Raw genomic sequence first — 144,179 nt, forward strand, 5'->3', positions numbered from 1 at the left:
CCCTAAATCTAAATATCAAACCACACCAAAATTACATTCACATTCTTCCTTCTATAAATTCTTTCTATCAAGTAGATTTTGTTACAGTTTTTAGAAGGTAAAATTATTTTTTATTATATTATATTTTATTTCATATTTAATTTATTTAACCAAATTTTATTATACTAATTATTTTTATTACTTTTTGCGGTTGTAAAATGGAAGGCAATATCATATATCGAGACATTTTTCGATATATTAATAATATTAAATTAGGTTATTTAAATTATTTTGAAGTGTTTTTAATTTTTTTTAGTATTAGTTTATATTTTAATTCGTATACTATTTATTCAATTAGTAGAATAATCGTATATTAGAAACAATTATTCATTTTTGTAGATATAAGACTTTCAAACTCTCAAACTCTCAAAATGAGGCATATTTCAGCTATTGTTTACTATAATGGAGAAATTCGGGAAGATGAAACTGGCGTTATCTTCGCATCAAATTATTTTGTCACCTTATCCTTCAAGAGAAAAATCACTCTTAATGAGCGGATCACTAAAGTTTCAAGGAATGTTGATGATGCAAGTACTAAAAGAATGTCCTCACTTCAGTACATATTTCCAATTGCACTATTTTCGTTAACTTATATAACATTCGAACTCTCCAAAGATGACGATATTGCTATGATGGTTGATGCTTAGAATCAAAATCCAAATGTTGTTACACAAATGTATGCCATATTTGTTGAAGTGTCTGATGTTCGTGGTATGTCATTATGTTCTCACTATGGACTGGCTCAACAAGATGATCAAGTTGACAACCCAACTAAAGTAATGTGGAATGATTTTAACTCGATAATGGGAAATCCACATCCCGGTACCATCCCATCAAGTTCAATGGGGAGACATTCATCAGCAACTTGTTATGATCTATACCGAGGTAGCACGAACAATCCATATCGCAACATCAGTTTCAATTTAAAGGGAAGGCATTCATATACCAATTTCTTTTACCTTTATATAGGGATGCCCACGACACAGTAATCTGTTTAGTACCCATTTGACACGATACCTTCAAGTTACAGTAGAGGCATTCAACTACGAGCTGTTTCAACCTCAATGTGGAGATGTCTATGACACATCACATCACTCAATTCAAAACTCATATGACATGATGCCTTTAAGTTCAACGGGAAGACATTCAACTACTAGCTTCTTTGACCTAAATATCGACATCACATAGGAACCTCTTCGTGATCCAGGTGCATATGGTGCTAAGATTGTACTATTCTTTGAGCCAGAATCACTATAGTTCAACATGGACTCCGGTGATGATGATGTAGATAAATTTCCTACAGATACAGTACACACCGAACCTCCAACACTCTTCTATGAAGCTGACTATAATGCAATGTTCGGGCCATTATTTATAGATATGTCTAATGTTGGTGACTACGGACTTAACTCATCAGTCAATGATGGTGAGTTATATATCGGAATAGAGTTTCCATCCAAAGAAGAAGCGATGATTGCAATTAATAATTACAGCATTCGTAATTCTGCTCACTTCAGAGTCGATCGATCCACCACCGAAAAGTATGTCTTCCACTGTTTCTAAAGTGATAACAGATGCAACTAGATAGTTCGTGTATCAAAGATGAAGAGGAAAAACAACATATGATAATTAACAGTATACAATGATCCTCATACATATTGTGCTAGAGGGATCAACAGGACCATCACAACTTGGACTCCAACATTATCTGCAAAGTCTTCATGCCCATGTTCAAAGCAAGCTCCCATATAGTTATTACGGTGTTGATTTCAACTATACAGTCTCAATATGGATACATCGTCTCCTACAAGAAAGCGTGGAAAACAAAATAGAATGTCATTAAAAAACTTCAAGAAGAATGGGATTCATATCACAACGAACTACCAAGTTGGTTTAGTAGTGCGTAGACTAAATCATGGGACAATAGTCGCCTTTGAAACTTACAATTTATAACTTAATAATCGAGTTCTTCGCGATTGATGTTAATTCTATCAGCTTTTTTGGACCTACCCATAGTGCATCAATTCGACCTTAAATGGGGCGCGCCATTTGCCAGTAACAGTTTTGGTTAAAATGACGTAATTTCGTTTGGGAGCCCTTTTTTCTTAGCTTGGGGGAAAACTCAAACTTGGATGCAAACGGCCATGTTTATCACCTAAGATTAGTTGTATATATACAAAACAAAGATTGTTGCATCAAATGGAATGTCTGTAACAAGCTTCTCTTGAACCCATTAATTATTTCATGTTACAGAAATGTCACAACCTCTTTAAGGGATCGAAGCTAACTCATTCAAAGTTAATCTACAAGACAGGTGATATTACTTTGGGTTTTTTCAAGCTTTGAAGTATCCATGCTCCCATGTCATAACAGCTTGCTCTTATACCCGTCAAGACTATAACCCTTTTGTGAATCCTGTATACTGACTTACTACAATATTTAAAGTATATGAATTTGAGTTCCCCCCGATAGGTAATGAGAAAGACTTAGATGAGGTTCAAAATTAGCTTTTGATTGTACCAGAGTTGTCCTTATTGAAGGAGGCAGGTCATCCAAAGTCTACTCGAATTCATTGTGATATGGATATTCGAGAGACGTCAAAAGAAAACAAAAGATGTGGGCATAGTAGAAACCTAGTCCACGATAGGAAAAAAATTTCCATATCTTTTATCATCACGTAACCGTTGAGTATCACAATGTAATTGTATTTTATGAAATATCAGTTTGTGTTATTTCATTTTTGTTTACTTTTAATTAATTTCATTTGAGCATTAAAAAAAATGAGCTACTCAAGTGAAAATTAAATAAAAACACTACAAACTAAATAGTAAAAATAATTAAAACAATTAAATACAAATGTTACAATTCAAACGACTAAATAATAACAACATTAAGAAACAAAATAAATAAGAAGTCCATAATTCAATACATTTGTTGATAAACAAAGAAAATTAGATAAAAACATTACAAACTAAACAAGTCTATCGATGTCTGTGTCTTGAATGTGTTCCACAGGGCGGTGACTGTCTACTTCGATATGGGTTTCTTCTTATAACTTTCTCTATCTCCTCACTCTCATCATCATCATCAGCAATATCAGCTACATTTTGTTAATAAGAGATAAATGATGATGTAGCACCTCCATAGAATAAGGACCCTAGAGGTGTATGGCTAACCATCCTACCGCTCATAGAAAACTATAAAAACTGCAAAAACATTAACATCGATGACTGCGATCCATACTGAGCCTGAGGTGTCTTTGTTTGTGGTGAATCATCATTCGCCAAATAAGCAACATATTAAGACCATGCTAGATTTATAAGCAAGCTAGTTTAATATCCGCTGGGAGGTGTCATAAAACCCTATGGTGGTGGCATCTGAACCGGTTGCGGTGCCATCTGAAACGGTTGCGGTGTATCCATGTATAATGGTGTCCACGAGTTGGGGGACGATGATGTTGTGATGGTGGACATTTTTCTCGACGCCGATGAATGCTCCCATCTCGTGTTTCCTCAAAAAGTAGGAATGACTTCCTGTTCATGTTGAACCACTCATAATAGTCACTCACAACCGAATAATTATCCACATAAATTGGCTCCCTAATGGGAATACGTCCACATCGATCATCTCATATCATTATCCACTTGTTATGCTTCAACAACTAGTTGACACCCTTTCTGCCCCGTCTATCGACGTTATGTATATTGTCGAGATTCTTAGGTTCTTCAGGAATATTTTGTTCGAAACCAAATTGAAAGAGCACGCGATCAATAGGATACCACTCGATAATAACATAACATATGAGAAGGACCACCGCCATCTATACATCTAATGAGCCACTCAAGTGAGGTGGGATGCAAAGCCTCATTTTTTAAGTAGAATAAGGAGCCCATTCAAACTAAAACAAATATATATAATTCTTATCAAAATAATATTCTAATTATATAACGATAATTAAAGGTAAATAATAAAATTTAAATACACACCTCTGTACCAGTCTTCTAATCAATGAGTTGTCAAATTTCTTCCAATTCATCTGGTATATCATGATGATTTTTCCTTGTACATGACCACCTATTCAATGTAAAAAAAATTTCATTATTTACTCAAAAAAATTATTTATATACAAACTCAATATTGAAATTACCTCAACAATAAAGAGAAGACTAATAGGTTATTCACGACCGACATAAAAAGGGCATGTAATACCACGCCCATTATTAGAGAAGAAGAAGACAATAAAGAGAAGACTAATAGGTTATTCAAAAAAAAAGGGCATGTAATACCAGAAACTCAATAGCATTTTTTTATAATTAGCTACCCGACACATTTCTCTATATAGAGATACCAAAACTACGGAGCCCCAACTGAGTCTACCAACAACGTGAAAATCTTCGAGGTGATGCAACCACATACAATGAACTTGGTTGCAAGATTTATTGGGCATAAGGATTTCTCCTATGAATTGTAATATGCAAGCTCGGGAAAATATTTTAGTTTGTTCCTCATAACAATCTTCACTTAAATGTTTAAAATTTGAAGCCAATCATGATAATGATATTCGACTAATGTTAAAATTAGGCAGGATACCTTCAAGATACTCCTCGCACAAGGAATGTCAATTACCATCTGCCACTCCAGAAATAACATCTCTATCTACCAGAAGCCTCCAATATATAGAAACATCCTCCAGCGTAATAATGCACTCCCTACACAGAAGATATAATATGTGTGTCTCTGGTCTCCACATCTTAATCAGTGTAGAAATAAGGTTGGATTCAAGGTTACAGTGCCCTTCGTATTTTTCTATGTAACCGAATCCAACCTTAGCTAAATACAGCCAGACACGACTCGGTATTTCTAATTTAGCGTTATGAATAAATGGATTCAATATACGATCATTCCCCTAATTAAATAATTAATATACAAATTAAAATATAATATAATACTAAAAAATAAATAAAACATTCACAATAATTAAAATAACACAATTTAAAATTATTATTGTATCGATAAATGACTCGAGATATAATTCTCATCTAAACGCAACAACTCACATCCCATTTTATAACTGTAAAAAGTAATAAGAAAATTAATAAATTAAATAATAAACTATTAAATGATTATAATATAATAAAAAATTATAGTTTCTAAAAACGATAACAAAAGTTACTTAAAACTTGCTATAAGAATTGATAAGGAAGAGAATAATTTTTTTTGGTATGGTTTGAGTGTTATATGAGATTGTATTTATAGGAGGGATGGGAAGGAGACGGGCGGTATTAAATGAGGTAGGTGATAAATTTTTTGTCATATGTCAAATTTCAAGCTAATACGCGGATTACAATCATGAATTTTTAATGTGACGTCAGCTCAGATAGAATCTCAAGAAGATGCACTTCATGATCTGCATCTTCCGTCTATGTCTGCAATGCACGTATCTTAAAATATGTTTTATTATCACCTAGTAAGAAATAATACTAGATCAGTAATATTTAGAGAAATAATATCTAGCAAATAATTATAGATTTATAAGTGATATATATATATATATATATAATTATAAAAAACGCCATTACAAAGTATACAAACAGTACATGCCGTATATATTGTGTCAGTTGAAATATAGTACGTATTCTGATGATTTGAAAGCTTTGACGTGACATCTCATTAGAAATCTTTTAACCCTTTTTTGCACCCTCAAAACTCTTTCAAGTAAAGCTGCCACCAAGATCTCATCTCTTTGGGTTCAAAGTTTGGACTGGCCATTACCATTTGACACGCACACCAACAGGTACTGTATTAAATAATGTCGACCTATCGCATCATTAGCTTACCTCCTTTTTTTTCTTTCTTCACGTACAGTCTCTTCCTAACTGCCATTATCACACAAGCAGAAGAGGAAGAAGAACATGACACAGACTACTCTTCTTCTCTCTCAAACACACTCATATATATATATATATATATGTGTGATCAAATATATATATATATATATGATCAAATATAGATTTTATGTGCTGCTAAGTTGAACGCCTGCAGTAATTTATTAAAACGTAACCACTGAATTCAGATGATAATTCTACATTTCCCTGATTAGAATTACAGATGAGGAGTCTCTAGGAGTACCACCAAGCTAAAAGAAAACCCAGAAAACTAAATAAACGGAGGGGGTAGAAACTCCAATGGATCATAAAGGCTTATTGATATGTGTTACTGAGAGAATTCATTGTCCTGTTCGTTTTCAGAACCTGGTTCATCTTCTTCATCAAAGCAGTCAATCCCATAAGCCGAATGCCCATTCCCGAATTCTTTAATATGATCTTTGAGAGATCTCTTGTGTTTAAAATCAGACCCACAGCTACAATACCAGAGTTTCCCACAGTTCTTCTCGTGTGTCCTCCAATCACCTCGCACTGCAAAGCTCTTCCCGCATTTCCTGCACATGAAAGGCTTGATCCCATGCTTCCTCTTGTAATGTGTCTGAAGGGTTCTGAAATCTTTGAGTGGCTTCGAGCGAGGATGGTCGATGTTGTTCTGACACCCAGGTGCACAACAATAGCAAGGCAGCCTCAGCATTGCCGTCGGTTGGGTTCCCCTTAGTGACTCTGGCCCCTTCCTATACTGAGATCCATGCCCCCACATATGCATCTATACACATTTTTTTTCAGAAAAAAATCAAAGCAAATTTTGAATTCATCAAAGATCATGACAGGACCCCTTTTTAAAGAAAAGCAAAAGTGTTCTGCAAATCATGGGTTCCATCGAAAGAATATTTGCTTGCATTAATGGTCCATGGAACAAGAAACTTTCAGTAATAAGTCTAAACACAGCTTTCTGATTTTTTTTTCAAATAAAGAACCATTTTTTTCTCAACAGGACTAATTAGGGTTCCATTCCTATTGTGTGTTTGGAATGTATTTTCTCCGGCTATTATTGTATGCATTAAAAGAAGAGAAGACGAAATGGTAATTGTAACTTTATTAAAGAAGGGTTTTAGGGCTTTTTGATGAAGATTCATCTGATAAGCCTGGGTGGAAACTGGGATACTTACAGTTCTTGGACATCAACCAATGTGTGGAACACAAACTTCAAGGTACCAAAAAAAAGCATAAATCTTGTGTTGTTCAATCACATAAAGAGAGTTAGTGATCTTATTCTCAACTGGACCAGCTCTAGATTTATTCTTAATTTTCAAATCCCAACACCCACAAATCATGCAAAAGTAAAGGGATGGACTAAATGAAAGATTTAAGAAAAAATGTATACTTTATTCAAAGTGTTGAAAGCAGGAAAAAAAAGAAATATTTCATTAAAGTGTAAAAAAGAAGAAAAAGAGGAAAACCCTACGGACCCATATGTTCCTATCTTATAATCATAACCAGGCTTAGAATAAAAGTGAAGTGTTGAAATAAAAAAGAATAAAACATGGGTTTCCTTTCTATTTTGCCTTTAGATTTAAGGTTACCTGCATGTTGTTGTATCTGTTGAAGGTCTTGAAGCAAAGTGGGCATGAAAACTGAGTAGGTCCAATCAGAATCTGGGATGGAGTTGGGATCCAATATTGACCCTTGTTGAGGCTATTCGATAGGTATTGCGAAGCATTAACAGTGTCACGATCTTCTTTATCTGCGGCCGACTCCGAGTCTTGTTGATATAAGCAGCAGACGATGAGGTTGCAAATCTGGAGATCAAATCAGCAGCGGCAGCACAAGAAGTAGGGCTTGCAGGTGCGAGTCCCAAATGAAGAGCAACAGTGACGGTTTCTTCATCGTTTTCATTGCTTTTCTCCACTTCCATGGAAGAACTCACTTGTTGCTTTTTATCAAACTTCGTTGGAAGAAGAGGGAGAGCTTCTTTCAGTGGAGGGGAAGAAGGGTTCTCATGGAATATCGTGTTGGAGCAGCCCTTGTAGTAGTAGCCACTAACAGGAGCCAGTGGAGACGGACTCGAAGTGGATGGGGAGTGAGAGAAAGGGGTGAGATTGAACCAGCCATTGAAGTAATTGGAGTAAGGATCGGAATCAGACATGGTCTAGGAAAGGAGGAAGAAGAAGATAGGGTTTTGTTTTTAGGTTGAGGCTTGAGAGAGACCAAAAAGTTTATATGGGGGGACTCAATGAGATCACCAGAAAAAAAACCCAAAATTATAAGACTAAACAAAACAGAAAAATAATGGAAATGAATCTCGGGAAGTAGAAATAAGAAGATAAATGTTGAAGTGGTAGTACTTACTGTGGGAAAAGTGCAAGAAAAATGGTTTGTCACTCTAATTTAATGGTGGGGAAAGGGGAGTAAAGGCAGTCAGTAATTGGTTCTATAGTTTTGCCTCCCCCTTCTTACTCCCTGTTTCTCACTAACAGACAAAATGTTCTCCTTTAAAAGAAGCCATCTCCAATTTAAATAACATCTCAACATGATTTCATAAATTAAAAAGTTAAATTTAACTCGTTTAGGTTTTGTTTGTTTTTATGTAATTGATTTTTTAGAAAATATTTTTTTTAATTTTTGGTATTTAGTTAATAAAAAATAGATGATCAATGTAATTCATTTTCATATCTAGTTATCAATTTTATTTTGTTTTAGTACATGAACTTTTATTTATTTTAAAATCATATCTAAGTTTAACTTTTTGTTTTATTTTAGTACTCCGCCGTTAAAAATTTAATGACACTGTATTTTTATGAGTAAATTACATAATTCCTCATCAACTATCTTATCCTTCCGATCTTGGTCACTAAAATTTAAAAAAATTCAATTTAACTACTCAACTTTCAAACTGCTCACCTGTAATCACTCTAATATGTTTTATTAATAATTTTTGTAACATAGAATTTTTATTTTATTAATATATAATTAAAATGAAAAATTAAATTCAAAAGTTAGAGTGATTAAATTAGGAATAATTTTAAAGTTAAGTAATTAAATTTAAAAATTAAACTTCAATGATCAAAATAAGAGTGACAAGATAATTGAATGATGAATGATATAATTGACCTATAAAAAGGTGTCACATAAAATAGTTCCATTAAGTTTTTAGGGGTGAGATATCATACCAAAACAAAAAATAAAAGTTTACATACTAAAACTAAATAGGACTAATAGTTAAAGTGCTAAATGTGTAGTTTACGCATTATTTATGTAAAATAGAAAGAGGGAAAGAATTAGAGAAGATTTGGGATGGGTTAGTTGATTGGCCTCGGGAAACAGATAATGTAAACCGATCTGAAAGGAGCGAAGGCAACAGTTACTTGGGTGGGCGCGCTGTTGTCGGCTTGGCTCAGTACCTCGTCTTAAACTGTCCCCAACCAACTTCACTGTTCACACCCCTACTTAGAATGGTCAAAATATTCAAATTTAATTGATCGATTTGATTTGATTTGATTTGATCTTAAAAATATTAATGAATTTGGATAGAATTGAGATTAGAATTTTAGTCTAAAATTGAGATAGATTCAAGGCAGGATAAAAGCTAAAAACTATCGAGATAGGATGGGATCAAATATAAATATATTTTCAGATCAAAATCAAGACGACTAAAAATTGACCTACCACTCCCGGTGCCATCCTTACTCCCACTCTATTTCTCCATCTGAATATAATATATTACTATTTTTTTGTTATAGTTATAACCAGTGACGAATCTACTCTTATATTAAGGTGGTCACATATCTATTTTAAAAATTAAGTTTTTTATCAATTATTTATTTTATTAATTATGTTCACATTGAAGTTTTATTTGTGTTCACTCGTACGGAAATTTTATATTATCAATGCATGTGTATCTATTCTTGGAATATTTTTGAATCTACTACCAATTATAATTTAATATATGAATATATTTTTAAATTTGAAGTAAGTATAAAGTAATATCTATTTAAAGATAACTCTTAACTATTTGATATTGAAGATTTACACTTATGATAATTTGATCTCAAAAAATAACTTTTATCACCGAGATTATTTGATCTATCAATTCATCGGTGATCATTGAATTGATAAAGATGCGTAAATAAATAAAGAAGGCGTTATTTATGTGGTTCCGCGCAAGTGAAGTATATAAGAACTTGAGAACGACAATCGCGTACACAGCCCACTCGCATAGCATGGGGTCGGGTCACTCGGCCCGCCTCAATAATGTACTTTATGATATTCATAGGGAAAATAAAACATATTACCAAAGTTGTGTTTTTTTTTAATTTGAATATTGCAACAAATTAGTAATTAATTAATATTTAAACAACTCTTATTGATTAAGCAATACAATTAATGTTTTACTTCTTTAAAAATTTTAATAAATAATGAATTAAATGATGGTGTATTTTAATTTTTTTTATTGTATTTTATATTGATACTCTATCTCCGTCCCTTATAATTTCATAAGTTTGTCCTTCTAAAGTGTTATAAATTTGACTTGCCATAAAATATTGCATATGATGATGAAAGAGCTTGAATTGGGTGTAAAAGGTTTTTCTTCAAAAGTTTGAGAGCATTCAACAATTAGCACCCTTAACTTCCTATTATTTCATCCATATTTATCTTATAATCTATATTTAAAATTCATAATTGTCTTCTTAAATAATATAATCTCCCAGACTCGAATATTAGTTCTTCATTATGAATATAATATACTTATTATAACCTTTTTGGTTATAATCTCCCAACACTGATAACCTTTTTGGAGCCACGAGTCAAAAAATGATTTTTCATGCATGCATGCAGAGTAAAATGTAATGTTTTTGGTTAAACGCTAGGCGGAATTAATTAACTTGGGAAGATTAGTTTGACAATTGACATGCATGATTTTCCGAGGTAAACGTTGTCTTCTTTTCAACAAACATGCCGCCATGGTAGACTAAGGTGGTTTTTGTTTTTACTGTCTAAGGTCTGCAAAGTTCTTATGTATGCGCGGCACAGACGTGGCCTTATGTCTGCAAACGTCTTCTAATCTCTTCAAACAGGTTTTATATTTAATTTTATATTATATTATATTTGATTTTAATTTTAATATTAATTTTTTAAATAAATTAAATATTAATTTTTTAATATTATATTATAGATATTAATTTTTTAAATAAATAAAATATTAATTTTTTAATATTATATTATAGATATTTAATTTTATATCATATAAATTATTTTATATATTATTAAAATTTTATATTTATTTTAATTATTTTGATTTAAGTTTAAATATAATATTTTTTTGGATTTGTTATTTTTAAATTATATTTAAACTTTTTATACAACATGTAAGTATTTAAACCACATTGCTTAATAAAAAATGATTTCATTGTTTGATAATTAAGATTTTAAAATATAAAAAATTATAAATTATGTTTTTAAAATTTTAAAATATAATCAAAATTAAATAAAAAATAATCATAAAATAATTTTTATAAATTAAAAAATATTTTCTAAAAATATCATATAATTATAAAAATAAATTATGAATATATATTTTAAAAAAATTAAAAGTATTACATAATTGCATATTTTAAAAAAATCATATAATTTAATGATCATTTATTATATATTTTATTCTATAAAACTTATAAAACTAATAATACATGTGATTATGTGAGACTTATAATAAAATTAATAAGGTGATGTTTGTTTTTCTAATAAATTTATTATTGTAGTTGTATGAAACATTTAAATTTCAGTATTGTAAAACTAAAATTATTTAAATCTCATTATTGCAAAACTCTTTTAAGTTTAAAAAATCAGTTTATTTATATTTCAGTTTATTTTAGCAGCCTGCAGACGTTAAAAAACAAACAGTCTTCTTCTTGCAAACTGCAGACTTTTAGTCCACCTCTTCTGCTGTAGATGTGATCCGCAGACTGCAGACTTTTTACCTCTGCAAAAACAAACACCGCCTAAGAAACAGGATGGGGTAAACAAATATAGATATTAGTTTTGAATGCACAAACTCTAATTTTAAAAATTATTTCCCGAGTATTAAAATGTGCTTAACAAATTAGTGTTTATTTTAAATAATATTTTCCGAGGTGGAGTTGGTGTTCCAATACGATCCCAATGTTCCCGAGACAGCACGAGTATGTTGGTAGTAATTTGTTTGAGAATCTCATTGAAACTTCATGTCTGTGTGTTGTTCTCTCATGTCCAAACATTTGCCTCTGTTTCCTCTAATACCGTCTCACAAAAGGCACCAACCAAACACTTTATACTTAAATACAAAATGATAATATTTAATAACTAATAGTTTTTGCGTGAAATACGAAAATGGTTCCTCGACTATTAAATGTTACAAAATATTCATTCAACTATGGAGTGTTGCCACTACAACAAAATATGTTTTTAGCGGCGTTTTTTCGTCATATAGCGGTGTTTTTAAGCGTCGATAAAAACCTTTCTAGCACGAAAACAAACGCTGCTAAAATAAAAGTCGCAAAAGTTTTGCGGCATTTGTGAACATAAAACGCCACTAAAGGTTATTCTTTTTAGCGACGTTTAAGAAAATGTTGCTATTTATCTTTTCTTTAGTGGCGTTTGTTCTCGAAAACGTTTCTATTTATCTTTTCTTTAGTGACGTTTGTTCCCAAAAATGCTGCAAAAGGTTAGGTCATTTAGCAGCGTTTTTTGGAACAACCGACGCAAAAAGGTTATGTCATTTTGTGGCGTTTTGGGAAGAAACGTCGCAAAAGGTAGGTAATTTAGTAGCATTTTTTAAAGTAAAACGTCGCAAAAAGTAGGTAATTTAGTGGCATTTTTAAGTAAAATGCCACAATTGTGTAGTCCATTAGTGGTGTTTTTTAATCTTAAAATGCTGCCAAATCAAAATGTTATTTTATGGTATTTATTACCTAAATTTAATATCATGTAACAATATTCAATAACAACTACCTTAAAATTTAATTACAATTCAAATTAAGTAAAAATAGTTGACAATAAAAGTTTACAAACAATTTTCCTTATTTGATGAAGCATCGTTAAGTTTTTACATGCACAATCTGTGAGTCTTCATTGCTCCTTCATGGGAAAGGAAGTAAAAAACCAGTTTTTCTTATTTGATGAAGCATCGTTAAGTTTTTCCTCCGTGTAAATTGTAAATGGAGAACCTCTTCATCCATTTCACCAAATAAATCCCCTAGCTCCAGGTAGGGGTGTTCAAATTTTCGAACTAATTCGGTTAACCGATCGAACCGAATTAGTTCGGTTAATTCGGTCGGCCACCGAATTAGTTCGGTCGGTTAACAGTTAAGAAAATTTTTAGAATTCAATTAACGGTTAATTCGGTTCGAAATCGGTTAATTAACTGAAATTAAATTTTAAATATATTATATATAACATATGAGCTTAGCCCAAACTATTTAAAACTCAATTAATAATTTAAGATTCAATAACTTTTAAACCTAAATCAATATTAATTAATTAAAATTATTATATAAAATTTTTTATTTTATAATTATATATTATTTAAATTAATTGTAAACTGTTTTTTTGAATTAAAAAATATTAAATATATTATATATAACATATGGGCTAAGCCCAAACCATTTAAAACCCAATTAATAATTTAAGATCCAATAACTTTTAAACTTAAATCAATATTAATTAATTAAAATATTTATATAAATTTTTTATTTTATAATTATATATTATTTAAATTAATTATAAACTATTTTTTGAATTAAAAAATATTTAATTTTTATATAAATTCGAAATTCTAAAAAAATTCGGTTAATTTGAAAATTAACCGAACTTTATTCGGTTCGGTTAATATTTTCGAAAAAAAGTTCGGTTCGGTTAACGGTTAAAGAAAAAAAAAGTTCGGTTAATTCGCCTAATGGTAGTTCGGTCGGTTCGGCTACCGAATTAACCGAATGAACAACCCTAGCTCCAGGTCACCAATAATACTCCTTGCACGCTTCAATGCTTCCCTTGAAATAGATAATGACCTTCCACCTACAGTATAAAACAAAAAAGATAGTTACCTGCAATATAAAACAAAAAAAGAGCTCGATTCATCAATTTCACGATCATCTTGGTAAATATACTAAATGATTTTAGTAACCTATGCTATTTGGTTTTTATAAAAACAGAGAAACCATTATCGATAAAAGTTCAATTCCTACATATTCCATATTTCTAATTCAGCTGCAAATTTTGAGATATAAAATAAAAAATAAATCACATATGTTTCTTTTCTAAATTGCAAAAAGGTTTTAGTTATTAAAAAATTAAAGTAAAAAAGAGAAGCATTTACTTGGAGTAACAGTAGAGGCAGTGTCGTTTTCATCGAGGATAGATAATGCTTGTGCAATTGAAGATTCTTTCAACGCTACAGATTTCCCCAATTCAATTATAAGCATTGGGTATTTATCTACTCTTCTACCATCGTTCTCAATAAGCTTCGAACATTCTGCGTAGGATCTATGAAATTTGAGATCACAAAATAAAAATATAGAGGTGAAAAGATTCAGAGATTATTACCTTGAAGCAAGAGATCGTTCATGGAAGGGAGTGGAGGAATCGGAGCTCCGTTCGGGTCGTCATCGGGTTTTGACGGCAGGAACGGACTGGAAGCCTCCTAGTGATAATATGATTCGGCGTTAGAGAAAATCTACCACGTGAACGTTCTGATGATATTGCTTAGGGATTGATTTCTTTTTATTGTGTCCATGCATATAAAAGTGAGTTTTAGCACTAATTCTTTTTACTCTGTGCATGACTCACTAATTCAGTTTCATTCACAACTCATAAATTAAAACCAGAAGCAGACCATGAAACTAGTTTACAGTCAACATGAAAATACTTGTCTAAATTCTGCATTGTCCATTAAAGCTAGTTATGGCTAGGTTTACAGTCAACATGCAAACGCTTGTCCAGAAACAGAAATAGACCATGAAGCTAGTTTACAATACAATCAATCGTGGGTTTACATTATGTCTCATTCATAAACATACGTGTAACATTTAGTATCTATTATTATTAGTTTTCTCTAAGTGATTAATTTGATTAATTAATTATATTCAGAATAGATTTGCCGATTAACTAAATTTTAAAAAAAAATCTTTAATCAACCCCGATCACTAATCGATTTATCAAACTAATTCAAATTGTGCACAACTGTCATTACTATTCTATGAAAGAATGAAGGTATTGATTATTCAAAAATCAAACTTGAAACTAATTATAGCTTTAATTGATGATATTAGAACAAGTCTTGTGCACATTACTTCATATTAGTTCTGTATCGAGTTAAAAGAAGGGAAACTGTGTTTCCTTTGTCTAGACCATGAAATGCGCTTAATTCATAGGTTAAATCGATAGCGAAAACCAGCATTTCTTTTCCAAGATTAGAGGAATCAGAAAAGTTCGACCACTACAATAGAAGCCAAATCCTTTGACTAAACCTTGTTTTGTTCACTCTCTTAACGCAACAACCATCCCACGAATTTACAATCAAAGCTCTTTACTTTTGAATAATAGGAAACAAACGCAAAACTCCCAAGTTCAACAAACAGAAAAACTCCAGCAAGCAACAACAAGATTTAATTTCAAATCAGAATCCAATGAGTTTTTATGAAGCAAACATAGTATTCTTCTTAGGGTTTTTAGTAACATGGATGCCATGAGAAGAGATTAAAAATGTACCTGGATTTTGAGCCTTTAGGAGCGACTGACAGTGTGATGGTGGTGACTGGCGGTGTGACAGTGGTGACTAGAGTGCCAATTTGACGAAGATGCTCGCTGAGGATGGAGGAAGAAAGGTTTAGGAAGAAACAAATTAGGAATAGGGGGAGGGGAGAGGGGATTTATGCATCCAAGACGACGTTTTAATAACAAATGCCACTAAAAATACGACTCTATTGTGGTATTTTAATAACAAACTCCACTAACGTGTGCTTCTACTGTGATGTTTCAACAACAAACGCCACTAACATGCGCCTATATTGCGGCATTTTAATAATAAACGCCACTAAGGTACGAATCTATTGTGGCGTTTTAGTAACAAACGCCACTAAGGTTCACCTCTATTGTGGTGTTTTTATAACAGATGCCACTAAGGTACGGCTCTGTAGTGCCGTTTTAGTGACAAACGCCACTAAGGTTCTCCTCTATTGCAGCGTTTCAGCAACAAAGTCACTAAGGTGCCTCTATTGTGGCGTTTTTATAACAAACATCTATAGCGGCATTTTAATGACAAACGTCGCTAATTTTGATATTCAATGGCGTTTTTTATAAGAACGCCGCTATATGTGAAATCTTACTGGCGTTTGTATTATAAACGCTGCGAAAAGCGCCATTATAGATACATTCTGCTGTAGTGTGCTTTGTTGAATCCCTCGATTATTAAAACTTAGAAAATGGTCACCCGACTGTTCATTATGTTCCAAACTTGTCCTTTTCCGTTAAAAAATGGAAGATATTTTGAGCTGAACGTTAACTTGTTGACTGTGATATGATAAAATTTAATCTCAAAATCTCAAACGGCTATCAAATCTCAGTCATCATGTTAACTTCTTGTTTAAACAACCGTCAATTTTTTTAACGAAAAATGACGAGTATGGAACACAATGAATAACCGAATGATCATTTTGTAACTTTTAATGGGTGAGCGACTCAACAAAGCAGTCCTCCATAATTGAGGGATCATTTTGTAACTTATAATTATCAATGGACTTAATAAAGCAACACCGTATAGTCGGGAGACTATTTGCCTTCTTTACCCTATTTTTTAGCTTGACGGTGCATGACGATTTTAGTTTTTTTAAGTGTTATTGATTTTTTATATTCAATTGAACTCTTAAATTGAAAAATCAAATCATTTAAGTTGTTAAATTAAGAAATCAAATCAATTAAATATTTTAACTACTTTTTATCTTAATAATTTCTTCTTAAAATATTACTATGATGTGGTACATCGTGATGTCATATATTATATCAACATTGTATTTAAAAGTAAGGTAAGTATAAGTTAAAGAATTACTTGATAAAATTTTAAAACAAAAGACTTATTTAAAAATATAACAACTTCATTAATTCTTTTTAGAAGCTTGAGGACTTTTGAGCCAATTTCTTATCTTCTAATTTGCTTTTCTGGCAACGTGGAGGGTAAATTAAGACTTGAGATTAAGTAAGTTTCCTTTTGACGTGACTTTTTAAAGGTGTTTTTAGGTGAAAACTTCTACCGCAAAATTAATATTTTTTGATTCAATAAATTATTGCTTAATAATTTATATTAATTATTAATGCCTTTTGTAATTTTTTATCAAAATAAGTATTTAACTAATTATATCGTAATAATTTTATATCCGAAAAAGTATTATTACTATATTTTTTCTTAATAAAATATTTCATATATAAAAATATTATTAATGAATTATCATAAATTTTTTTTTATAATTTTTATTATATTTTAAGTTTATATATTTTATATATTATAGTATTAATAAGTGTAAATATATTTTAAATATTATATTTTTAATTTACAACATAATAGATATTTTATCATTTTAAATTCACTTTTTAACAACAATACCAACCATTTAAATTTTAAGCTACATTTTTATATAACACTTTTAAAATTGCTTTTCTATAACAATTTTATAAATCACTTTTCAAATGCATTACCAAACTAACCCTAAGTGAGACCCGTTTTAACAGCCCAGTCAACGTATTATTGACAAACTATTTGATAGGATTAAAGTTGGATAATTATGAATTTTAGCTTTTCCTCTGAATGAAAATTGATAAAGTAATATCTTTATTTTAATTTATCAGAGTGTAGTTAACATTTATAAAAATGATCTAAATATTGGTAAATACATGGACTCAAATTTTTAAAAGAGTATATATTTTGATCATTTAATTAGTATAAAATTACAGTAACATATGCTTCGCAGCAAGCATATTCGATTTGAGCGTAATCACAAGAAACTAGAAAAATTAAAATCCCACACTTGAATTGGGAAACCCTTCATTTATTGTTTATTTGAATGTAGATATCTCTTATATGTGATGATACAGTTGTGGTGTTTAATTCAACTAGCAGTTTATTAATTAATCATCAGACCCCCTATTATTTAGTGTGACTTTTTAACAATATGGCATGTTTCTTTAATTAATATTTTAGGTAATTATGGTTTGAATAAAGTTATATTTTTAGAAAACTAATTCGAACGAGAGAATAATAATAAAGAGAATTCAAATTAGACGATCCAACATCTTAATACGTGAAGGCGTATAATTCTCAACGAATTTAAAGTAAGGTGATAGAGAAAATCACAAACAATTACAAAGTAAATATTCTTGAAAAACATAGTAAATTAATTACCCGCAAAGAGGGCTACGACTCGAAGGAATAACCACAAAGCTTGCAATAAACCAATTGATGACTTGATGTAGCTACAATCCCTTCTCTTATTAATCTTGGATTGAATCAAATAGTGGTTGAAATCATAAAGCATGTACAGAAATTGCTTCTGTTTTATTAAATAATTAGGGTTCTTTTAACTTGGCGCAAACATTCATATAGGTTGGAGGTGATATATGATGGTAAGGAAAGGGATGGGATGGAACGAATAGAGGTGGGGAGGAGACTTGAAGGTTTGAGGTGGAATCGAATATAATGAAGGACATAGAGGCTTACATATGCAATAAAGTTGAAATAAAGGAGATAGAGGAAAATGGAAAATTTAGATGACAAGTGGGTGATACGAAGTTTACTTGTAATACGTGGGAGGTGGAGGTGATTTGTAGACGTATGGACGAGGTGGGGGTGACTTGTACACATATGGAGACGGAGGTGGTGATTCATACTTGTATGGAGATGGTAGAGGTGACTTGTATACATATGAAGGAGGAGCCAGTGACTTGTATACATATGGAGGTCCTGATGATTCGTACTTGTATGGAGGAGGAGGAGGTTATTCATATTTGTATGGTGGAGGAAGGAGTGATTTGTACACATATGGAGGTGGAGGTAGTGATTCATGCTTGTATGGTGGAGGTGGTGGTGACTTGTATACATACAAAGGAGGAGGAGGTGATTTGTACTTGTATGGAGGAGACGGCGATGATTCATATTTGTATGGAGGAGGTGGGGGTGACTTGTACACATATGGAGGTGTAGGTGGTAATTCGTACTTGTATGGAGGAGGTGGTGGTGACTTGTACACGTATGAAGGAGGAGATGGTGATTTGTATATGTACGGAGGTGGTGGTGGTGTCTTGTATACATATGGAGGAGGAGGTGGTGATTTGTACTTGTATGGAGGAGGATGTAGTGATTCATATTTATATGAGGAAGGTGGGAGTGACTTGTACACATATGGAGGTGGAGTTGGTGATTCGTAGTTGTATGGAAGAGGTGGAGGTGACTTGTACACATATGGAAGAGGAGGTGGTGATTTGTATATGTATGGAGGTGGTGGTGGTGACTCATATTTGTACGGAGGTGGTGGTGGTGATTTGTACTTGTACGGAGGTGGAGGTGGTGACTCGTAATTGTATGGGGGAGGTGGTAGCGATTTGTTCTTGTACATAGAATGAGGTGGTTGGTCATACTTGTACGGAGGTGGGGGTGACTTGTATTTGTATAGAGGTGAAGGTGGAGTCTCATACTTGTACAGAGGTGAAGTTGGAGACTCATACTTGTACGGAGGTGGTGGTGGTGACTTGTACTGGTATGGAGGTGGAGGTGGTGACTCGTACTTGTACGGAGGAGGTGCTGGCGACTTGTATTTGTATGGAGCTGGAGGTGGGGACTCATACTTGTACGGAGGTGGTGGTGGTGACTTGTACTTGTATGGAGGCGGAGGTGGTGACTCGTACTTGTACGGAGGAAGAGATGGTGACTTGTACTTGTATGGAGGTGAAGGTGGTGACTCGTACTTGTACGGAGGAAGAGGTGGTGGCTTGTATTTGTATGGAGGTGGAGACTCATATTTGTAAGGAGGAAGAGGCGGTGACTCGTATTTGTACAGAGAAAATGGTGGTGACTTTACTTGTACGGAGGTGGAGGTGAAGACTCATACTTGTACGGAGACGGTGGTGGTGACTTATAAGTGTATGGTGACAGAGTTGATGACTGGTACTTATATAAAGGTGGAGGAGACCACTTGCATAGATATGGAGGAGGTGGTGATGATTCATACTTGTATGGAGCCGGCTCGCCGTCGGCAGCAACATTGCTTATTATCAAGCACACTGCCAAGGCATAAGATAGGTATGACCAAATCTTGGCCATTTTGAGGGAATAAAGCACAAAAACTCCCAACTTCTTCGCACTTTCTATACCATACGAATCGAAGACTATTTGTTATCATGTATTGTGAACTACAACGGAGAGCTTGAAGTTTATATACTAAGCTCTCCAATATGCTATACCATTTTAAATTGGTCCATATGAAACTTCCTCTACCCATCCAAATAATTTATTTCCATATGTCTATCAAATGTCAAATTAATTATTGAAAAGGAGTGTGACATCCCACTAACTCCTATACTGGATTGTACTCGAAATGTTCTCAACAAACTTCTTAAATTAAAAAATTGTTGAAATCTTCAACTAAATATATCATTTCATATCTCACAAAACAGATTAAGTGAAAAGGGTGCAATTGGGTGGATCTTTTCTTTTCTTCATGTCAGTGAAACTCATTTTCTTCAATCACAATTCTCTTGTTCTTCCTGTGATTGCTATTCGGGAAATGAAAGTAATAATTGCAAAATTAATCTTTGAATTTAGTTACTTTTTTCATTTTAGTCATCAAATTTTAAGCTTAATTATACAAAGTCATAAATACTTTATTTTAATTTTATGCATATTATTTTCTAACCCCATCCTAACCGCAACCATAGGCTATGGTGATACTAATATGACTCAATGTAAGACTATTTTTAGCCGTCCGTTTTCATTTCTATCATTTATTTATTATTATATCTCCTTTGATCACATTCTGCATATGGCAAAAGATTACAATATTTCAATGGTAGTATCATAATGTAACAAAGATGCCTTTTCCTTCTTTTCCTCTTTTCAATCGCATCTTAAATGTGTGTATATGTGTCCCATATGCATAAATCAATTATTAAATTATTTTGCATGATTTGAAGTTAGTAACCATGCCCATATCTATACCTTCAAATGCAAGTGTGGGCTCATTAGATATTGAAAAGATGATTATGTGAATTAGAAGCAAATACAAAGATTTATATGTGATCGAAATAATAAGGCCACAACCGTTTATATTACATTATTTCTTTATAAAATTATTGTTATTATTTTTTTTTAATTTTCCTCCCGGTTTCAAGAGATTTCACTCTGACTAATCCAGAACGATCCACGTCGCACACCTAATTTTATTACGTGAGTCTCTAGACAAGAATTTCTACATATACAATGACTCAAATCCGAAATCTTGCTTAAGTGTATAAAGCTGCTTATTAGTTGAACCAACCCGTGTGATATAATTAAATTCTAATTAATATCCCTTATTTATTTATTTCCCTATTTATCTCTCTCAAAGTCCCCTTCCAAACCGTTTACTACTTAGACCCATCAACCAACTGTTTTTTGCTCCTTATATCTTTCCAAAATTCTAAGCAAACCCCCCCCCCCCAACCATCACCATCGTCATCATCACCATGAACCCTCCTCTCCTAACCCTTTCTCTTTCACTTTATAAAACCCATTTCACAAAACCCTGTCAGTTATCAAAAAATGGAATAACCCACAAACATTACATAACCCATTTCACAAAACCCTCACTTGTATTTGATTTCCATGATGAGGAAGCCTAACAATGGTGGTGCAACCGCTACTACTAACAAGCTTAGGAAAGGGTTGTGGTCACCGGAGGAAGATGAGAAGCTCATCAACTATATGTTAACCAATGGTCAAGGTTGTTGGAGCAATGTAGCCAGAAATGCTGGCCTGCAAAGGTGTGGCAAGAGCTGCCGCCTTCGTTGGATCAATTACCTGAGACCGGTCTCAAACGAGGCGCCATATCGCCTCCGGAAGAAGAGCTTATCATCCATTTGCATTCCATTCTCGGCAGCAGGTCTGCCCTTCATCCCTATCCTGCATGCATGCTTAACTTTTAGAAGAACACTAACTTGGTCAAATTCGGGTTTTGGTCCCTTTATTATGCTCAACTTTGGTCCTTTACGTTCGGTATTTTAAGCGGAACAGTTAACTATTTTGACTAACCAATGAAATTATAACAATAGAGAGACTAAATTATGTCAAATTAAAGAATCCCAAATATGAATATAGTGGGGGGATTAGAATCACAATTTGACCAAATTTGAATGAGTGTGATATATGCTGTTCTGGAGTAATCATTATAGAAATGGTCTAATTGCTTTCTTCATTGGGCACTGCGTTTCAACCCTGTTTATGATTTCATTGACAAGATAAGAGGTTTTGAGCAGTCATCTTCATCATTATAGTCCCCTCACCCCCATATCAGAAAGGAAACATAAAGCAGTACTTCTTTTCATCTCTTTTAAATGTTAATTACAATTTTGGTCCTTGTACTATATTCAAATTCCTATATTTTTAATTTTGGTCCCTCTAATTTTGTGATTTGAGAATCACAAAAGAGTAGTACCAATGAAGAGATATCCTTGTTTGGTTAATTGCTTTGAAAATACTCTAGCCCTATGTACCAACCGTTTGAGTTGAAGATACTCAAACCCTAAAATTATACCATGCTTTTCGGCTTGTATAGAACTAAAGCATCCATGCATGAAAAACATTGACCCTTGTTTCCAATCTTTGTTGTTTCAAAGGTGGTCTCAAATTGCGGCTCGCCTCCCTGGTCGTACCGACAATGAAATCAAGAACTTTTGGAATTCAACGATAAAGAAAAGGATCAAGAAATCGTCATCGTCGTCCTCACGGAACGCAAGCGATTCATGGACGTCGAGCCCTAACAATGAATCCCAGACCGTCGGCGGGTTCTTGTCTGTGGAGGAACAACGGGTTCTGCCCATGTACGTCGATTTGTCCTCGACTTTGTCCAACTCTTCTTTGCAATCCACGGTCTTGAATGTTGAATCCCACTGGACCATTGTTCGGTGCCACCACCGGATACTTTGCGACTAAGGTTAAGTCGGTACAAATCGCGACTGTTTCTACGGAGAAAATGAGATATTCGGTAACGTCAACAATGTGGAGGAACTATATATCCCTCCTTTAGAAACCGTTGGAGAAAACCTTAAAGTCGAAAATACATTTGATAGCGACATCGTCACCGCCGCTGTGACCACCATCACCAACATTAACAACAACCCTTTTAGCATAAAATCAGAGAACATAACGGCCAGCCCGGCCATCGGGAATTTTTGGCTAGGAGAAGAGCTTAAAGTTGGAGAATGGGATTTAGAGGACTTGATGAAAGATGTTTCTTCCTTTCCGTTTCTCGACTTCAAAATTTGAATTATTAAACAGTTAGGTCAAGAAATTAAAACCCCATAATCCATTTCCAAACCTTAAACCCTGTCTCTTTGATAGTGAAGAAAACTACAAAAATCCTAGATTCCGTCAATACTTACAAAACCAGTAGGTTTTTTCTTTTCTTTTTTTTGAGTTTTGCCTCTCACGAAAACATTTGTACGAGGTTGTAGGATAGCTAAGTCTGGAATAATAGTGGGATAGTATTAAATTACTGTTGCAATTTAATATAGTAATAATCTCCTAACGATTTAAAGTCATCATAATATCAAATTACATCTATAATATAGAAATATTGAGATTTTTAGAATGTATGTTATCGGTCATGGACTTGGGCAAGGCAAGTAAAGTGGTCGTCTTTTTTGAAAATTTACAATTATCATGTAATTTAAATTTTTCTAGTTGAAATATATATTTGTCCCCTAAGATTTTATAAATTTAAGTTTACCTCTTAAAACTTTATAAATTCTAATTTACCATTTTAATATAAAATCTTACGTATATTCTCGTATAATACATAACATCCACACAAATATCGCGGATACAAATACAATTTAGATTTATAAATGTGTCATGAAAATCTTTGTAAGTAATTATTTTATTATCAACAATAAGTGTATTTTGATTTGATTTTAAATGTATTAAATAAGCCATGTAAACAGAGTCGTGAATAAATGCAGTATTTTATCTCTACAGTAACGTAGTTGGCATGTTTAATTGTTAATTTATTTTGATTACATATAGAAGTAAATAGATGATTACATGAAAATATAAATGAAAAATATATGCAAATAAATAATACTTTCCTCGATAAAAATTAAAATAGGACTAAAGGGAGTACATAAATTCTAAAACTTAAAGAATTTATCAAATGGATTGAGGGGAGTGTTGTTCTTCCTAGAGATATTGGGTTCGAATAGATACATTTGCAGTCAGAAAAATCTTAAAACTTTATTTTTTTTCTTTTAACTTATTTTCACCTAGTGATCACATCACGTACTTTTTAAATTTTGTTAGACAGAATTCAAATTACAAATTCTAATCTTTTATTTGAATTGATAAGTTGTATAATTTTTTAAAATAAATAGATAATTTTATTTATCCAGAAAACATATATGTATTCATGGACAACTAAAGCCAAGGCAAAAATGAATATAAGCTTGTGTAATTATAAGATTAATTTGACGTGGTCGTCGAAACTAACTAAATTGAATGTCATACCATAAGTCTCCATTATTATACTATATGATAGATAATATAAAACCTACATGAATAAATAATGTATACAAATTTATACAAATATTTTTGTATAGGATAAGTTGAATATAATTATTACATAAAACTAAATATTAATTTATTAAAATATATTTTGTATAGGATAAGTTGAATATAATTATTACATAAAATATAAACATAATATAAATATAAGGGTTTTTCTATTTTTTTATTTTCTTACATAGGATGATATTAATTTTCCATTCAAGACTAGAAAGAGATTTATTTATGTTATAAAGATTGCATTTTGACAGAAATATATAAAAAAAACAAATTAAAAATCGTGTTCTTGAATTTAAATTTTATTATAATCACTTATATCTAATATATTTAGTGATTAATATAGATCGTATACTATAAACTACAAAGGTTAATTATAATGATAATCCTTTCATCATAATTTATTTCATTCATAGTGTTATAATTTAACCGTCGATGTTACTTAAAAAATCTGATACCTTATCTTATTAAAAAAACAAATAATTATAACACGAAATTCGTTAATAGTCACCTAATTACTTTGGGGGAATTATTAATTATTTTTTATACAATCTAAGACACCTAAATTAGCCTTTAATGGTTGAGATGTCCATATCCATTACCAAATTAAAATCTTGGATTGGAAATGAATTAAAATTGGAGGTTGGTGCAAAGAAGTAAGTATTAAGCAACACAATGCAAAGCCTACTATGACTTGAAAATTAATAGAACACTACATCAAAACAGGCTTTTTGCGGCATTTTTTTTACCTTTAGCGGCGTTAAGACACAACAAACGCCGCGAAAACCGTCGTTGAAAATAGCGCCGCTAAAGTTCGCGGCATATTTTTTAAAAAAAAACGCCGCAATGGGTATTGATATTTAGCGGCGTTTGTCACAAAAACGCCGTAATAGGTGTTGATATTTAGCGGCGTTTGTCATAAAAATGCCACAATAAATGTTGATATTTAGCGGCGTTTGTCATAAAAACGCCGCAATAGGTGTAGATATTTAGCGGCGTTTTTTAGACAAACGCCGCAATAGGTTATGATGTTTAGCGGTGTTTTTATCTAAAACACTACAGTAGGTGTTGATGTTTTGCGGCGTTTTCCCATAAACGCCGCAGTAGGTTTTGATGTTTTGCGGCGTTAAGGTCTGTATATAGAGGCGTTTCTAGGATAAAAACGCCGTTAAATGTATGGTATATTGTGGCGTTTTTTTTACAAACGCCACTAAATAAAACAGAATTTAACAGTCCTAAAAATTATGCTTGATTACCCCAAAACTATTTTTTCAACATGTTCCATTATCCAACAAACAAAACAATAATAACATCAAACTCTATATCCATAACAAACAACATCAAATCCAATATAATAAATAAAAGTTTTCATTAACGTAATACAAGTTCAGTTACACAAGGTTCAGTAGAATGCTCATAATATAAATGAGATTACGATGGTGAATTCTGAGGTTGCATTTTATGAATCATCAGCATCATATCATTGAGTCATTTTTTAAATTCTTGACATCTCTGCTAATATGCTGCTTCTCTTTGTGCTGCCGCTGCTTTTGCTGCTGCTTCTGCTGCTGCTCTCTCTACTTCCCTTGCTTCATTTTCCGCTTTCAAGTTAGCCATTTGTTGATCCATCTCAGCCAACTTTTCTTTTAAACGACAAACTTCTTGGTGGGAAGATCGAGACTGTGATGACATGTACTATGATGAACTGGATCCAAAATATTTGGTGGGAGTAACAAATGATCCTTGACAACGTACCCGACCATATTTTTCAGGACCCAAAACGTCATTAATAGCTTGGTTTTCAATGTCATCATCATTAACAATACCTTGACTCGAAGCAGTAACATGATACTCAGCCTTTTTCTCCCTCAATTTTTCCTAATAAAGTGAATAATTAATTAAAATAAAAATGTCATGGTACAAATATAAATAAAGTCTAGTAAATTTAAAACATCTACCCAAAAAACGTACCATAATTTCTATAGCGTCAGCAATCATAGGAGTGTTATCCTTCTTCGTATGTGTCATGTCGAAGAGTTGGATTCGACCAACTTTAGAACCGGATGTATTTTCCTACAATGTACCATAATATAATTACTATGAGTTAGTATGTACATGGAATACAAAAAACTATTTCAATATTCTATAATACCTCCTCATGAGCTATACAAGCAAAACTCTTCGATCCAGCCGTGTGCGTAAACTTTTGTTGTTGCCTGCTAGCAACAACAATATGCTCTCGGTCCTACAATGTCAAACAACCACTTTTAATGATGATTTACAATTCGTTACAATTATTTCTGAAAAATACATCATACCTATCCTTTTTGTGAACTCCAAAATCTGACTGCATCTTCCCATTGGTACCTGAGCATTCCTGGTGGGACTTTGCAACTTCTCTTCAAGGCTGAGATCATTCTTGAAGTATTTCTTCTTTAAGGAGCTCTTATGATCCCTCCATATCTTCCCTAACGTTTGCTTCACATGATCATCAGAGACCTCTAAAGAAAATTTCTTCTATATAACATATAAGTGTGCACTGTAAGTATAAATTAGTATTGAATTTCTATAGAGTATGAATTATAATGACATTATTACCTTAACAAAATCCAACGCTTGATTTTTGTTACTATTAGGCATTTCGCACCATGACTCGTAATTGATCGGTAACAGATTTGCATTACGTCCAACTATGCCTAAGTAACCTGCTAGAAGACGTGATTCTGGGCTAATAGGTTGACCGACATCGTTTCTTGAAACTTTGACACGATGCCCAGGAGAAAGTTGGTATAATTCCTTCAATGTTGTATGTCCTCGAGTCTTGCGCGTTCCAGCATTTTCAACTATATAAGAAATTATTCAATGCTAGTTTTGAAAATGAACAAAGTAGTAAATAATGTTTCGAAGATTACTTTGAATTTCTACGTCTTCTTCAACAGTTTTCGGAACTTCAGAAGACTCATGTGCATTCGATTCCTCGTTATTTCTTTCTTCATGGTCTTCAGAAGCTCGAACAACCCGCAAATTATTTATTTTTCTCCTCGGCATGATATCTATAATAAACAAACATGAGTAATAAAAAAAAAGAATTAATTAATGAATATATTGAAAGACAACATGTTAAAGGTTATAACATTATAAATAAATAAATGAAGATATAAAATTGTACAAAAGTCTTATATAATGTCAGTTGTCATAAATATCTTCATCAACGTCCTCCCGAACCCACTGAAATTGTGTTGTATTACTGATAGTTTCATCTAAGTTTTGTGGTAGTAGAGGTAAACTTTCTGATCTTGTTTCAATATCATCTATACTTCCATCCCCGATGTCTATCAAGTCTCTGGGAGTATTTCGAAGCACAACATACCAACCGTCATCCATTGGATCGTGACAATAAAATACTTGTTTCACTTGAGAAGAAAATACATATGGTTCATCCATCAAACGTTGACCCGTGTGAATTAATCGAGATAAATTCACCATTGTAAACCCGAATTTATCTCTTTTTATACATCTGTTTACATCAACCCAGTCACATCGAAACAACACAACCTTTCGTTTTCCATAATAATCTAACTCAATAATGTCCGTAAGATTTCCATAATAATCGACCTTCCCTCTTGCGATTATTGTCCCTTACAGTAGCATAACTTGTAGTTGACGAAGTAACTATGACTCCACAATTTTGTGTCTTCTTAATCTTTCACGAGATTTTGTGTGGAACCTGAACCCATTAATGAGGAAGGCATTATATCTTTTAACTATTCTATTCGGACCTTGAGAAAGCCATTTAACTTCTTCACTAACTTCTCTCCCACTCCAAACCTATTACACATGAATGGTGAATTAATTTGCATTGACGTCGATATAAAAAGCAAGACGTATATAATTTATAAGTGTTCCGTAAGATTTAGTTGCTTACTGTCTGGCCTAACCATTCATGAAAAGTTTCTGTGAATAACTTATGTAGCTCTCTCTCTTCGGGACAATGCTCGAGATCTCAATACTTCTTTAAACTCACTATAAAGAATATTATGTCATTAAATATTGATAAATATAAAAGATAAAGAGATTTCATTAGGATTGGGTCCGAAAGACTTACGTGTGAAAGAGATATATTGAATTGTGATGGAAAAGAACATATCGGTGTGCTTGTACCCAAGACGTGTCATCTAAGTGTGCAATTTCAACTTTCCCTAATGGTTGACCATAACTTCCAAAGAAATAATGTTGAGGTAAGTCATCAGTACTTAACACATCATTTCGATTTGGTCTAATCCATCTTGTTTCAACATCTTCCAAATATCTAGAGAAAAATATCATACATTCTTCTGCCAAATACCCTTAAGCAATTGATCATTCCAGATAATGCTTATTACGACAATAAGACTTCAACTTGCCCAAGAACCTATACACAAAACAACATACTACTTAAATACATTTGAGTGAGAGGTATAATCAGTAGTAATTTGAAACTTGTAATTCAAATAATACCTCTCTATAGGGTACATCCATCGATAGAAAACTGGACCACTAACTCTTGCTTCGTGAGAGATGAATTAGCAGATGCACCATAATTGTGAAGAATGAAGGTGGAAATATCTTCTCCAAGTTGCATAAAGTCAAGGTGACTCGATCTTGTAGTTTATCAAGTTCTTCAACCATTAGAACTTTCCCACATATGGCTTTATTATATTAGAAAGTTCAATGATACAAGATGTCACCTTACTCGACATGCAACCGCGAACAGCTACTGGCAGTAAATCTTGCATTAATATGTGATAATCATGTGACTTTAAACCATAAAGTCTTCGATCTTTAACACTGACACATCGAGAAATGTTTGATGCATACCCATCTGGGACTTTTATATCCTTCAACACCGTGCAAAACACTTATTTTTCTTTCTTTGAAAGAGAAAAAATAGAAGGCGGCAAGAAATTTCTTCCATTTGGACGTAATTACGGATGAAGATCATGTCGAATTCTCATGTCCACTAAGTCAAGTCAACTCTTAAGATTATCTTTAGATTTTCTGCCATCATTCAGAATGGTCTCGATAATATTCTACAAACATTCTTCTCAATATGAATTACATCAAGATTATGTCTCAAAATCTTCTTTTTCCAATAAGGCAACTCAGAAAATATATCATCTTTTTTCACAAGTCTACCTCGTTTGGATCATCCTCTTCATCAAACTCATCATCAGTTTGTTCATCAACTTCAACCTCTTCATTGACTTGCTTTGCCTTTTTCTTTGATCGTGCACTACTTGGTTGATTCATCTTTCCATAAGTAAAATTGATATTTTTCAACATTCTGAATATTTGAGAGCTGGTTGTTTGGTCAGGAGCATTTCGAAACTCTTCATCACCATTAAACATATTCTTTTGACTTCTAAATCTATGATTATCAAGTAACCACCGACGATGTCCCATATAAGAGAAATTCTTTCCATTAACCAACCACTTCGAACATATTTCTATAGCACAACAAGGACAAGCGTAACGACCTTTGGTACTCCAACCCGATAAATTTGCATACGTAGGAAAATCATTAATTGTCCATAATAAAGTCACGCGTAAATTAAAGTTCTCATTCGTCAACACATCGTACGTTTCGACCCCTTCCCATAACTGTTTCAACTCTGCAATTAGTGGCTGTATGTAAATATCAATATCATTTTCGGGGCCTTTCTCGCCGGGGATTATCATGGATAAGATGAAAGATGATTTTTTTATGCAAATCCAGGGAGGCAAATTGTATGGAACAAGTACAACAGGCCAAGTACTATACGAAGTACTCATGATTTTGAATGGATTAAACCCATCAGTTGCAAGACCGAGCCTGACATTTCGAGGATCTCTCGTAAAACTTGTTGTCAAATGACTTCCAAGATAAAGAATCCGCTGGATGCCATAATAATCCATCATCGGTTCTTCCATCATGATGCCACCTCATAGACTCAGCAATCTTGGAGGACATAAACAATCTTTATAGCCTAGGTATGAGAGGAAAATATCGTAAAATCTTAATCGGTTTCTTTCTTGATCGTGCTTGAGCTTCATCCTCAGTATCATTTTCTACCTCTCTAATCATCCATCGAGATTTTCCACATACATGGCAAGAGTCCTGATTTTTTCGATCACCCCAATACAACATACAATCATTCGGACAACTATGAATTTTGTCATATGCAAGAACCAAATATGTTACCATTTTCTTCATATCTTTACATGATTGAGGGATTTTTGCAAAAGGAAACACTTCTCCTAGTAACTCCAACAATTGCGTAAAGGAGTTACCAGTCCACCCTCCCAAGCATTTTAAGTGGAAAAGACGAATGCAGAAAGAAAACTTTGAAAACTTTGATCCCTCATAAAGTTGTTCATTCATTTCATTCAGCAACTTGTAAAACTTTGCCGCTTCTCCATTTGGCTCTTCAATACTTCTAATTCTTCACATCTCAATGAAATCATTAACATCATTATGACAATAATTTTCTGTAACATACTGCTGATGAGTGTGCATATTAAATGCATCTCCTAACATCCCTTCCATGTCATCTTCTCTAAAAGTTGGATGGTGAGAAGGAGCAGGATAAGTCGAATAACTCGTGGAAGCATATCTATCTGATACAAACTCTCCATGAAAGATCCATTTTCTATACCCCCGAACAAATCCAAAAATAACTAGATGCTCGTACACAACTTCACAAATGTGCCAGTTAATGTTAACACAGTTCTTATAAGGGCAAAGAATCATATTCTCTTGGCTTGCATTCAGAAAAGCTAAATTTAGAAATTTTTAGACTCCATTTCGATATTCGACGCTTACCCTTGAGAAATCCATCCAACTCTTATCCATTTCGTATTTCTGGAGTTTCAAATTCAAATATTAATTGCTAATATTATAGATAAATTTAGAACCTAAATAGAAACATTACATTGAATTCTATCACCGTCTCTCTTTGTGGATAATCTATAAATTCTAGAATAAATTCCAATTAGGTCTTAGATATACCCTGACCCTAAACTGGGAGAGTCACACCTGACCTAAACATTTTTCGATCAAACCTTTCAACCCCGACAATTAGTCCCCTTTCATTTTCCTAAACAATAGTTTTAACTTTCATGCTTTTATTAGAACTCTATACAATCATTTTTACTGTATGAACTAATCAATCTAAAAATTACTAAATCTTTATATTGATAATTAAAGTATTCTTATATTTAATTGTGGAGAGATTTAAATACAAATAATAAAATAACCTAACAACAAGTTATAAAGATATAACGTCCATTTATCCATCCCATGGTGAGTTGTTAGGATCGATTCTAATCATCTAAGAGTCTTTTTGATTATTTGGACGTCTCGAACAATTATAATCAACCTACTAAAAAATTAGGTAATTATATATAAAATTTAGATCAAATCATGAATTAAATTTTACAATTTTACCATTCAAAGAAACGAGGTTCAAAGAAACAAACCTGGGTAATGTTCACTAAAACTCTCTGAGAATCAACCTTTCAAGAAAAAAAATAGTAGACAAGTGCAAACAAAGGGTCCACAAATGTAGTATTCACTGATTTGGAGCTTTAAAAAACCTGAATTCACAAACACAAATAATTATCTAACATCAGTAAGGACTAACATTAACAAATTGACCCCATCAAAATTCTAACACCTCCCTTGGTCACATGTGTAAAGTTATATACAAACAACCAACAATAAGAGCTATAATCATTTCAACTTTAATTAAAAATCAGTTCAATATAAGTAACTTTCATCCACAATAAAAAATCACTGACAAGCAAGGTTTACATAAATCGATTCTGAAACTAAGAGTTGGTATATAGTTAGTTAGTGTATACTTTCTCCCCTACTTGTTTTAATATAAAATTGCACAAGTCACACATAACATGTTGATTGCAATGTGGGCAGCGCCAGATGGCTTCTAGAGTTTATGTCAACATAGTTATTGAAATCAAAGCACTACACCAAATCAAAGAAATTTTATAAACATCAGGAACAAGATGAACCAGACTACCATGAGAATTGCAACACGACTAGGCAAGTAAAAAACTGTTACTTGAAGTATATATTTTTAGTCAGGCTTTTCGAAATGAAAGCAAGATTCAGCGATGAAGGTTTAAGAGGATCAAAATTCGTCGTAAGGTTTAAGAGGATCAAAATTCGCCGTAAGGATTTCAGGATGTAGTGAGCTATTAACTCAGGCAAACTGCTGTAAAACTTCAAGTTCCACAACTTTATTAATAAAAAATACCTCAAGAAATACTCACAAAAGAAATGTAACAATGGATAATAGGAGCAACATATTTCATCTATTTTAGGTGGATTAGTATTTCATTTGAAATATCATTATGGATAATAGGAGCAATATTATGATGTAAGAAAGAAACAGAAAAACCTGAACTTGAATTCACATAAAAATGTTGTGAAAGCAACATATTGCATCTTTTGCAGGTGGATTGGTATTTCATTTGCAATATCATGATGGATAATAGGAAAAAATGGTGGCCAAATTTTATCCTCTATTACAATTCCAGCTACCAAGAAGAAGGCAGGAACATATGTCAAAATCAAGCTTACCTGGCAATACACAAGTTATCGAGATAAAAGGGGAAAAAAAGAACCTACCCCGTGCTATTGCATCCTCATTCCATTTCAATTCCTACAAAATATAAAGATAACATTCAGTTACTATGAGCACAATTTGTTCTGGAAGCAGATGAATTGTAAAACCACCTGACAGATAACACAATTACATATTATATCAGAACATTCAAGGATCAAGTCATTGTATAATTTAGAATTTTCATAACAAAAAGGAAAATACTTCATAAAAAAAAGATATTTTACAAGCATTGAGATAGATAAAACAATTAAACATAAATTTAGAGTCAAAACTACAGTTTTCATTTTCTGTGTGCAGATAGCAATAATTAAATTGCATCAGAAATGTGTATAATTTGAAATTCAATGCAAAAGGGATGACTTATAACAAATGATACCAAAAAAAATAAATTGGAAGAACCAGATTGATTATTCATTGGCAAGCCTCACCCGAGTGCAAACAGATGAGAACAAATTACATGTTCCCGCTTATTCAGTTCAGCCTCTTTTACTTTAAGTTCATTCTCTCTAGCTTTCAAATCCTAGATTTGACAAGACAAAAATATCAAAATAAGTCTTTTGCTTAAACATAATATCCAGAAACATGACAATTGGCCATTCAACATATGGAAACTTTTAGGATACCTTGGTAGAATCAAGAGGAATATCTACGGTTGCACCATGGTCATATGGTTCAGGAGGGAGGGGTGAAAGCCTTGATGTTGCAGGAGGAACACTACCAGGGTTCTAAATTTTTTGTATTTAACAAGACTTTAAGCATTTGCACAGATAACATTAATTTATGCATTCACAAGCACAACAAATATAACAGTAAATATAAGACAAGAAAGTAAACCATTCGCAAAGTCAATAAGCACTCTTGCAAAATGAGGTTCAAAGCAAGGTTTAAGCTAATGAGGAAATGAGTCCCATACAAATATTGGACAAATGATGATGCACAAAACTGCACCTAGAACCGGGTTTCAACATGCCATATTCTGAAATATCATGATACTCATGACTTTCAAACCACATCTTCCGTCTCAGGAAAAAGCATATGTTCATCCCTACATTATACTTCTCATTGAGTTTTGATTTCATTCTTGGCCTACATAATGTGGTCTTTCTTGTAGTACCTATTTTTGGATCTACCTGATATAAATTCTAAGAAAACGCTGCTAAAGAATAGGGAAAGAAAAGAATTTATTCAAACTGGACAACATAAAACGCAATTTCTGGGAAGAGTTATCAATTCAAACATTGTTAGCATCTTTGTCGTAATGATAACAAAACAAACCATTGCAACAACCAGAAAACTATAATCGAGTCTCACAACCCTTAATTAGTTAGAATAAAGTCAAAGTGTGATTAACATGTGAAAATGGATCAATTTTCACTAGTCACTGCAACCAACCTATGCATTACATGCATGCCCTTTGAATTAACTACTAAGAGAAAGAAAGCCTAACCTGGGTATCGCGAAAAGCTTCTCGTTTTCATCGCGTAATTTTCCGCCAGTCTGAAATCAGAGAGAAATCGAAGGGAAACAAGGGAAGAAGGATTAAGAAATGCTAGGTTGGATTTTAGTTCTCGACCGAAGATTGTTGGAAGCGACGACGTTGGAGGCGAAGGATGATGGGTGTAGTGAAGGAGAGCAGTGAAGGAGATGGAAAGGAAAATCGTGATGGAAAAATGGCTAGGGCGAATGGTGAATTAAAACGGACTTTGCGGCATTTAACAATATAAACGCCATTGAAGGGTAACCAATTGCGGTGTTTTAATTATAAACGCAACTAATGTTAAAAACATTTGCGGCGTTTTTTTGTCAAAACGCCATAAATGTATCATTAATTTACGGCGTTTGTTACTACAACGCCGCTATATGTGCAACCTATTGCGGCGTTTTTGTCAAAACGCTGCTAAAGTACTAATTTATTGCGGCATTTATTAAAAAACGCCGCTATATGTCTAAAGTTAATGACGTTTAAATAAAATACATTTGCGGCGTTTTTTATCTAAACGCCACTAATGTATGAATTATTTGTGGCGTTTGTTACCAAAATGCCGCTATATGTGAACCATATTACGGCATTTTTATCAAAACACCGCTAAAGTACTAATTTGTTATGGTGTTTATTAAAAAACGCCGCTATATGTCTAAAGTTAATGATGTTTAAATAAAAAACATTTGCGGTACTAATGTACAAATCATTTGCGGCGTTTGTTATCAAAACGCCGCTAAAGTACTAATCTATTGCGGCATTTATTAAAAACGCCGCTATATGTCTAAAGTTAATGACGTTTAAATAAAAAACATTTGCGGCATTTTCTATCAAAAAGCCACTAAAGTCCGAATCATTTGCAGGGTTTGATACCAAAACGCCGCTATATGTTAACCATATTACAACATTTTTCTCGAAACGCCGCTAAAGTACTAATATGTTGCGACATTTATTAAAAAACGCCGCTATATGTCTAAATTTAGTGGCGTTTGTAAACAAACGACACTAATTACCTTTATTTAGATAAAAATGATTTTACATATTTAATTTCTACTCTACATCAGCTAAACTGACTGATATATGTAGCTTTATGTAATTAACAAATATACATTTTAATTAACCCACAAGTTATGCAAAATAAAACCTAACAACAAAATAAATTACCCCTTCCCATAACTGTTTCAACTCTGCAATCAGAGGGCATATTTGGTCGCCGAGACATTCAAAAGACGACGTTACTTGGAATCGTGCTCAGCCTGTTGTTGTACTAGGGAAAAAGGTTTGAGGGAAGAAGAATTGAAATGATTTTAGGGTTCAGGTAAGAGAAAAAGAGGACTATATATTGAACATTTTGCGTCGTTTTTTAAAAAAAGCCACTATATAACATACTTTTGCGACGTTTATAAAAAAACCACTATTGATTAATACTATTGTGGCGTTTGTCTAAAAACGACGCGAAAGTATTAATTATTGCGGCGTTTGAGGTATAAACGCCGCTAAATTACCACTATATTGTGGCGTTTGGCCTAAAACGCCGTAAAATTTATTCTCTATTGCGGCGTTTCTTGTTAAAACGCCACTATATGTCCACTATATTACAGCGTTTGTACATAAAACACCACTAAAAACAACCATATTGCGGCGTTTATCAAAAAACGCTGCACCATTAATACTCAATAGTGGCATTTTTATACAAATGCCGCTAAATGACTACTCTTTTTTGGCGTTTTTTGAAAAAATGCCGCTATATTATCATTTGACGACGTTTGGATTATAAACGCCGCTATATTTCAAAATATTGTGGCGTTTACTCTCCAAACGCCGCTACAGAACACTTTTGCTGTAGTGGAAGGGAAAGGGGTGGCCATACATTTATATTTTTAAATTTCTAAATCATTTTCCTTAATACTTTTATTACTTATTAGCTAAATTCATTGTGAGTTGAGTTTATTATTATTGCTATTTAATTTGCAGGAGTGATGAAGGTCAAATTATGATTGTGGTCCTTTGACCATGCTAAAATTTTGGATTTGATCTCCATGCTTTAATTTAATATAATTTGGGGCTTCTATTTTATAATGTTATAACTTAAATAATGTTAATTATTTTGATTAAAATTGTTGACATGGGTTTTTTCTTGAAAACACACATTAAAAAAAAAAAAATCATCGCCATCGTATAAGCTAGGAGAACATACTGTTGAAGAAAAAATTGTTAGTGTTTCAATCAAAACAGTTAATGGATTTATTTTATGGACTAATTAATGATATTATATAAGTAGGTGGGTCAAATCATGTAAGACTGAAGTAAATGAGTTACATTTTATATTTTTAAAAAATATATTACGATTAAAAATATTTAATTTAAATCGAGTATGATAAAATTTTAATATATTAGCAATCCTCCGATAAGGACAATACTATAGTTTAATTTGGTAATAGTAATGGATGGTTGTTTTGTATTTAATCATGGAAAGTGATGGTGCTTAAAACTAGGCTAACCATTTGATAATTGCCTGCTTTAAAGGCTTTCGCTATTTTTGCAATTTTCAAATAGGCCTAAATTATCAATTTTGATATTTTAGTACTTAAATTTTTTTTTAAAATAACACTTAAAGTTTAGTTTTTGTTTTATTTTATTATCTCACCGTTAAAATTTAGTTCTATTTCATTTTAGTATCTTACGTTTTTGTTTCATTTAGTACCCACATTTAAAATTTAACGTTAAGTTTTGGATTTTTTTTTGAAAGTTTAAGTACTAAAACAGACCAAAACTGATGATATTTTAGGTATTAAACACGTTAAGTTTTTTAACGAGGATACTAAAATAAAACAAAAATTAAACTTTAGTATGATTTTAAAAAAAATTAAAAATTTAGCATTAAAATGACAAATATGATAATTTAGGTATTAAATACATAATTTACCCTAAAAAAAGGTTAAGTAAATATTTGAGCGACGCCTGAGAGACTCGGGGGAACCCCATGTACTTAGCAGGCACACGCCTTAACCACTCGACCAAAGTGTCGCTTGATAACAAGCCTAATTGTATTTAAATTGAATTTTCAATGTAAAATCTTGGATTTTGGCTTGCACGGTTCAATAATATTTCAGTAGACAGTTACATTTGATTTGACCCATTCGTTCTAATAAAATAATATATTTATTTAATAAAATTAGTATTTTTTTATGAAGAATTGGTAATAAAAGAAACTTAAAATTGAATGAATACTATTTTATATTTATCTTGTAAAAATAGACCAAGCTTATTTGTCGTTACTATGAATAAAAGTGGTCCCGGGCTTGAGACACGCGTTTCCCGTATTTTATGCTCATCAAGTGCGTGTCACGTGGGCCTTACCTTCCATATTCCAATTCTCTCCCCCCTTTTCTTACTTATATTTTCTTTCCCTCCGTCTTTGATAACGTACTCGCTTCTTCACCGGCAACCGGCTCTTCACCGGTTTTATGCTCTCAGTCAAGCGAAGGTCAATGCCCCTTTCAAAAGTCTTAGTTTGATTAAGAATACGTGAGAAGAGCGAGAACGGATTGGTCACGAGGAAAATAATGAAATGGTCCACGTTTCGGTAAAAGCTCGACATAACCTGGAATCCCAATAGTTGGTGACGCGATCAAAAGCTTACTTCTCAGAGTTGAAGTACGCAATAAATAAATAAAGTTTTAGAAAGGTGAAGCTCTTCTTTAGTGTTGTACTGAGAAATGAACGGAAACTAGATTGACTTTCTCTCTCTTACTAGTTTTGATTTTCTCTCTTGGAAAGTCCCCGGAATTTAGGGTTTTTGTTTCTCTTCCTCTCTTCTCGGCTAAACGGGTAAGTGTCCTTTTCAATTTCAATTCCCTTTTGTTATTTGGTATCTTCATTTTCTGTTTGTTTTCAGTTGTTTCTTCTTTTGCCTTTCTTTTTTGGGTAATTTTTGAAGTGGGATTGGAATCAGTTTAGGGTGTCGAGGGTCTTTTCCTCTGGTTTAAAATTCCCTCGAGAATTATGTGTTTGGGGTTACGAAATTTGAGGTTTTAGTTGTGGATTTTGATGAATTGAGGTGACCTCTAGCGTTAGAAACTTTGGGATTTGTGAGATAATACGGGAAAGAAAATTGGTGAAGCGTGCAAAGCTTAAACTTTGAGCAGACCGAGGAAAGAACTTTCTCGAGACATAAAAAGAATGTTCTAAACTTTAATGTTTTGGAAAACGTCGCAAGTAAATAGACTTGCTACCTATAAATTGTGAAGAAGAACAGTAGTTGAGGAACTTTTATTTTATTTGTAATAAAATGCAAAATCCTTGATGTATTTTTGGATAATTCCACAAGTCCATGGAATTTTAAACATAGAACAAGTAGCAAAATTTTCTAATATCTTCCCCACAGTTATATAAATTTTACTAACATGGACACAGAATATATTAATTTTGCCATTTCTGGGTTTTGTATACATATGTGGTCAAAGTTTGGTGTTATTGCTTTTTATGCTTCCATTTCTCATTTTGAAATAAGCTTTGCTTTATTCGTCTGAGGAATGTGGAAATTATTTCTTTCCCTTTTTATGTTTTCTTTCTGCTTTGCTTTGTTCTGTTAGTCACATGTGCCATCACGTAAGTAAGAAGAATTTTCATTTCCAAAGAACAAATTTCCATTTGCATATTACGAATTGACTATCATTTGAGTTTTTTATGGAAGAATGCAGTCAAATTCAGTAGATGGAAGCCAATTAGAACCTGGGGTGCATGGTGTTCATCCAACAGCAGTTTATTCTGAATTAAAGTGGCCTAATATCGGTTATGGTTCCATCTCCACGGGAGTGAGAGGAGTAAACTCATTAAATTTATCTTCAATGGAATGCACTAATGGTTCAGAGTCAAATGATGGGCATTCACTATCCAACGGTGGGCTGAATGAAGAGGATGGTGTTAATAAAGAAACACAAACTACGGCATCCTCTCGGGCAGGTACTTCACATCATTATTCTAGTAATATCTTTAGGAAATAACTACTAAAATGATGTTAGTAATATAAATGGTTAAGTCTCTACAAAGTTTGTTTTTGGGTCATACTCTTCTCCATTTCTTGACTTCCAAGCTTGAACATGGATCTATAGATGGTTTAAAGTATATATTGTTTTAGGTTCTGTTTAGTGTTTACGAATGTTTCATGTAAACCATCAGTTCTTTTCAAATGTGTTTAAAGTATTAAACTGAAAAATCTAATGGTTCAGTTAAATATGCTGTAGTTTTCCAGAATACTAGAACACATTTGGTCTCTCTTGACTGGTATAACCGTATAAGTAAATGTGCTATGAAGTAATATTTTCGGTGCTCTCTATAGAGCTTTAGCGGCCTAATATGTTGGTACTACTGTCTGGTACTGATTATTCTTTTCATACAAGAGATTGGTGGTTGATGGGTTGCCAACCATTTTCTTCTATTCATTTGCAGTTGGAAATGGTGGACAAGAACATCACAATTTGCAGTTTGTTGCATCTTCAGTACCCACTATGCGTGATGAAGGCCTCACGCAGCCTCCCCTTTTCGAGCTTGTTGGTCATTCAATTGTAAGTACCTCGGGCCCAAGATTTTCTGTTCTGTACAATTAGGGATATCGTTGTTTCAGAACTTTTTTTGAAGGATTCCTAATTTTCTTCCAATCCTTTTCCAGGCATGTGCATCAAATCCATATATGGATCCACATTATGGAGGAATGATGGCAGCTTATGGACATCAGCCTTTGGTATGGAGCTTTAGTCTGTCAATCAATATGATTATGATCTAATATAATGCTTTCTTCTCTTATGATTTCATCATTTTCCTCTTATTAATTTTATCTTAAATTTTTTCTGCTTGTACATTTGTTTCTGTTAGTGTTTTTATCTTTTGCATGAAATCATTCTCTTGAGACATCAAGGTTACACTGATGCTTCAAAATAGATTGCAGTTTTAGCTGGTGATTATAGTACGGATTTGTCATGACTAAACAAATGCATATATTTATTATTCCATTCCACTTAATAAACATTTCTGCTGCCTAACTTGCATTTTCGAATGCAAAGCATAATCATTATTTTCTGGATGGAAAAAAGAACTTGACTGTTCTTTCCTTGCTTGGTTTTAGTTGGAGAGGAATCCAACAGGATTCGCACTTTGCTCATTTTTCAGCATGTTACATGTTCTATTCAGTGTTGTCGAGGGTTTTTATACACTTGAGGCACAAGAAGCAAAAAATGTGCTTTGCCCGAGCAAAAATGGTATTATGTATGTGTGTTTCCTTACCTTGTGTAGGGTTAGTTTACCAAATTTAATTGAGGAAACCTGGTATGATTTTGGATTTCTAATTCTTTCCAATTCTGAATATTTAATTCATCATCTGGCCATGATATTGCATTTGAATTTCTGAGGTACAAAAAGGAAAAATGGTTGGTGAAACATCGAGAAGAGAAATGGCTACCTAAGGAACAATGTCTCTGGTGTTTTTGCATAGTAGATTGGCTGGATTTCTTTTCCTTACCTGGTCTCTGAATCAGTTAGTGGTTTATTTCCATCCATTGATTTGTCTTTCCCCTCTTTTTCTTCCTATCTTTGTGGAGTTTTAGAGATTGTTGACATGGGATGCAAGGGAAGAGGGAAATCCAACTGAAGCATTATTTTACTATGTTACACATCTTCTTCTCTTTGTTACTTTTTTATAATATGATAAAATCCTCTAAATCAAGAGCATTATTGCAATAAGATTCTTCATTTGAGAACCTTGTTTTGATACTAGATGTTCCAGAAATGGTGCACCTTCTAATGGGTATTTTTTTTTTGCTATGTCCAGGGTTATCCTCCATTTGTTGGAATATCTCATGCAAGAATGACTTTGCCGATTGAAATGGCACAAGAGCCTGTTTATGTAAATGCAAAACAATACCAGGGAATCCTGAGGAGAAGGCAGGCCCGTGCCAAAGCAGAACTTGAGAAGAAGGTTATAAATCTCGAAAGGTAAATAAAAAACCTCTCTCTTAGTTGATTGACAGTTTAAACAAGAGTATTTTAAATGTTGCCTATTAGAGTTCAAATAACTACTTTGTGAGAAATCTGTTCCATTTTATTGTAAAATTTGCGGTGCATGTCATCTGACCTCTATCTGTGTTATACCTCATTTCCTATAACCTACAGCCCTATCTTCACGAATCTAGGCACCAGCATGCTTTGCGTAGGGCGAGAGGTAGTGGAGGACGGTTTGCGAAGAAAACAGATGCCGATACTGATACGGGAGAAGCAAAAGGGTCAGGTTCAGGTCCTGCCTTATCTCAGTCTCCAAGTTCCTCCAGTTCTGAACCATTGCAAACTGATTCTGCCGAAACCTGGACCTCCACCCTCACCCTGCAAGAAGCAAGAGTATCTCATGTGCATGGCACGCACCATGTGAACAGCAGCAGTCATTATCAGAAATTAGGCAGTAGCATCTCCTCTAATCAGGCCGCTTGCTATCCGGTGAACGGAGGACACCCTTTCAAAAGCTGAAGGGTTGGTCAAACTCCAAGACTTGTCCTCGACCACAATCATGGCAATTTCATTGTCGAGGGGCAAGTCATTCTTGGCTTCTGTTAGACGGAAGGGGAGAAGAACATTGTTTTCGTCTTCTTTGCTTCTATCAAATTTCCCGAGCCTGCATTTCTGTACATATACTGCTGAATAGAACTGAATAGTATGTAGTCAAGGTAGTGGTTTGATGGAGGTTTCATAATAAGATGGCACACAGGTTTTATTTGTCGTTTCAAGTTGAAAGACGTTTCGTTTTGTAAATCGGTGTCTATGAGCATGGTAGATGATACAGCAAGTTGCTTATTTTTTTAATCATTTTTATAAATAGCAACTTAAATAATACTTCTAACAAAAAAGGCAGGATAAAGGGTTATAGGCCGTTGACCATATGGTCAAAAGCATCTTTGAATTCTTTTTGTGACCTTTGACCGAGATGTGGTCAGTCAACAAATATCTTTTAACTAATAATAATAAATAAAAATTTAGCTTTAATTATTTCCGTCCAAGTTCAATGTTATGTAGCACTACATCCACATTAGGTATAATTAATCATATAAATCACACCCATAACATCAAGACTAATCACGTCATCCCTTCCATGGTCAAGTGAATTACATCCCTCCATTAATTTTAAAATAATTTTAAAATAGTTGTCTACTCTTTATTTACACGTAGGAAAGAGGTAATTGTCTATTCTTTATTTATATGTAGGAAAGAGGTGGAGATTCACTTTGAGGAAAAAATGATATAAAAAATGTTATTTAAGAAAGAGATGAATATTCACTTTAAAAAAACAAGATAAAAAATATTATTGGTTGGAATCATGAATGACGTGCTAAATCGGGTTTCTTATCGTATAATTAATCATATAATCATTAATCGTTCTAAAATGTTTTAGATTAACACACTAGGCTACTCAAAAGTGTATTCTAATATTATCTCAACATTAGTAAAAGAAATAATTAGAGTTTCTTACAAGTGATTTTCCAGTAGACTATAGAATCCATCTTTCTTCACAACATGAACAATAATAATATTTTCGTATTTAGCAGCAATAAAGAATTTGCTTCTAAATTATTGGAAAATAGACTGCCGTAAAAAGACACATTAACATTACAACAACAACAACAACAAAACCTTATTCCCATATGTATGGGGTAAGGGGAGGTAGGGTAGTAGGCTGACCCCAAACACAAGGTTGAGAGCAATTCTGTGGAAGACCTCCGACAGTCAGAAAATTAAAAATAAAGATAAAATGCAATGCATGTATAAATAAATAAGTAAATACATAGTTGAACAATCTTCATATGCGCGTCTGTAATGGGAAGTAACCCCTGCAAATAAATCCTTGCGTAAAAATTCTCTGCATATAGACAGAAACGTAAGACCCGGCTAAATTTAAAAAGAGGAAACCTGAAGAGAATGATACACAGAAGTCAACGATGGCAAGCTACGAGAAGGACTAAAGTTAAATGGGTTAAAATCTAAACTAATGAAACACTACTCAGCTACCCTAGTTCTAAGCCTTCATATATTCCAATGACAGAAACATATAAAAAATAGAAGTTATGGTAATTGCTACAAAGGCATTAAAAAGAAGACAGAGATGTTACACCGTATGGTTGTGACCCACACTACTCGGCTACCTTAGTCTTAAGTCTCCATAATTTCCTATCAGAGGTCATGTCCTCGGTAAGGGCTAAATCATTCAAATCAGATCTCAAGCAGTCTTCCCACTTCCGCCTTGGTCGTCATCTCCTTCTGACACCGTCGACTCTACCCTCCTGACCGCATCCGACGGTTGTCGCCTAAGGACATGCCCAAACCACCGTAGTCTTCCCTCCCTCAATTTTTCGGATACAGGCACCACCCCCAAGGACATCCTAATAGCAGAGTTTGGTGTCATGTCCCACAGAGTCCTACCACATGCCCATCGAAGCATTCTCATTTATGCGGCCTCCATCCTCCTTACGTGATCCTTCTTGATTGCCCAACATTCTGGTCCATACAGTAGCGCTGGTCTTATTGCCATTCTATAAAATTTTCCCTTAAGTTTTAGAGCACCTTCTTGTCACACAAAACTCCAGTAGCATCCCTCCACTTTAGCCATCCTGCCTTTATACTGTGTGTAACGTCATCATTTACACCCCCATCTTTATGTATCATAGACCCTAGGTACTTGAAACAAACCTTTGAGGGGAGAACGTGTCCTTCTATGCATACTTCTACATCTTCATCGTTTTGGTTCCACTGAAGTTTGAACATAAATACTTGTCTTTTCAGTATTGATCCTTAGACCTTTTTCTTCCAAAGCAATCTTCCAGGTAGTCAGTCTACTATTCAGCTCAGTTTTTGTTTCAGCAACTAGGACAATGTCATCAGCGAAAAGCATACACTATGGAACACCGTCTGGTGTCGCACAATAAATGTCGTCCATAATCAAGGCGAAGATGTAAGGGCTAAGAGCCAACCCCTGGTGGAGTCTGATTTCCACCGGGAATGCCTCAGTGTTGCCAACTATAGTCCTCACTTATGTAGTAGATCTACAGTATATATCACAAATCGCTCGGATATAAGTAATTGGGATCCGTCTCGTTTCCAAGGTCTTCCAGATCATATCGCGGGGAACGCTATCATACGCCTTCTCAAGGTCAATTAACGCCATGTGAAGATCTTTATTTTTTCCCTATATTTCTCCATAAGCCATCAAAGTAGATGAATCGCCTCCGTAGTAGACCTGCCTGGCATAAAGCCAAATTGGTTTTCTGAAACCCTAGTAACCTGTCTCAACCTAGCCTCTATCACCCTTTCCCATAGCTTCATGGTATGGCTGAGTAGTTTAATACCTTTGTAGTTGTCACAACGATGGGGATCTCCTTTATTCTTATAGATTGGTATCACCGTAGACTCTCTCCACTCCTCTAGCATCTTGGTAGTCTCTAAAATAATATTAAAGATGTTTGTCAACCACTTAACTCCCTCTTCTCCTAGGGCCAACCATACAATGATTGGAATTTGATATGGAGCGATAACTTTGTCCCTCCCCATATTTCTCAGAGCCATTTTGACTTCCTCAAACCCAATCCTACTTGTAGGGTAGTCATTTACCGTAGTATGATGGTCGGTTGACCCATCAACGATACTATCTCTACAGGGAGAGGCACCTTCATTAAATAAGCCAAAGAAGTAACTACCCCAAACCCTCTTAATATCATGATCTTTCACTAAAAGAACACCATTGTTGTCCTTAATAAACCTAATGCTACCTAGATCATTTTTCCTATTTTCCCTGGATTTTACAAGCCTGAGGATGCCGTTTTGTTCTTCCTTGGTGTCTAATCTCTTGTATATTTCCTCGTATGCCTTATCCTTTGCTTTAGCCACTGTTTTCTTGGCTTCCCTCTTTGCCTCCTTGTATATTTGTTTAGCTCTCGATCTTTCTTCGTCGTCATTGCATTGTAGAACTCCTTGAAGCAAGTTTGCTTTGTCTTCACCTTAGTTTGGACTTCATCGTTCCACCACCACGATTCTTTATGTTCCTTGACCTTCCCTGACGACAACCCAAGGGTGTTTTTGCCCACCTCTCTGAGGGTATTTGCTATATTTTTCCATAACATATCTGCATTATTTGAGTTTGTAGTTCCAAAACCTGTATTAGACAAAACCTTACTCCTAAAGTCATTAGCTGTCGCTCCATGTAAGTTCTTCCAAAGGATCCTAGTTTACCAAGTTTATCCCTCCTCTGAGTGCTCCGCCTGTGGTATACATGGAACACCAAAACCAACAATATGTGTTGTGATGCACATGCCTCTTCGGGAACACCTTACAGTCAATGCAAGCCCATTGATCCCGATTTCGAAACCAGGATGTAGTCGATTTGGATACAATGTCCCCCGCTATGAAACGTAATCAAGTTCCCATATCTCTTGTTAAAGAAGGAGTTATTGACCACCATATCATGTACAGTAGCAAATTCAAGCAACGTACGCCCCTCCTCGTTACTACTACCAAAACCGAAACCCCTATAAACACCGTCATACCCATCGGTTGCACTACCTATATGGCCATTGAAGTCTCCCCGTATGAAAACTCTTAGGTCCTCCGGAATGCTCCTAAGTACATCATCTAACTGATCCCAGAAGCAACGTTTCTCCCCTTCCCCTAGGCCAACGTGTGGGGCGTACACTGAAAGGACATTCACCACTTCCGCTTCTATAATAACCTTAATCATCATGATCCTATCTCGGTATCTACAAACTTCAACTACATTTTCCTTGAGCCTAGAGGATACCAAGATACCCACCCAATTTCTAGCGTTATTTACACCTGAATACCACAACTTGTACCCATTACAGTCTCTGGCGCGAGCCTCTTTCCACCTAGTCTCCTGAATACATGTAAAATCTATTTTCCTATTACTAAGTATGTCGGTCAGCTCCAGCAGCCTAGCATTTAATGTTCCTACATTCAACGAACAAACTCTAAGTCTAATCTCCTTGACACCACTCTGTCGAGCCCTCCCCCTACACCCTATGGGGTCTAAAAGGACATGACTTTAAGTAATCATCTATAGCCAAAGCTATGAGGAACTATGAAAAAGGAATCCAAAGAAGACAGAAGATGCACACTCACGGTAACCGACGCTCAAGTAAGGTGTCTCTTTCAATCCTTTAAAACCAAATTGAATAATTTTTTTTTAAATTAAAGCAAAATATGGGAGCTCTTTTTTCCTTCCCACTTCCTTCACTTTTTCTTAGTTACTAAATAGATAACAATGCAACCAAACCCAAAACATAGTTACGCCAAAATTTCAAAAATTAAAATAAAAACCCATTTTTCCAATAAAATCACTTACAAAGAACAAGAATCATGCATATAAGCTTAGGTATAAGAATTATACAAAGAGAAAAGATCGTGTTTGGATCTAGATCACAACACAGGTTCTTCAGCTAAAACTGAAGTGTTTTTACTCAGATCTAATGGCGAGAAGAGTTAAAAATAGAGAAAAATCCAAAGGAATAAAAGAACAAAGCAAAACCAAAAGCGGAAGAAATAAAGAATCCTGTAAACTCTTACCAAAATGCAGAGCAATGTAGATCTGGTGAAACCAGAGTAAGAAAGCAAAGTAAAAGTATCAAAGTGAAAAACAATTATGTAAAAAGCAGAATAAAGAATACCATAAAGCAAGATGAAAATAACAGGAAAACAATAAGATATTCAAAGCAAAAGAAATGAGATTGCAAACCAGCAGAGAACCCCTTTAGATCGCTACAATGAATGAATGGCTCCCCGAGATTAGAACAACTCTCCAAATTCCGTATACCCGAAAGATGGAGTGGACTCTGGTGGTACTGCTCTTCTCTTAACTCAAGGCAACACTATATGAGAGAAGAAATTATTACATAAACCATTTCCACCACCTCATCTATGGTCCTTAACCAATTAAATGAGTACATATCACATTTATTTTTCATAAAATATTTCCTTAAAAATTAAAATTTTCAAATCATCTTCTTTTTTATCTCATCCTCTCCATCCCTAATCTTAAAATATCAAATATTCATGTTTGGTCTACTCTTTCTTTAATCCACCATTATAATCTAAATAAAAAATCACCACTTCTTCTTTATCTCATCCTTTTCTTCCCCAATCTTAAGCATTAAATATCCATGTTTTGCTATGCTCTTTCTTTGGTTCACTATTATAATCAAGATTTAAAACCTAATTCAAAATTTTTAAATTTCTTTCAAATTTATTATTTTCTTATTATTTATTTTTATATTTATTTTTTTTCTTAACCAACAAAATCTCATTAAAAACATATATGAGAATTTCTATATTGATGTATGATATATGAGAATTTCCTTCTATATAGCACAATTGTAAAGGATTAATGCTTAAGATGGATTATATTGGTGAACCAAAGAAAGAACATAGCAAAAACATGGAGAGTTAATCCTTAAGATTGAGAAATAAAAGGATAAGATAAACAACAAGTGATGATTTTTAATTTAGATTATAGTGGTGGATTAAAGAAAGAGTAGGGCAAAACATGAAGATTTGATGTTTTAAGATTGGGGAAGGTGAAGATGGGATAAAGAAGAAGATGGTGATTTGGAAATTTTAATTTTTAAGGAAATATGATGTGAAAAATAAATGTGATGTGTACTCATTTAATTGGTTAAGGACCATGAATGTGGTGGTGGAAAGGGTTCATGTAATAATTTCTCTTATGAGAGTGTTTTTAATGTAAACAATTGCTTTGGTATCTCTAAATGAATGAAATTGCCCTCTATTTATATGTTAAACAATGAGGGTAAAATCGTTATTTCCAAAGCACAATTTAGTTCTATTAAACATAAAATTAAATGGCACTTATACTTACATTTGATTCTTTATTGCTTTCTTGAGAATTGCTAATGTCAAATGATCAATTGAGACTGTTTTCTATTACAATGACATATTTTTCTCTGTGAAATGAGATTAATTTTGTTCTAAATATACAATATTTTTATGTTGACTCGTTTAGTTTATTGTTGACTGCATTTACAACCAGTGAAGCCTGAAACAAACGCTACAGAACCAAAGCGAAGTAAAGTTAAGATATTCAAAGAAGAGAGCAATTTCATTAGATACCCTCTCAATGAGGAGATATTGATCGATACCCTGAACACAAACGAGGCTGCAAAGTAATTAATTAAGTTCCACGGGAGCTATCAATAGTATAATCGAGATGAGCGAGGTACAAGGTCTTTTTCGTTTATGCTTCGGACTAAAACCCCCGGTGGAAAAGTCCCGGCCAAGTGCTACTTGATTATGGACGATCTTGCTGATCAATTCGGTATTGGAACTTTGCGTTTGACGATACGGAAAACCTTTTAGCTCCATGGTGTTTTGAAGGACCTCAAAACTGTGATGAGCACCATTATTAGAAACATGGGTTCGACCCTTGGTGCTTGCGGGGATCTAAATTGGAATGTGCTTGCTCCCGTTGTGCCATTAATGACGAAAGAATACTAGTTTGCACAAGAAACTGCTGATAATATTGCTGCATTGTTAACTCCTCATTCAGTTTTTTACTATGATTTATGGGTGAATGAGGAGAAATTCATGATATCGGAGCCTCTGGAAGTCGTGAAAGCTAGGAATGATAATTCTCATGGAACGAGTTTCCCTAATTTTCCTGAGCTGATATATGAGACACAGTTCTTGCCAAGGAAGTTTAAGATTGTTGTGACTGTGCCTACTGATAATTCAGTGGATATCCTCACAAATGATATCAGTGTTGCGGTAGTTTCTGATGAAAATGGGGAGCCTCAGGGTTTCAACATATATGTAAGACTAACGGAGGATCAAATAAATCATATCTTTCCCTTTTATCTTGCACAATTTATATACGTAAAAGCATCCATTTCTCGTAATTGTTATTGTAGGTTGGCGGTGGCATGGGGAGAACCCATAGGCTAGAGACCACTTACCCACAATAGGAAAACCACTCGGTTATGTACCAAAGGGGGACATTTTGTATGCTATTAAAGCCATAATTTAAATGTGCGAATCACCCCAAACCAAAACCTCATTGTGTGACATTCGTAGTGCATGGAAGCGTCCTATTACCACGGCTCTTGCTCAAGCTGGGCTCACTAGTAGAAAAAACCCCTTTAATGACGCTCATTGCGCGTCATCTATAGGTGCGGATGACACACATTTGCCTGTCGTTGAAGCCACCGACATGAATTTAAGATGACGCGCAACAGTGCGTCATAAATTTATGACGCGCATTTATGAAACGCATTTATGACGCGCATTTATGACGCACATTTATGACACGCATTTATGACATGTATTTATGACGCACATTTATGATTCTCATTGCGCGTCATTGAAGCCCCCGTCATAAATGAAGACGACACACATTTGTGTGTCATAAATTTATGACACGAATTTATGACTTACATTGTGTCATTGAAGCACACGTTATTAGAAAAGATGACACACATTCGTGTGTCGTTATTGTATATCGTAAATTATATATATATATATTGTAGATTGACAAATAATCAAACTAAATCACATTTAATGCCTCATAATACTAAATATATATATCATATTATATATAAGCAATCCATTTGCATACAATATATTAACATTAAGTTATCAAAAATATTGTAATCATATGTCGATACAAAATATCACGACATAATAAAGTTTTCTACATAAGATACATCAAATAAGATAACGATGTTTAGAGATGCATCGTTATTGGTGATTCTGAAGAGACAACATAAGGATCTGCAATATATAGTCCATGAAGGCTCTTACTTGGCCTTTGAGATGTCATAGAATGAAGCAGGTGTCTTCCTGGATTTGATACAAAGTTCCTGGAAACATGAGACATTTTCTTTATAATTAGTTATGCAACCTCGAATATAGAGTTCAAAACATTCTCTTTCAAGGACATAAACTTGTTTATACCTCGATTGCAGAAGCCAAACGTAGAACTGTAGCTTCACCCCATGGATGACCTATTAGTTGTAAACCTATGGGAAGTCCTTGTTTGTCAACCTGGAATAAGCATAAGAAGAAAGAAAATGAGCCACAAGTTCTGACGGTTTCATTACAATAGTTTTGGGTATTCTTTACGGTAGAACATGATCAACTCCACCCTTTTAGCCGGTTTATGTTTCCAGGTCCAGAGAGAACATAAAGTTTAATTAGTTTGGAAAAAGAAACCTAAGCTATAGAGTTACCAGGGGTAGTTTGAACTTGACTCAACTATGCAGCAAGCCATAATCGAATCTAACAAAATGTACGATTGAATTTGGGACCTCAAGTAAGAAGGAATGTCTCACACAAATGTCACCTTCACAACCGCTCCAGCAAAAGAAAATGAGCATATACTTTCCAACCGCTCTAGGAGTATATCTCACACAAATGTTTCATTCACAACCGCTCCAGCAAAAGAAAATGAGCATATACTTGAAACTAAAAGGATGCATCCTTTCCAACCATTTGAGAAACCCTAGTAAGGGAGCTCTATATTCACATTTTTGTTATTAGCAATTTATTACTCAATTGATGAATTCAAATTTTAACTACAAGCTAAACTCTAGTAAGCATGTCCTACAAACATATCTACAATGAAAATAGACCAATCTACTCTATCTTTATTGAAAAATAAACAAAAAATGTTAAAATAAAGACCACAAAACCTACATCATGCCATTATCCTGAAAGAAAACATGCAAGAACAAATGATACAGGAAGATTATGAATTTAGTAATTGAAAGAAAAAGAAGGCAAAAGATGATACCTCTTCATCATCCTCAAAATCTTCTTCATCATCATCCTGCATCAGGTTATGAAAAATTTAAAGGAAGCATAAGATAATCATAAATGGTATAAAAAAAACCGGGGGAAGAATCCAAAGTAAATGAAGTTACATTATTGAAATATGTGAGGGGATTGGGCCATAAATCCTCCTTGATTATCTCTGCTACCTGTAGTGTTTATCAAGTGAAAGCTTAGGCCAGGCGCCAACTCTTTAACAAAATGAGAAAAAAAGAAGGAAAACCTACATTCACACAGCACATGCATAAAGAGTTTACCTCATCATGAATTTCATCCATGTCATCTTTCTGCTGAGAATCAGAAAACCAGGCAAAGAAGCTGCATTCACGTGTAATAAATTTAGTATAATATAGAGATGGTGGTTAAGTGAAAGAGGCAAAATCAAATACAAGACAATGTCATAAATGACCCAAGCTTTGCAGTACAACAAATTCTTACCATGTTAGAAGTTATAATGCAACTTAATAAACTAAAAGAAAAATATAAATGCATACTATTTATAATCACAATACACAATAATACATAATGCATGTGTAATCTTAATTTGTCTGCACTAAAAAAGGAAAACTCTATCTGCCAAGGTTTAGCTCTACATAACAAAAGGAAGATGACTCATGAAATAACTAAGATTCTTATAAGATGCTAAGCTGAAGTTCAATAAAATTATTGAGAAAAAAAATGAAGTGACTATAATACACAACAGAGAAATTAATCTCAGGTTTTATGTGACTAAAGTCCTCAGGCTGGGGAGAAATTTGATTGACAAATATGATAGCAACCCTTTCTTCAGCAAACTGTATCTTGTTTCCTTTCTTCTCATGGTCAACTCCATTTGGCAAGCCCTTGACATTTAGAAAACTAATTTAACATGATAACCAAAGGAAACAAATAACATGAGTAGACATGAAAATAGAAGAAACCCTCACCATGCCTTCTTTCCACTTGATTTTGGAAGCACTAATCTTGGTTCCTTCATCAAGGAAGGTGAAGGTCTTCGTAAGGTTCGCATCTTCAAAGTATGGATTGGGATCGAAGTTCTGAAAAATATAACAAAAGCCAGTCAACAAATTGTGATGACTGATTAGACCATGATTAAATGTAAAATGCAACTTCAATTTCCTACAGAATAAGATAAGAAAAGGAAAATAAATAAACTTACAAATGTAATAAAGTAGCCAGATTTCAAATCTTTAAAATCTTCCACTTAAAGTGAGCTAATATACTTAAATATCTATCAAGCAACAAAAGGTTGAAAATAAGAAGAATGAATAAATAAGAAAGAAATTACCTAGAATTACATATTTATAAATGAATGAATAAATAAATGGAACTAAATTTTTTTTTGCAAAGTAATAGAAGTGCTGAACCAGTTTCAGTTTGGGAAAGAAGTGATATTAAACCTTCTGATCTCGTCATTCAAAAGTTCACCAAGAGCAGGATGACTCAAGAACTGTACATAAAAGAACAAATCAAATGAAATCCTTCTTCTCAACATGGAGACAGATTTAAGGGGAAAATCCCTAAATTGATAAGAAATAATAGAAGAGCTTACAGCTGTTAACCAGAAATCAAGAATCGACTTAATCTTCTCATTCCGCTTATCATAGATTGGCTTGCGTATTTCATTGTACTTATGCTCACTTCCAAAACTTTCTCACTCGCCTCCTCATTAATCTACAAAATACCAAAAAAGGAATACCAATAGAAACACCAGATATAACCATTTACCACTTACAAAAAAGCTCAAAGCATACATATGTAAATTAAATCACCTCAGCAATTAGACATGATATTCTAAAGTAACCTCGCTAAACAACGTGTTTAATAACTCTTTAGGTTACAATGAAACAGATAACAAAACAGTGAAAAAAGCGGCAATAGAATAAACCTTGAGGAGGGAATTCAGATTTAAACATGGGTTTTTCTGGAATCTCAATTTTCTGCAACATCTGCAAAAACTAAACATGAAAATCACCATTAAAATTTTGTTAGATAATAGACTCGTATTTTAAACTGAGTAACAAATATATAGACAAAACAAAGAGGAAACTTACAAAACAAACAAGAAGAAGAAGAGGGTCGATTCATCTATTTAAAGTTGTAAATACAACTAAACAAAAAACCAAAAAAAATAAATCGTACTGATATTATAGAACAAGAGAGTGGGATCATTGTGAGGACGAGGCGGAGGGAGAGACGGTGGCGCAGTGGAAGAGACGGAGATCGTCGAGTTCATCGGAGGTAGATTTTCATTACTTGCAAAAGTTTTAAAGTTGCATAATTTTATGGCACATTAGTAGCTAGACAAGACTGCTAGTATGGGATCACACAAACCATTACGCTTTACACTGTTGCGTAGAATCGCACAAAACTTGTTTGCCTTACTCTCCTTCATTTTGACATAATTCATTTATCGAATTAGACGAACAGCTGACTGGTTCTTGCTATGAAAAAACATCCTAAATATGTGGACCCCCTGAACTTAACTGATATGGCATGCCCAGCTTTCCCACTTTGTCCTTTGGCAATAACTCAAGCGGGTCAAAGCTGTCTTCGAGGAGGTATGTTGTATATTCATCAAAAATCATGTTCAAATTAAATGAACCCTTTATCCCCCAACAAGAAGACTGAACTAAAACTGTAGTTCAAATGATTACCTGAATATCGTAAATAGATCGGCACTGCCTAATTTCAGGTTGGACTCAAGTACAGTGAATTGTGGTTATTAGGGTAATTGGTTGGTTGCGATATATAACCCTCTAGATCCAACTTATACGATACGACCATAATAGAAATTTCCAAAATAAGTTTAACATTTTAAAAATCAAAACCTCTTTAAAAACATAGTTATAATAGTAAAACTCAACTCGACCAATATAAAACATGAAATATCACAAGTAAAACAAAATACCAATAACCATTGACAAAATAATCCATACATCAGAGGTGAAAGGAAATAATCCGTTAAAGAAGTATATCAAAATAATATACATATGTCACCAAAATAAATATAGTTCGGAAGATTAAAACATTACAACAAAATATATTGTTCGGAATGCGTCGATCCTCCAAGTGTCGGGTCTGGGGTATCTATCCAAAAATATCTGAAAGAAAAAAAAGATGGGGAAGTGAGCTAGGGAGCTGAGTGTGTTCCAACAGTGCTAAATAAAACATATGAATAATTTTAAAATCAGTTCAGTTTCATAGTTTGAAAGTTACAATACAATTTTTTAGTAAAATCATATAGTTACCATCCAACCTTACACCAAATGCAGTTCTCCAGAATTATATCCATAAGAACTTACCATAGGTCCATAAGATCTAGGAGCCAACCTAAGAGAGCACCTTGGGTCCATAAGGACTTACCCTAGTCGATGCATAGGAGCCACCTGAGAGGAGTGCCCTTAGGTCCATAAGGACTTACCCAATACACAAAGGAAATGAGCCACCCTATGGGAGCGCCATAGAGTCCATAAGGTCTTACAACTAGTCCCATTGACCTAGGAGCCCACCCAAGGGTTGTCTTAGGTCCATAAGGAATTACTAGCTTGATCGGAACTGAACCTGCAAAGCTTCCAGAGTACATCCCAGAATTTCCCCAGTGAAAAAAGTTTCAGACATTACTAATAAATCAGAACTCAAAGGCCAAACATTTTTTAGTAAACAATAACCAGAGAACATGTATCAGTCAAACTATAATTTAAAATCAATAAAACAAATATCAGGGATTTAGGAAATTAATAAATCATAATCAGGCTTTTCAGTCATTTAAATCGATCATGTTTCAAATCAGGTAAAACATTCATGTACACATGGTAATTCAGATAGATACTTAAAAATAGATATATAGCACACAAGGAACACACCTCACAAAAAGGATCGATCTGAGAAATCTACTGAACACTAGAATCGCTATGATCAAAAGTAGTACATGACCTAGTAGTCACGGCTCAAGCGGTCAGACGGATCGAGATGAGTTAGGTCGAGCAATTGAACGGTTAGGAGAATCACAGGTACTCTCAACGAAGGACGATGGAGGTCGTCAATAGGAGGAAGACTCATCTTGGTTTTGGTCGAAACAGAGTGGGGAACCAGGTGGCAGTGAAACGAATGAAGCTCGGGATCGGTGCAAAATCGATAGAACTCGAGGGAGAATTTTAGTTTTCCGATGAACATTGAACAAGATCTTCACAGCGAACGACAAGACCAACCGACGCGAGAGTGGTAAAGTTTTGTTCGGTGTGGGATGAATACGTTTGGTGACAGCAGTAAGACCTACGAATGCTTGTGGTGGTTGAAATCGGTTAAAAGATAAAAATAGGTTTTTAGGTTTTGACAAAACTTCACAGGGTCCTCTACGATGATCAACAGTGATTCACGATGAATAGCCTAGAGGGATTTTGGCCACGAGTTGACGACGAACCTTCTGACGGTGGTGGTGACTACCACTACTGGCCATAGACTAGAGAACGACGATGGTGATGAGTTAGGGAGAGAGATGAGTGCTCTAGAAGACTGAATTTCATATGGGGAAAGATAAAAATAGATGCACCAAAGAATATCGATTTTAGAATCCCCTAAATCAATTTAAAATAAATTATTAGTTAAATCCCATCATCTACAATAGTATAGCTTAAATAGTAAAGGTTAAAAGAGAAGGTTCTGGAGGACGCGGGTTCAAAACTCACAACCACACATATTATTTTATTTTTGAGCCAAAGGATAATGGTAATTCATGATTCAAGTCCTTGAACTGATTGGAATCTTACGAAATAGATCCTAAGTTTACAAATTCTCATAAATTAGTCCCTCAAAAGAATAATTAAAATTATTAATATAAATCCATAATTTTTAGGGTATGACAATTCTCTTCCTCTTAAAAGAATTTTGCCCTCAAAATTCACCAAGTCGAATAGGTATGGAACTAAGCCTTTAGTGGTTCCTTCGAAGAACAAGATTAAGCACTCTATCTATGATAACAAGCTATCTCACTAGACTCGTAATGATAACATTTATCTCAATATACTAAATCAGAATCTGAGGGCCTCGGGATATAGAGCTCGAAATATAAGAATAGATGAGATCATTCTCAATAAATGCATGATAAGGGACATAAATAATAATAAGTATACCTGCAAAAATCTTAGGCTCATATCAGTCATCAAAACGTCTAGTAGCGTAGACAAAAGCATGATGTCTAACATCAGACAAAGTTGGTTCTCTACTCTATTGTGATCGGGCTCTACCATCAGTCCTAGAAGCAGATCCAGAACTCCTACCCTGACTATGACTCATAGTTGGGGTCTGAATAGAAGCCTGGGAATGAGCAGGGGTTACACTAGATGTACGCTCAAAACAGGCAGAGTGGGGAAAATTCCTAAGGAAATGCTCATTAGACCCACAACGATAACGTATACCCTTTTTTTCTGACACTCCCCTCCATCGATTACTATAATACTCACAACTTGGCATAGGAAAGAAACCTGAAGAGTCGCATCGACTAACTGTTAAGGGTGAAGGTGATGCAGACCTCGAGTATGTATGACTCCTTTAAGGGCTGCAAAATAAAATTTCTTCTCAAGACGGGAAGAAACTCAGATACACTAGAAGGTCTCCTAGACCGCTTTCGATATACTCTTTCTCTATAGGAGTCGTAGTCTCAACTTCCTCAACATCATTCGTTCTCTCTACCAGAGTATCAAATACCTCATTCTGGTGAGTAAAAACCTGCCAACGCAACTCATACCTAAGTCCCTGAGCAAACTTATGACACTTATTTCTCTCAGTAGGTACCAAGCAAGAACCATATTTCAACAACTTCAAAAAATCAAACTCATACTAGAAATAATCATATGTCCCTAAACTAGGTCTGGGACTGTTGTCGTCTCTGCGCGAGATATCGCTCTCCCAGAACCGATTCTTAAAATGCTCCCTAAATAAGTCACACGTCAGACGATCGATCAGAACACTACTCACTATAGAATTCCACTAGGTGTGGGCATTCGCATCCAACATGGATATTGTAACAGCCTCAATATCGAGTTAGTCACTAAATTGTAAAACTTCAAAATTTAGTGACTAAAGCAGAATAATTGAATAGTATTGTAATTGGGTATATGGTTAAATTGCAAGGAAGATAGAATTGAAGGATAGAATAGTCATTTGTATGGAAAATAATTAAAGAAGAGATATATATTAGATACACATGGAAAAGATTGAAGTAAAACACAAGGTTCCAGAGTTCTCTTATTCTCTTCTTTCTCCACACGTGAAGAGGTTAAAACAAATGTGAGATTTCTCATGAGCTAATTGTTTGCTGAAATTTAAGTTTTGTTCTGATCATTAGATGCTAAATAAGCTTAAGGAAAGCTTAAGTTGCTTTAAAACAACAAGATGAAGAGTGTATAAAGAATTAAAGGTTAAGAGTTCTGAATGAAATTTTGAAATAAAGTTCATAATGAGAATTGGAAGTTGAATTTGACCTGTCACCAACTTGATTGAGGGATATGAATGTTAGAATTAGATTTAGAACATGTTGGAATTTGAGTGAGATTCTTGAATTTTATATGGAGGATTGGATTTATAAGTTTTAGAGGTATTGATTGGATAATAATTAGTTTAACTAGGTGTATGCAAGTTAGAGACATAAAAGGAGGTGAAATAGGAAGTGTTGAGAGGATTATGAAGGGATTTTTCGTGCTCAAAATACCCCCTTAAAATACAAATATCGAATGGGATTTGTGTACCGATGCATAGATAGTGCATCGATGCACACGTTAAGGGATGCATCGATACACTGTGTAGTGCATCGATGCATACCTTCATTAAAAGATGAAAATAGCTTTCCTTTTAGCCTAAGGATTGATAGTTTAGAATATATCAATTAGTATACTGATATGTACCAATGTATTACTATGTAGATATAGAACGTAATCTTGTTCCGGAACAATCGAAGGATTAGAATCGAGTCAAAGCAAGGCTAAGGTGAGTGCATATCTCATATGAAATTGTATTGAGATAAGACTTGCGATGAGTCTATCTCTTATAGTTAAACTTATGATTTCACATTCATGTACATGCATATTTATATATGTATTAATGCTAAAGTGCTTTTATGCATAATTTATTCATGCTTGAATATGAACTTATTTGAATGAATGCAATTATATGAGAATCCATTCAGGTATGAGAAATAATGAAAATGATCATGTGTACTCATATGAAATTATATGAACGCGGTATTGGAGCGTTTTCAACCTTCTGTTACTTCAACTCCGAGAATGAATATTACAAAGGAGTTGAAGGGTTTAGGAGCACCAGAGTTTAGAGGTGAAGCCAAAAAAGGTCATGTTACTGCGGACATTTGGCTTAATGATGTGAAAATTATGCTTGAAGGACTTCATTGTTCTGATGCTGACAAGTTGGATGGAGTAGTCTCTTTGCTCCGAGGGCAAGCCAGGATTTGGTGGACCAATGTTATATTGAGAATGTTTGTTAATCAGGTAACTTGGTCCTTGTTTTTAGAAGAGTTCAAGCATAAATACATCGGAGATCAATTTATCGATAGATGAAACAAGAGTTCATGAATCGAAGCAATGGAACCGTACAGTTTATGAATACGAGTGTGAATCAACAAGCTGAGCCGCTTCGCTGCTGAGTTAATTCCTACAGAGAAGATGCTTGCGAGTGGTTTGTAGAGGGATTATCCTCATTTAAAAGAGATATTATTGTGTTGAACTTATCTTCATGTCAAGAAGTGGTGAATTGTGCTAAAGCTCTAGAAAGAGCTCAAAATGAGAGGTTCAGAGATTTTTGAGCTCAGACTTCAAAAAGATCAGGCGCATCATCGAGTGATGCACCATCAAAAATTGGCAAAGATGTGAGTTCTCGACCCCAAGTGAGATCAGAGTCACTTACATCTTTTGCGAGGGGATCAAATCAGATGAGGGGTCAACAGACACATTCAGTGGGATCTGGAGCTGGGAGATCTAACCCAAGTCAAGTCAGACAATGCCACATTACGGAAAGAATCACTCGGGATATGTTGGATGATTTATGGAGTCTTTTTAAATTTGGGGACATCAGGCATTTTGTTCGGGATTATCGCATGTTAGCTGGTGAATTGCTCAGCCAGAAAGGTCTACCTCGGCTACCCAGAGGGGAAGAGGTAGAGTCAGGGGAAGAAGTCAGTCAGAGTCTCAGCTCACAAGAGATACGTTCTACAGCTCGTTGTATAATCTCAAGACTAGCGAGGATCGAGATGGCCCAGAGATTATCGGAGGTTTTTTTAGTTGTATGACAAGAATGTGTTTGTATTGATCGATTCTGGGTCTACTTATTCTTACATTTGTAGTAAATTAGTAAAAGATTGAATATTCGTTAGAAGTTATTAGTAGTGAGGTGGTAGTGACTAATCCGATAGGGCACAGTGCTCGAGTCAATATGATGTGTCGAGGGTGTCCCATACGAATTCAGGGAATTGAATTCCCTGCTAATCTGATGGAATTATCTTTAGACGAATTTGAGGTGATACTGGGAATGGATTGTTATATCGTCAGTACGCTAATGTTGATTGTAGACTGAAAAGAGTAACGTTGAGAAGTTCAGAAGGTATAGAAGTTATTGTATTTAGTGAATGATGGAACTCATTGGCTAATATAATATCAGTGATGTTGGCAAAGAAGTTATTGTTACAGGGATATGAAGGGTTTATTGTTAGTGTGTTGGATGTTAGAGCTAAAGAGAAGGGGATTGAAGAAATTCCTATAGTTAGAGAGTTTTCCGATGTTTTTCCTGTAGAATTATCGGGTTTGCCTCTAGACAGAGAGGTAGAATTTCATATTTAGGTAATGCCAGGAACTGCACCTATCTCCATGGCACCATACAGAATGGCCCTAAAAGAGTTACAAGAATTAAAGATCCAATTACAAGAATATGGACAAAGGGTTTATCAGACTGAGTGTCTCACCTGGGGAGCTCCAGTTTTGTTCGTCAAAAAGAATGATGGATCCATGCGTCTTTGCATTGATTATAGACAACTCAATAAAGTGACCATCAAGAACAAGTATCCCTCCCCCGAATTGACGATTTATTTGATCAATTAAAGGGAGCTTCAGTATTTTCAAAAATTAATTTACGTTCTGGTTACCATCAATTGAAGATTCAAGATAAAGATATTCTGAAGATAGCTTTTGAACGAGATATGGTCATTATGAGTTCATAGTAATGCCCTTAGGGGTAACCAATGTACCTGCCGCTTTCATGGATCTCATGAACCGAATATTTCAACCCTATTTGGATCGATTCATAGTGGTGTTTATCAATGATATTTTAGTGTATTCAAAGTCAGAAGAAGATCATAGTTCACATTTTAAAGATTGTTCTATAGATTTTGAGAGAAAAGAAGCTTTATGCTAAACTCTCCAAATGTGAATTCTGGTTGGAGAAGTGACTTTCCTTGAACATGTGATTTTTACAGAAGGAATTCGAGTGGATCCCCAAAAGATTAAATCCATTTAAGAGTGGGAAGTTCCAAAGAATGTGTTAGAAGTCCGGAGTTTTCTGGGGTTAGCAGGCTATTACCGAAGGTTCGTTAAAAACTTCTCGATAATAGAATTACCCCTAACTAAATTATTGAGGAAGGAGATAAAATTTGTGTGGACTCCAGAGTGCCAAGAGAGTTTTGAAAGGTTAAAGAATATTTTGACAGAAGCTCGTGTTGGTTCAACCCGAGTCTGGCAAGAACTTTGTAGTGTATAGTGATGTGTCTCATAATGGCTTGGGATGTGTGTTAATGCAAGAAGGTAAAGTGGTGGCTTATGCATCGAGACAATTAAAACCGCACGAAAAGAACTATCCAATGCATGATCTGGAGATGGCTGCAGTAGTATTCGCTCTTAAGATCTAGCGTCACTACTTGTATGGTGAACGATGCTACTTGTATACAGACCATAAGAGTTTGAAATATTTGATGACTCAAAAGGAGTTAAATTTAAGACAGAGGAGATGGGTTGAATTCCTAAAAGATTATGATGTAGTGATCGGTTTCATCCGGGAAAGCAAATGTGGTAGCAGATGCCTTAAGTCAGAAGATGTTTGCAGCCTTACGTACTATTAATGCCAGACTATCGTTAAGAGGAGACGGTGCTATATGTGCGGAATTGACTCTCAAGCCATCATGGCTAGATCGAATTAAAGAATTACAAGCTAGAGATGAAAAGTGTTCAAAGAAGTTACAGAAGATAAGAAATGGAGAGGTTACGGATTATGAATTGAAGACTGATGGGAACCTATATTATCAAGAAAGATTAGTGATCCCCGATATTAATGAATTGAAGAAAGACTTGCTAACGGAAGCTCACTGTAGTCATTGACCATGCATCCTGGAGGAAACAAAATGTATATGGATCTCAAGAGTCGATATTGGTGGCATGGAATGAAAAGAGATATTATGGAATTCGTATCCAAATATTTAACATGTCACAAGTTAAAGTTAAACATCATGTTCCGTCAGGATTTTGCAACCAATGTCTATTCCTTAGTGGAAATGAGAGAATGTAACAATTGATTTTTGTAACGGGGTTACCTTTGACTCCGAATAAAAGAGATTCAGTCTAGGTGATTGTAGACAGATTGACTAAATCAGCTCATTTTATTCCGGTACGAGTTGACTTTTCCATGGATAAATATACCGAGCTGTATATCAGGGAGATTATACGTCTACATGGTGTACCTGTTTCTATTATTTCAGATCGAGATCCATAGTTTACTTCACGGTTTTGGAAATCATTACATAGAGCATTGGGAAATCGGTTAAACTTTAGTACATCGTTTCATCCTTAAACCGATGGGCAATCTGAGCGAACAATCCAAATTTTAGAGGATGTGTTGAGAGCTTGTGTTATCGAGTTCGAAGGATCATGACAGAGGTACTTGCCACTTGCCGAATTTGCATATAACTACAGTTATCAATCAAGTATTAAAATGGCACCTTATGAAGCTCTTTATGGAGGAAGATGTCGTACGCCCCTAAATTGGTTCGAGCTTAAAGATAAAGAAATTCTTAGTCCTGAGTTGATCCAGGAAGTGGAAGAAAAGGTCCAAGTAATTCAAAGTAATCTCAAAGCAGCAATTGATAGACATAAATCATACAAGGATCTAAAAAGAAAAGAGATAGAATATCAAATTGGAGATAAAGTGTTTCTCAAAGTTCCTCCTTGTAAGAAGGTGTTGAGGTTTGGTCGAAGAGGAAAGTTAAGTCCTCGGTTCATTGGACCTTATGAGACCATAAAGAGAGTTGGACCAGTGGTATATCAATGGGCATTGCCACATGAAATGGAGAAAATTTATTATGTCTTCCATGTTTCAATGCTTCGGAAGTATCGATCTGATCCTTCCCACATTGTGACTCCAGAAGAAATTGAGGTTCAACCGGATTTAACGTATGAGGAAGAACTGGTTCAAATCTTAGCTCGTGAGATTAAACAATTAAGGAATAAGACTATTCCATTGGTTAAAGTCTTGTGGAGGAATCATAAGGTAGAAGAAGCAACATGGGAGCGTGAAGAAGACATGAGGATTCAATACCCCATCTCTTTACGTAATGAAAATTCGAGGATAAATTTTCTTAAGGGGGAGATTTCTAACAACCTCAATATCGGGTTAGTGACTAAATTGTAAAACTTCAGAATTTGGTGACTAAAGCAGAATAATTGAATAGTATTGTAATTGGGTATAGGGTTAAATTACAAGCAAGATGAAATTGAAGGATAGAATAGTCATTTGCATGGAAAATAATTAAAAAAGAGATATATATTAGCTACACGTAGAAGAGATTGAAGCAAAAACACAAGGTTCCAGAGTTCTCTTATTCTCTTCTTTCTCCACACGTGAAGAGGTTAAAACAAAGGTGAGGTTTCTCATGAGCTAATTGTTTGTTGAAATTTAAGTTTTGTTCTGATCATTAGATGCTAATTAAGCTTAAGGAAAGCTTAAGTTGCTTTAAAACAACAAGATGAAGAGTGTAGGAAGAATTAAAGGTAAAGAGTTCTTGAATGAAATTTTGAAATAAAGTTCATAATGAGAATTGGAAGTTGAATTTGATCTGTCACCAACTTGATTGAGGGATATGAAGTGTTAGACATAGATTTAGAACATGTTGGAATTTGAGTGAGATTCTTGAATTTTATATGGATGATTGGATTTTTATGTTTTAGAGGTATTGATTGGATAATAATTAGTTTAAGTAGGTGTATGCAAGTTAGAGACATAAAAAGAGGTGAAATAGGAAGTGTTGAGAGGATTATGAAGGGATTTTCGTGCTCAAAATAACATTTATGGGTTGTGTGCATCGATACACATTCAATGTGTACTGATGCATTCTCAAATAAATGAACATCGAATGCAATTAGTGAATCGATGCAGGAGGAGTGCATCGATGCACACGTTAAGGGATGTATCGATACACGTGTAGTGCATCGATGCATACCTTCATTAAAAGATGAAAATAACTTTCTTTTTAGCCTAAGAAGTGATAGTTTAGAATAAATCAATTAGTATACTGATATGTACCAATGTATTACTATGTAGCTATATAACATAATCTTGTTCCGGAACAAATTAAGGATTAGAATCTAGTCAAAGCAAGGCTAAGGTGAGTGCATATCTCATATGAAATTGTATTGAGATAAGACTTGCGATGAGTCTATATCTTATAGTTAAACTTATGATTTCACATTCATTTACATGCATATTTATATATGTATTAATGCTATAGTGCTTTCATGCATAATTTATTCATTGTTTACTATGAACTTATTTGAATGAATTCAATTATATGAGAATCCATTCAGGTATGAGAAATAATGAAAATGATCATGTGTACTCATATGAAGTAAATTATGTGTTTATGTGAAAAGTGATAGAAGAGATATGAAAATAAGAATTGTATTATAATTAAGCCCATGTTACTTAATGTGAGAGTTGTAGGTATAATTGGCATGCCATGAGTCGAAGGATTATCAGTAGTCCTTCAGGACATAGTGGTCCTTTGAGACAAATATTCAGTGCCCCTAGTGGGTTTTTAGTCGAGCTGTGATGACAACATTGTGCATAACCTCAGTGTACTCGTGTACCTTCTATTCTAAATATCATATATGGTGATCCAAAGATAAATTAAAGTGAAACTAGCATAAGAATACAAGTTTTATGTATGTGCATGTTATCATCATATATGTTATAGTGTAATAGATACATGCAAGTTGAAATGTCATGATCAATGGTAAGAAGGCATGTTCATGAATTCATTGTTATACATGTATATACATATATTTATGTTATACCTCACTAAGTCTGTGACTTAGCGTGTAAGTGATTTACACGAAGGTACCAAGAATCGGGAAGAATAGAAATAGGAGTGGCAAGAAAAGCGACACTGCTAATAGATCAGATTAGAAGTAACTGATAAAGTATGTATTTTATTGTGTATAATGTGTTGGCATGTAAGAAAAGTGTCAGTTATGAATGCTCTGATTGATTTTGGTCAATTTATGTAAATAAATTACCTTTATTTTAATGAAAGTTTTAAATTTTCCTTGAATTTTGTCAAGAGTCAAAGTTTGAAAAGTCAATGTGACACCTCAGACTCGTATTCGGGTCGGGTACGGGTTGGGGGTGTTACAGATATAACTCTCAAATATCTCCTCTATGGATCTAAACCTAGCTGATCCATATGTCTCTCGGTATCGCAAAGCCAATCCTTGGCCTCAGTTAGAGTTCTACCAGTAGGGTCTGCAAAGGTCCTAACTTTATTCGTAATAAGGGTATGAGAATTAGGAACCTCGGGTGGTAACGCCTGCTGCTCTAACTGCACCCTGAATCAGTTGGAAAAATTGGCTACCGAGATTCTCATCCATAACAACACTAATAGGCTCGGTCCTAGAAGTTGATGCTCATCAATCGGGGTAGTCAAACCTATACCAGGGGCAGGTAACGAATCTCTCGGGATCGAAGAATCACTAGGGGCAAGAAGGTCATGTCGAAGTAATGGGTCAACCGTTGAATCGAAAAATTTAATAGGTCAACCTCGCGCACGAGTAGATCGTCGACCTCGTTTAGTACTCATCTCGGGGTAGTCTTTAGATAAACTACATAAGATAAAACTTAGGGTTAGATTTGGAACTTGGAGTCTCGTACACAATAAACTTGTAAAAACTTGGTGACATGGCCTTCAGTACTTATTTTGTAAAACATTTCAAAACTGTATTTTTATTGTGGAACTATCTACAGTCCGAGGTTTAAAACCAAAAACTCTGATACCACAAATTGTAACCCCGTAGACCCAACCTATACGATACGACCAGATCTAGAGGATTACAATAGAAATTTCCAAAACAAGTTCAACACTTTAAAAATCAAAACCTCTTTAAAAACATAGTTATAATAGTAAAACTTAACTCGAGTAATATAACACATGAAATATCACAAGTGAAACAAAATATCAATAACCATTGACAAGATAATCTATACATTAAAGGTGATATAAAATAGGTCATAAAACTAGTATATCAAAATAATAGGCGCATGCCATCAAAATAAAGGTAGTTTGGAATATTAGAATATTATAACAAAATATATTGTACGAAATGAGTCGATCCTCCAAGTGTTGGGTTTGGGGTTCATATCCAAAATTATTTGAAAGGAAAAAGATGAAGAAGTGGGCTATGGAGCTCAGTGTGTTCCAACGGTGCTAAAAAACATATTATAATTTTAAAATCAGTTCAGTTTCATAGTATGAAAGTAGCAATATAGTTTTCAGTAAAATCACAGAGTTACCATCCAACCTTACACTAAATGCAGTTCCTCATAATTACATCCATAAGGACTTACCCTAGGCCCATAGGATCTAGGAGTCAACCTAAGGGAGTACATTGGGTCTATAAGGACTTATCCTAGCCGAAGCATAGGATCCACCTGAGGGGAGTGCCCTCAGATCTATAAGGACTTAACCAATGCACACCCTATGAGAGTGTCATAGGGTCCATAAGGTCTTCCACTAATCTCATTGCTTGATCGAAGCTGAACCTGCAGAGCTTCCAGAGTACATCCCATAAGTTTCCATTAAAAACAATTTCAGACAATATTAGTAAATCATGAAATTAGAGGCCAAAAATATTTTTAGTAAACATAACCAAAGAACATGTATTAGTGAAACCAGAATTTAAAATCAATAAAACAAATATCATGGATTTAAGAAATCAATAAACCAGAATCAGTTTTTTTAGTCATTTAAATCGGTCATGTTTCAAATCATATAAAACATTCATGTGCACATGGTAATTCAGATAGATATTTAAAAACAAATATATAGCACACAAGGAACAAATCTCGCAAAAAGGGTTGGTCTGAGAAATCTACTGAACACCGGTATCGCTACGATCAAAAGCAGTACACGACCTAGTAGTCATGACTCACGCGGTTGGACGGATTGAGAAGAAATGGGTCGAGCAGTCAAACGGTCAAGAGAATCACGAATATCCTCAACAATAGACGATGGAGGTCGTGTCGGTGGGAAGAAGACTCGTCTGGGTTTTGGTTGGAACATAGTAGGGAACCAGGTAGTGGTGGTGGCGGTGGCGGTGAGACGAACGAAGCTCGGGATCGGCGAGAAATCGACAGAACTCGAGGGAGAACTTTAGTTTTTTGGCGAACGTTCAATGAGATCTCCACGGCAAATGGCGGGGCCACCAGACGCGAGAGTGATCAGGTTTTGTTCGGCGTGGGACAATGCTCTGTTTGAGAACAATTACAGTGATGAGTTAGGGAGAGAAATGAGTGCCCTAGAAAGCTGAGTTTCATACGGAAAAAGGTAAAACTAGATGCACCAAAGAATATCATTTTTAGAATCCCCTAAATCAATTTAAAATAAATTATTCGTTAGATACCATCATCTACAGTAGCATAGCTAAAATGGTAAAGGTCCAAAGAGAAGGTTCTCGAGGGGTGGGTTCAAAATTCACAACCACACATATTATTTTATTTTTGAACCAAAGGAAAATGGCAATTCATGATTCATGTCCTTGAATTGATTGGAATCTTAAGAAATAGTTCCTAAGTTCTCGAATTCTCATAAATTAGTCCCTCTAAAGAATAGTTAAAGTTATTAATATAAATCCATAATTTTCGGGCTGTGACACGCTAGACCATACATGGCTGAGCTTGGACTGGTTGGTGATGGCCCGAACAGCTATCAGGTAGTTTGATTATCTGACATGATACCTTTATGTGGTAATAATTAGTAGGACAACTTGATAATTTTCTTCTTTTTTGTTAAAATCAGATTTGGCTTGGAGGAACACCTAATCAAACTCAATCAGCAAGGACTTTTATGAACAAAATCAAAGTTCAGGATCTTGAAAAAGTTTTTGAGCCCTTGTTCTACTATCGGAAACGAAAAAGACGACCCAAAGAATCATTCGGCGACTTCACAACTTGCATGGTAGTATTGTTATTCTCTTTGCTTGTTAATCGTCGTTATCCTCCTCCTTTTGAAACATCCTCTACGGTCAAATGAAATTCATGGACTAGGAAACTGATGAGCATGAAGATCTCTTCCTCAGGGATTTGAAAAACTTCAGGAGCTGGTGGACAAATGGGAAGGCCCAGTGCAATCGGCGGCAAGGTGCCTTTCTCTGATAAAGAGACATACGAAGGCATGAAAGAGCTTGCAAACCTGCAGAAAAGACTGCTCATCAGCTGGCGATGGAAGTCATTAGCAATTTCGTCGCTGCCCAACAGTGTTTCTTCGGGCTTGAGATATGGGTTTCTTGTGATCATTTTGGATTCGAGTTTCGGCCTCATTTTAGCTTTAGATGGGATCCGAGTTATGTATATAAGCTATCATTGTGTCCCCTATGTTTTTTGTTGTTGAGGATTGTGGAGTTTGTGTAATTCTTGTAGCTTAGGAATGAGCATCAAAAGCTTTTATGACGACTAATAATGGCAAATCCGAGATTTAATTTTGAAAACCAACTGGTCTCTCCATGTCTGTTTAACTAAAATGGAATACCCAATCGTGGAAAAGCTCTTTAATTTTCAAAATCAAACATAAATAAGGCAGTCAAGTCAAGCTCTGGTTCTCACATAACAAAGGTCTCGGCTTTATTTGAAAACAATTAAGAAAGAGAGAGAATTTGACTGTGTGCTGATTGCATGGAGAAGCCATCAATGGGAGCAGCTACAACAACAGATGGCAATACCAACCAGCCCCATTTGCCACCACACAGGCCTACAAGGAAAGCACCAAAGCCCAAGGAAATTCAATTTTAGTACAACTTTTAGCTTATGATTTAGTGGAGAATCAATTAACCAACATAATTATTGTACGCTACAATTCATCTTCATTTTGAAAAATCGATTAAATTATATTTTTCTTTTTAAAAATAGAAGGAATCAATATTATGAAAAATATCGATTTTATCTTAAAAATCTAAAATTAGTAAAACAATATAGATTTATTTATGGTTTTTATTATTTTTATTAAAATTATATAATTAAACCTTCAAATCAACTAATTCTTAATTCAACTAATTGAATAGATCAATCCAATTTAATTTTTAAACACATGACCCAAAGATCCAATATGTTTGATTATTTATTCGTGATTATTCAATTGATATTATATTGTATATATTAATTAGTTAACAAATTTACGTATTAATTTAATGAAATTGTTTTTATTAAATGATTTTTTCGAAGATACTATCAAATCTCATTATTTAAAAAAAAATAAATTCTAAATAAAATAAGGGATATATTTGGATCGGATATTCAATCCGAAAATATGGGTATTCGATTTTTCGGATCAGATTTGAATATCTATTTTAGTTATCCAAAATTTTAGATATCTAAATTTGCACTCCCCTACTGCTAACCAATGAGAAACATAAAATCAAGGGTAAATTATATATTTAATACATAAATTGTTAGTTTTGGTATGTTTTAGTGCATAAACTTTTAATTTTTTTAAATTATACCTAAAATTTAGTTTTTGCTTAATGTTAGTATCCGTTCAAAATTTAACGTTATGTTTTGAAAATTTTGTAAGTTTAGGTACTAAATGGACTAAAACTAACAGTTTAGGTACTAAATGCGTTAAGTTTTTAATAACAATATACTAAAATGAAATAAAACTAAACATAAATATAATTTTTTTTTAAAATTGAATGTTTAGGTATTAAAATAGGATATAGTTTACCTTAAAATGGATATTTTTTTTAGTGAGAGCAGTTGGTGTGTTAATTAATCATTTTTTGTTCTACTTTAATAATTATTATTGTTCCGCTATATATTTTTACATTTTATAAAATAAGTAGGAGTATGAAATTCTTCTTGAAATCAATGAATAAAGACCTAGGTGGATCCCACCGCACTCTATAATTCTCGCACATATCAATGGCTTACACGCTCCTACGTGAATATTTTGTTTTATTTTGAGTTTCCATCTAACTCACTACACTTAGCTTTTAATTTGATTTGTATAATCACAACATCCACGGTAAGAATCAAGCCACTATAGTGATTAAAGAGAAGATTATTACTATTTTTATAGGTTTTAGATTCGAACATCAATAACTACGAGATATTTAAACATTCACTATTAAATGATTAAAAGTATTAAAAACCTATTTTATCACTTATAATGAAATCACACTAGAATGATAAAAAATCAATTAAGAATTGATCATTTTTAGGATAAATAATATATTGAGTTACTCAACTAATAAATGTTTATAATTTGGTTATTAGATTATTTTTTTATATTTTGGTCACTAAAGATAATTTTATTTTATTCAACTAATTGTTACTCAAAAATAACTCAACCATTGAATTATTACCTGTCAGGCACTGATCATCCTAATTTTACCGATCTAACACACTTTGTGAGAGTGTGACAAAAAGGCGCGAATCATCATCTGTAACACCCCTGACCCGTATCCAACCCGGATATGAATCTGAAGTGTCACATTGATTTTTCAAAACATATGCAAATAATAAATAAGAACAAATTTAAATTTATTGATCGACATAAAAAGGTATAAACCTTAATTTAAATAAGGAACTTATTTCGCATTCCTGTTTACATAAAACTTTGATAATATACAAAAATACAAAATATATGAGTTTACAAAATAGATCAGAGCATTTATAAATTAAACGCATAATATATGCCAACAGTTACAATATTACAAAACAACTACATTTAATTTATTCTGATATGATCTTCAAAGGTGTACGCTATCCACGCCAAACTTCACTATTCTGCTTTCTCCAAACCTACACATGAGAAAATCACACGCTAAGTCGATGACTTAGTGAGGCAAATACTAATAGTGCTAACTTAGTAAACAATATCTTATTTGTTTTATTTAAAACGTTTTATAAAGAACTCACATTATTTTCCATATCAAAAGTATAATTATGAATAGTTTAACTTTGTATATCTTTGTTCCAAATGCCCAATGTATACTACTGAGAACACTAGGTATTTGAGTACATTGAGGTTTTGCACTAATGTTATCACCACAGCTCGTAATTTGCACCGAAGTGCCATATAATTATCCCGAATGACCACATATGTTGCACCCAAGTGCCACACAGGTTTGCACCTAAGTGCCACATATTTATCCCAAATGACCACATTATTGTCCCGAATGACCACATAAAACCCTCGACTCTTGGCATTACAACTATACCTATAATCCTCGTACATATACTTTGGGCTATTAATCACATAATTATGTTCAATCATTATTCGAAGTGTTTCTTACTCATATAGTATCTCTCTCATAGAGTCTTTTCATATTCACTTGTTCAAAGTTCACATTTCCATAATCATATAATCATAAAACATAGATCATATAATACAAATTGAATAAAACATTGCAATATAACAATAAAGAAATTATAAAGTTTTCGATCAAAAACACTGAGGTTGGCTTATCGCAAGCCTTCCTTAATTCTGTTACAAAACCGAGAAATTGCACTCACCTTTGCCTCACTGAAGTCTAGTCTAAATCCTTAACCCTTTCGAATCGATACCTAATATGTCGTGCTGATAGGAAGTTGATTACGTTCAATCACTATACAAAACAATCAAAAAAGCAATATCGTTCTTCGAATCATTTATATCCAATCAAAATAACTTGTGATACAAGAAACTCTTACTTTCCATTTCATGCCTAGAAGTATCAGTACTACCCCTCCAGTACCGATACTTTCCTTTAAGGGTATCGATACCTCCTCGAGGTACCGATACCAATTTGGCATTTTGTAATCGCATCTTAAAAAATGGTATCGATACCATCCCCCTGGTATCGATACTACCCACACAATATCGATACCCTCTTCAACTGGTATCGATACTACCCTTAAAAATACACATATTAATCCCTTGAAGTATCAGTACTATTCTAACGGTACCGATACCCAAAGCCCATAATGACCATTTTTACTTCAAAAATAACCCCAACAACCTCCTAAATCTATCATATACATCATACTTTAAGCCTTTGAAATCCCCCTTATACTTCCAAACCAATTGGTACACATTTACTACTCCTAAACATACAAAATCTCAATAAAACACTTACATCTAAAAATCATACCATGTTTTCAACCAAGCTCTTAATCATTTATAATACTCCTAAACCTTTAATTAGCTCATTGACAAGTCAAATATCTCAACAAAACTTCAAAAACTACTCCATATCAAAATTTCATCTAAAACCCCATTTTAAAAATTTATCTCTAATAGACGCATCTTGTTGTTTTAATACTATATAAGCTTTCCTTAAGCTTATACAACACCCCAACTTCCATAACAAAACCAAAAATGAAAGGAAAACTATAACTTTCAAAATCTTACCTTTGTATGGAGAGGTGCACGGTAAGAAGAAGAAGGAAAGAAAGAATGAAAGAAAGAAGGAAAGAAAGAAGGAAAGAAAGAAGGAAAGAAAGAAGGAAAAGCTTTCAGAATCTCCACTCCACGTGTTTAACCCCTACATATAGCAAATAATTATCCTTTATCATGAAAAGACCATAATTCCCTCTCCAATATATCAAAATTTCTATAAATCCCTATACAGAAATTCCATCATAAATCCTTGAATTTATCAACTTATTATAATTTAACCACCGAGTTTTAAATTCTTACATTTTAACCATTGACCAGATAATTAGGATGTTACAAATCTCCTCCTTAAGAAAATTCATCCTCGAATTTTCATTGCACAAAAAGGTGGGGATATTTCTTCCTCATATCTTCTTCACTATCCTACGTAGCTTCTTCTACTTTATGGTTCCTCCAAATAACCTTAACTAGTGGAATCGTCTTATTCCTCAACTGCTTGCTCTCAAAAGATAAAATCTGAACATGTTCTTCCTCATATGTTAAATCAGATTGAACTTTTATTTCATCTGGAGTAATGATTTGTGCAGGATCTGATCGATATCGCCTAAGCATAGACACATAGAATAAATTGTGGATCTTTTTCATCTTTGGTGAAAACGCTAACTGATATACCACATGTCCAACTTTCTTCAGAACTTCATAAGGTCCAATGAACCTAGGACTCAGTTTTCCTTTACACCCAAAGTGAAGCACTTTCTTCCAAGGTGATACTTTCAAAAATACCTTATCACCTACTTGAAATTCAATTTATTTTCTTTTTAAATCGGCGTATGCCTTTTATCTGTCTGAGGCCGCTTTCAAATTGTGCTGAATCACCTAAACCTTTTCTTCCATTTTTTTAATCAAATTCAGACTATGAACTTCCCAATCTCTTAATTCATACCAATTGAGTGGTATTCTATACTTCCTTCCATACAATCCTTCATATAGTGCCATCTTGATGTTAGATTGGTAGCTATTATTATAAACAAATTCAACAAGCGATAAATACTTTTCCCATAATCCAACAAAATCAATTACACATGCTCTCAACATATCTTCAAGAATATGAATTGTTTGCTCTGATTGACCATCAGTCTGAGGATGAAAAGCAGTGCTAAAATTCAATCGAGTACCCAAAGATCCTTACAAATACTTCCAAAATCTCAAAGTAAATCTGATATCTCTATCAGAAACTATTGAGATTGGAATACCATGCAGTCGCACTATCTCCTTGATATACAATTCCGTATGTTTCTCCATAGAGAAATCCGTTCGTACATGGATAAAATGCGTAGTCTTTGTAAGGTGATCCATAATTACCCAAATCAAATCCTTTTTCCCCGGTGATAAGGGCAAACCTGTTACAAAATCCATCGTAATGTTTTCCCATTTCCACTGAGGAATTGAGATGGGTTGCAATAATCTCGAAGGCATTTGATGTTCAGTTTTCACTTGTTGGCAATTTAAGCACTTTACTACAAATTCTGTAATGTCTCTTTTCATGCCTAGTCTTTCAAATCTTGATACATCTTGTTTCCTTCTGGGTGCATCATTTAAGGACTACAATGTTCTTCATACAATATATCTCTTTTCAACTCGTCATCATAAGGAACGCACACCTGATTTTTGAAATATAAACGCCCATCCGACTTAACTTCGAAGTCTTTGAGTTCACATTTCTATCCTCGTTCGAACCAAGTTAAACACTAATCATATTTCTTTTGTAATTCCTTAATCGGCTCTAATAATAATGGCTTCAACATTAACTCAGCCATCAATGCACCATTTTCCTTTAGCACAATTCGAGCATCCAAACTATGCTAAGCGGTAAAAGCCTTTCTACTAAGAGCATCTGCTACAACGTTGGCTTTCCCATGATAATAATTGATTATTGCATCATAATATTTCAACAACTCCATCCATCTTCTTTGCCTCAAATTGAACTCCTTCTGCGTCAATAAATACTTCAAACTCTTATGATCGGTGAAGATGTAGCAACGTTCACCATATAAATAGTGCCGCCAAATTTTCAATGCAAAGACCAAAACTGCTAACTCCAGATCATTTTTCGAATAATTCTTTTCATGAGGCTTAAATTGTCTTGAAGCATAAGTCACTACCTTTCCATCTTGCATTAAAAAGTAACACAAACCATTATGGGAAGCATCACTAAAAATCGTGAAATCTTTGTTTGATTCCGGTTGCACCAACACCGGAGCTTCCGTCAGAACTTTCTTCAATGCTTAAAAGGTCTTTTGACAATCAGGATTCCATTCAAAATACACATCTTTTCTTAACAATTTGGTTAAAGGTAGAGATATCATCTAAAAGTTTTTAACAAATCTTCGATAATAACCTGTGAGACCCAAGAAACTTTAAACTTTCGACATATTCTTCGGAATCTCCCATTCTAACACAGCTTTAACTTTTTGAGGATCTACCCGAATACCCAAGGTAGAAACCACATATCCCAGAAATACCACTTCAGATAACCAAAACTCACAGTTTGAGAACTTTGCATAAATTTTCTTGTCTCGCAATGTTTGAAGAACCACACAAAGATGGATATCATGCTTCTCCTTAGACCTTGAATACACCAAGATGTCATCAGTAAAGAAGACCACGAACTGATCAAGATACGGTTGAAAAATTATATTCATCAAGTACATGAACGTTGCAAGTGCATTAGTTAGTCTGAATGTCATTACTACAAATTCGTAATGACCATATCGGGTCCTAAACGTCGTCTTTGGAACATCTTTTTCTTGGATTTTCAGCTGATGATACCCTGAACACAAATCAATCTTTGAAAATACTGCAGCTCCCTTAAGTTGATCAAATAAATCATCTATCCTTGGAAGAGGATACTTGTTTTTTATGGTCACATTGATAAGCTGACAATAATCAATACAAAGGCGCATCGAGCCATCTTTCTTCTTTACGAATAACACTGGAGCACCCCAAGGTGACACACTAGGTCTAATAAACCCTTTATCTAAAAGCTCCTACAACTGAGCTTTTAACTCTTTTAACTCCTTCGGTGTCATCCTATAAGGAGCCATTAAATTTGGTTCTGATTCTGACATTACTTCAAATCTGAAACTCAACCTCCCTATCTGGAGGTAACCTAGGTAATTCATCCGGAAATACTTCTGGAAACTCTCTGACTATTAGAATATATTCAAGCTTATTTTCGTTGACTCTTGTATCAATTATATTAGCAATATACGCTTAGCATCCTTACAGCATCAACTTCCGAGCCGACATCAACGATATCACATTAGCTAAGGGATTAATTCTTTTGCTGACCACACTAACATCCAATCCCTCAAGACTTGTTAATTGAACTCGCTTAAGTTGTCAATCCACATTGGCATGATAATGGTAACGCCAATCCATAACTAGGATGACCTTGAATTCTTCAAAGGGTAATTCCATTAGATTAACAAGGAATTCAATTCCCTGAATCAATAGAGGACACCCTCAACATATATGTCTCACTCGAGCACTATTTCATAATGGATTCATCACAATCACCTCACTAAGATTAGGCTCTAACGGAATATTTAAGTCTTTAACCAGTTTATTACTGACAAAGGAATAATTCGATCCCGGATCAATCAAAACTAAAACAGATTTACTAGCTATCTGAAAAGTACCTGCAATGATTTCAGGATCATCACAATATTTATTGGTATTCAAATTGTACACCTGAGATGTAGAGCATACTTCAGGTTGAGCGGTCGACTCAGATTGATTCCTTCCTCTACCTCTACCTCTTCCTCTCATAAGAACAACCGTGAATCTTTCTGTCTGGGCAGGCTCTTCCGTCACGAATAAAATACCCTGCCTCTCAACACATAAAGCAAGCTCTAGACATCCTTCTGTAAACTCCACTATGATTTTTCCCACAGTGCTGGCACAATTTCGGCTTGTCCACTATGGATTCCACCGAATAAGTTTGTCTTACTCTTCCCAGATTTGATCCTCTACCGGAGGATGCTGTGGATTCTGCTCTAGTCTGAGGTAAAGAACTCGAACCTCTACTCTTCTTTGATTAAGAAGAACTAGACGACACAACAAATCTCTTATTCCATTGCGTCTTTTGTTCCACAAATCTTTTATTTTGAGCTCGCTCCAAAGCTTTAGCTCAGTTCATTACCTATTGGAAGGAAAAAAGGTTGAGTTCCAATAATAACATTTCAATCTGGGGAGTAAACCATCCATAAACCAATCACAAGAGTCCTTATCTGTAGGGACCAACTCTGCAGCAAAACGACTCAACTTGTTGAATTCGTACTCGAACTAATACATCGTGCGATTTTCTTATTTTAAACTTATAATTTCTTGTTTCATCTGCCTGATGAACGGATCCCCTATATACTTATTCTTAAACTCCTCCAGAAAGAATGACCAAGTCACCTGATCCCTTGAAACTCTCATCATCACATTCGACCACCAAATTTTAGTTTGACCTCTTATTAACGAAACTACACCATCCAATTTCTGCATTTTAGAACAATGGATATTCTCTAGCATAACTTCAAGTCATGAAGCCACATATCGGTAACAACTGGACTTTCCTTAGATTCTCCCTAAAATTATGGTGCTCTAAGGCTTCTCAACTCCTTAAGAACATTCATCTTAAGAATTGAGGGTGCAGACAATTAGAAACGCGTCAGGACAACGTTTGGAAGAAGGTCATCTGATCTTGTACAGGCACTCTCTATGGTGCCTGCTCCTCACCATGCCTGTTTGGGGCAGGTGAGTTACTACTCTCCTCCATCATATCTCCCGTATCACTTCGGGAGCCTTCAAAGTTCAACAGTTATTAAGATCAATTCACTAAAGGTATTAGCAAGGATAACATATTGATCACCTTATCAGTTCAAAAAGACTTTATTTCAACCATAGCTATGATACCATTAAATGTAACACCCTAACCCGTATCCGATCCGGATACGAATCCGAGGTGTCACATTAACTTTTCAAAACATATACGAATAATAAATAAGAACAAATTTAAATTTATTGATCGAAATAAAAATGTATAAACCTTAATTTAAATAAGGAACTCATTTTGCATTCATGTTTACATAAAAATTTGATAATATAGAAAAATACAAAATATATCAGAGCATTTCCAAATTAAACGTATAATACATGCCAACAGTTACATTTTTACGAAATATCTACATTTAATTTATGCTGATCTGATCTTCAAAGGTGTATGCTATCCACACAAAACTTCACTCTTCTACTTTCTTCAAACTTACTCGTGAGAAAATCACACGCTAAGTCGATGACTTAGTGAGACAAATACTAATAATGCTAACTTAGTAAACAAGATCTTATTTATTTTATTCAAAACATTTTACAAAGAACTCTAATTATTTTCCATATCAAAAGTATACTTATAAATAGTTTCACTTTGTATATCTTTGTTCTAAATGCCCAAGGTATACTACTGAGAATGCTAGGTATTTGAATACACTGAGGTTGTGTACTAATGTTATCACCACAGCTCGTAATTTGCACCGAAGTGCCACATAATTGTCCCGAATGACCACATAGGTTACACCGAAGTGTCACATAGGTTATAGTGTCACATAGGTTTGCACCGAAGTGCCACATAGGTTTGCACTGAAGTGCCACATATTTATCCCAAAGAGCCATATAATGGTCCTGAAGGACCACATAAAACCCTTGACTCTTGGCATGCCAACTATACCTCTAATCCTCATACATATACTTTGGGCTATTTATCACATAATTATGTTCAATCATTATTCGAAGTGTTTCTTATTCACATAGTATCTATCTCATAGAGTCTTTTCACATTCACTTGTTCAAAGTTTACATTTCCATAATCATATAATCATAAAACATAGATCATATAATACAAATTGAATAAAACATTGCAATATAACAATAAAGAAATTATAAAGGTTTTGATCGAAAACACTGAGGTTGGCTTATCGCAAGCCTTCCTTAATTCTGTTACAAAACCAAGAAATTGCACTCACCTTTGCCTAACTGAAGTCTAGTCCAAATCCTTAACCCTTTCGAATTGATACTTATTATGTCGAGCTAACATGAAGTTGATTATGTTCCATCAATGCACAAAATAATCGAAAATCAATATCGTTCTTCGAATAATTTATATCTAATCAAAATAACTTGTGATGCAAGAAACTTTTACTTTGCATTTCGTGCCTAGAAGTATCGGTACTACCCCTCAGTACCGAAACTTTCCTTCAAGGGTATTGATACCTCCTCAAGGTACCAATATCAATTTGGCATTATGGAATCGCATCTTAAAAAATGATATCGATGCCATCCCCTGGTATCGATACTACCCATACAGTATCGATACCCTCTTCAACTGGTATCGATACTACCCTTAAAAATACACATATTAATCCCTTGAAGTATCGGTACTATTCTAACGATACCAATACTCGAAGCCCATTATGGCCATTTTTACTTCGAAAATAACCCTAACAACCTCCTAAATCTCTCATATACATCGTACCTTAAGCCTTTGAACTTCCCCTTAAACTTCCAAACCAGCTGGTACACATTTACTACTCCTAAACATATAAAATCTCAGTAAAACACTTACATCTAAAAATCATACCATATTTTCAACCAAGCTCTTAATCATTTCTAATACTCCTAAACCTTTAATTAGCTCATTGACAAGTCAAATATGTCAATAAAACTTCAAAAACTACCCCATATCAAAATTTCATCTAAAAATCTATTTTACAAATTCATCTCTAATATACTCATCCAATTGTTTTAATACTATATAAACTTTATTTAAGCTTATACAACACCCTTACTACCATAACTAAACCAAAAATTAAAGGAAAACTATAACTTTCATAATCTTACCTTTGTATGGAGAGGTGTACGACAAGAAGAAGAAGGAAAGAAATAAGGAAAAGCTTTCAGAACCACCACTCCACTTGTTTAACCCCTACATATAGGAGATAATTATCCTTTATCATGAAAAGACCATATTGCCCTCTCCAATATATCAAAACTTCCATCAAGCCCTACACAAAAATTTTATCATAAATCCTTGAATTTATCAACTTATTATAATTTAACCGCAGAGTTTAAAATTCTTACATTTTAACCACTGACCAGATAATTGGGATGTTACATTATCCGTGCCTTTTTGGGGTTCATCCGAGCTGACGCTATATAGGGGTAAAGCGCGGTTCACCATCCGTGTCTTTCTAGGGTTCTGTCACGCTGCGAAGGTGCGGATCACTATTTGTGCCTTATATTATTTGCTTGAATTATTGGATACTCTATCATTACCCGAACCCTATGAATCACTCACCCCTACCCTATAAATAACATAGTTAATAAACATAAAACCACACCAAAATTTAATTTCATATTTTCCTTCTATAATTTTCCTTTGTCAAGCTGAGTAGATTTTGTTGTAGTTATTAGAAGACAAAATTAATTTTTATTATATTATTTCCATTTTAAATTTAATCATTGGATTAAATTTTTTGTACTATTGAGTCTGTTTTATTTTGTGCGGGTATAAAATGGAAGAAGATATCAAATCTCGAGACATTTTGCCAAGACGACAACAATGTTAAATTGTGTTATTAAATTTACTTTGAATTTTTTAAATGTTTTAGCATTAGTTTATTTTTAAGTTCATATATTATTTATTTAATTAGGTTTATTTAATCTATTATTTTTCCAGATATAAGACTCTCAATCTTTCAAACTCTAAAAATGAGGCGTATTTCAACTATTGTTTACTATGGAAAAATTAGAGAAGATGAAACAAGCATTATCTTTGCATTAAATCATTCTATCAGAACATCCTTCAAGAGAAACATCGCTCTTGAGGAACTGATCACTAAAATTTCAAGGAAGGTTCATGTTGGAATTACTAGAAGAATGTCCTCACTTCGGTACAGATTTCCAACAACAGTATTTTCGTTAACTTATATAGCGTTCGAACTCTCCAATGATAACGATGTTGTTATGATGGTTGATTCTCAGAATCAAAATCCAGATGCGAAATCATAGATGTATATGACATTTGTTGAAGTGTACGATTCATGGTATGTTATTATACTCCCACTATGGGCTGGCTCAACAAGATGGTCAAGTTGACAACCCAACTACAGTAATGTGTAATAATTTTAACGCCATAATGGGAAATCCACATCATGGTACCATCTCATCAAGTTTAATGGTGAGGCATTCATCCACAACTTGTTACGATGTCTATCGAGGTGGCTCCACGAACAATCCGTATGGTAATGTCACTTCTAGTTCAAGGGGAATGTATTCATCTACCAATTTCTTTGACTTGAATATGCCGGATGCCATCGACACAACAATCTATTCAGTACCCATTTGATACGATGCCCTCAAGTTCTAGGGGAGGTATTCAACTACAATTTTTTTCAACCTCAATATCGAGATACCCGTGACAAAACACTTAGTCCAAAACTCGTATGACATGAAGCAGTCAAGTTCAAGGGGAAGACATTCAACTACCAGCTTGTTATACCTAAATATTAGCATCACAGAGGAACATTCATCTCCACTATAATAACCTCTTCGTGAGCCAGGTGCAGATAGTGCTGAGACTGAACTATTCATGTAACATCCTCAATACCAGGTTAGTGATCAAATTGTAAAGTTTCAAAATTTGGTGACTATAGTAGAACAATGGATTAGTTCAATGATTTATTTGGAAATAAATCATAAAAGTTATTAGTAATTATTAGATGAATTGAAGGGCAAAATGTTCATTTTAAGGAAAATAATTAAATATGGTTATATATACAAGTGGGTGGAAGGGAGAAGAAATCAAAAGGTTCTAGAGTTCTCTTCTCTTTTCTTCTTCCTTCTTCATACGTGAAGGCTTGAACCAAAGGTGAGTCTTCTATTTAGATAATTTCTGGTTAAATTTAAGGTTGGGCTATGATCATTAGATGATAACTAAGCTTAAGGAAAAATTAAGTTATTTTTAAATCAAAAGATAAAGGAGTTAGGGAAGATTAAATATTTGGAGTTCTTGAGTGAAATATTGAAATAGAGTTTATAATAAGAATTGAAAGTTGAATTTGACTTACCATCAATAAGAATAAGAGATTTATGAAGTTAGAAAGGATTAATAACAAAGTTGAAAGTTTAGTAAGATTCTTAAATTTTAAAAATCATGATGAAATATGGAAGGTAAAGATGGTTTATATGGATATAAGTTGGTTTAAGTAATGGTAGTTGAGTTTAATGACATGATAGGGGCTCAAAATAGAAGAATTGAGTGTAGAGTTGATGGTTTTCGGGCTTAAAAGTGTATCGATGCACATTTAATGTGTATCGATGCACTCTTTAAAGAAGAAACATCGAATGCAATTAGTGAATCGATGCATAAGGAGTGCATCAATGCATCCCCTTAAAATGAAAACATCGAAGGTGATGTGTGTATCGATGCATAGGTAGTGCATCGATGCACATGTTAAAGAATGCATCGATGCACTTCAAGGGGAAATAAAAATAGACCTTTCTTTTGGTCTAAGAAATGATAGATTAGAGAATATCAATTGGATATTGATATGTATCAATGTATGGTTATGTAGATATCGAACATGAACAAGTTCCAGAATGATTATTAAGTTAAGATTCGATCGAAAGAGAGGAAATCATAAAAGTGGATTGGAACGTAGTGAGGCCAAGGTGAGTGCATCTTATTTTTTATAAGATTATATGGAAATTGGACTTGTGATAAGTCTATTTCCTATAGTAATAGCTCATTAAGTCTTGATTATAAGTATGTTAACAACATGAAGTGTATGTATGTTTGATTATATGAATTGATATGTTTTTGTATGTGCTATGTCGTTTATGTAAAAACACTATTAAATGTTAATGGGAGAATATAAATTAAGTTATGAAATTATAAGAATATAGAAGATAAGTCAAGTGATATATGGAAATGGAAATAGATGTCTATAAAGAGTCACAGGAGAATAAATATAAGTCATATGATAATGAAATATAAGACTATGTGAATACATGGTTATGAGATAAAAATATGTAATAATAGGTAAATATGATGAAAGTGAGTTCATGAGAAGTGATAGGAACTAGGTAAACATGTGTAACAATATATGGATAATAGAAACATGAGTTGGACAAGTACATAGTGGTATGATCCATTATGAGAATTAGTATAATAGAGCTTTTTGATTTAATGAGATTTAAGGGAACTAAATAAGATTGAATTATAGAATGAAATGGGAATAGTATATCATTTAGGAAACTTGAATATAAAGGGATGATACGAATATATAAGATAAGTTATATGCTAAAGATTTATAGAGCTATATGAAAAGGTTATAAGGAATATATTAAATTAAATTAAGTAAATAGATTAAATTAATATATAAATAAAATACTATTAAATGATACATGTTTAAAAATACGACATAGTTTATGTAATCTAAGGGAATACAAAGAAATGAAGCATAAGGTAGATGATATGACATAAGTTATTATATACATATATAATATATAAGTAATATTAAAGGACTCAAAAAATTGATATAAGCTATGTGGAAGTGTTCTAGGTGTTTTTATGTGCTATAGGAAGTATATATATGATCATATGTGAACAAGATATGCTATGTATGTTTACATGAACATCCGAGAAATGATATAAGCTATATAATATGATCAACGTGATTATATGCACTTTGGATATATGTTATATGACATGGATCTATGTGACTACATATATATGTGAAAGAAGCTATGAGCTTATATGACATGTGATATGAAAGTTTATATGTGGAATGATATAAGTGAAAATGCCCATGTTATATGATATGAGAGCTATAGTTATAGTTGACATGCTAAGAGTCGAGGGTCTACGCAGTCCTTTGGGACATATAGTGATCATTCGGGATATTTCATAGTGGTCCTTCGGGACAAATTTCATAGCCCATAAGAGCTGTAGTGACAACATAGTTCACAACCTCAATAGACTCACATATTTACAGTTCTCACAGATGTACATGGGCTAACAAAGAGATAACAATAAATATATATATTACATGTAAAGTATATGCTTTTGTGATATGAATTGTATTATATGATATATGAGATGATGTGTATATTGCTTGATTAATTGAATCATATGTGGCTTAAAAGAATGAATATATGAGACATAGATGATAAGAATATGGATAGTGGAATAAGGTTAGTAATGGAAATAGTGTGAGATATGTATATGTGTATATTACATTGTATGAAATGTTAAATTGTTTTGGTATGACATAATGAGATGATGTGTTCCTGCATGTTTAAATAATTAGAGTTCTTTTATAAATATAATGTCTCACTAAGTCATAGACTTAGCGTGTGATTGTTTCACATGTAGGTTACAGAAGTGAGAAGAATAAAGATCAATGTGGAGCAAGACAGGTCAGTTCTCCTTACCAAATGTCAGATCAGAAGAAAGTTGAATAATATGTATTTTAATATATGAAGTTCTAGTTGGCATGCATTCAAAATAATATATTGTATAAGCTCTGAGTAGTTCTGTAAATGTTTTGAATAGTCAATGTGACACCTCGGACTCGAATCCGGGTCGGATACGGGTTGGGGTGTTACAATTCATTGACCAAGAATCACCGCAGTTCAACTTGAACTCCGGTGATGATGATGTAGATGAAGTTCCCACAACTACGGTACACACCGAACCTCTAACACACATGTATAAAGTTGACTATGGTGCAATGTACGGGTCAGAATTTGTGGATATGCCTAATGTTGGTGACTATGGATTTAATTCATCAGTCAATGATGGTGAGTTATATATCAGAATGGAGTTTCCATCGAAAGAAGAAACGATGATTGATATTAAGAATTAAAACATTCGTAATTCTATTCACTCTAAAGTCGACCGATCTACCACCACAAAGTATGTCTACTACTGTGTCCAACGTGATAACTGATGTAACTGGATGGTTCTTGCATCGAAGAAGAAGAGGAAAAATAACATATGAGAACTAACAATATACAAAGGTCCTCATACATATTGTGCTAGATGGATCAACCAAGATCATCCTAACTTGGACTCCGACATTATCTGTCAAGTCATCATGCCCATGGTCAAAGCAAGCTCCCATATAGCTATTGATGTGTTAATTTCAGTTATACAGTCTCAATATGGGTACACCGTCTCCTACAGGAAAGCATGAAAGGCAAAGCAAAATGCCATTAAAAACTACACTATGAGTGGGATTTATCCTATAATGAACTACCAAGTTGTTTTAGGGTAGTGCGCAGACTGAATCCTAGGACAATACTGGACTTCAAAATTTGTCATGCATACAGCAATGATCGAGTGCTTGGCGATCGATGCCAATTCTATCGACTGTTTTGGACTTACCCATAATGCATTAATGATGTGAAATACTACAAGCCCGTGGTCCAGATTGATGAGACATTCTTGATAGAAAATACAAACAAGTTCTACTATTGGTAGTTGTTCAAGATGATAATCGTAATATTCTTCCAGTTGTTTTTACCCTTGTTGAAGGAAAATATGCATATTCTTGGGGTTTTTCCTAAAACTTACGTTTACATGTTGCCATGAGGGAAAAATATGTGTCATTTCAGATAGTGGAGCTGGAATCAAAGCAGCAATGGACTCTTTGGGTTCATTGTGGCAACCACCCTATGTCCAAAAACGATATTGTGTCCAACATTTTGCCATGAACTATCATGGAAAGTTTAAGAAGAATGATGAATACCAATTACTTGTGCGTATGAGTATCTAACATTTCTTAATTTTATTTTTGTAGAATTTTTTTAGGAACATAACAGTAAGTACTACATAAATTGCTCAGGTTACAAACTACTACCTTAGACGTTTGAGTCCATGCTTCAAGAATTATGAGGGAAAAATGAGCAAGGATACAATTATATCAGCCTCATCAACAAAGAAATGTGGACAAATGCATATGATGGTAGATATCGATATAGACATATGATGACCAACTTGGCTGAGGCTATTAATTTGACCTTAAAGGGGCATGCCATTTACCAATTACAACTTTGGTTTGGGAGCACTTTTTACCAAGCTCGTGGACAAGCTCAAACTTGGATGCAAAACGGTAATGTTTATCACCCAAGATTAGTTACAGATCTACAAAAAAGAATTTCTCCTTCAACTAAAATATTTGTAACTAGCTTCTATCAAACCCATGAATTATTTTGTGTCACAAAAATGCCACAGCCTCTTTAAGGGATTGAAGCTAACTCATTCTGAGTTAATCTACATGACAAGTGGTGTGACTGTGGGTTTTGTCAAGCTCCAAAGTATTCATGCTCCTATGTTATAACAACTTTCTCTTATACCCATCAAGACTTTAACCGTTTTGTGGATCTAGTATTCAGACTTTCAGAAGTATTTAAGGCATATAAATTTGAGTTCCCCCAATAGGTAATGAGGACGAGGTTCAGAATTGGCTTCTGATTGTACCATATATATCCTTATTTAGGGAAACGGGTCGTCCAAAATCCACTTGAATTCACTCTGATATGTATATTCGAGAGACGTCCAAAGAAAACAAAAAATGTGAGCATTGTAGAAACCTAGGCCATAATAGGAAAAAGCGTCCATCTCTTTTATCATCACGTAACAATTGATGTTGTACAGACTAAATTTTTTTTTATGAAATATTAGTTTATATTATTTCGTTTACGTTTACGTTCAAGTAATGATCTACTCAAGTGAATATTAATTGCAAAAATTGGGCAAACTAAATAATAAAAACAATTTATTAAATTAATTAATAAACACAAAATAAATAAAAAGTTATTATATAAAAATATTACATTTGCTGTTAAATAAAGAAAACTAAATAAAAACATTACAAACTAAATATGTCTATCGATTTCTATATCTCGAATATGTTCCACAGGGCGGCGGTTGTCTATTTCGATGAGGGTTTCTTTGTATAAGTTGTTATTCCTCCTCACTCTCATCACCATCATCATTGACAGCAGCAACAACAGGTATATTCTGTTGATCAGGGACGGATGATGATGTACCACCTCCATAGAATGAGGATCATAGAGGTGTATAACTAACCATCTCACCGCTCATAGAAAAATATGAAAACATAGATATCGATGTATGTAAAAATTGGGTCAGAGGTGTTTGAGCATGTGGTTGCGCATCACCCGCCAAATAAACAGCATATAAAGCCCACACTGGATTTTCAAGCATGAAACTATAATATCCGCTTGGAGGGATCATAAAACCCTATGGTGATGGTATCAAAACGTACTTTAGTGGCATCTGAAATGGAGGTGGTTCATCTGAAATAGTTATAGAGCCATCTGAAATAGTTGCATCCCCATCTGAAACCACTGCGAAATGTAACCCAGTGTAGATGGTGGCTACTGTGATGGTTCCAATTTTGCAGCTGAAGACAAATCAAAAAGCGTCTACTCTTCTTCCACAAGTCGGGGCTTACCGTTCGTGTTGAACCACTTGTAGTAGTCATCTGCAACTGAATATTGTTCCACATAAATTGACTCCCTACGGGGAATGCATGAATTATGTTTCATCACACATAATACGTCGATCCTCGCACATCATCACCCACTCGTTGTGTTTCATCAGCTAGTTTACTTCTTTTTTTCCCCGTCTATCGATGTTATGCAAATTGTCGAGATTCATAGGTGCTTATGGAATAGATTGTAAGAAACAAAATTTCTAGAGCATACGATCAGTCGGATGCCACTCGACAATAACATAACATATCAGAGGGACCACTGACATCCATACATCTAATAGGCCACTCATATTAGGTGGGATACAATGCCTCATTTCGTTAGTAGCATAAGAAGTCCATTGAAACTACAACAAATATATATATTATTCTTTTCAAAATAATATTTTAATTATATAACGATAATTAAAGGTAAATAAAAAAAATTATTACATACTCGTGTACCAGTTTTTTATCAATGAGTAGTCGAATTTCTTCTAATTCATCTGGCATATCACGATGATCTTTCCTTATACATGAACACCTATTCAGTGTAAAAATATATTCTTTATATACTCAAAAAATTATTTATATACAAACTCAGTATTGAAATTATTTCAGCAATAACGAGAAGACTAACGAGTTCTTCACTACCGGATATAAAAAGGGATACGATACCACGCCCATGACTGTAGAAGAAGGAGACATACGCCAATAGCATATTTTCAATAACCAGTTCCTCGACACATTTCTCTATACGGAGAAGCCAAAATTGCGGAGCCCCAACTGAATGACCCAACAACTCAAAAATCAGCGAGATGACGCAACCACATACAATAAACTTGGTTGCGAGATTTATCGGGCATCACGATCCCTCCTATCAGTCTTAATATGAAAGCCCATGCAACTCTTTTAGCCTGTTCCTTGGAACAGTCTTCACTTAAATGTTCAACATATGTTGCCAACCATGATAACGGTATTCAGCCACCATTGAAATCAGGCGAGATACCTTTAGAATACTCCTCTCACAACGAATACCATTCACCATTTTCCACACCCGAAATGACATCCCCATATACCGGTATACTCAAATGTAAGGAAACATCCTCCAGCGTAATCATACACTCCCCATACGAAAGATGGAACGTGTGTGTCTCCGGTCTCCACCTCTCAATCAGTGGAAAAATAAGATTGCTTTTAAGGTTATAATATCCTTTATATCTAGCTATGTAACCGAATCCACCTTTTATTAAATACGGCCATACACAACTTCGTATCTCTAACTTAGCATTACTAATAAATGGGTCTAATATATAGTCATTCCCCTAATTAAATAAATAGTATACAGATTAAAATATAAACTAATGCTAAAAAATAAATAAATAAAATATTCACAATAATTAACATAACACAATAATAAAACTAATACAAATCAAATAAATTGTTACCATATCGACAAAATGACTCGTGATATGATTCTCATCTAAACACAATAATCTGCTTTCCATTTTATAACTGCAAAACATAAAAAAGTAGGTAGTAAAATATAATAAAATAATTAAATATTTAATTATTATAATATAATAACAATAATTTTAACTTTTAAGAATAATAACAGAACCTACTTGACCTTTGTTAGAATGAGTGATAAGAAGAGACTATTTTCGTTTTGGTGTGATTTGAGGGTTGTATGAGGGGTATTTATAGGGGAGAGGGATGAGGGAAATAAGGAGAACAATTTAGGGGTAATTTTGGAAGGCGCATATAGTGATTCGTGCCTTCGCCGCGTGTTAGAACCCTATGAAGACGCGGAAGGTGATTCACACTTTACCCTACGTGATGTCAGCTCGGACGAACTCCAAGAAGGCACAAATCATCATCCGCGCCTTTTTTTCATGTTTTCAAAAACGATGTTAGATCGATAAAATTAGGGCAATCGGTGCCTGACAGGTAATTATTTAATGGTTTTGTGATTTTTAGGTAAAAATGCCCCACCACCAGCCACAGTAACCAATGTCCATCGTCGCCTTCATTTTCACCCCATTCCCACCCTTCTCTCCTCCCACTAAGCCCACCCCTAAATTCTCCACCGGTTTCACACTTCGCTTGCATCTCTACCTTTCCTCCTCCGATTTCCGCCCTCACCAACTTTCCCCATTCTTGACTTTCTCCATCCTTTCCAGCGGAGATGGCGGTGACATTAACAACAACAACAAGAACAATAACTTGGGTGGTGGCGGTGGAAACAATGACAATGGGAAAGGAAATGGTTGTGATGAGAATGCGGGTGATGAGAACAAGAGAAAGGTGATGATTATACTGGCAGAGGCAGGGAGATCAATGGAGAGCCTCTGAAGGACTTGGCGATGAGGATCCAACCAGAAAAGGTTCCCGGGGCTCGAAAAATCAGGGATCATGCATTGGTTGTTGCAGTTGGGCTGGTTTAAAGAAAGGCTTTTGGTTGATGATATTTTCTTAGCTGAAGTTGGCATAGAATGTGGCTTTGGGATCTTCACCAAGGTTCTTTTTCTTTGTTCCGTTTTGTTGAACTATGTTTCGATATAACAATTTAAGGCAAAATGGTTTTTGGACTTGAATTGAATTTACAAAACATATTTGGACTTGAATTAAATTTACAAAATATATTTGGACTTAATTGAATTTATTCAAAATTTACAAAAATAATTCAAAGTTCTTTTAATTTAAAATTGAGCACAAAAATGTTTTTATGAATAGTAATTTACTATTTGAACATTAAATTACTATTTGAACAGTAAATCACTGTTTCCCCCCAAGGCTCAAAAAATTCCAGTATGTAAAAGGGGAACTGATTCCTCCCAAGGGGGTATCGATTCCCTCACTGTTCATCAGCCCAACGATCATAATATTTGAATATTATGAAGGGGTATCGATTCCCTATGAAGGGGTACCGATTCCCCCCATTCTGGGCAGCCTATTTTTGCAGAAAAATCATTCCCAAACGGCTCCAAAAACATCCCCAACGGCTAGATATGACTTTAAATACATTCCAAGCTATAAATACAAGCTAAGGAAACTTGAAGAAGTAAGAGAACAACTATCTAAGTAATCAAACACAAGAGAAGAGTTTTTCATTCTTATTTCATCTTTCTCTTGTAAATATTTTATTCTTGTGAGCTTAATTCTCGTAAACACCTACCTTAGAGAGGCTTTATTGTTTACATCTTTTATCCTTTTGTAAAGGGGAAAGGTTCTAGCTTAGCCCGTGTAAAAGCTAGGGAAAGGTTCTAGTTTAGCCCGGAAAAACTAGGGAGTTGTAAGGTTATCTCTTTGTCCTCAAAAGAAAGAACAAATTAGTGAATTTGTTGGAAAATCCTTGGTGAGGAGCTAAGGTAGTGGATGTAGACTTTGGTTGAGAAAGTCGAACCACTCTAAATCGCTGTGCAGTTTTCTATCTTTCAATCTCTTTACTCCCTAAACACAAAACCGTTCTGACCCCTCTTTGCAAATCATTCTGGTTGTCGTTTCGAGCTTCCGAAAATCCTAACACGTTTAAATTATGCCTTTTGAGTTCTTAGTTTCCTTTATATAAATTTATATAGATTTTGCTATGAAATTTATAATGTGGCTTTATCTTGGTTATATTTGTATGCAATAAGTAAAATTCCTTGTGATCTTTGTCCATTAGATGAATTTTAGGGTAATTTATACAAGTCAAAATCTTAGAGGCGATCATCAATGAAATGAAATGTATTTTTTCAAAGAAACATAATTGCCTATAGAAGGACTAATAGAGTGGAGATCTGCTTGAATTTGTCTAAATACACTACAACAAATTTGTCAATTTATGACGGAATTTATATATGACATTGCATATAACGTCACAAAATATACTATAATGTGACGTTTTTTTCTATTCGTCGTATTTATTGATTAATGATATATTTTTTATGACAATTTCAAAAATGGTCATTGATTTTCGTCACTATATGCTTGGCACCAAAACCTTCCCATCAATATTTTTAGTGGGAAACCTTTTAATGACATTTAGATAAAATAATGACATTGTAAAATCGTCTCCAATGAAAAAAATGTATTAGTGACAATTTATTATAACGACGATTCGATTTCAATTAGTGACATTGCACATTTGTCACAAATAAGTTTTATTCGTGACAATTTAATTCGTCATATTTTATAAGACAATAAAATGACGTTTTATTATTGTCACAAAAAATAGTTTTAGCATGAAGAAATCAATATTTGTCACTTATTGCTATCTTTTTTTTATATGACGATTTTAAAAGACATCATGAAGTTACATCACTTAATGTTAAAAAAAAGACAATCTAAAAACATTATCAAACAATGCAATTTACAGAGTTTTTTTTGTGTTTTTAATTTTATTGACATTATTCTGTATTAGGTTATTTCACATTCAAATATTTCTTTAGAGAAAAACTTAAAATAATAAATCGTAAAAAAAATGACCAGATGATTTTTTTATATATTATTATACTTCTATGATTTCCATGATTTTACATCAAAGTGTTAGGAAATTTGATATTTATAGTTGATCATAGAAATACCCATAAAGCTTCAATATATTTAGATACATATAACATCAACAATATTAAAATATAAAATATTACTCTTGTAATAAAAATAAAACATAACAAAAAATTATGTGTTACTTATAAGCTTTCTCGTAATGGCACAATCGAAGCTTGTTAAATTCCCCTTTTATCCCCTTTCATTACTCACCTTTTAAATTCCCCTATTCTCCCCCTTTTATCGTATCAAGGGTTTTAGATTCCCCTTTTCTTGCTAAAATCAAGCTTGTTTCTTTCTCCTTGAAGCAATTCCTTCCCAATGAGCAACAACGAAGGGATTAACTTCAACATGTCCGGCCTCGGCGATGGTAGTGATCCCTTGCCATTCTTAATCTTTCATCTCCACCGCTTCACTGTTATCGCTTCCTTCACTGTTTTTGGTTTCTCTTTTTGGTTACAGCTCTTAATGAGGAAGCTCTAGCTGGTCTCGTTAACGCTCTCAAAGTCGGTGGCTTCCGGAATTGTTTTTGGTTTCTTTGTTTAGTTTCGACCTGTTTTTCTTTTCCTTTTCAGTTATTGATGTTTTGGCTTTGCAGAATAAGCTTCAAAATCTTATTGGGATTACGTTGAGACTGAATTATCAAGGAGAGGTTTTGAGAGCTGCGTTTTGATGGTAGTTGAATCGATTTTGTTATGGTGAAAAAGTAGAAAACAAGAGGGAGAAAGAAGAAGAAGAAGGAATAACAAGAGTGTATGACAGATTTAGTTTGGAATTTATTGTGTTGGAGGAATCGATGGGATTATGGACTTGTGATTCGGAGTTGGGGGAGATGGGGCAATTGTGGTTGATTTATTAGATTTCTTCTGTTTCTTCATTCAACCTCTTCATTTGTTTGTTCATTGGTTTTTGTTTTTTGTGTTTCGCTATCTGTATCTTCGTGATATTCCTTAGGATTCAATTTCGATTATTTTTTTCACAAATACAGCAAGATCACCAGAAGAAGGTGATAATTCATTTATTTTTTCACCTTTTCTTTTTGTGTGTTAGGAGTTTATTTTTATTATTATTAAAAACAATTGTAATTATTGACAAATTATTGTGCGCAATTTGAGCTGTTATGTTGGTTAGTTATGTGAGACATGAAAATATGGGGTTGTTGTGCTTTGGAGTGTTTTGTGCCGTGTTGGATGTGGGAGATATTCTTGTCACTGAAGCAATGATTTTATCTTGAGATATTTTCCTCTTTCGTTGAATAAAGTTAGTGAAATGAGTTTCGAATACAAGGAGGGAGAGATAAAACAAAATGAATTTAATGCATATTTTGATATGGAATAAGTGAGTTTCATTCATTTTCTGGAATGCTATATATTGAAATAATGGCTTTATACTCCTCTTTGATCCAATTTAAGTCCATTTTTCTTTAGTTTTCTGAAATATATTATATATTTTTAGTTTCCATGCATCTTCCGTCTTCTACCAGGCTTTGATTAACTGGATGTTGCCGCTATATATGTAGAAAGTAAAGAATTGGATTCCTTTATTGTTAATTTAGTACAATAAGTTTGTCTTCTTTTACAACCTTTTGCTATGCTGCCGGTCTGAAACTTAATTATATATACATAAAGAATTGTGTTTAAAATTTTAATTTGTCTTTTTTTTAATATTGGTTTTCTCTGTTGAAAGTAATTGTTTAATGCGTAGGTGATGAGTTTAATGTCTGTATGACCATATTGTGATTGAAAAGAAGGAAATTGTAGGTTACCTAGTATTTCGTTTTATTTCAGGTAGATATAGTCACATACTAATGAATTGAAGGTAGATTACTTACTAATGACATTGTTGTATTATTTACTTTTCTTGTTTTTTTTTCTTTCTGTCCAATATTTGTATGCTGATCTTTTTTTCAGTTATTGATCTTTGTTTACTTTTATGGTAGGGATTACAACGGTTTTTCACAGAGCATAAAATTAAGTTATCGAAGGTACAGTTCTATTTTTCTTTCATGAACATTTTTGTCAGTTTCTTCACTTTCAGTTTAGAAAGATAATCTGATTTATCAGCTTCGAATAAAACTAATATTTATGTAGCTTTCAAGGTGCGCATCTTTATTTATCAGCTTCGAATTCCCCCTTTCAAGGTGCACCTAAGTTTGGTTGATGAACAAAATCATGAACATATATGTTTCTGAATTTGTAATGTGTAATGTGTCATCTCATAGAGTTTTACATTCAGCGATCTTGTCCTTGTTGAGAAAGGATTAAGTTGTTTAGCTATGTATTATTTAAAACCATATTGGTTAAATTTATAATGAACTTTTTATTCATTACTGCTATTCTTGTGCATCTTCTATACAGTGCCTGAAGAGGAAGATATTATATGAACAACAAATAGAGCAGCTTGGGAACTTCCAGATTCGTATTCATGATCAAGTGAGCTTGATTTTTCTTCTTCTTTTTCAATGTTTTAACTATTCCCTTGGAGGGCTTATTGTTACTATAACTATAACATTACTTAATTGTATATATTTTGCACCAGATTATAGTACTAGAAGCGGTTCATCAATTTCAATATCCAGGTAATTGGTATTTTTTTAATATTTTATTTTACTGTTAAATATAATTGATTTTTTGTATAATTTAGATGGTTTCGTCATTTTTATTTTAATATTTAGCATTTTTACATAGTTGTATTTGTTATGGTTTTAGTTTTAGGGTCTTTTTGTTCTTACCCAAAGTAGTTGCATTTTTACAAAATTAAATATTTTATATAGTTGAGATGGTTTCGTCAAACTCAAATGAAGATTATGAGATCTGCTTTATTAGTTGTCAGAATTCTTGTGACCTCACTTCAATTTTTAGGTAAACAATATTTTAAATAAATAAAATAATTATATAATTTTAATTATGATAATTAACGTGCTAATTATTTTTGCAGCTTCAAATGATACCACAAACTCATTATCAACAGACTCGCAGTTGACACAAGATTTGGATTGAGATTCTCGCAAAAAGTTATTCCACAAGTCATAATATGGTCATATTATTTTTATTTTCTTTGAACATTTAAGTATTTTTATATTTATAAAAATGACATTATTATGTTTTCTAGTGAAATATTCATATAAATTTTATTATTTTACAATGAGTAAACTATGTTATTTTTTCTTTAAATTAATATAAGTATTTTCATTTTAATATATATTGTCATATTATGGTGACAATCTTTATTTTGTCACTATATTGGAGAAAATTGTATAAGGTGGCGTTATGCATAATCATCATTCAAAATACTATTACATAACGTTATATTATGTCACTAAAAATTTGACAATATCTCTTTTGTAATATATAGGTTGATTTTATTGTAGTATTCGTGACGATATAAATTATTAATAAAAATATTATATAATTTAGTGATGAAACTAACTGTCATGCAATATAAGTTATAAAATGACGTTATGCATAAGTGTCATTCATAATACTATTAGGTAACGTTATATTACGTCACTGAAAATGTGACAATATCTCTTTTGTCTCATATAGATTGATTTTAATGTATTATTCATGACGATGTGAATTATTAATAACAAAATTTTATATAATTTAATGATGTAACTAGTTGTCATTGAGTATCAATTATAAAGTGACGTTATGTATAAACGTCATTTATACTGCTAATAGATGACCATGTATTGCGTCACTAATATTGTGATAACTTTTTCTTTCATCACGTATACAAAGAAATTATTGAGTTATTAATGACGATATGGTTTATCAATGACGAAAATGTACATTATTTGGTGACATCATTATATATTTAATAATACGTGACGAAATCTTATACATCGTCACATTGGACATTTAGTGACACACCTAGGGTGACGTTCGCTATGATGTCAATTTTTATGTCACAAAATACAAATAGTGACATAAATGTATGTTTCAATGACAATATTTCAGATGCCACAAATAATCAATTTTGTTGTAGTGATATTCTTCGGTCTTGCTTGTGTTAGTACTGGTTTCATTTAGGATTACATGTTCCTACTTGTGTCAACAGTGGTCATCACCGATCGGCGTCTCTTCCTGGTGTAACCTAATATAATCACTTGATTTGAGTCTTAATCTAAGCAACTGTACCAAATTTCCGTCTCGCATGGTGGTCTAGTCTTGAACGATTGTAATTTTGTAATAACTTGACCTCTCTATCTCTCATGTACTCCTCCATTCTGCATGGCCTATTTGGTTTTGTCACTTCAAATTTAACTACTGTCATACTCATGTTAATTTCCTGTTTTCTTAGACTGCTGCAGAATATGAGCGTCGCAGAGAACTTTTTCAAGGAGCTCGAAATTGTATTTGCGCATGTGGTATGGTTGTTTACCTCACAAATAGTTATTTCGATCATGTACCTTTTAGGGCTTCTTTTGTTTTGAATAGCAAGGATGACTTGTTTGTCCAAATTCAATGAAAACTACTGTCATACAAATGTTGGAGCCTTTACTACACAAGCACAAGCTTATGTTGAGTGCAATATGCTTCGGTCTTCGAACAGGCAACACATACTTAGGCTCCCTATTGTAAGACTCGATATTGATCTTAAAAGTTTCACTTGCTACAATAGTATAGTCATTTCATTGCCTACAGCTTCTCATTTTTTTGCGTTTTTCCAAAACGCTCCTATAGGCGGGTGGATTATGCTCGCTTGGTCGGTATGCAGATAGCACAGGAAGAGGAGAATCCTGTGCTGGAATGATCTTTGTGCCGTTTAATATTCTCCGTTGGAACAATCAACGCTGTTACAACCTCGGTTCCTTGAAAGGAGGTTTGCTGGTAATGGTATTTTTTAGAGGATTCATTGAATACAAATACATATGTCAAGATTTAGGATAGGCCTAACCATTGGGGCAAACATGAATGATCTTCTCGGCTTTCAGTAGCATTTAGACAAACATAAAAGAAAGGTTTTCTTCTCCATATATTGTCCCCCCCCCCCTTTTTTTGTACTTGAATTGAGACAGAGACATTGTCGCATGTTTCGTTTAAAGACAATATATCAAACGTCTTATACTTGTTTAAGATGTTCTTTCCCTTATAAAATGCATGCCTGATACGAAGCTTATAACAACATTATGTAGTAATAGTATTTTGGGTAAAGTACACAAATGGTCCTTCGACTATAGGGCGTTGTTTTATTAGGTCACTCGGACAATTAAAAGTTACAAAACTGTCCTCTGACTATAGAATGTTGCTTTGTTGAGTCCCTTGACTATTACAAGCTACAAAATAGTTACACAACTATTCATTATGTTCCAAACTCATCATTTTTCATTAAAAATTAATGGTATTCTGAGTTGAATGTTAACATGCTGATTATGATATGATAAAATATTATCTCAGAATTTTAAAAAATTATCATATCTCAATCATCATGTTAATGTCCAACTTAGACAATCGTCAATCTTTTAACGAAATGGACAAGTTTGGAACATAATGAATAGACGGTGGTCATTTTGCAACTTTTAATTGTCAAGTGACTCAACAAAGCAACACTTTATAGTTTGAAGACTATTTTGTAACTTTTAATAGTCGTAAGACTTAATAAAGTAGTACCCTATAATCGGACTATTTATGTACTTTACCTTATTATTTTCATGTGATAGGTATTAAATTTTGTTCTAAAAATTTATAGAGGGATAATATAATAATTGTCTTTAAACATGTACATAGAAAAATTATAATGATTATTTTAGGTTAGATTATATTGATTCAGAATTTTTTTATCTTAAACTCTAACTTGTATTGATGTCGACTTTTTCCTTCATAAAATTTATTTAAAACCCAATGTTGAAAGAAGATAATATTATAATATTAGATTGAGTTTGGGGTTCAAATTATTTGTTGTTCTCTAATTACATCAATATTTCTAGACGAACTCTTTACAAAATTGGATTAAATTAAATTTTTAAATAATAAAAAATTGAAGAAAAATCATTTTACATTATTTTAACCTTGATAGTAAAGTTTAAGATTTCCAATATTTGTATATGCAATAATAATGGTTTCAGATATACCTTTTTTTTTATTACCAAGTCCATTTAAACCTAGTCTCACACTCAACCGAACCAGGCACCAGGTCAGGTTAGGTTTGGATAGAAGATTAAAAAAAAATTAACGGAGAATAATAATGTAATTTTTTAAATAATAATTATTTTTTATTTTATATTAGATTATATTATAATTAGATGAAAGATATATATTCTTTTAATCGAATCAAAAATAATATATAATTTTCGAATCAAATTTAAATAAATAATATATTCAAATCAGATTAATCATACACCCAACCATAATCCCAACGATAAGTCACCCACTTCACACATTTCTAAGCCAACAACAAAAAGATAAACCGACATGAAATGACCAGATAAACCATTCCACGACATGTCCGACTCTTCCTGCCCGGATTGCAAACAACCAACCGAGGTTGTGTTCGACCACTCAGCCGGCGACACAGTTTGCTCCGAGTGTAGTCTGGTTCTGGAGTCTCATTCCATCGACGAGACCTCCTAGTGGCGAATCTTCGCCAATGAGTCAGCCGACAACGACCCAGTCCGTGTTGGTGGTCCGTCGAATCCACTCCTGGTCGACGCCGGCCTCTCCACTGTCATTTCAAACCCTAATGGATCCTCTTCTAACTTCTGTACTTCCTCTCTGGGACGATGGCAAACCATGGGCCAACCCCGACCGCTCCATCATCCAGTCCTTTAAGACCATTGCCACCATGTCTGATAGGGTTTTCGGTTTCTTGTTCTTGTAAACAAGAATGGATGCTTTGTTTTTTTGTTAAATGTGTGGGGGTTTTGTAATTGATTAATGCAGTCATTGGACAGTAGTTGATTATGCATGAATTTTAAAAATAATTATATTCTATTCTATTCTATTATATTATATTATATTATATTATATTATATTATATTATATTAAGAGGCATGCGGCCGTATTCTGTTGAAAAGATTAGTGATAAGTAACAGCTAACAGTTTCTTAATCCGCTTTGTTGCAATCAAAATTAGGGATGAGTATGAGTCAGGTTTTGACTAAACCAATCTAACTCGAAAAATATATACCATCTATCCGACTTGATTTTTTAGATAAAATCTGAACTCGATCCGTCCCAAAATAATAAAAAATATTATTTCTATTCAATAAAAATATTGATTTAATTAAAAAATAATATATATAGAGATATTATTGTAATTATTCCTAAATATATATAAGGTAAAATTATATTTTTTGGGTGTCGGGTAGGGTATTTTCACCCTAAACCCGAACACGACCCGAATATCACCTTTAAAAAATCTGACCCGAACCGAACCCGAATTGTTTTTAAAAAAAACCGACCCAATCGAGTCGGGTTCGGGTCCCATGCCCATCCCTAACCATATAGTTTTAAATATTCAATGTTAAGATGGGTTAAAATTGAAATTAGCCATGTAATTGCTTGTACTCGGCGTATAACTAAACATTCATATTGTCGGAACCGTCTTTTGAGTGGGTCTGGAATTCGGCTTCGACTTGAATGAAATGGTTAGAGTCGCCACCGATCATTTATTTTAAAGAATAGGTTGATCGGATACCTCGATTTCTTACATGATCTGCATCTTACCAAAGATATGTCAGATTCGGGAGTCGGTTACAGTTAAGGAAAGATTAGCACCCTTGAAATGCCCTTTCGGCTCTAATTAATTTCCAGTTATCTTAATTAAGAAAATGACAAGTTAAATTAAAAGGTAAGATATAATCCAAATTACTTACCTCTGATGGATTTAAGTACCCTTAAAAATCAAAAGAATGTTAAATTGATAAAGTAAAAAAAAAAACAGAAAAAATTAGAAAAGAAGATGTACATTACATTATGGTACCTTAAACATAAAGAAAAACAAATAAACCCTAAAATAAAAATGAAAAACAGGTCTAGAAATGTAGCTAAGTTGAAAAGAGGGACAAAATTAAAAGATAAAAAAGGAACGAGTTTAACATGAAAAATGAAACGAAATAGAATATAAAACCCAAAAAGAGAAAAGAAAATAATTTAAAAATTAAATAAAAAAGGAAATTAAAGAAAAATTTAAAGAAATAAAAAAAAGAAACAAAAAAAGAAAAATAAATGGTAATAAATAAAGAGATATATATAAAATAGAAACAAAAAATAAAGAAAAAATAAATAAATAATATATATATATATATATATATATATAAATGTTAGATAAAAATATATATAAAGAAAAATAAAAATAGAATGAGCAAAAAAACAATAAATAAAATGAATAATAAAGAATATATATATATATATATATATATATATATATATATATAATTGTTAGATTAAATAATAAATAGATAAAAAAATAATTAAATCAAAAATTAAATAAAAGGGACTAAATTAGAATAAAAATAAATTAGGTGGCCAAAATTAAAAGCATTTCGTAGTATAAATCAATTTTCGGGGGCAAGATAAGCGTTCAGAAAATACAGGGGGGGACAGAAAATACGTTTTTCGAAAGGTTTTTATGCCCTCTTTTAAAATATCCACGTTTTTTTTAAAAACAACCTTGAGGAAGGCTAGATCTATGAAAAGATCTTTCGCATGCCCCTTCTCCTTCTCATCGGGTTCTTTTTCCGAGGGCTTTTTTGATTCAAAGAAGAGAACTAGGCAATATACGCAAGCTAAAAGTCAACCGAACAAAGGTAAAAACGGTACCTTATTTATTTTCGTTTCAAAAAGTACAAATGCTCATATTTCTTCTTGTCGATTTCCATATGAGATTTTTGTATGTATTTTTTCTAGTATTTCGTGTCCAAAATCGTGTGATCTTACATCGTTTAAATAGCATGGTGTACCCCCTATTTTGAGTAGGTTTAGAGTTCTAATTCAACTCAAATACTATCTTTGTTGTTGCATGTCGAGAGAACGCCGAGAAAGTCGGAGCCTTGTTGACTGAGCAATTGGGGCTTGCGGTGCTGAGAAGGATGAGAGGAAAGTTAGGGTTTCAAACCCTAGCTGATTCAAGTCTAGACCGGTTCAGGTCTAGACCGGTTCGGGCTACTGTTGGGTAGCTACTTTGGGTCCACTACTGGGCTTCTAGGTTGCTCCAGTCGGGTCGCGCATTGGGCTTGGGTCTGGGTGCTCTGTTGGGCCACGATTGATTTTTTATTCGGGCCTGAAACATGTAAATGAAATGAATAATATATATATATATATATATATATATGTTGAATATAATATATATAAATATTATATATATAGTGATATAAATATGTAACACATGCGATACATAAATCACACAAATCGGGACGAAATGACGTGTCAACAGCTGCCCCTCTTTCCTCATTATCGTGTAACAAAAATAGGGAAAAGATTTAAAAGACATAAATTTCATCCACATCGAATGTCCTCTGTCGTAGAGTTGAAATCCGATGTCTTGATGGATTTGTCATAACCCATTGAATCATGAAATGACTCCCTCGTCGTGAGGTTAAGTTGAACTAGAAAATTCTGAGCGTGATATCATTCGTCGCGAAGTTGAAACCTAACTCAGAGCATTGGAAAGTAGCTCCGGGATCGTCTTCTAGCCTAAGACGCTTTATCGTGAAGCTGAAACTTGACCTAAAGACTTTGGTGTTGCTGTGTTACAGATGACTCATTCGTCGTGAAGTTGGGTCAATCTTTTGGGTACGATATCCTTCTTTGTGAAGTAGAAATCGTAGGAAAATGGAAAAGTGGCTTATTGTTGCCATTCTTAACCTTGGTCCTTTCCTCGACTTAAAGTCCTTGGTATGAAAATTTTGACCGAAAAGTAGTTCTTTGTTGCTACCTTGCGGTGAATACGTCCTCGAGCTAAATGGTATCGAACTCGATAGTGTTTGTTGACAGATAACCCTTCTTGCCCTTGAGTTATAATGTACTTGACTGGGGAATAAATCCCTGTTGTTGCAAATGACTTTAAGTCGATCCATTGAGCACGATATCTTTCGTCGTGAAGTTGAAATTGTGGATGGCTCATTCGTTGTAAAGTTGAGCTTTGAGTTGGATATCCTTCGTTGTGAAGTTGAAATACAAGTATTGTTTTGACTTTGCGTTGGACATCCTTCGTTGTGAAGTTGAAATCCAATATTGAATATTGTTTGGCTTTGAGTTGGATATCCTTCGTTGTGAAGTTAAAATTCAATCTTGTATAAATTGTGTCGCTTCGAGTCTAATATGCTTCGCTGTGAAGTTGAAATTGACTCTAGTATGAATCTGCAAAATTATACACATATGCGATGCTATGGATGCAATACTCTTATATGTGCCTAAAATGCATATGTGAAATATATTATTTTGGGCTCTAGAGAGAAATCTCGATCTCCGGTTTCCTGTCTTGGTGACTCTTGATTCTGGAATCTTAAATTTCTGATTCTCGATCTTGAACTCTTTGAATGTTTAAATCTGATATGCATATTCTATATTTTATTCTTGATTTAGGAAATTCTTCTCAACCATCTCAAGTTTGTGCATGAGCCTTGATCGGCTTCCGAGTACCTGTACTTTTTAAAAATCTTTGTATAGTAATATGCAATTATCTTTTTCAGAAGTGAATAAATTTTTAGGTTTAAATTCAACCCAAGATGCTTGAAAATAATTGATTTAGAGAAATGATCATCTTTATTCATAAGGAAAAAAAGAACAAACAATACATGACAAACATTTTGGAAAATGAATACATAAATGAAGTGTGAATGGATGTCTTAGATCTCAATAATGTGGGCACTCCTGAACTGATATGCCGTTGGTTGACTTTGAATACAACATTTGCCAAGGGATCTTCGAAGATGCGACGACGTTAAGGAGAGTGCAACTTTTCTCTGACTCGTTAAGTTTGTAGAAGATTCGGATGTCGGGATGTTTCACTATCTAGATTAAGGACCTTTCTTGAATCAATATCCAAATCGCCCTTTCAGGTTTTTAATTTGGACTCATCCTTGGTTCCAAGACGCCCTTTGCGAGTTTTTATCTTGAACCTACCTTATTTCTTTTCTATTTCCTTATTTCTTTTTCTTTTCTTTTTCTCTTTTTTTTATTTAGGGTCCCCTTTAGGGTTTTTACCCTAAAGGTTTTTTCTTTTTCTTTTTCTTTTTTGACATAAGACGCCCTCTCGAGTTTTCATCCTAAATGAAGTATTTTGTGACTGCATCCGAATTGACGAGATTTGGCAATTTCGGTCTGTCCATTTCAGCCAGGACAAGTGCGCCTCTAGAGAAGGCCTTTTTCACGACATAAGGTCCCTCCCAATTTGGTATCCATTTTCCTATGAAGTCTTTTTGAATTGGCCAAATTCTTTTAAGCATGAGATCTCCTTCACAGAATACTCTCGGGCTCACCTTCTTTTCATGTGCTCGAATCATTCGTTTCTGATAGATTTGACCATGATGAATGACTTTCAATCTCTTTTCCTCTATTAGATTGAGCTGAACATATCGGGATTGTATCCATTCTACATCATGTAGTTTGACTTATGACAAGACCTGGAGTGATGGGATTTCCACCTCAATGGGCAGCACTGCTTCCATTCCATATGCTAATGAAAATGGGGTTACCCCAGTCGATGTTCGTACCGAGGTTCGGTAGGCAAACAAAACAAAAGGTAACTTCTCGTGTCAATCTTTATAGGTCTCAGTTGTCTTCTCCACTATCTTCTTAATGATTTTATTTGATACTTCTACTGCTCTATTCACCTTTGGTCTATAAGCAGTAGAGTTATGATGCTTGATGTTAAATTGCTCACAAGAACCATCCATCATTTTGTTTTTTAAGTTTGTAGCGTTATCGATAATGATCCTTTCAAGTAAATCATACCAACATATGATCTCATTCTTTAAAAACTTGTAAATAGTGACTGAGTGACACTGGCATATGATGCAGCCTCTACCCATTTCGTGAAATAATCAATTTCCCCAAGGATGAACCGATGACCATTTGAAGCCTTCGGATGGATTTGCCTGATAACATCCATGCCTCACATAGAGAAAGGTCATGGTGACGTCATCACATGAAGTGGATGTGGTGGAACATTATTTTATCTCCGTAGATTTGATATTTATGACACCTTTTAGCATAATTAATGCAGTCACTTTCCAGTGTGGACCAAAAATATCCGTATCTCATTATTTATCTTGACATCATATGTCCATTTGCGTACGTTCCAAAAACTCTGTCATGTACTTCTTCCACTATCATCTTAGCCTCTTCTGCATCTACACACCTTAATAGGATTTGATCATGGCTTTTCTTGTACAAGACCTCCCCATCAAGGATGTATCCAGCTGTCATCCGTCTAATGGTTCTTTTGTCAGTTTCGATGGCTTCCTCTGGATAACTTCGATTCTTGATATATTGTAGAATGTTATGGTACCAGAGCTTAGTGTCTTTCACCTCCTCGATCTGGTAACAATGAGCCGGGTACTCATACGACTGCATGTCAATTGGCATTATTTCAAACTTCCTGCCAGCCTTAAATGTGGATGCCAAGGTAGCTAAAATATCAGCCATTTGATTTTCTTCCCTATGCACATAGTGGAAGGTGACTTCATCGAATTCTTCAAAAAAATCTAGTATTAGCTTCCGATACTCTACCAGCTTTACATCATTGGTTTCACATTCTCCACGGAACTGATAGATTACTAAGGTTGAATCTTCATATACCCGCAAGGTCTTTATATTTTACCCCAGCGCAGCTCGAATCCCCAAAACACAAGCCTCATATTCTGTCATGTTGTTGGTGCAATCGAAATTCAATCTGCTAGTGAATGGGTAATGATTCCATTATGGGGAGACCAGGATTACCCCAATACCATGTCCTAATGCATTTGATGCACCATCAAAATGCATTCTTCAGAAACTGTCTGTTGAATACTTGCTTCTTCTAAGGATATTGTCATTAAGTCTTCATCTGGGAAGTCAAAGTCCAGCAGCTCGTAATTTTCATCTGTTCTGCTTTCCAAGAAATCTGATATGACACTTCCTTTTATGGCTTTCTGGCTCACATACTCGATGTCAAATTCAGACAACAACATCTGCCATCGGGCTAATCTTCTAGAGATAATATGTACACCCATCATGTACTTTAGAGGGTTTAACTTGGAAATCAACCAAGTGGTATGATACATCATGTATTGTTTGAGTCTTCGTGTAGCCCAAACTAAGGCACAACAAACCTTTTCGATAGGAGGATATACACAATCGATGAACTTCTTGCTCAAGTAGTAGATGAACCTTTTCTTCATTCCTTTCGAACTCATCATGTTGACCCAAGACACACCCCATTGAGTTCTCGAATATGGATATATACAAGAACATAGGTTTTCCCGGAATAGGGGACATCAAGATAGGAGTGTAAGACAAATACTCCTTTATTTTCTCAAATGCAATTTGACAGTTCTCATCCCATGCTCTAAGGTTGTTCTTTTATAGAAGGCGAAAGATTGGATCACATTTGTCAGTTAACTAAGATATGAACCATGTTGTGTAGTTCAATCTGCCTAGAAAACCTCGAACTTCTTTCTCTAATTACGGGGAGTAGATTCTTGATAGTCTTAACCTTATCGGGATCGACTTCAATGCCTTTCCTACTAACCACGAAGCCTAACAGTTTCCCCGATATTACTCCGAAGGTACACTTTCTAGGGTTCAGCCTCAGCTGGAACTTTCTTAATCTTTGGAAGAGCTTTCTTAGATTCTCGACATGTTCACTCTCGGTTTGTGCCTTGACAATCATGTCATCAACATAAACCTTAATTTCTTTATGTATCATGTTGTGAAACAGGGTCATAATAACTCTCTGATATGTTACCCCATCATTCTTCAATCCGAATGATATCACTTTGTAGTAGAAAGTTCCTCACATTGTGACGAACGTGATCTTCTCTATGTCTTCATGATGCATCTTAATCTGGTTATATCCTGAGAATCTGTCCATGAATGAAAAGAAAACATTCCCGACTGTATTATCTACCAATGTGTCAATGTATGGCAGAGGAAATTTGTCTTTGGGACTTGCCTTGTTAAGGTCTCGGTAATCAACACATATGCACACTTTCCCGTCTTTCTTCGGAACCGGCACTATGTTGGCCACCCACTCCGGATACTTGGCCACTTGGAGGAAACCAACATTGAATTGCTTCTTGACTTCTTCTTTAATCTTAAGGAGCATCTCAGGTCGCATTCTCCTTAGCTTTTGTTGCACGAGTTTGTATTCTGGTTTGATAGGCAATTTATGGACTATCATATCAGTGTCTAGTCCCGACATGTCTTGATACGACCATGCGAACACATCTCTGTATTCTTGAAGTAAGACTATCAAGTTTTATCTTACTTCAGGTAAAAGAGTTGTACCGATTTTAACCTCATTTCTCTCCTCTTCTGTGCCCAGATTCAAGATTTTGATATTCTCCTCATGTGGCAGTATTTGTTTGTCTTCTCTTTCTACCATTCTCAACAATTCGGTAGGTAAGTTGCACTCCTCTTCATTGTCGTATTCATCAAATTCCCTGAGACAAATGGCCGATTCAAAATCCACCTCCAGATCAGGATCATCAGTGCCTGCATTATCGTTATTTGGGGACCTGAAAGAAAAAGAAAATGTGTATGCGTGAGAGGAAAATATCCCACACGGAACAGTTGAAAAATTAAGTTCGAAAGAGAATGAAATGAAGTACTGAAATGAAGAAAATAGAGAAAATGAATTCAAAAGAGATGAAATAAGAAAACTTATTTGCCATGAAAGAAATTGCATCTTTTATTGAATTTAAACAATACGTTTATTCACCCTTACAAAAGATCGCCTATTGGCTTGGGTATAGGAAAATAGGGATAGTTCAAATATTACTCTAAAAGACATTTGTAAATCATCGGCAGTTCTTCCGCCGACCAATTGCTAAGCACAGACCTAGGTGGCAGTGGGCAGATTCCTGATCTGTCAGTGTCTTGAGCATTTCCTGTGGTTACGAAATTGATGCTCAAATATTTCAGAGCCGCTTCTAAATCTAATGAGGTGGTCTCGAACATATAACCACATGACTTGAATGTGTTGTAAAGAGGCGGGAATATCATGGGTTCCCATTGGAATTCTCTTCCAGTTAACCTAGCTATCATTCTTTCTCGGTTTTTCTGAATTTTCTTCCTCTTTTCTTGGTGAGTGGGCTGAAAACCAAGCCTAAACTGATCGAGTTTTGATATAGGAAGGAATGGACTTATCCTTCCCAAAGTCTGTCAGATCTCCATTCTAGTACACTTAGAAAACCGGGGTTTAGGAATCCTCCTTCTTTCTGCCACAAATGTGGCATTCACAAATTCTAAGGAGCGGAATAAACATTCTACCGCATCTTCGTCTACTTTAACGTACGGGGCATCCGTGGTCACACTCACCAAGATATCCTCTTCGACATTAATAATCACCAAGGCCCCATCAATGACAAATTTGACTTTTTGATGCAGCGTGGATGGTAATGTACCAACTTGATGAATCCAAGACCTTCCCAAAAGACAGTTGTAGGAAGGCATGATGTCCATTACTAAGAACTCAATATTATAGGTGGTAGGTCCGATGGTTAATGGCACCTCAATCTTGCCAACTACCTCTATTTTGGTCCCATGAAATGCTCGGACCACACTTTGGTAGGTTCTCATGTGAGAGGTATCCATTGGCAGCCTCTTCAATGTGACTAAAGGCATTACGTTAAGGGTTGACACATTGTCGATAAAAATATTTGGTAAAGTGTGCCCCTTACAGTGGGTGGTGATATGTAATGCCTTAGTTCGACCTCTCCCTCTAGATGGAATCTCATCATCTGAAAATGAGATAAGATTATCAGCTTGAATGTTGTTTACCAATTGATCTATATTGCTGACTGGTATGTTTTGTGGCACGAATGTCTGATTTAGGACCTTCAACAGTGCCTCTCAGTGTGTCTACGAGTTCAACAATAGTGCCAACATTGAAGCTCGTGTTGGTAGGTTGTGTAGTTGTTCTACGATGCTATATTCGTTGTGATTCAAGAATTTGAGAAATTTTCTAGCTTCTTCCTCTTTTATGGGCTCATTGATAGCCAGTACATATTCTTTGAAAGGTTCAAGTGGTATCTACTCCACTTTGTTATCATCTTCTCTTGAAGTGCTCACCTGACATTTATACTTCCATGCCACTTGTCGATTGTCCTTGTAGTGAAAAGATTGGGTTATTGTGATCACCACATTTGCTTGTGTCGTTACTGCTTTCTTTGTTTTAGGGGTAATTATCAAAGGGCTACCAGAGAATCTTGAAATTCTTCATAAAACTCCAGCTCCTTCCTATCCATCATGAGCTGGACTAAGGCTTTGAATTCTGGGCAATCCTGCATCTCATGCCCCTCTTCATTGTGGTAACAACAGTGGTTACCATCTCCATTCCTTGTTGTATCTAACTGTGGTGTGAGAAGCCATGTCTTTACCATTTGGCTTCATATCCAATCCAAAGGAGATTTTACCTCCGAAACACTAGTTTTGATTCTCCTTCCCTTCTCGGTAGTGACTATGTTAATCCCGGTCTCCTAATGATTAGGCATGGGATTTTATGGAACGTTCGGTGCTCCAGAGCTAAAGTGGATCCAATTCTTGTTACGCATTCGTTGTACAAGCCTCTTGAATACGAGGTAATTTTCGATCGTGTGCTCCTACAAACAACCATGGTATTCGTAGTGAGCATTCTCGTCATACCATCTGGGGTAAGGGGGCTTCATTGGCTCCATAGGGTAAGGTGATACCACATGAGTGTCAAAAAGCTATTGGTATAGTTCTTTGTATGACATGGGAATAGGATCGAATTGCTCCTTCTCTCTTTATTTCTTAGGTTCCCTCTGATTTTGTTTAGAAGTACCTGACGGTACAACTGCAGTTGTTTTTGTGCTTGAGAACGTAACACCTTTGTTGGCATTGTAGGTGTTGACGTTATTGATCTCTCTATCTTTGTTCTTCATGGGAGGCTTCTTGCTAGATTGTCCTCCATCTATTTTTCCTTGTTTTATGGCCAGATCAATCATCTCTCCGGCTATAACTAAGTCTAAAAAAGCTTCCTGATATGATTACGACCAGGTGCCCGAAGTAAGGAGCCTTTAAGGTCTGTACAAAAAGCTTCTTAGTTTCCTTTTCATCCAAGGGTGGATGAACTTACACAGTCAAATCCCTCCATCTCTGTGCGTACTGTCGGAAACTTTCGTTATATTTTTTCTCCAGGCTTTGTACCATAACTCGGTCTGGTCTCATATCGTTAATGTGTTTGTACTGTTCCAGGAAAAACTTAGCCAGATCTTTCCAGGTCTTGATATGAGATCAATTCAGCTGATTGTACTACTAGATAGCTGAACTGGACATGCTCTCCTGGAAGCAATGAATCAGGAGTTGATCATTTCCCCACACATCTTGTCATTTTTCGATAGAACATAGTGATATGGGATGAGGGGCAACTATTTCCATCGAATTTCTCGAACTCAGGGACTATGAATTTTGGCTAAAGCACCAAATTCGGGACCAGGCTGAGCTCCAATGCATCTATTCCATAATAATCACAGTGCCATTTGATCACCTTCATTTGGTCTTCCAGCATTTTAATTTTTTCTTCCATCTTATTCGCTTTGTCTTCCTCATCAAAATCTGGGATATGGTAATCTTCTAGATTATTGTCAGGGTTGGTTGCAGAAGTTTGTATCTTTGCAACATATGAGACTTTCCCTTTTACCGCAGACAAGTCCCCTTGCAGTTTGGGTAATATTCCAGGTGAGATAACCACCTGTTGCAAACCAGATAACTTGGCCATAATTTTATCGACCAAGGATTCTTGGCTCTTCATAATTATGTCCAGGGTGTTCTGAGTTATCTTTTCTTTTAGCTCTATATGCAGTTTTAACATATTCTCCTCTAGTTGACCGATTATAGCCTCTAGTTGTCTTTTTTCGTTCAAGTATTGTACGGATGATGCGTGTCTAGATTTTGTGGAGGTAAACTCGGTGTTTGTTCTTTCTTCTGACGAGACATTTTCTGTTAGTTAATATGAATGTAAAAACATGGAAAATAGAAAAATAAACATGGAAAATAAAATGTAAATTGTTAGATGTATGATGTATATGATTTAGAGGCATTAATCGAGAAAAGTGCATGTTATTATAAATAATCCTTATTTAAACAAAAGTGTTTTATCTTTTAAGAGACAAAAAACATATCAAATGTATATCTGGACTAAATCCTCTAGAGCTCAAACAACTTATAATAGGTTGACCAGTCTTCTTCTTTTATCTATCACTGTTGAATGCCTTGTCGAACCACTCCGGCTTCCCTTCCTAATCCATGCAAATGACGAGCTTCCTTCTGTACTTGCTTCAGGAAATCACGGATGACTGCATCTCTAGCCTTCACCCTTTGCTGAGCTTGTTCCCAACGGAAATGCCATTGTAACCTCCATCAAAAAGCAATATCTGAAGCTCGTTTGCTTGCCTCTTGAATCCGTCTATAATGTCTTCTAACTCATATATGGTTTGGCCATCCCGTTCTTGTTTTTTATGAAGAGACTTCTCTAAGTCAGCTATCTGGATTCTCAAACGCTTTTTCTGATGATGGTTATCTATCAAACGCCTCTGAGCAATTTTCAGCTATTCTTTCAGAGTCTCTCTCTATCATCATGCCCTTAAAACTTCCTTTTCAAGCTACTAGCTTCACCTTTCCAGTACTCAGAAGTCCTTTTTAGATTAGAGTTATTATGGACTTGCTCTTGGTACCCCTTTCTCAAGTCTTTGAACTCAAAACAGACTTTCTGTTTCAGTTCATTCTTCACAGCTTCAAATTCTTCCCTTGCTATATCCAGTTCAGAGGGAACAAGCTTAAGATGTTCCTCCATAGTCCGGGTATCCTCACAATCTGGCACTGGGATGTTGTCATTTTTCCTTAACCTTTGTCACTCCAAATAGTCAAGAGTGAGCATGTCTTTGGCAGCCACGACATCCATTCAAAACACCTTCTTCCATGACACATCTACTTACTTGACCTTTTTCTTGTAGTTGTCACCATTGTATATAAACTCTGATCCAGATAGTCTGTACGTTGCTGGGATAAACTGACGTGCCCCATAATGTCGAAATGCTAAAAGCGGAGAGTACCCAACTCCCCCATAGTCCAAGTAGTTTCATAATGTTTGAATTACCACATTGGAAGAGAATGTCACTATGGGTCAACCAATGAGCTCTCCAGGCAATATCTCAGTCCTGAAGATGTGTGAAGACTTTCATCCATTTTTCTTTTGATGCACCCTCATGCCATTTCAGAGTAATGAATTCTCCCAAAGGTGAATAAGTGGTGCTGAATCGGTGGTAGGCAATCCCGTTAGTTTTCCAGAAATGGTTGTGAATCCAGACTTGGAAAAGTTGAGCACACTCTATGAATTTTCCTCCGCTAGTCTTTCTGTAGTGGTTGAGAGAGCGGAAGGTCTCAGCTAACATTTTCGGTAATGGATTTACTCGCCTCGGCAGTTGTTCAAATAGTTCCACCACAGCTGCGTCGATGCATCCCAAAGCCTTCGGGAAGATAACCAAACCATAAAGGCCTAGTGGGAAAATATCTATTATCTTCCATTCATCAGGGTTATTCTTCATTAGTTGCTTGATGTCAGACCAAGGAATTTCTTCCCCGCTACCTCTGCGTTGAGTCCAATCAGTTACCCATTTCTCGTCTACTCCCGTAACATTTGCCAACCCATTTTTGAAGGACTGACTTTTGATGTGCTTGATATAGGCTCGCTCCAATCTGATGCTTTCACAGTGTAGCAGTGTAGTATACTCTTTGATTGTGGGCACCATGTCCTCCTGGTTGAAGGTGAAACAGTTGTACCCCTGATTCCATAATTGAATCAAGGCTCAGATTAAGGGCTCATTTATTTTGACATAGAGTAAGAGTGTGATATCAACATACCGCTACCTAAACTTCTTCTTTCTATCACCTTTCCAACTATCCCAAATCCTCTATAACTCTTGGACATCATTCTGCTTTAGGCTAACAGAGGCGTAGCTAACCAGTTCTGACACATAGCTTTCTTGAAGACTGTCTCCCTTATCTTTCTAAGTCTTTTCGGACCTTAGTCGTACCTCGGCATTTTTTACCTCTTGTATTACAACCCCTTTGTCCATTAATTCATATTATTTATTTGTAACAAGCACTTTTTTATGGACCAATAGCCTCTTTTTATGATGAAAATGCTAAAAAGACAAACACGAAAGCAAAAATTTAGTAAGATAAAAATATAAATGCTGAAGAAAAGAAAAATAAAAAAGAGGGCAAACTGCATGAGCAAGAAAATCATCCTAGGATTTGAAATGGGGTTTTGGGGTAGGCTTTAATTCTATGTAGTCTCCCAGTTTAGGTTCTAAAAAAAGGTACCCGAGTTCTCCTTGCTGGTGCCCCCTTAGGCTTGCCAGACCCTTAGTCCTAAGCCCATTACAAGCTTGTGTGGACTAAGTTAAACTCGAGATGATAAATTCCCTTATGCCCATACGGAGAATAAATTCACACGAAGCATAAGGTATATGAATCCCGAAGGTTACTTGGTAGGCCTATACGGAGAATAAATTCTCACGAGAGTGTCACTTTCACACCCATTTAAAAATGGGTTTGGAGCTCGGGTATAGAGCCTTAGATGGAAAAAAGCTTAAAAGGGCTGAAATCATTGAAAGAAATCGTCAGTACAACTGTTTATCTGAAAAAAATAATCAAAAGTAAGTAATAAGGATCGAAACGTTACCTTAAAATTTAAAATTACTTTTTTCATTAAAAAGACAACTGGAAATTAACCTTTAGCCTCACTCACTTACATGTTTCTAGTGGATTTACCAAACTATCGGAACCGTCTTTCGGATGGGCCCGGAATTGGGCTTTGACTTGAATGGAATGGTTAGAGTCACCACTGATCATTTATTTTAAAGAATAGGTTAATCGGATATCTCGATTTCTTACTTGATCTGCATCTTACCAAAGATATGTCGGATTCGGGAGTCGGTTACAGTCAAAGAAGGATTAGCACCCTTGAACTGCCCTTTCAGTACTAATTATTTTCTAGTTGTCTTAATCAAGAAAATGATAAGTTAAATTAAAAGGTAAGATATGATCCAAATTACTTACCTCTGATGGATTTAAGTACCCTTAAAAATAAAAGAATGTTAAACTGATAAAGTAAAAAATAGAACAAATTAGAAGAAAATATGTACATTACATTATGGTACCTTAAACATAAAAAAAACAAATAAATCCATAAAATGAAAATGAAAACAGGCCCAAAAATGTAGCTAAGTTGAGAAGAGGGGACAAAATAAAAAGATAAAAAAGAAACGAGAATAACATGAAAATGAAACGAAATAGAATATAAATCCCAAAAAGAGAAGAAAAATAATAAAAAAACTAAAAAACAAATTAAAGAAAAAAGCAAATTAAAAGAAAATAAAAGAAATATAAAAAACAGAAACAAAAGAAGGTAAATAAAATGTAATAAAAAAGATATATATGAAACAGAAAGAAAAGAAAGAAAAAAATAAAAAATAATATATATATATATATGTAAAAAATGTTAGATAAAAAAATATATAAAGAAAAACATAAACATAATGAGCAAAAAATAAATAATTAATAATAGAGAATATATATATATATATATATATATTTGTTAGATTAAATAAATAAATAAATAGATAAAAATAATAATTAAATCGTAAATTAAATAAAAGGGACTAAATTGGAATAAAAATAAATTAAGTGGCCAAAATTAAAAGTATTTCGTAGTAAAAATCAATTTTTGGGGGCAAGATAAGCGTTCAGAAAATACGGGGAACTGAAAGTGAGAATAACCCCCCTTTTGTTTACAAAACACGCGGATCTCAGGGGTATATGGACCGGGTTACAGGTCGGTCCGACGATTTGGCGGGTAACTATAAAAGTTAAAATTAAAAACCCATTTTCATTTCCCCTCCCCATTTCGTTTCGATCAAACTCCAGAAAACCCAAAAGCTCTCAAACCTTTATCGTGTTCTTCATTTTCACGAAGAACACAACCACCAAACCCAGAAATCCGCCGGCCACTGCCTCGTCGACCGCCAATCATCGACGGTGATCAAATTTTTTTAAACATTTTTTGAAAGATTTTTCTGCCCTCTTTTCAAATATCCACTTATTTAAAAAAAACAACCTCAAGGAGGGCTAGATCTAAGAAAATATCTTTCCAATGCCCCTCTTCTTTCCCATCGATTTCTTTTTCCGAGAGCTTTTTCAGGTCAAAGAAGAAAACTAGGCAACATACGAAAGCTAAAAGTCAACCGAACAAAGGTAAAAACGATACCTTTCTTATTTATTTTTATTTTGAAAAGTACAAATGCTCGTATTTCTTCTTGCCGAATTCCATCTGAGATTTTTGTATATATTTTTGCTAGTATTTCGTGTCCAAAATCGTGTGATCTTACATCGTTTAAATATCCTGGTGTACCCCCTATTTTGAGTGGGTTTAGAGTTCTAATTCAAATCAAATGCTATCTTTGTTGTTGCATGTTTATTGGTGATGCCGAGAGGATGCCGGGAAAGTCGGAGCCTTGTTGACCTAGAAGTTAGGGCTTGCGGCGCTGAGAAGGATTAGAGGAAAGCTAGGGTTTAAAACCCTAGCTGATTCGGGTCTAAACCGGTTCGGGTCTAGACCGATTCGGGCTGCTATTGGGTAGCTGCTTCGGGTCCACTGTTGGGCTTCTGGATTGCTCCAGTCGGGTCGCGCGTTAGCCTTAGGTTTGGGTGCTCTGTTGGGCCACAGTTTGCATTTGTATTCGGGCCTAAAACATGTAAATGAAATGAATAATATATATATATATATATATTGAATATAATATATATAAATATTATATATATGGTGATATAAATATGTAACACATGCGATACATAAATCATATAAATTGGGACGAAATGACGTGTCTACGCCTATATATAGATATAATTCTCTAAAAAATATTAAGTTCATAAACTTAAAATTTTAAACTCTTGAATCAAAATAACATTTAATTTCTACACGAGTTACTTGTATTGGTTTGTTTTTTGTTCAAAGTATATTTTACAAGAAATATTCAAGAAAGTTGAAGATTAAAATCCGCTTAGAGGGAGAAACCAATATTCCATTTTTGGTTGCTTCTGTAACACCCCCAACCCGTATACGACTCGGAGGTGTTTCATTGACTTTTTAAACATCTTTCTTTGTGAAATGACTAAAAGTTAAATTCACAATTCAAGAAAATGGTTACTTTTTATTTATTTAAAATTAATTTGTTTTACAAAATATATTAGAGATTATACAATTTAAATCTTTAGATTACATGCCAACTATAATCTTTAGATTACATGCCAACTATAATCTATATAACAAAATACCTATACTCCACTACAATTCTGATCTGATCTGTGGAAAGGAGAATCTGACCTGTCCTGCTCCTCTTCTCTTCTCTTCTCGCTTTCCGGAACCTACGTGTGAAACACTCACACACTAAGTCTATGACTTAGTGAGGCATATAAAATATATAAGGTAACAATAATTCCTAACAATGAATGCATGATTTATACCATCATATCATACATCCTCATTTACACTTTCATGTAATCAATATATATATCATCATGTCATATAGAATTGTCTATTATTCCAGATTCATATAATCATTTATATTTACTCTACTAAGCTTATATCTCATTCTCAATATCATCCTTTAAACCATTTCTTTTGTATAACTATTACTCATATAATTACTATTCCAAAGTCACATATCTTATCTCTTATTTCCATATACTCCTATTTACCATATAACCCATAGATTATTGTAACATATTCTATATCATACTCTAGTATACTAATTCCTTATATTCTATTAATTCATTTTTCACATAATTTGCCACATAAACATATTATTATAACTTATCATAACTTAATTCCTATGATATTCTCATATGACTTCATTTCCTAGATCTTGGTATTGTGTTTTATATCCCCTAAGAATTTAACAAGTTTTAGATCACCATTTCTTTAAAATATATAAAATTTCCTATACAACTTATTTCTGTACATATTTCCTATTTGATGTACTATTTATTTATCTCAATTATTTTATCTCAATTCTCATTTCTTAATATAATTCTATTATACTAGTTTACCTACAAAGTATATTCTCACCGTATAATCATAATTATTTTATTCACATAATCTTATAGTTCAACAATTTATTACTTATACATATACTTATGGAGTTCACATCATTTCTCATGTAATTACTTGTAACATAACATATAAGTTCATTTTATTCTCTCATATTCAAGTATATCATACATATTTCATATAGAAACTATAACATATACAACACATGCAACCAACATACTCCTATCCAAATGCCCATGTACATCTATGAGAAGTTAAGGTATGCGAGTACTTTGAGGTTGTGCACATATGCTGTCACCACAGCTCGTATAAGGGTCCACTGAGTGGCATGTGAAATATATCCTGAAGGACCTATGAATATGTCCAAAAGGACCAGTGTCTATATCCCGAAGGATCTATGAAACCCTCGACTCTTGGCATGCCAACTATACCTATAGCTCTCATATCACATAACATGGGCATTCTCTTTCATATCATTTCCATATTCATATAGACATATAGTTCACTTTCACATATCACATATATTTTTCTTATTTCTATCTCATTGTTCTTTCATATATATCATTATCACATTTTCATATCATATATCTTATAATTGATTCTTATATCATCACTTGTTTCCTTTGTACCCATTCACAATCACACTAACATGTACTCACACTATCATTTAACATATACAATAATCAATAACACACACATGTATCATGTCAAAAATATGCTCATATCAATGAATACATATATTCTACTATAGGAAATAGACTTGTCACAAGTCTTCTTTTCATTACACATCATATAACTAGTATGCACTCACCTGGCCTCACTAGTCAACACCGCTTTCTTATCTTATCTCGATGCCTATTTCTTGTCGACTTGCCCAGACATTGCTCTTAATCAATATCTACACAATCATGTATACATATCAACATTCCAAATACTATAATTCAATCCTTAATTTCTTAAGCTATAAGAAAAAGTTAATCCAAATTTTCTCTTGCAAGGGCATCGGTACCTCCCCCTAGGTATCAATACCCATATTGCATTCTGTAATTCTTGTTCAAAGATGGTATCGATACCTTCCTTGAGATATCAGTACCTGATGAATGGGTACCGATACCACTTTGCCCAGATATCACTTTCTAATCCCGAAAATCACTTCATTTCAGCTCAAATGCTTCATATTTCATCCTCTTTTATATTCTTAACCTACATACACATGCTTAAACTCATTAATACTCATTTATCACATCTCTAACCTCAAATTCCTATTCTCTACATGGAATTAAATAATCATACCAATTTTTCACTTGTTCTAAATTCAATTCTAACACTTCACACTCCTTAATTTCACTAATTACAAGTTAAATTTGGTCTTGGAATCTAATTACTATCTTTCTATCAAGATTTCATTTAAGAACAATTCATCTTAGATCCTTTATATTCTCTTCATTTTATAGTTTTAAAGTAAATTAAGCTTTCCTTAAGCCTAATTTTCACCTAATTATCAAAACCAAACTTGAATTTCAACTAATTATTAATTAACAATAAAACTCACCTTTATTTTGGGCCTTTACGTATGAAGAAAAGAGGAGAAGAAGAGAACTCTGGAAGCTATTTTGCCTTCCATCCAATTCCACGTGGCTCACTCCCTTAAAAAGGGAAAATAAAAATCTTTCCTTGCCAAATGACTATTTTACCTTTTACTTCATTTAATAATTACCAACAATCATTCACAAAATATTTCGAAATAAGTCCTTAAACTTTTCAATCTTCTTAATTCATGCTTCATAGTTTCCATAAATTCTATTTTGGTCACTAACATGGTTTTTGGGATGTTACAAATCTCCCCTCCTTTAACAAAATTCTTCCTCAAATTTTCACTGCACACATTTATAATATCATATCTTCTAATATTTTCATGTTGCTTCCTTCACTTAATCTTTCCTGTTTACCGCTAGTAAACTTACCATTTTTCTCCACTCAATTCTTCATTTACGTCCAAATCTTTATAAGTCCATATAATATCATTCATAATATAGACAGTAACTCCAATCCTTATTCCTCAATATTATGAATCAATTGATCTCTTTCATCTTTCTTTAAGTGCTTTACACATAAACCAAACTTTTACTCATTTCTTAATCATTGTCTGTATTACTATATACACACAATCTTTTCATATAACCTTACGTATTTGTCCAAAGAATAATCACCCCTTTTAAAATAATAACATGTTTTAACTTACTCCCCTTCCTTATACAAATCCTAATTAATCTCCAACTAAATTCGGATACATAACTTATAACGATTCTTTCTTGTTTCACTATGAATTTAAAATTTTACTACCTCAGTATCAAACTTGTAATCTATACCTCAATCTTACCCTTGCATACTGGATCCTTTAAACTCCATCTTTTCTATTTCTTTATCCAAATATTTTTCCATACATCAAAATTTCTTTATAACATAGGCCATATCTTTTCTTTCTTTTTCAATGCTCTTTTCCTATCACTTATACTCATCTCTGATTATCGATCTTTATCACATCTTCATAACTTTGAAATTTAACTTTTCTCATACAGAACCTCATTCTTTATCAGCTCTTATACTTATATTTCTTTCACTTAATTCATCAATTACCAAATTAAAATAATTTCTAATCTATTAAAATATTGGTTCTACTTCCTTAAAGCTCCCTTAAACTTATAAATCTCCATCTCTTTGACTACTTCTTATCTACATAATCATAACGAATAAATATATCCAAATCCACCCCATACTTAGTTATCTTGACTTAATATCATCTTCTAATCCTTTAACTCCAATACACTTACCATCATATAACTTTTCTATTCAGTACCAGTTATTCCAATCTATAGTGTAACCCTTCATCGAACCATTTATATACATTCTTCTCAGTCGTAATTAACCCAGCAATAATTTACTTAACTTATCAAATCCACATCCTTCCTCATACACTATGCAATTTCATTTGTTCAACTCAACATTATAACTTCCTTTGTCTTGTAAACTAATCACCGACGTACACATTCTTAAACTCTTCCGAAATAATATCCACATTACTTTATCCATTTTAAATACTTTTTCTTCTTCAATTTACATACTTCCTAATAGAACTTTTAATCCATTCCACAACTTTCACATCTTAACTTCATCTGATAAACTTATCACTGAATACTTATTCTTGAAATTTTCTAGCTAATAACCACATCCCTAAATCTTCTATCATTCTTATGTTAACATCTATTCACTATACTTCAACTCATCCACATAGTAACTAAACTACTTCATCTAACTTCTTCACTTCAAAACAGTGGAGCCTCTTTAACGTTTTTATGGTAACACTTGTTCACCATATTCTATCTTATCCACATAATAACAAAACTACTCCATATCACTTTTTTAATTCAAAACAGTGAAAACCTTCTATCACTATTCAGATATAATTTCAATTTTATGAAATCAAACTTTGATCTTACGAGGCACTTCATGAGGTGTCCGCTATTCATCTTGCCTGGCCAGAGCAGGTGAATTACTACCACCATCATGTTTATCACCTCTCAATTCACTTCGACCATTCTCATAACTATCTCATACTAATCTTATTCTAGTAGAAAGATAACATACTTCTTACACTATCTGATTAGAAATTTTCACTTTTAGTTGGCATGTACACATTTTAAAAATCCTTTGACATAACTTTAAGCCCGGCTAAACCTTAGCTCTGATACCATTAAATGTAACACCCCAACCCATATCTGACCCGGATCCGAGTTCGAGGTTCCACATTGACTTTTCAAACATTTCTCTTTACAAAATGACTAAAAGTTAAATTCACAATTCAAGAAAATGATTACTTTTTATTTATTTAAAATTAATTTGTTTTACAAAATATAACAAAGCTTATATAATTTAAATCTTTAGACTACATGTGTAATATCCCAAAATAAGGGTTGTTGACTAAAATGGAAGTTTTAAAAATTTGATGTCTGATTTTGAAAGATTAAAAAGTTTAGGGATTTAATTGGAAAATTATGTGAGTGGGATTAATTAGTAAAGATGGAAAGAAATAAGGGTAAAAGGGTTATTTGACAAGAAAGATTTTCATCTTTCTTTTTGTAGGCTATAAAATGTGGGGATTAAGAGAAAAATGAGAGATTTCTCCAGAAACTTTCTTTTTCTTCCTTCGTACGTGAAGAGCCAAGCAAAGGTAAGATTTCTTGTTGGTTGATCTTTAGCTAAATTTAAGATTGGGTTGTTATCATTAGATGATAATTAAGCTTAAGGAAAGCTTAGGTTATCTTAAAATCAAAGGATAAATGGGTTATGAGAAATTAAAGATTTGGAGTTTTTAATGAAAACTTGGAATAGAGTTGATAAGTAGAATTGGATGCCAAATTTGACTTGTCATCAACTTAATTAAGAGATTTGAAGTAATAGAATTGAATTTGGAACATGTTGAAAATTGAATTTAATTCTTGAATTTTATATGGATGATAGGATTTTGAGGTTTAAGAGGTGGTAAATGAGTATTAATAAGTTTAAGCATGTGTATGTAAGTTAGGAATATGTAAGGGGATAAAATATCAAACAATTACAATGAATTGAGTGAATTTTTGGGTGAAAAAGTCTGTTCTGGGTAGAGTGTATCGGTACCATATGAACAAGTACTGATATACTAAGACCAATTTTGAAGAACATCTTCATGGTGTATAGATATATTAAGGAGTGTATCGATACCCCCTTGAAACAAAAGTTTCGAATGTAATTTGTGTATCGATGCATAGTTAGTATACTGATACACCAGTGAAGGGATGTACCGATACCCTATAGTATGTACTGATAAACTTATAAATGAAAATGGAAATAAATCTTTCTTTTAGTTTAAGAAATGAAAGATCAGAGTATGTCAAGTGGAATGTTAATATGTACATTATACGTGTGATTGTGTAGATATCAATAGAAAGCAATGTCCGGACAAGGTGTCAAGTAATAACCATCAAGAAGAGATAAGGATTTGGTATTGAATAGTGAGGCCAGGTGAGTGCATCTTATTTTAATATAGGATTATATGGAAATTGGACTTGAGACAAGTCTATTTCCTATAATTATAGTTCATTAAGTCATGAATATAAGTATGTGAATTTCATGATTTGTGTGTATACATGATTATATGTGTTGATAGGTTCTTCTATGTGCTATATGATTTATGTGAAAATATTATTATGTGATACATGAAAATGTAATATAAACTACGTATAAGGGATGAGCCATGTAAGTATATGTCTATGAAGAGAAATAAGAGAACAAAACCATATGATAATAAAATATGAGACTATGTGAATATATGTCTATAAGATAAATTATGTAATAATAGGAGCATATGATAAAAGTGAATTTATGAGAAGCGATATGAACTAGGTAAGCATGATAAAGGCTATATGTATAATAGGAACATGAATTGGGTAAGTATATAGTTGTGTGATATTTAAATGAATTAGTATAATAGAATTATACGATTTAATAAGAATTGAGATAAGATAAATAACATTGACCTATAGGACAAAATGAGAATAGTATATCAATTAGGAAACTTGAACATAAGTGATGATACGAACATATAAGATAAGCTATAAGGGGAAGATTTATGTACTTGAATAAAATTATGACACATGGGTTATATTATAAAGATCTATGGAGCCATATGAGAAGGTTATAGGGACTATATGAAATTGAAATAAGTAAATAGATTAAATTGGTATATAAATGAAATAATAAAAGTGATATATGTTTATAAGTATGACATAGGTTACGTGATTTAGGTGAATACAAGAGAATGGAGCATAAGCTATATGATATTATATAAGTTATTATATACATATATGCTATATGTTATTAAGTAATGTGAAATGACTTGAAAAGTTGATTTAAGCTATGCAAAAGTGATCTATGTGACTATATGTATATGTGATACAAGCTATATTATATGTTATCTATATGACAATGAGCCATAAGGCTACATGAAAATGTTACATGATATGATACATGTGAAAAGAAGATATGAGATTACAAGTACAAGGATATGAGTATGTGATAATTTGTGTGATTATATGAATATGTAAATATGTGATAAATATAATAATAATGCCCATGTTATGTAAAATGAGAGCTAGGGGTATAGTTGGCATGCCAAGAGTAGAGGGTTACATAGGTCCTTCGGGACATATACACAGGTCCTTCGGGACATATGTATAGGTCCTTCGGGACATATGCATAGGTCCTTCGGGACATATTTCACATGCCACTCAGTGGGACTTATACGAGTTGTGGTGACAGCATGTGTGCACAACTTCAATGTACTCGCATATCTTTAGTTCTCACATGTGTACATGGGCTAATAAAGAGATAACACTGAATATAATATATGTAATATATATATATATGATGTGTGATATGAATTGTATGACATGATATATGTGTGTTATATGTTATTGCATTTGTTATATGATATACATTAATATATGTTAATGTATATGAGAATGAGTATAAATGATTTATATGGTGATATAAGAATTTGTTATAAGATATAGAATATGAACATAAGAGATCATATGAACAAGAGATAAGAGATAAGAAGGATAATAGTATAGAATCATCAAAAAAACATAAATGATGACATGTATGTGTGTATGTATGTAATTTTTACATGAAAAAATATATGAGTTGTATGATATGATAGCGTAAAATATTCATGCATGGTTAGTGTATGTAAATTACATTAGATGTGTTTTTATGCCTCGCTAAGTCATAGACTTAGCGTGTGAGTGTTTCACACGTAGGTTCCAGAAATCGAGAATAGAAGCTAAGAGGAACGAAACAGGTCAGTATCTCCTTTACGAAGTTTAAATCAGAAAATAATTTTAATAATGTGTACCTTGTTATATTTAGTTGGAATTTACTAAGAGAATTCAGTTGAATATGCTCTGATATGTTTTGTAAAACCAAATGATTTTTAATTAATGTAAAGTAGTCATTTTCTTGAGTTGTGAACTTACATTTTAGCTATTTGTAAACAAAAGCGTTTGAAAAGTTGAATGTGACACCTCGAACACGTATTTGGGTCGGATACGAGTTGGGGTGTTATATTTAATGGTACCAGAGCTAAGGTTTATCCGATTCTAGGCTTAAACCGAAGATAAAAGAGTTTTTAAAATATATACATTCCAACTAAAAGTGAAAAAAAATTATGATATGATAGTGTAAAGAGTATGTTGTCTTGCTAATAAAATAAGATTATTATGATATAGTAGGAATTTGATTATGATAGTTTTGAAGCGAAGTGAGAGGCAATATCTCTGATTGTGGTAGCAATTCACATGCCCTGACCAGGTAGGATGAAGAGTAGACATCTCAGGGAGTTCCTTTGTAAAAGTAAAGAATTGTTTTTAGAATATTGAAACGCATTCGAATAGTGTTAGATGATCTCCACAGTTCCAAAGTGGAGAAGTTAGATGAAGTAGTTTAGTTATTATGTGGATAAGTTGATGTATAGTGAACAACTGTTATTATGAGAATGATAGAAGATTCAATGATGTGGTTATTAGTTTGGAAAAGTTCGTTAATAAGTATCTTGGTGATAAGTTTATCAGAAATATGAAAACATAATTTATAAATTTGAAACAGAAGAATCGTAATGTGTATAGATAAGAGTATAGTTTGATAAGTTAAGTGAATAATAGTCAGCTAATTTGAAGGAAAATACTGTAGATATGGTTCAGAAGAGTTTAAGAATGGGTACATTAGTGATCAGTTTGTAAGACAAGAGAAGTTGGAATGTTGAATTGAATTAAGGAAAATGTATTGTGTATGAGTAAGAATGTAGGTTTGATAAGTTAAGTAAATTATTGGTGGATTAATTCTGACTGGAAATAATGTATATAAATGGTTCGAGGAAAGTTTGCGCTCTAGATTGGAAGTATTGGTGTTGGCTAATTAAATTATGTGATAGTAAGTATATTAGAGTTAAAGAATTAGAATATGATGTCAGGGTAAGTTAACCAAGTATGATGTGGATTTGGATATGGTGGTGTATTCTGAGTATGTAAATGCAAGGTAATAAAGGAGATAAGGATTCATATGGTTGAGGGAAACATAAGTACAAGAGATAATAAAGAATGATAGTTAAGGATAAATATAAGTGATAGGAAAAGAGTATGTGAACATGAAAGAAAAGATTTGATCTGTGTATAAGGAGATTTTAATTTTTGAAGGAATAAAGGAATAATGGAATAAGGAAATGAAAGGATGAAGTTGAAAGGATTAGATATGATAAAAGTTATGTTGAGGTATAGATTATAAGTTTGATGAAATAATAAAGGTACGTCGGGTAATATGAGAGATTATTGATTATGTAAAGTGTATGTTTTAATCATCTATGATGAAGATTTAAGGTTATGTTTCTTGGTCAAGTAGATGTAGTTAGAGAAATAAAGAATGATTTATATGTATTAAGAAAGTTTTAGAGGTAGTCAAGTGATGATGAAACAAAAAGTTTGGTTATTATTGCAAGACAATTGAAGAAGGATAAAGAATTTAATCAATTTATGAGTTTGAGTAATAAGAATTGATGTTATTGTCTACATGATAAGCGATAGTAGAGGGATGTATCAAAGAGAAGGGTAGTTGAAGAATTAAAGGAAGAAAAGACAAGTTTTTGACGGTGACAGAAAAGATTAAATTGAGAAGGTAACATGAGAATATGAATAGGATATCTGTAGACAATATCTTCATCTATTAGTGCAATGAAAATTCGAGGACAGATTTTCTTAAAAGGGGGGGAGATTTGTAATATCCCAAAATAAGGGCTAATGACTAAAATGGAAGTTTTAAAAATTTGAAGTATAATTTAGAAAGATTAAAAAGTTCAAGGACTTAATTGAAAAATTAAGTGAGTGGGATTAATTAGTAAAGATGGAAATAAATAAGGGTAAAAGGGCCATTTGACAAGAAAATTTTTATCTTTCTTTTTGTAGGCTATAAAATGTGGGGATTAAGAGGAAAATGAGAGATTTCTCCAAATTCTTCATTCTTCTTCCTTCGTACGTGAAGACTAAAGCAAAGGTAAGATTTCTTGTTGGTTGATCTTTAGCTAAATTTAAGATTGAGTTATGATCATTAGATGATAATTAAGCTTAAGGAAAGCTTAAGTTATCTTAAAACCAAAGGATGAAGGAGTTATGAGAAATTAAAGATTTGGAGTTTTTGAATGAAAACTTAGAATAGAGTTGATAAGTAGAATTGGAATCCAAATTTGACATGTCATCAACTTAATTAAGAGATATGAAGTAATATAATTGAATTTGGAACATGTTAAAAATTAAGTTTAATTCTTGAATTTCATATGGATGATAGGATTTTGAGGTTTAAGAGGTGGTAAATGAGTATTAATGAGTTTAAGCATGTGTATGTAAGTTAGGAATATGTAAGGGGATGAAATATGAAACAATTGCACTAAATTGAGTGAATTTTTGGGTGAAAAAGTCTGTTCAGGAAAAGTGTACCGGTACTCTATGAACAGGTACCAATACACTAAGACCAATTTTAAAGAGCATCTTCATGGTGTATCGATACATTAAGGAGTGTATTGATACCCCCTTGAAACGAAAAGTTTCGAATGAAATTTGTGTATCGATACATAGGCAGTGTACCGATACACTAGTGAAGGTATATACCTATACCATATAGTGTGTACCGATACACTTATAAAGGAAAATGGAAATAAATATTTCTTTTAGTTTAAGAAATGAAATATAAGAGTACGTCAAGTGGAATGCTAATATGTATATTATACGTGTGATTGTGTAGATATCAATAGAGAGCAATGTCCGGACAAGGTGTCAAGTAATAACCATAAAAAAGAGATAAGGATTTGGTATTGACTAGTGAGGCTAGGTGAGTGCATCTTATTTTAATATAGGATTATATGGAAATTGGACTTGCGATAAGTCTATTTCCTATAATTATAGTGCATTAAGTCATGAATATAAGTATGTGAATTTCATGATTTGTGTGTATGCATGATTATATGTATTGATATGTTCTTGTATGTGATATATGATTTATGTAAAAATACTATTATGTGATACATGAAAATGTAATATAAACTGCGTATAAGTGATGAGTCGTGTAAGTATATGTCCATGAACAGAAATAAAAGAACAAAATATAAACCATATGATAATGAAATATTAGACTATGTGAATACATGTCTATAAGATAAATTATGTAATAATACGAGAATATGATAAAAGTGAATTTATGAGAAGCGATATGAACTAGGTAAGCATGTATAAAGGCTATAAGAATAATAGGAACATGAATTGGGTAAGTACATACTTATGTGATATTTAAATGAATTAGTAGAATAGAATTATACGATTTAATAAGAATTGAGATAAGCTAAATAACATTGACCTATAGGATAAAATGAGAATAGTATATTAATTAGGAAACTTGAACATAAGTGATGATACGAACATATAAGATAAGCTATAAGGGGAAGATTTATGTACTTGAATAAAATTATGACACATGGGTTATATTATAAAGATCTATGGAGCCATATGAGAAGGTTATAGGGACTATATGAAATTGAAATAAATAAATAGATTAAATTAGTATATAAATGAAATAATAAAAGTGATATATGTTTATAATTATGACATAGGTTACATGATTTAGGTGAATACAAGAGAATGGAGCATAAGCTATATGATATCATATAAGTTATTATATACATATATGATATATTTATTAAGTAATGTGAAATGACTTGAAAAGTTTATTTAAGTTATGCAAAAGTGATCTATGTGACTATATATATATGTGATACAAGCTATATGATATGTTATCTATATGACAATGAGCTACGAGGCTACACGAGAATGTTACATGATATGATATATGTGAAAAGAAGATATGAGATTACAAGTACAAGGATATGAGTATGTGATAATTTGTGTGATTATATGAATATGTAAATATGTGATAAATATAATGATAATGCCCATGTTATGTAAAATGAGAGCTAGGGGTATAGTTGGCATGCCAAGAGTCGAGGGCTAATAAGAGATAACCCTAAATATATAGCGTGTGAGTGTTTCACACGTAGGTTCCAAAAATTGATAAGAGAAGCTAAGAGGAGCAAGACAGAACAATATCTCCTTTACGAAGTTCAGATCATAAAAGAATTTTAATAATGTGTACCTTGTTATATTTAGTTGGCATGTACTAAGAGAATTGAGTTGAATATGCTATGATATGTTTTGTAAAACCAAATGATTTTTAATTAATTTAAAGTAGTCATTTTCTTGAGTTATGAACTTACACTTTAGCTATTTATAAAGAAAATCGTTTGAAAAGTTAAATGTGACACCTCGGACTCGTATTCGGGTCGGATACGGGCTGAGGGTGTTACAATATGCCAACTACAATCTATATAACAAAATACCTATACTCCACTACAATTTTGATCTGATATATGGAAAGGAGAATCTGACATGTATTGCTCCTCTTCTCTTCTCACTTTCGGGAATCTACGTGGGAAACACTCACAAGCTAAGTCTATGACTTAATGAGGCATATAAAATATATAAGGTAGCTATAACTCCTAACACTGAATGCATGATTTATACCATCATATCATACATCCTCATTTACGCTTTCATGTAATCATATATATATATATATATATATGCATATATTATCATGTCATATAGAATTGTCTATTATTCCATATTCATATAATCATTTATATTTACTCCACTAAGCTTATATCACATTCTCTTGTTATCCTTTAAACCATTTCTTTTATATAACTATTACTCATATAATTACTATTGCAGAGTCACATATCTTATCTCTTATTTCCATATACTCCTATTTACCATATAACTGATAGATTATTGTTACATATTCTATATCATATTCTAGTATATTAATTCCTTATATTTTATTAGTTCATTTTCCACATAATTTGCCACATAAACATATTATATAACTTATTAACTTAATTCCTATGATATTCTCATATGACTTCATTTCCTAGCTATTGGTACTGTGTTTTATATCCCCTAAGAATTTAACAAGTTTTAGATCACCATTTCATTGAAATATATAGAATTTCCTATACAACTTATTTCTGTACATATTTCCTATTTGATGTACTATTTATTTATCTCAATTATTTTATCTCAATTCTCATTTCCTAATATAATTCTATTATACTAGTTTACCTACAAATTATATTCTCACCATATAATCAAAATTATTCTATTCATATAATCTTATAGTTCACCACTTTATTACTTATACATATACTTATGGAGTTCACATCATTTCTCATGTAATTACTTGTAACATATCATATAAGTTCATTTTATTCTATTATATTCAAATATATCATACATATTTCACATAGAAACTATAACATATACAACACATGCAACCAACATACTCCTATCCAAATGCGCAACCACATATAACAATCACCTCAACTTCGTTATATTATATTTTTATTAGCCCATGTACATCTGTGAGAACTTAATGTATGCGAGTACTTTGAGATTGTGCACATATGCTGTTACCACAGCTCGTATAAGGGTACACTTAGTGGCATGTGAAATATGTCCCAAAGGACCTATGAATATGTCCCGAAGGACCTGTGTCTATATCTCGTAGGATCTATGAAACCCTCGACTCTTGGCATGCCAACTATACCTATAGCTCTCATATCACATAACATGGGTATTCTCTTTCATATCATTTCCCATATTCATATAGACATATGGTTCACTTTCACATATCACATATATTTTTCTTATTTCTATCTCATAGTTCTTTCACATAGCTCATTATCACTTTTTCATATCATATATCTTATAATAGATTCTTATATCATCACTTGTTTCCTTTGTACCCATTCACAATCACACTAACATGTACTTACATATATCATTTAACATATGCAATAATCAATAACACACATGTAACATGTCAAACATATGCTCATATCAATGAATTCATGCATTCTACTATAGAAAATAGACTTGTCACAAGTCTTTTTCTTTCCATTACACATCATATAACTAGTATGCATTTACCTGGCCTCACTAGTCAATGTCGCTTTCTTATCTTATCTCGATGCCTATTTCTTGTCGACTTGCCTGGACGTTGCTCTCGATCGATATCTACACAATCATGTATACATATCAACATTCTAAACTATAATTTAATCTTTAATTTCTTAAGATAGAAGAAAAAATTAATCCAATTTTTTTCTTGCAAGGGTATCGGTACCTCCCCTAGGTATCGATACCCATATTGAATTATGTAATCCTCGTTCAAAGATGATATTGATACCTTCCTTAAGGTATCAATACCCTGGGTATTGATACAGTTCTTCATGTATCGGTACCCTTTGAATGTCTTCCTAAATTTACTCTTGAGGTATCAGTACCTGATGAATGGGTACTGATACCCCTTACCCATAAATCACTTTCTATGCCCAAAAATCACTTCATTTCAGCTCAAATGCTTCGTATTTCATCCCCTTTTATATTCTTAACTTACATACACATGCTTAAACTCATTAATACTCACTTATCACATCTCTAACCTCAAAAATCCTATTCTCTACATGGAATTCAAGAATCATACCAATTTTTCCACTTGTTCTAAATTCAATTCTAACACTTCAAACTCCTTAATTCCACTAATGACAAGTCAAATTTGGTCTTGGAATCTAATTACTATCTTTCTATCAAGAGTTCATTTAAGAACCCTTCATCTTAAATCCTTTATATTCTCTTCATTTTATAGTTTTAAAGCAAATTAAGCTTTCCTTAAGCTTAATTTTCACCTAATGATCAAAACCAAAATTGAATTTCAACTAATTGTTAATTAATAATAAAACTCACCTTTATTTTGGGCCTTCACGTATGAAGAAGAGAGGAGAAGAAGAGAACTCTGAAAGCTATTTTTACCTTCCATCCATTTCCACGTGGCTCACTCCTTTAAAAAGGGAAAATAAAAATCTTTCCTTGCCAAATGACCATTTTACCCTTTACTTCATTTAATAATTTCCAACAATCCTTCACAAAATATTTCCAAATAAGTCCCAGAACTTTTCAATCTTCTTAATTCATGCTTCAAAGTTTCCACAAATTCTATTTTGGTCACTAACCTGGTTTTTGGGATGTTACAGTTTCTCTTTATATTGCTTGTAGACAAGAAGACAAACTTCGTACTGTCAAGGGTATGCATGCCATTAACTCCAAAATAAACATCTTTATTAGTGATTAATTATCACAATCATTGTTTAGAATCCCCTAATATCCTAAACCAGAGATATGCTCCGTCGCCACCGGAGCCACGAAGAAGGAAATTGGCCGTGTGAAAGAGTATATCGTGAAGCAATTGGAGGTGGAGATAGGCCAGTCCATGGAAATGGGCACAATACATGCCGGTGAATTTCTCGTATTTTTTCTCTACGTCGTTTATAAGTTTTGTAGATATATAATGGGTGGATCGGATTTATTGATTCGGGAGTGAATTATCAGAGACGTTTCTGCTCGCATCTTGGAATGAGTAATCAAACAGTCAAGGCTGCTCAAAAAGTTGTGCATAAATCTCAAGAGCTGGATATTATAACATATATTTGAAATCATATGAACTAGATTCAAACATAAGACATCCAAAAGATCTAATCTGAATCCTATCCATTATAACCTTATACAAATTTGGGTAACAGGAGAATCCCCATATCGATTGCAGCAGCTGTTATTTACATGATAACCCAGATCTCGGATGATAAGAAGCTTCTCAAAGATTAGAACAATTTGCAAACATATATATGCATGCATGTATGTATGCATGTATGTATGCATGATTCCTTTATTTAAGCTGTAGATATATCATTAGCAACAGAAGTGGCAGAAGGGACAATAAGAAATTCCTACAAAGACCTTCATCCCCATGCTTCTAAGCTGGTTCCAACCTGGTTTGTCAGACCAGAAGACATCAAGAATCTTTGCAGTCCTTAAAATCAAAATAATTTTAATTGCTTTTGTTGTTCCGGTTTTACCTCTAACTTGTATCGGCGAGTCGTTTGTTCGCGATATAATGTTGTTCGAATTTAGATTGTGTGATAGACATAGATATGTTCAGTTTTCTTAAGATAACAATTGTCGAATGAGGGTAGTGTAAGGAAAATGAAGAGTAGCTGAAACGAAGAAGTAGCATTTTTTACAAGGTATAGCCAGCGTTGGAATTAAAGTTGTTTATCATTTTTATCAATAATTTTTCATTTTCATCTATTTTAGCAATAGATTCTAGTTTAGTGTCAATGTAAACATCATATCGTTGAATTGTTAATTTTATGATTACGTGGTCATTTTTCTACATAATTTTAGTTTATATACCAATGTCACTAAACTCAAGTTTACATATTGATATGATGATTGTGGGTCAAATAGTTGTTATACATCAATCATCATTTGTGATTAGTTGTCGCTTATGAAAAACTTATTACTAAAATATTTGCATTTCACTCATCTTTCTTCTTATCAATTGATTTTCTATGAAACACACTCAAATATAATGAAAATTCGTTTAAATGTTCTAATGCTTTGATTTCCTCTAATGGTAATACGATGAAACTAGTTTTGAGTTATGTTATTCGCCTTCTCAAAAAAAGAATTTGACATTTGAACTTTCAAATAAACATCTCGAATACAGAAAAAATAATCAAACCAAACTAGAATTTTGAAGGATTATTCTCTTTGGCAAGTTTATAGTTGGGCTTGGTGTCGTAACCGTCTTTCGGGTGGGCCCGAAATTGGGCTTCGACTTAAATAAAATATGCAAGAGTCGCCACCAATCAGTTATATATATTTTTAAAAAACTAATTAGGTTGATCGGACACCTCAATTGACCCTCTTACCTGATCTGCATTTTACCATAAATATGTTAGGTTCGGGAGTCGGTTACAGTCAATGAAGGATTAGCACCCTCGTACTGTCCTTTCGGTACTAATTTAATTTCTCAGTTGTCTTAATTGCGAAAATTGAAAGTTAAATTGGAATTTAAAAAGTTTTTATTCGAACTACTTACCTTTGATCGATTAGAAGTACCCTTAAAAATAAAAAAAAAATATTAGATCGTGAAATAAAATATATAAATAATTCAAAAAAAGAAAAAAAGTTTTTACAAAATATAAAAACAAAAGGACTAAATTGAAACAAATTAAAGTTGAGGGACCTAATTAATACTAAAGATATGCTGTAAAGAAAAATAAGAGTTAGAGGGGTTAAATTGCAAAAAACATAAATTAAAAATAGTGATTAAATCGAATTAATTGAAAATTCAAAGGCAAAATTAATATAGGTGACCAAAATAAATTACACATCAAAATGATAGGGATTGCGGAAATAATTTAACTTTTTCATAATTACACAATGGGACCCCTATAAATAACACCCAAAACACAAAAAATATCATTCTACCCATTTCACGGAAAAAAAATTCTCACAACAAAAAAACTCTCAAACACTCTCCTCCAAAATCCCAACCGGCTAATGGTCGACCACTAACCAGCCACAACCCCACAGCTCCGGCCACCACCTCCGGTGGACGAAAAAGCCCAAACTTCACAAAAACGCTCCCTTCAATAACCTAAACCCAAATTCAAAACTTGAATCCTCTAAAAAATCCCAAACAACGTAGATCTAGGGTGAAAGTTGCGACTTTTACCTTTCCTGGTGAACCTTTTCAACTTCCGTCGATAGAGACCAACACTGCTTTTAGTCTTTACTTTGCTTTGCTTCGGTGTTTTTATTCTCTTTTCGTTGTATTTTTCTTCTGTATTTTCGTATGTTGCTAGGTTTTTTTGTGATTCAGTTACTTGATCAGTTTCTTCGCTATTGGTTGCTCCGATGATGGTTCTCTTGTGATTTTTGTAGTGGTGATGTTCGTTGGGTTTTTTTCTCTTATCCCTATGCTTTGGTGAGGCCCTTATTTTTAGCCTTCGAATGGGGGTTACTTCCCTTGAATCAGGTGTTGTAGTCCCGAATTTGACGTGATTTTGGGCGAGATCGATTCTCTCGGCATGTAGTTGCTGAAAAAATGGGGGAGGTTTTCCCCTCCGATCTGTTCGGATTTTGTTTTGATTTGATCTTCGAGCTCACCATTATTTTCTATTTTGGGCGCGTATTGCTCTCGTGCCGACGCATGGTCCTTATGCGCCATACTTGACTCTTGATATCTTGATCGTGCGGCGCTCTTGCTACATGTTAAACCCTAATAAACTTGGACTTTGAACTAGGTCTACTGGGTCAGGCTACCCAATTGGGCCCTAGACCTTTGGACCTTGAATTTAGACCTAACAAAAAAAAGTGAAATAAATAAATAATATAATATAAATAACTAACTAAAAATATATTTATTATACGTTTTCAAAGCCGTTTTTAAAACTATATATTATACATTTTTAAAATTATTTTAAAAACTTTATTATACATTTTTAAAATTATTTTAAAATACTATATACTATATACTATATGTTTTCAAAACCGCTTCAAATTATTTTAAAAACTATATACTATATGTTTTCAAAACCGTTTTTAAAAAACTATATAATATATGTTTTCAAAAATTGTTTTCAAAACTATATAATATGTGTTTTCAAAAATTGTTTTTCAAAACTATATAATATACGTTTTCAAAAATGTGTTTTCAAAATTATATAATATATGTTTTTAAATCGTATTTTCAAAACCATATTATATACATTTTCAAAAATCAATTTTTTTAAAAACTATATATTATATATTTTTAAAAATCATTTTCTAAAAACTATATGTTATACGTTTTTTCAAAAATATTTTCAAAAACTATATTATATTATTATTTATACTAAATAAGTCCTGAACGAAAATGGGTGTCTACAGCTACCCCTCTTTGTCCATTTTTCGTGTAAAGAAATATAGGAAAAAGATAAAAGGACACAGATTTTCGTTCGGTGCACATGGACTTGAAAAAAAGAGTGTTCCTGTGAGGGTTGTCGATTTCTGAGTTTAAAATATGCCTTAATGTTGTAGTCGAATCTTTTATCGACTATCCTCTACTGCAGAGTTGAGATTCAACTTAAAACATAGAGGAAGACTCTCTGTTGTTGAGCCGTATTGTGGGTGACTCCTTCGTCATAGAGTTGAGTCAATCTTGAGATGTCTTTAAACACGATATCCTTTGTCATGAAGTTGAAATCGTGGTTCAAAATCTGAACTGGAAAGTGGCTTCTTGTTGCCAAATCGTTTGGATTAAAGACCTCGGTTCAACCGAAAAATAGTTTCTCAATGCTACTATGCGGTCGATATGCCATCGAGCTGAATGGAATCAAACTAGAAAGTTTTTTTTTGACAGATAGCCCTCCTCGCGTTGAGCTATGTCGTAAATTTGGCTGAGAGATAGTTCCTTGTTACTAAATCGCAACCAACATAGGTATTCTTCTTGGCTTAAAGACCTTGGTTTAAAATTCAACTGGGAAGTAGTTCCTCGATGCTACAATGCGGTTGATACACCCTTGAGCTGAAAAAAATTGAACTCGATAGTTTTTGTTGACATACAACTTTTCTCGACTTAAGCTATGATGTGAAAAGTTCCTTTAAGTAAAGGATGGCTCCCCTTCACAGGTCTAATCCAGTCATAATTCTTTAGATGACTTCCTTTCACGGGAAAGCCAAGTGGTATATTCTTCAGGTGGTTCCCCTTCGCAGGTCTGAACTAGGTGAGATGATCTTTGGATGACTCCCCTTCACGGGAAAGTCATGTGAGATGTTCTTCGAGTGACTCCTCTTTGCGAGATAGCCAAGTGAGGTAGTCTTTCAGCCGGATATCATAGGTCATGGAGTTGAAATACAACTTGAAAACTTTTATTGGAAGCTAGCCACTCACCGTTGAGTTAAACTAAACTGAATTCATTTTGAACCGGCTCTCGAACCCGTCTGAATTTGCTCTCGAACCCAATTTAAGGTTGATTATAAGATTCACCGATCTTTCTATAGGTCAAGTTGGTTGCGGCGTAGCTCCTCGCCGTTGAGTTTAGCATCCACCATCATTTTTTTTAAAACACTTTTGAATCTAGTATCCCTCGTCGGGAAGTTGAAACTTGACTCTAAAGCTGCAGCAATTATGTATGCAAAAATGATAAATGTGATTCTCTTAAGTATGTCTAAGATGTATGCAAAATGAATTAGTTCTTGTTTTATTTCTTGGATGGAGTCTCATTCTTTGTATGCTGGTCTTATCCTTGGAATCGATCATGCCCCAGCACTGACGGCCTTATGGAAAATATCTGACATTTTCTCATTTGTTAGCTCAATCCAGTTATCTTTCTCTCTTGATTGTATGGATCATTTTTAATCCAAAGATTCTTAAACGTTCTTTTAGCCTTTATTTACTCGATGGAGTGAGACTATTTTGCATTTCGTTGAATGATCAACTACTGGAACAAGTTGAATCATCATCATAGTCGACACATCAATATCTAGTGAAAGGCTTCCTTACGTGGCTTGGAAGCTCAAATGGCAACTTCTTCAGCTAAGGCTACCTCTTCCAGTGTCCGTAAAATTATTTTGATTGTCATGGGAAAAGACTGGCGAACAAGAAGGCATGCTACCTTGAAATTATATCAAGCAACTTCAGTGCTTCTTGTGAGTTCTCTTCTTCTTGCAGAGTACTTTGAATTTCTTGCACGGGAATCTTGGCAACAAATCTTGTCTTTATTATATACGTCGTTGAGTTATAAGCATCTCGCTTTCTTCCTCTCACGCTCATTTGGGCTATCATTATCATCAAGACTTGCATTCCTTTTATTTCTCTTTGATATAGCATTCTCAAATACAAATGTAAACTCATGCTTCAGGAGGGACCCGATAGTGAATGAATTTATCACAAGCTAAACTCTTTCCAACCAACTCATTGTTGTAGATCTCTTGCACCTTACTTGACGACCATTTTCGTAGTAAAGAGAGACACAGTGTTGGATAAAGCAACCATCTGTATTGCTCATATTCACTTTGAAATGATTGGTTAGAATGGTTATTTTTTGTCCCTTTGATCTAGTATAACGTTTGGCCATGGATTGTAACACTATTGTAACACCCCCAACCCGTACCCGATCCGGATACAAATCCGATGTGTCATATTGACTTTTCAAAACATTTACTTGTACAAAAGAGTGAATAATTTTAAAACTTTTACTAAATAAAACTGAATAATTACATAAAATACAATCATATAATTTACAAAACCGATTATAGCATATCGGGTTCAAATATTTATTTACATGCCGACCACAATTAGTATTACAAAATGCATACTATTAAATTCTTTTCTGATCTGATCTTTGGAAAGGAGAAACTGACATGTCTTGCTTAACTTTTATCATTCTTCCTCTTCTTGAAACCTACATGTGAAACAATCACTCGCTAAGTCGTTGACTTAGTGAGGCATATAAAACGTATAATAGTAACCATAGAACATTTCACATAACAAAATGCATACATGCACATATACAATCATTATCATGATCTCTATCATTATCATTAACCCATTTATCATATGATCTTGTACTTATCATTTCTATATATCATATAACACATATATCATTTCACAAAGAACCACACATAACATTATATAATTCCGATAACACATTTCATATCACCAAAAGCATATACATCACATATATTGTATTTTTTTATTATCTCTTTATTAGCCCATCGTACATTTGTGATTCATTGTGAACAATAATAACATGATATCATATAACAATGCAAACACTTTTGGTATCTTTTATAGGCCCATGTACATTACTGAGAACTCAAAGTATGCGAGTACACTGAGGTTGTGCACATATGTTGTCATGACAACTCGTATAAATTTCCACTAGGGGCAATGAACACTTGTCCCAGAGGACCACTTTGTCTCGAATGACCACTTTGTCCCGAAGGACCACTATATCCCGAAGTACCACTTTGAACCCTCGACGCTTGGCATGCCAACTATACCCCTGGATCTCATATCACATAACATGGGCATTATCATTTATAACATTTCACACATTCATATAGGCACATATTTCACTTACACGTAGAACATTTTCATATGATTCACATTCACATGTCACTTGGCTTATATTCTTTCTCACATAGCCACATAGATCCATGTCATATAACATATATCACAAGTGCATGTAATCACGTAGTATATGTAAACACGTATGTCATATCATGTTCACATATGTTCATATATACATCACATAGCACATAGAATAACATATAAGCTTATACATGTTTTCATGTACATACGTTCATATAGTTCGTATATCAATGATATATAACTTATCCCTCAGTTTTACATAATCACTTATATCACATTAATTATATATTATTTCCATGTATTTACTTATATTGGATTCACGTATCTTATATTACATATTCTTATAATCACTTATGTTAATACCACATAGCTTGTATTATAATTTCATATATTCATGTAGTTTAGTATCACATATCGCATATACATGTAATCATGTAAATCATGTCACATATAATAATATATGACACATCTACCCATTTTTATATACTCATGCACACATAATAATTCCATCAATCACAAATAAAATAATATTTTAAGCGTCACTTCTTACCATAGTAACTCCATCACTGGCTCATCGCAAGCCAATGTTTGTTCGATGACATAAGTACAAATTAAATTTCACTCACCTTGACACTTTATATATCCAAATCCACTTCTATGATTTATCTCTTTGGATTGATCCTAACTTTGCAGTCGTTTCAAAACTTGCTTGTGCTCAATATCTACGCAATCATACATATAATATCCATATCAGCATTTCAAATATTATAATTCGATCCGTCATTTCTTAGACTAAAAAAAGATTTAATTCTATTTCCCTTTTCAGTGTATCGATACCCACTATAGGGTATCGGTACATCCCTTCACTAGTGTATCAGTACACTGTCTATGTATCGGTACACAAATTACATTCGATTTTCTTATTCCAAAAATAGTATCGATACTCTCCTTAGGGTATCGGTACCCCAACTATGTGAATGTTACACTTAAATCACCCATCTTTCAAACTTCCAAAATGGTCATATTTCGCATCTAAATGCTCATTTTAATTCCAAAACAACAATTTCTAGCATAGTACAACAACTATTAAACAATTATACAAGCATTTACAACTTTTCCACAATTATTGAATTAATCCCCCAACTTTTCCACAAATTTCAAAAATTTGTAATCATATCATTTCACAAAGAACCACATATAACATTATATAATTTCGGTAACACATTTCATATCACCAAAAGCATATACATCACATATATTGTATTTGTTATTATCTCTTTATTAGCCCATAGTACACTTGTGATTCAGTGTGAACAATAATAACATGATATCATATAACAATGCAATCACTTTTGGTATCTTTTATAGGCCCATGTACATTACTGAGAACTCAAGGTATGCGAGTACACTGAGGTTGTGCACATATGTTGTCACCACAGCTCCTATAAATTCCCACTAGGGGCACTGAACACTTGTCCCAAAGGACCACTATGTCCCGAAGGACCACTTTGTCCCGAAGGACCACTTTGTCCCGAAGGACCACTTTGTCTCGAAGGACCACTATGTCTCGAAGGACCATTTTGAACCCTCAACTCTTGGCATGCCAACTATACTCGTGGCTCTCATATGACATAACATGGGCATTATCATTTATAACATTTCACACATTCATATAGGCACATATTTTACTTACACGTAGAACATTTTCATATGATTCATATTCACATGTCACATGGCTTATATTCTTTCTCACATAGTCTCATAGGTCTATGTAATATAACATATATCACAAGTGCATGTAATCACGTAGTACATGTAAACACGTGTGTCAAATCTTGTTCACATATGTTCATATATACATCACATAGCACATAGAATAACATATAAACTTATACATGTATTCATGTACATACTTTCATATAGTCTATATATCAATGGTATATAACTTATCTCACAGTTTTACATAATCACTTATATCACATTAATTATATATTATTTCCATGTATTTACTTATATTGGATTCACGTATCTTATATTACATATTCTTATAATCACTTATGTCAATACCACATAGCTTGTATTATAATTTCATATATTCATGTAGTTTAGTATCACATATCGCATATACATGTAATCATGTAAATCATGTCACATATAATAACATATGACACATATACCCATTTTTATATACTCATGCACACAAAAGAATTCCATCAATCACAAATCAAATAATATTTTGGGAGTCACTTCTTACCATAGTAACTCCACCACTGGCTCATCTCAAGCCAATGTTTGTTCGATAACATAAGTACAAATTAAATTGCACTCACCTTGACACTTTATATATCCAAATCCACTTCTATGCTTTATCTCTTTGGATTGATCCTAAATTTGTAGGCGTTTCAGAACTTGCTTGTGCTCAATATCTACACAATCATACATATAATATCCATATCAACATTCCAAATATTATAATTCGATCTGTCATTTCTTAGACTAAAAGAAAGATTTAATTATTTTTCCATTTTCAGTGTATCGGTACCCACTATAGGGTATTTGTACATCCCTTCACTGGTATATCGGTACATTACCTATGTATTTGTACACAAATTACATTCGAAGTTCTTGTTCCAAAAATAGTATTGATACTCTCCTTAGGGTATCGGTACCCCAACTATGTGAATATTGCACTTAAATCACCCATCTTTTCAAACTTCCAAAATGGTCATATTTCACGTCTAAATGCTCATTTTAATTCCAAAACAGCAATTTCTAGAATAGTACATCAACTATTAAACAATTATACAATCATTTATAACTTTTCTAAAATTACTGAATTAGACCCCAACTTTTCAAAAATTACAAAATGGTTCCTAAATTTTCTAAGGCTTGTAGAATACTACCTACATCATTTTCAAACCTTATATAATTTTCCATAATTTTTGTCACTCAAATACATCATGGCCGAATTTTCAAAGAATAATTTCTATAAAGATTGAACATGTTTTAACAATAAATCAAGCTTGAAAATGAATCTCCAACCTCTAAATCATCAAGATTTATCATCAATTTCATGAATCCTATCATGAACATAAACCCTTAGATTTGGGATCTTTGAAATCCAAAAAGATTAGAAAGAAATATTGGTACCAAATGATAGCGTTTTTCGCGTATATCACTTTCCTATTTTACGGCATAACTCGAATTCCAAAAGAATTGGCTCAAAAATTGAAAACAAAATGTTTTCTTACCTTTGGGAGAGCTCACGTCTTTGCTGTTAGAAGATGAAGAAATTCATATGATATTTCTTCATCTTTCTTAATTAAATATTGAATAAAAAATTCATTAAATGTCAAATTACCACTTTACCCTTGAAATCAAAATATATATACTAATTTACCCTTAATGAACTTGATATTTACATTATACCAAGCCACAGAAACCTTATCATCTTTCAAATTCAAAGATGAACAAAATATATTCCCACTTTACCATTTTGCCCTTGCAAATTCCAAAACTTACAATTTTGTCACTTTAATCCAATAGTCCAAAATTAAACATGGAATTAAACCATTAAATATTATTTTCTAATATTTTAAAAATGTGAAAATAATATATTTATTTCCTTATTTTTGAGACCAATTATAACTTTTTGAAATTATAATTTTGGTCCCTAAACTTTTCAAAGTTTATACTTTGGTCACCAAACTTTACAACATCTTATAATTTGGTCACTAACTAAATCCATTTATGGAATAAAATTATTTTTGAGAAAAATACCACTTAGATCTTTAAATGTTTCCCAATTTTCTACTATGATCATCAAACTTTCAAATTTTACATTTTGGTCACTAGTCCTCTTTTTGGGATGTACAACTATCTTCTTCTTCGCAACATCAAGCTCTATTTTGATAGAAACCACGTCATGAGATACGAGTGGTGGAAAGAGAAGAGATTGGAAACCTGGAGATACCTCACATCGTTTCAAGTCCTTCAACCGATTTTTCTAGAAACTATGTCTTGTCTGAGATATACCATTTTTTTTCTAAAGATTTGGGATAAAAATGATTTCAGAGTAATTGAAGCAAAGTATCAGTTCATTAACATAAAATAAACGAATCACACAAGGTGTTTTAAAAAGTTATAGCCCTTTGACCAGTATCAAGATCCATTAGTGATATGAGAAGGCAACGCGATTTGGTTTTGAATTTCATGGTTTTTAAATAGAATGTAAACAAAATAGTGCAACTGATGTACTACACTGTAAGGCCCTTTAGAGATCATTTCTATTTCAGTTCTCAGGAATATTCCATTTGTTCAAGTTTCGTAGATTCCTTAAGAAAAGATAGCGTTAAATTTTCGATCTAAAAACAAAACCCTTGAGTTCTTTTGTGTAGTCCACTATAACAGATGTTTCTTGACACTCTTAGTCAATCTTTCATCGAAGTTTAATTTCAAATCCACATTTATTTCAGGCCTTATCGCTATTCTTTAAATTATACTTTGTTAAACTTGATGTCCTCGCTTTAGATTTTGCTGGGAGATTCATCTCGACACATAGAGTAGTATTATGATCTGAATGTACTCGTATTCATAAAGTTAGGGAACTTAACAATGCACATTACTTTAGTGGAATATCCTTAGTTAAAGGATTTAAGTGTCATAAAGTCTTCAACTTGACAAATTCAAATGAAACTCACTTCATAAAGCTCGGACATTACCACCATAGTTGCTTCAAACATTACCTCCGAAGATTAACAGTCTATTACTTTCAGCGGAGTGCTCCCAGCGTTGTTAATATTATCGTTCATTAATATCACATTAATTATTCAATTTTGAGATTTTCTAAGTTTGTCAGGAATAATATGCTATAGTCTGAGTGTCACTGATCTAAGCCAAATTTTTTTATTCCACCATTCCATTTTTGAAAATTGTATATCGTCACGAAACATCCTTAACAGACATGCAAACTAAACTGATCTTGTGATGTCATGCATCGGAGATGCCCATCTTATTTACTTCCATACTTGTATGAGTGAAATATCATTTTTCTTTTTCGGGTAAAAGATATGGATCTTGTGTTTTTTTAAAAGGAAATTGATCTCGGTATATGTTAAAAGGCTATAACCTCATTTCCCAAAATGTGTATTTCAATATACTTGATATTCATTGAATTTTAAACAATTCTCTATTACACAAAGAAATGTTATTTTAAAAGAAAGGTTCAAGCATGTAAAAGATAAATTCAAACAAGACATTGTTTCATAGGTAACACAACTCTATGGAAATAGTAATGATATCCTATTGTCTCATCCCAAAATACCTCGCTCCTCGGTTACAACATTTACTTTTTCAGACCCATCTCCAGTTGCACAAACATCCGCTTCGGGAGTGTCATTGTTTTCATCGTAAAATTCTAGCTCTTTTCTGTCCATCGTTAGTTGTATCAAGGCTCTAAATTCGACACATTTTTGTACATCATGCCCTTCTTCATTGTGATAACAACAGTTGTTACCACCTTCATGTTTCGATGTATCAGAATGGATACAAGAAACCCTACTTTCACCATCTATCTCTATACCCAGGCTAGGGGATGCATTATTTCAGCAACACTTGTTTTGACTATCTTGTTCATTTCCTCAACAATTGCATTAACTCTGCCTTCTTGGTGGTTAGGAAAAGGGTTCTGTATAATATTCGGTGTCCCTGAGTTATTGAAGTGGATCAAATTCTTGTTTCGCATTCTTTGTATGATCCTCTTGAATGCGAGGCAATTCTCTATAGTGTGTCATGGGACATCGCCATGATATTCACAATGTGTGTTCTCATCATACCACCTGGGGTATTGAGGCTTTATAGGTTCCACCGGGTATGGTGACACTATATGAGTGTCAAAGAGTTTCTAATAAAGTTCTTTGTAGGTCATGGAATAGGATCAAAATATTCCCTTTTTGTTTCCTTCCTAGGTTCCCTTGAATCTTGTCTAGAAGTACCTGACGATACAACAACAGTTGATTTTGGGTTGGAGATTGTAACGCCTTTGTTGTTGTAGGTTTTGATGTTGTTGACCTCTTCATCCCTCTTCTTCATAGGAGGTTTCTTACTAGTCTCCTCTTCATCAATTTTGCCTTGTTTTATGGCCATTTCTATAATCTCCCCGGCCATAACTAAGTTAGAAAATTTTCCATATGTGATTGCAACTAGGTGCCCAAAGTAAGGAGCCTTCAGTGTTTGTACGAAGAGCTTCCTGGTTTCCTTCTCATCCAAAGGTGGATGAACTTGCACAGTCAAATCTCTCCATCTCTGTGCATATTGTCTGAAACTTACGTTATGCTTCTTCTCCATGCTTTGCAGAATAACTCAATCTACTCTCATATCATTTACATGTTTGTATTATTCAGTTGGTTGTACTACCGGATGGATGAACTAGACAAGCTCTCCTAGAAGCAATGAATCAGGAGTTGGTCATTTCCTACGTATCTTGTCATCTTTCGACAAAACATGGTAATGTGAGCTGACAGGCAGCTGTTCCCATCGAACTTCTCAAACTCAGAGGATTTGAATTTCGGAGGAAGAACCAAATCTGAGACTAAACTTGGTTTCACGTCATCGACTCCACAGCAATCATGGTCTCCCTTAACCATCTTTATTTGGTCCTCCAACTACTTGATTTTCTCTTCCATTTTCTTTGCCTTATCCTCTTCATCAAAATCTAATATATGGTAATCATCTGGATTATTATCAGGGTTGAATACAGAAGTCTATACTTTTACAGCAGACGAGGCCTTTTTTTTTGCAGCGGATGAGTCCCCTTGAAGTCCTAGTAAGTTTCAAGTGGAATAA

At 33.7% G+C, this 144,179-nt stretch overlaps 2 protein-coding genes, 2 long non-coding RNA genes and 5 pseudogenes across 4 annotated transcripts; 5 read left to right on the forward strand and 4 right to left on the reverse strand.

Moving 5' to 3' along the window:
• Window positions 1-6,135: 6,135 nt before the first annotated feature.
• On the reverse strand, window positions 6,136-8,154 carry LOC120116476 (annotated as a pseudogene).
• A 10,536-nt stretch (window positions 8,155-18,690) lies between these two features.
• Window positions 18,691-20,259, reverse strand: LOC120116612 (extensin-2-like). The gene is made up of 4 exons (XM_039137043.1): window positions 20,136-20,259; window positions 19,680-20,016; window positions 19,089-19,535; window positions 18,691-18,764 (listed from the first exon to the last, which is right to left on the reverse strand). The coding sequence occupies exons 1-4, from the start codon at window positions 20,257-20,259 to the stop codon at window positions 18,734-18,736; spliced, it is 939 nt and encodes a 312-aa protein (XP_038992974.1). The 3' UTR covers window positions 18,691-18,733.
• Window positions 20,260-21,801: 1,542 nt separating this feature from the next.
• LOC120116614 lies at window positions 21,802-23,457 on the forward strand (annotated as a pseudogene).
• Window positions 23,458-38,327: 14,870 nt separating this feature from the next.
• On the forward strand, window positions 38,328-42,671 carry LOC120116543 (annotated as a pseudogene).
• Window positions 42,449-49,978, forward strand: LOC120116615 (annotated as a pseudogene).
• Window positions 49,979-51,423: 1,445 nt separating this feature from the next.
• Window positions 51,424-57,587, reverse strand: LOC120116616 (annotated as a pseudogene).
• A 10,375-nt stretch (window positions 57,588-67,962) lies between these two features.
• On the forward strand, window positions 67,963-68,166 carry LOC120116474. The gene is made up of 2 exons (XR_005515550.1): window positions 67,963-68,030; window positions 68,117-68,166. It is a non-coding gene; the product is annotated as an uncharacterized LOC120116474 (long non-coding RNA).
• Window positions 68,167-103,524: 35,358 nt separating this feature from the next.
• On the reverse strand, window positions 103,525-104,416 carry LOC120116617. The gene is made up of 2 exons (XM_039137045.1): window positions 104,130-104,416; window positions 103,525-103,705 (listed from the first exon to the last, which is right to left on the reverse strand). The coding sequence occupies exons 1-2, from the start codon at window positions 104,414-104,416 to the stop codon at window positions 103,525-103,527; spliced, it is 468 nt and encodes a 155-aa protein (XP_038992976.1).
• A 26,009-nt stretch (window positions 104,417-130,425) lies between these two features.
• On the forward strand, window positions 130,426-130,816 carry LOC120116478. Its single transcript, XR_005515554.1, has 3 exons — window positions 130,426-130,437; window positions 130,528-130,658; window positions 130,742-130,816. It is a non-coding gene; the product is annotated as an uncharacterized LOC120116478 (long non-coding RNA).
• Window positions 130,817-144,179: the final 13,363 nt, after the last annotated feature.

The sequence above is a fragment of the Hibiscus syriacus genome, unplaced genomic scaffold (assembly GCF_006381635.1).
Source record: "Hibiscus syriacus cultivar Baekdansim isolate YM2019G1 unplaced genomic scaffold, ASM638163v2 tig00110299_pilon, whole genome shotgun sequence".
NCBI classification, from domain to species: Eukaryota; Viridiplantae; Streptophyta; class Magnoliopsida; order Malvales; family Malvaceae; genus Hibiscus; species Hibiscus syriacus.

What these genes read in the sequence shown, in the direction of transcription:
- LOC120116612 (XM_039137043.1), bottom strand. Translation starts at nt 20,259, where the DNA reads ATGGCCAAGATTTGGTCATACCTATCTTATGCCTTGGCAGTGTGCTTG. An exon ending in ACCACCTCCTCCATATCTAT is followed by an intron (nt 20,017 to 20,135) that starts GCAAGTGGTCTC and finishes CCTCCGTACAAG; the next exon opens with TAAAGTCACCACCATTTTCT. An exon ending in TACCAGTACAAGTCACCACC is followed by an intron (nt 19,536 to 19,679) that starts ACCACCTCCGTA and finishes GAACAAATCGCT; the next exon opens with ACCACCTCCCCCATACAATT.
- LOC120116617 (XM_039137045.1), bottom strand. Translation starts at nt 104,416, where the DNA reads ATGGCTGATATTTTAGCTACCTTGGCATCCACATTTAAGGCTGGCAGG. An exon ending in CATGATCAAATCCTATTAAG is followed by an intron (nt 103,706 to 104,129) that starts GTGTGTAGATGC and finishes TTTACTTGAAAG; the next exon opens with GATCATTATCGATAACGCTA.